At 47.1% G+C, this 120,171-nt stretch overlaps 2 protein-coding genes across 4 annotated transcripts; one reads left to right on the top strand and one right to left on the bottom strand.

Moving 5' to 3' along the window:
* Positions 1-16,034: 16,034 nt before the first annotated feature.
* Positions 16,035-17,145, bottom strand: LOC138762412 (uncharacterized). Its single transcript, XM_069936172.1, has 2 exons — positions 17,112-17,145; positions 16,035-17,002 (listed from the first exon to the last, which is right to left on the bottom strand). Exons 1-2 carry the CDS (start codon positions 17,143-17,145, stop codon positions 16,035-16,037), a joined length of 1,002 nt encoding a protein of 333 aa, XP_069792273.1.
* Positions 17,146-28,514: 11,369 nt separating this feature from the next.
* Positions 28,515-118,500, top strand: LOC138761432 (syntaxin-2-like). 3 transcript variants are annotated; one of them, XM_069933564.1, is made up of 10 exons: positions 28,515-28,616; positions 45,679-45,753; positions 46,233-46,332; positions 80,301-80,375; positions 85,415-85,488; positions 92,277-92,385; positions 110,266-110,339; positions 111,436-111,573; positions 115,445-115,555; positions 118,152-118,500. In XM_069933564.1, the coding sequence occupies exons 1-10, from the start codon at positions 28,587-28,589 to the stop codon at positions 118,230-118,232; spliced, it is 867 nt and encodes a 288-aa protein (XP_069789665.1). In that variant the 5' UTR covers positions 28,515-28,586; the 3' UTR covers positions 118,233-118,500. The 3 variants fall into 3 exon arrangements, with proteins under 3 accessions (XP_069789665.1, XP_069789664.1, XP_069789666.1); XM_069933563.1 differs by lacking the exon at positions 28,515-28,616 and adding an exon at positions 43,552-43,571; XM_069933565.1 differs by lacking the exon at positions 28,515-28,616 and adding an exon at positions 43,552-43,571 and having other exon boundaries at positions 115,445-115,570; positions 118,152-118,235.
* Positions 118,501-120,171: the final 1,671 nt, after the last annotated feature.

Below are 120,171 nucleotides of genomic sequence, written 5' to 3'. Positions count from 1 at the left end.
TGAGTCCATTCTTTTCTTTCCTTCTCCTTCCATCAACTTAGGTAATGTTTGTCCCCGGTAGGTTTTCGCTATTGTATTTAATGTAAGGCTCCCATACTTGTTCGAATATTTCAATATTATTTCTTAAACTATATGTTATTTTTTCTAATGGAATACATTTATTCATTTCTATATACCATTGTTGTATTTTCAAATTATCTTCCAATTTCCAGGTTGACATAATACATTTTTTTGCTACGGCTAGGGCTATCTTAACAAATCTTTTTTGTGCATCTTCCAAGTCAATTCCAAATTCTTTATTTTTTATGTTACTTAGGAGAAAGATCTCTGGATTCTTTGGTATATTGTTTTCTGTTATTTTATTTAATATCTGATTGAGATCATCCCAAAATTTTTCTACTCTCTCACATGTCCAGATTGCATGAATTGTTGTTCCCCTTTCTTTTTTACATCGAAAACATCTATCAGATACTGTTGGGTCCCATTTATTTAACTTTTGCGGTGTAATGTATAGTCTGTGTAACCAATTATATTGTATCATACGCAGCCTCGTATTTATTGTATTTCTCATCGTTCCAGAACATAATTTCTCCCATGTTTCCTTTTTTATCTTTATATTTAAATCTTGTTCCCATTTTTGTTTAGTTTTACCATTTGTTTCCTCATTCTCCTTTTCTTGCAGTTTAATATACATATTTGTTATAAATCTTTTGATTAACATTGTATCTGTAATCACATATTCAAGGTTACTTCCCTCTGGTAAACTCAAATTGCTTCCTAATTTATCTTTCAAGTAGGATCTCAGTTGGTAATATGCCAGCGCTGTATCTCCAGTTATATTGTACTTATCTCTCATTTGTTCAAAGGATAAGAATCTACTTCCTGAAAAACAATTTTCTATTCTTTTAATCCCTTTTTTTCCCATTTTCTAAAGGAAAGGTTGTCTATGTAAAAGGGAGTAGCTTATTTTGCGTCAATATTAGTTTTGGTAATTGATAATTTGTTTTATTTCTTTCTACATGAATCTTCTTCCATATATTGAGGAGATGGTGTAATACTGGAGAAGTTCTATGTTGTACCAATTTTTCGTCCCATTTATATAATATGTGTTCAGGTATCTTTTCCCCTATTTTATCTAATTCTAATCTCGTCCAGTCTGGTTTTTCCCTTGTTTGATAAAAATCTGATAGGTACCTTAATTGTGCGGCTCTATAATAATTTTTGAAGTTTGGCAATTGTAAGCCTCCTTGTTTATACCATTCTGTTAATTTATCTAGTGCTATCCTCGGTTTCCCCCCTCTCCATAAAAATTTCCTTATTATTTTCTTTAACTCTTTGAAGAATTTTTCTGTCAGTTGTATTGGCAATGCCTGAAATAAGTATAGTATCCTTGGAAAAATGTTCATTTTAATACAGTTTATCCTTCCTATCAGTGTTAGTGGTAGCTCTTTCCAATGCTCTAAATCGTCCTGTAATTTTTTCATTAGTGGATTGTAATTGAGTTTATATAATTGGCCTAGATTTTTGTTTATTTGTACACCTAGGTATCTTATTGCCTGCATTTGCCATCTGAATGGGGATTCCTTCTTAAATTTTGAGAAATCCACGTTATTCATAGGCATTGCTTCACTTTTATTTACGTTTATCTTGTATCCCGACACTTCTCCATATTCCTTCAATTTCTTATATAGTTCTTTTATTGATAGTTCTGGTTCTGTTAAGTACACTATCACATCATCCGCAAATAGACTGATTTTATATTCCCTGTCTTTTATTTTTATTCCTTTTATATTATTACCTATTCTTATCGATTCTGCTAGTGGTTCTATAGCTAGCGCAAACAATAATGGTGATAGTGGGCATCCCTGCCGCGTTGACCTGCTTAAGTTAAATTGCTTTGATACATGTCCATTTACTGTCACTTTCGCTAACGGTCCCTTATATAATGCTTTAATCCAATTAATATACTTCTCCGGTAAACTGAATTTTTGCAATACTTTGAACAAATAATTCCATTCTACTCTGTCGAAGGCCTTCTCTGCGTCTAAAGCAACTGCTACTGCAGGTGCTTTATTTCCTTCTACTGCATGAATTAAGTTAATAAATTTACAAATATTGTCTATTGTGCGTCTCTTTTTGATAAATCCAGTTTGGTCTAAATTTACCATTTTCGGTACCTGTTCTGCTAATCTGTTTGCTAATAGTTTAGCTATTATCTTATAATCTGTGTTTAGCAAAGATATTGGTCTATATGACGCTGGTGTGAGTGGATCTTTCCCTTGTTTTAGTATCACTGTAATTATTGCTGTTTTACATGAATCTGGTAAGTTTTGTGTCTCATCAATCTGGTTGATTACATCCAGGAGGGGCGGTATTAATAGGTCTTTAAATGTTTTGTAGAATTCTATTGGGAGTCCATCCTCTCCTGGTGTCTTATTATTTGGTAATTTTTTTTATTATCTCTTGTATTTCTACTGTTCCAAATGGTTCTGTTAATTTATTTTGTTCCTCTATTTGTAGTTTTGGTAGTTCAATTTTAGTCAAAAATTCATCTATTTTCCCTTCTTTCCCTTCGTTTTCAGTTCGGTATAATTGTTCATAGAATTCTCTGAAGTTTTCCTTAATTTCTTTTGGATTATATGTAATTTGTTTGTCTTTTTTCCTTGTTGCCAATACCATTTTCTTAGTTTGCTCTGTCTTAAGCTGCCATGCTAAGATTTTGTGTGTTTTTTCACCTAGTTCATAATATTTCTGTTTTGTCTTCATTATATTCTTCTCCACCTTATATGTTTGTAATGTTTCATATTTTATTTTTTTATTCGCCAATTCTCTTCTTTTGGTTGTATCTTCCTTTATTGCTAATTTTTTTTCTATGTTTACTATTTCCCTTTCCAACTGTTCTGTTTCCTGATTATAGTCCTTCTTCATCTTAGTTGCATAACTTATTATTTGCCCTCTAATGAATGCTTTCATTGCGTCCCATAGTATAAACTTATCTTCCACTGATTCCGTATTTACTTCAAAATACATTTTTAATTGTTTTTCAATAAATTCTCTAAAATCCTGTCTTTTAAGTAGCATGGGGTTTAATCTCCATCTATACATTCTTGGAGGGATGTCCTCTAGCTTTACTGTCAGTATTAAGGGTGAATGGTCCGATAGCATTCTCGCTTTATATTCTGTTTTTCTTACTCTATCCTGCATACTAGCTGATAACAAAAATAGGTCTATTCTTGAGTATGTTTTATGTCTAGTCGAGTAGTATGAGTATTCCTTTTCTTTTGGGTTTTGTTTCCTCCATATGTCCACAAGTTTCATTTCTTGCATTGATTTAATTATAAATTTGGTTACTTTGTTCTTCCTGTTAATTTTTTTCCCCGTTTTATCCATATTTGGATCCAAATTCAGATTGAAATCCCCTCCTATTAGTATGTTCCCTTGCGTATTAGCTACCTTCAAAAAGATATCTTGCATAAACTTTTGATCTTCTTCGTTAGGTGAATATATATTAAGTAGATTCCAAAGCTCCGAATATATCTGACATTTTATCATAACATATCTCCCTGCTGGATCTATTATTTCCTCTTCTATTTTAAATGGCACATTTTTGCTAATTAATATAGCCACCCCTCTTGCTTTTGAATTATACGATGCTGCTGTTACATGTCCTACCCAATCTCTCTTTAATTTCTTGTGCTCCAATTCAGTTAAATGTGTTTCTTGGACAAATGCTATATCTATTTTTTCCTTTTTCAGTAAATTTAGTAGTTTCTTCCTTTTAATTTGGTTATGTATTCCATTAATATTTAAAGTCATATAGTTCAGCGAAGCCATTTTATATTTTGTTTATCTTCTCTTTCCGTTTTTCCATCATTACCTTTCCTCCTTTTCCATTTCTGTTTTCTTATTTTCAACTCTTTACAAGACAACATTCCTACAACATCCAACATTTTCCTTATTCTCCTATTTCTATCTTCTTTATCCCCAATCTCCCCTTCCCCTCCTGAGTTGTCCTTTATCCCTTGTCGGACAACCACATCTCCCCTCTCCATTTGGATTTGCGAATCCACTCGCAAGCGTCAACTGATTTTGCAGTGACCGCTCTTTTCCCCCACCCAGCCCCCCCCAGAAAAGATTTCACTTTTCATATGTCACAAAGGTCACTCTTTTAATTCCCTCCTTATTCTCTCTATTCCATTACCTTCCCTTATTAATTCTTGTCTATACTATCTATGTTTTCCTCTAATTACAGATACTTTCACGTATGCCCATTGTCTCTATTCACTCTTATACCTCTTTACCCGCATACATATCAATCGTGGTCATTTTTACCCTCATTACCCGTCTTCATCCCTCAGTCTATTTTTGTCTTTACCCACATACATATCAATCGTGATCATTTTTATTCTCATTACCCGTCTCCATCCCTCAGTCTATTTTTGTAATTGTTCTGCAAATTTTCGTGCTTCTTCTGGATCCGAGAACAGTCTGTTTTGTTGTCCTGGAATAAATATTTTCAATACCGCAGGATGCTTCAGTATAAATTTATACCCTTTCTTCCATAAAATCGCCTTTGCTGTATTGAACTCTTTTCTCTTCTTTAGGAGTTCAAAACTTATATCTGGATAAATGAAGATTTTTTTGCCCTTTATACTCCAGTGGTTTGTTGCCCTCTCTTACTTTTTCCATTGTCTTCTCCAGTACCTTTTCTCTTGTAGTATATCTTAGGAATTTTACTACAATAGATCTTGGTTTTTGTTGTGGTTGTGGTTTAGAGGCCAATGCTCTATGTGCCCTTTCTATTTCCATTTCTTGCTGTAGTTCTGGACATCCTAGGGTCTTAGGGATCCACTCTTTTATAAACTCCCTCATATTCTTGCCTTCTTCATCTTCCTTCAGGCCCACTATCTTTATGTTATTTCTTCTGTTATAATTTTCCATTATATCTATTTTTTGAGCTAGTAGTTCTTGTGTCTCTTTAGTTTTTTTATTAGATTCCTCCAATTTCTTTTTTAAGTCTTCTACCTCCATTTCTGCTGCTACTGCCCGTTCTTCCATCTTGTCCATTTTTTTCCCCATTTCTGTTAAGGTCATATCTATTTTATTCATTTTCTCTTCTGTGTTGTTTATTCTTCTTCTTAAATCACTGAATTCCTGTGTTTGCCATTCTTTAAATGACTCCATGTATCCTCTAACAAGAGCAAGTATATCCTTTACCTTGCCTTTCCCTTCATCTATTTCACTGTATTCTTCCTCTTCTTCTTCCTCTGGGTTGGCCATCTGTTGTTTCTTTGTTGCCCTTTCCTTCTCTTCTTTCTTGTTTCTATTGTCTTCTGTGGTCTCTTCTTGCTGCAGGTGTTCTGCAGCTGTCGTTGCCGGCTGTGGAGATCGACTCCCCAGCTGGTCCCCCCTCCCGTCGGTGTGTTTTTTTTCATGCGCATCGCGCACTTTTACTCGGCTCTGTGAGCCATTGTTGTAGTTCTTTTTCTACCGACCTGAGGTAGCGGGCTCCTCTCTCCACAGCGGGCCTCTTCGAACAGGTAAGGCCTTCACCTTTTTCCTCCGTTGTCTTCTCTTCCTCTCTTCTTACCGTTGATTTTGATTTTTCTTCTTTTGTCTCCATCTTCTTTCCACCTTTATACTCACTTTTCTTTAACTTTTATTTCTGTGCCTTTGTATTTTCTCTTGTTTTTCCCGACTTTTCTGGAGAGGGCTGGAGTTCTCCGTCCGGCCACTACTCCATCACGTGACTCCTTTCAAGAATGTACCTTTCCAAGGTAAAGTGATGCTTTGGATGTGGCCCTGGCCATTACCCTCAAGCAGACAGGCAGGCCGGTTGCATATTTCTCTCAGGGATTACAAGGCCACGAATTCTGGAACCCCTCTGTAGAAAAGGAGGCTCAAGCCATTGTAGAAGCCATGAGGCACTGGAGGCACTACCTGGCTGGTAGGAAATTTACACTCCCCACTGACCTGCACTCGGTCACATTCATGTTTAATAATGTCAAGAGAGGAAAAATCAAGAATGACAAGATTGCTAGGTGGAGGATCAAACTCTCCACCTACAGTTATGACATTGCCTATCAGCCAGGAGCCCTTAATGACCCTCCAGATGCCTTATCCAGAGGAAGCTGTGCTTCTGCACACACCAGCCAACTGCGGTCTCTACATAATGAGCTCTACCATCCAGAGGTTACTCGCATGGCTCATTCTGTCAAGACACACAATCTGCCCTGCTCCATGGAAGACATCAGGGAAATTACCAGGTCTTGCCAGGTCTGCGCGGAGAGCAAGCCGCACTTCTACCACCCCAGAAAGGTGCACTTGATCAAGTCATCAAGGCCTTTTGAACAGCTCTGTGTCAAGTGACCTCTCCCCTTCACAAACGGGAACATTTTCTTCCTCTCTATCATTGACGAATACTCCTGCTTCCCATTCGCCATTCCATCTCCAGACACGTCCACCTGATCTGTAATCAAGGCCCTAGATGAATAAAGGTTCAGGTAGGTCACTTGAGGCAACGGACCCTCTGTTCAGGTGGGACCCAGATCCCTGATGGAGATGGTGTCCTCCCTGCCATCTGGGTTCTTCATGTAGGTGTAGTGGGATTGGCGTGGAGCAGTTTCACCATTTTCACCTTGTTTGGATATCCCAGCTATATTCATAGCGACCAGGGCTCATCCTTTATGAGTGACGAGCTATCCCACTTCCTGCTGGTGAAGGGCATCACTTCCAGCAGGATTACTAGCTACAATCCCCAGGGGAACGGGCAGGTTGAAAAGGATAATGCCACAGTCTGGAAGGCTGTCAAACTGGCCCTGAAGTCAAAAAGCCTCCCATACTCAAGCTGGCAGGAAATCCTCCCTACGGCGCACCACTCCATCCGGTCATTACTATGTACCATGACCAACGCTACTCCTCACAAGCTCCTATTAAATTTCAAAAGGTCAACATTGGGAACTACGACAAGGGGGGCTGGAGCTGGAGGAAGATTAGGGGGTGTTGGGACTGGGGGTGGAACATGGGGAGCGGGCACTGGGGGAGGAACAGGAGGAACTGGGGCTGGGGTGGAACAGGGTTTGCAGCAGCCTGGGTGGAACGGTGGGAGTAGGGGCTGGGGTGATACATGGGGAGCTGGGGCTGGAAGTGGTGCAGGAGGACCTGGTGCTGGAAGTGGATCAGGGGAAGCTGGGACTGGGGGGAGCTGGGGTTGGAGGAGGATCAGGGTGATCTGGGAGTGAGGGTGGAACAGTAGGAAATGGGGCTGGGGGTGGAACAGGGGGAGCTGGGGGTTGTTTGGCTGGGGCTGGGGTTGGAACAAGGGGAGTAGGGGGTGGAACAGTGGGAGCTGGGGGTGGAACAGTGGAGCATCAACTAGGGGTGGAACAAGGGTACCTGGGGGTAAAACAGAGGGAGCTGGGGCTGGAGGTGGAACAGTGGGAGTTTGGACTGGGGGTAGAACTGGAGGAACGGGGGCTGGGGGGAACAGGAGGAAGTAGGGCTGGAGGTGGAATGGGCGAGCTGGGGTTGGGGGTGGAACAGAGGGAGCAGGTGCTAGGGTGGAACAGGGGGAGTAGGGGCTGGGGTGATACAAGGGGAGCTGGGGCGGGGTGCTACAGTAGGAGTGGGGACTAAGGGGAGCCAGCGCTAGGGGAGGAACAGGGGGAAACTGAGGCTGGGTGTGGAACAGGAGAAACTGGGGCTGGGGGTGGAATGGGGGAGCTGGGGCTGGGGGTGTAAAAGGGGGTGCAGTGGCCTGGATGGAACTGTGGGAGTAGGGGCTGGGATGATACATGGGGAGCTGGGGCTTCAGGTGGCACAGGAGGACTGGTGCTGGAGGAGGATCAGGGGGAGCTGAGACTGGGGGCAGCTGGGGCTGTGATGGTACATGGGGAGCTGGGTAGGGGGTGAAATAGAAGGAGCCGGGGGTAGAATAGGGAGAGTTGGGGCTGCAGGGGGAGCAGGGACTGGGGTGGAACAGGAGGAACTGGGGCTGGGGGTGGAACAAGTGTGTGCTGGTGCTGGGGTGGACCAAAAGTAGTAGGGGCTGGGGTGATACATAGGGAGTTGGGGCTGGGGGTGGAACAGGGGGAGCTGGGGGTGGAATGGGCAGAGCTGGGACTGCAGGTGGAACGAGAGAGTGGTGGCTGGGGATGGAAGTGGGGCAGCTGCGGCTATGGGTGGAACAGGGAGAGCTGGGCTGTGGGTGGAACAGGGGGAGAGGACACTGGGGGAGGAACAGGGGGAACTGGGGCTGGGTGTGGAACAGGAGGAGCTGGGGTGGAACAGTGGGAGCTGGGAGAGGAACAGGGGAGCTGGAACTGGGGATGCAACAGGGGAAGCTGGGGGTGGAACATAGGGATCTGGGCTGGGGGTGGAACTGGAGGAATTGGGGCTGGGCATTGAACAGGGTTAGTGGGGGCTGAGGGTGGAACAGTGGAAGCTGGGTGTGGAACAGGGGGAGCTGAGGGTGGAACAGGGAAACTAGGACTGGGGAGGATCAGGGGTAGGGGACTAGGTTGGATCAGGGGAGTGGACTGGAGTGGATCAGGGAGAGCTGTGGCTGTGGGTGGAACAATGTAGCTGGGAGGGAACAGGTGGAGTTGGGAATAGAACAAGGTGAGCTGGAACTGGTGGTGCAACAGGGGGAGCATGGGCTGGGGTGGTACATGGGGAGCTGGGGGTGGATCAAGGGGAGCTGGGGGTGGAATGGGAGGAGCTGGGGTTTGGGGGTGGATCAGGGAAAACGGGATGGAAGTGGAACTGGAGGACCTGGTGCTGGAGGAGGATCAGGGGGAGCTGGGGGTGGGTGTGGAACGGGGAGCTGGAGCTGGAGGAAGATTAAGGGGAGCTGGGACTGGGGGTGGAAAAGGGGAAGCGGGCACTGGAGGAGAAACAGGGGGAACTGGGTGTGGTGCGGGGGAGCTGGGGCTGGGGGTGGAACAGGGGAAGTAGGTGCTGGGGTTATACATGGGGAGCTGGGGCTGCGTGTGGAACAGGGGGAGCTGGGCTTGGGTTGAACCAGAGGGAGTAGGGGCTGGGGTGATACATGGGGAGTTGTGGCTGGGGGTGGAACAGGGGGAGCTGGGAGTAAAATGGGCGGAGCTGGGACTGGGGGTGGAAGAGGGAGCTGGGATGGGGTAGAATAGGGTGAGCTGTGGGTGGAACAAGGGGAGCGGGGATTGGGGGTGGAACATGGTGAGCTGGGACTGGGGGTGTAACAGGGGGAGCGGGGTTTAGGGTTGGAACAGGGGGTGCTGGGTCTGGGGGAGGATCAGGAGATGGGGACTGTGTTGGATCAGTGGTAGCTGGGGCTAGGAGTGGAACAGGGGGAGCTGGGGGTGTGGGTGGAACAGGGGAGCTGGGGAGGGAACAGGGGGAGTTGGGGATGGAACAAGGTGAGCTGGAATTGGGGGTGGAACATGGAAAATGGGATGGGGATGGAACAAGGGGTGCTGGGGTTTGGGGGTGGAACAGGGAAAACTGCGGATGGGGTGGAATAGGCGGAGCTGGGGTTGGAACAGGAGGAGCTGGGACTTGGAGGTCGAATGGGGGAGCTAGGGTTTGGAGGTGGAATGGGGAAGCTGAGGCTGGGGGTAGAACAGGGGAGCTGTGGGTGGAACAGGGGAGCTGGGGAGGGAACAGGGGGAGTTGGGGCTGGGGGCGTATCGGTGGGAACTGGAATTATGGGTGGAACAAGAAAAACGTGATGGGGGTGGAATAGGCAGAGCTAGGGTTGGAACAGGGGGAGCGGGGTCTGGGGTTGGAACAGGGGGAGCTTGGGCTGTGGGTGGAACAGGGGAGCTGGGGAGAGAACAGGGGGAGTTGGGGATGGAACAAGGTGAGCTGGAACTGGGGGTGGAACATGGAAAATGGGATGTGGGTGGAACATTGGGAGCTGAGGTTTTAGAGTGGAACAGGGTAAACGGGATGGGGATGGAATAGGCAGAGCTGGGGTTGGAACAGGGGGAACTGGGATGGGGTGGAACTGGGGCAGCTAAGGTTTGGGGGTGGAAATGGGGGAGCTGGCACTGGGGGTGCAACATTAGGACCTGGGGCTGGGGGAGGATCAGGGAGTGCTGGTACTGGGAGTGGAACAGGGGGAGTGGGGTCTGGGTGTGGCACAGGTGGAACTGGGTTGGGTGGAATTGGAGTAACTGGGTCAGGGTGTGGAACAGGGGGAGCAGGGGCTGGGGTGGAACAGGGGGAGCTGGGGTGGAACAGCGGGAGCTGGGAGAGGAACAGGGGAGCTGGGACTGGGGGTGGAACAGGGGGAGCTGGGGGTTGAAGCAGAGGAGCAGAGCTGGGGTGGAACCAGGGGAGCTGGGGCTGGAGGAGGATCAGGGTGAGCTGGAACTGAGGGTGGAACAGAGGGAAATGGTGGTGGGGTGGAACAGGGGCAGTGGGGGTTGGGGTGGAACAGGTGGAGTAAGGGGTGGAATAGTGGGAGCTGGGGTGGAACAGGTGAGATGGACTAGGGGTGGAACAAGGGTAGCTGGGGCTGAGGGTGGAACAGGTGGAGCTGGGACTGGGGTGGAACAGGCGGAGCTGGGGTTGGGGTGAAACAGGGGAGCTGGGGGTGGAATAGTAGGAGCTGTGGCTGGGGGAGTATCGGTGGGAACTGGAACTAGGGGTGAAACAGGGAGCTGGGACGGAGTAGAATAGGGGGAGCTGGGGATGGAACAAGGGGAGCAGGGACTGGGGGTGGAACATAGTGAGCTGGGACTGGGGGTGTAAATGGGGCAGCGGGGTGTAAGGTTTGAATAGGGGTGCTGGGTCTGGGGGAGGATCAGGAAATGGGGATTGGGTTGAATCAGTGGTAGCTGGGGCTGGGGGTGGAACAGGTGGAGCTGGGGCTGGGGTGGAACAGGCGGAGCTGGGGTTGGTGGTGCATTGGGGGTAACTGGGGGTCAGGGTGGAACAGGGGAGCTGGGGGTGGAATAGTAGGAGCTGTGGCTGGAGGAGTATCGGTGGGAACAGACTATGGGTGGAACAGGGGAAGCTGGGACTAGGGGTGGAACAGGAGCAGCTGGGGGTGGAACAATGGGAGCGGGGATGGGTTGGAACAATGGGAGCTGGGTTTGGGGGAGGATCAGGGGGTGGGGACTGGGGTGGATCAGGGAGAGCTGGGGCTGGGGGGTAGAACAGGGGGAGTGGGCTGTGGTTGGAACAGGGGAACTGGGGAGGGAATAGGGGGAGTTGGGGATGGAACAAGGTGAGCTGAAACTGGGGGTGGAACATGGAAAATGGGATTGCGGTGGAACAGGGAGCTGGGGTTTGGGGTGGAACAGGGAAAATGGGATGGGGATGGAATAGGAGGAGCTGGGGTTGGATCAGGATGAACTGGGACAGGGTGGAACAGGGGGAGCTAAGGTTTGGGGTGGAATGGGGGAAGCTGGGGCTGGGGGTGGAACAGGTGAGCTGGGGTGGGACATTGGGAGCTGGGGCTGGGGTGGAACAGGTGGAACTGGGGCTGGGTTTGGAACGGGAGGAGCTGGGGCTGGTTGTGGAACATACGGAACTGGGGTTGGGATGAAACAGGGGGAGCTGGGGTTGGGTTGGAACAGGGGAGCTGGGGGTGGAATAGTAGGAGCTGGGGCTGGGGGAGTATCGGTGGGAACTGGGAGTAGGGGTGGAACAGGGAAAACTGGGGATGGGGGTGGAATAGGTGGAGCTGGGGTTGGAACGGGGAGCGGGGACTGTGGGTAGAACATGGGTAGCTTGGACTGGGGGTGAAACAGGGGGAGTGGGGTCTGGGGTTGGAACAGGGGGAGCTGAGTCCGGGGGAGGATCAGGGGGTCAAGGCCTGGGGTGGATCAGGGGGAGCTTGGGGTGTGGGTGGAACAGGGGAGCTGGGGAGGTAATGGGGAGTTGGGGATGGAACAAGGTGAGCTGGAACTGGGGGTTGAACATGGAAAATGGGATGTGGGTGGAACATTGGGAGCTGGGGATTTGGTGTGGAACAGGGAAAACTGGGGATGGGGATGGAATAGGTGGAGCTGATGTTGGAACAGGGGGAACTGGAACAGGGTGGAACTGGGGCAGCTAAGGTTTGGGGGTGGAAATGGGGGAACTGGTGCTGGGGGTGGAACATTTGGACCTGGGGCTGGGGGAGGATCAATCTAACTGGGACTAGGGGTGGAACAGGGGGAGCTGGGGGTGGTACAAAGGGAGCTGGGACTTGGGGTGAAACAGGGGGAGTGGGGTCTGGGGGTGGAACAGGGGGAGCTTGGTCTGGGGGAGGATCAGGGGAGTGGGGGCTGGGGTAGATCAGGGGGAGCTGGGGCTGGGGGTGGAATGGGGAAACTGGGGCTGTGGATGGTACAGGGGAATTTGGGGATGGAAGAGGGTGATCTGGAACTTGGGGTGGATCATTGAAAACGGGATGGGGTGGAACTGTGGGAGCTGGGGTTTGGCGGTGGAACAGGGAAAACTGGGGATGAGCATGGAACAGGGGGAGCTGGGGCTGGGTGTGGAACAGGAGGAACTGGGAAGGGGTGGAACAGGGATGCTGGGGTTTGGGGGTCAAATAGGGAAAAGTGGGGATGGGGCGGGACAGGGGGAGCTGGGGGTGGAAGAGGGGAGCTGGGGGTGGAACAGGGGAGCTGGGGCTGGGAGTTGATCAGGCAGAGCTGGGGCTGATGGTGGAACAGTGGGAGCGAGGACTGCTGGTGGGACAGGGGGAGTTGGGGTTGGGGGTGTTGATAATACGCTGCAGTACATCATTCGGTCAACAGGGGGCCTAGAAACATGACTGACATAAATATGTGGGCTAACGCACCCAAGTTTGAGGAACAGATCGGGGAGTTGAACAAAGCCTTCAGGGTCGAGACGTGTGCGAGCCCCCCCAAGCCTCGTGGAGACTGGCTCAGACACGGGGAAGAGAGCGAGGACGCCAGACCCTCAGCAGACGCTTACCAGGTAACGCCATTTCCCGGGGAGCCCCACATCGATCAGTGGAGGCGACAGTCCCCAGCCCCAGCGTGATCAAGGTGCCTAGAAATGAATCAATGGCAGTACCTCTTAACGATGCTACGGCTGGACCGCCTGGAACTAGACTCCCGAGCCCCCTGCGCACGCACGTACTTCAGCCACTGGAGACATTGTTTCCTGAGCTATGCTCGCTTGATGATGCTGACTGCGCACCCGGAAGACCTTTTCATGCTGCTGGTGGCCCAGCTGGGAGACCTCCTGTACGCATTAGTCCAAGACTGCGCTTCATACAGGGAGGCTATGGACATGCTCCAGTCCCACTATCTCCAAGGGGGAGGCAAAGTACACGCGAGACACTGTCTCCTGACCAGAAGACAGCAACCAGGGGAGTCCTTCCTGGATTTCATGCTCTAGGTAAGAGCCCTAGCACGGGCATGCAATTTCCACTCTAGAACCCCACAGCAAATAGCGCAGGACCGATGAGGGACACATTGGTGGTGGAAGTCCAGTCAAACGAAATCCACCAGCAGCTGTTAGAACAAAGCACAGTGTCCCTGGAAGAGGCTGTGAGGCTGGCAGAGGCAATGGAGACAGCTTGAAAAAACCTTGGGGAATACCTCCCCGACCATAGCACCAAGCCCCCCCACTCCAACCCTGCTGGTCTCGCTGACATCACGCCAAGATCAGGCCGATAATGTGGAGATGACAACGGCTGCAGCAATGGCGGCTCAGGTGGATGTGACCCATAGATGCCAGTTCTGCAGCCAAAACCCCCACCCCCGGGCACGCTGCCCGGAAAGAGACGCAAACTGTTTGAAATGTAAAAAATGAGGCCATTATGCTCGGTTCTGCAGGAGGTTCGGCCCAGAGACAGAGCTTTTATTAAAACGGAGACACGCCGATTGCTGCAGTTGGGCATCATCGAACCCAGCAACAGCCCATGGCGAGCCCAGGTGGTCGTAGCAAAAACGGGGGAGAAACTACGGTTAGTGGTTGACTACGTGCCTGCCACATTGACCACCGCCAGTGGGCTGATATCGCCTCAAACTGTGCATCTTGGCGCCTCACAGTTCGGCGGGCAGCAACCTCCTTTGAAGAAGACCGCAGAGCCCACCTCACTGTCAAAAGACAAAGGAGGAAAAACCCAACACCCAACCCCAACCAACCAATTTTCCCTTGCAACCGCTGCAACCGTATCTGCCTGTCCCACATCGGACTTGTCAGCCACAAACGAGCCTGCAGCTGACGTGGACATTACCCCTCCATAAATCTTCGTCCGCGAAGCCAAACCAAAGAAAAGAAAGAAGACAGCCAGACCATTAATAAGTTCACACAGCTGGACACATACCCTCTCCCCCGGATTAGCAAGATGGTGAATACAATAGCCCAGTATAAGGTCTTCTCCACTATCAACCTCAAGGCTGCGTACCTCCAGGTGCCCATCAGGAGGAGCGACAGGCTATATATGGTGTTTGAAGCTGATGGCCAACTCTATCAGTTCCTCCGACTCCCGTTTGGAGTCACTAACAGGGTATCACTGTTCCAGAGGGAAATGGACCGACTGGTGGATGACTACTGCCTAGAGGCTGTTTTCCCGTACCTGGACAATGTTACCATCTGTGGGCACTCGGTGAATGACCACATTGAAAACCTAAAGAGATTCCTGGAGGATCGAACTGTCTACTTACTCGTATGACATCCGATACTGCCCCGGTAAGTTCAATGAGACCCCAGATGTGCTGTCCAAGGGTGCTCGCGCAGCCATTCAACACATGTCCCAGCTGCAGAACATCCACAGTGACCTGGGGCTCCCCGGAGTGGCCAGGATGTTCCACTTCATTAAGAACGTCAACCTGCCATTCTCAGCAGAAGAGGTAAGGACTACTACAAGGTGTTGTCGTATATGTGTGGAGTGCAAACCACAGTTCTACCACCTGCCTGAGGCAGCCCTTATCAAATCCACCCAGCTATTAGAGCGTTTAATCATCGACTTTAAAGGCCCCCTCCCATCCACCAATAACAACTGTTACTTCCTCACTGTGATAAATGAGTTCTCCTGGTTCCCCTTCGGCATCCCTTGCACAGATATGTCCACGGCAGCAGTAATTAAGTGCCTGAAACCCATCTTCAGCCTGTGTGGATACCCTAACTATATCCACACAGACGGGGGCAGCTTTCATGAGTGCCGAGCTGCAACAATACTTCTGAGAGAGGGGGGATTGCTACCAGCCGCACCACAAGTTACAACCCCCAAGGGAACGGGCCAGTAGAGAGGGAGAATGGTACCATTTGGAAGATGGTCCTTCTGATACTAAAGTCAAAGGACCTCCTGGTATCCAGGTGGCAGGAAGTATTACCCGAGGTGTTACACGCAATATGCTCGTTATTGTGTACTGCCATGAACATGACCCCACATGATAAATTTTTCTCTTTCACAAGGAAATTGACCCCAAGCTCGGATGTGAGATATTGGATGATCTCACCGGAACCGGTGCTGATCAAGAAACATGGCCGAACGCATGAGATGGACCTGCGGGTCGAAAGGGGAGAGCTGATCCATGCGAACTAGAATTACGCATTTGTGACATTCCCCAATGGGTGGGAGGACTCCGTCTCCATGAGGGACCTGGCGACAGCTGAAGAAGAAGAGGAAGAACGAGAAGAAACCCAGCCCGAGCCAATCGATGTACTGTTGGCATCCCTCTTAGCACCCACACCCCCCTCAGCCGAACTGTGGAGACCAAATGCCACAGCCCTGAGAACTCCCTACCCACCCAGTATACCCACAACACTCAGCCGAACGACTGCCCCCCATCCCAAAGCATGCACCAAGAGGGTCCAAGAGGGTGTGGAAACCAACAATACGACTGGATGTGAGCAATACCAGGACTTTTTTTAAAGGGGTGAATGTGATAATACGCTGCAGTACATTATTTGGCCACCAGGGGGGAATAGAGATATGGCACACCGCCTAATGACATCTGATCACCAGGTGGGCCCAGAGGGCCCATGGTATAAAGCCAAGGTCCTGGCCATGTGCTCTCTCTCTCTCTCTCTCTCTCTCTCCCCAGGATCACAAATGCAAGCAGCCAACGAGATCTTTATGAGAATGGAATAAAGCTGTGTTGCTCCAAACAGTATTGTGCCGGTGTTTTCCTTTGGTGCAGCCTGCCACAGGGTGGAATGGGGGGAGCTGGGGCTGGGGGTGGAAAAGGGAGCTGGGATTGGGGCTGGAACAGGGGGAATTGGAACTGAGGGTAGAACAGGGAGCTGCAGGTGGAGGTGGAACAGGGGGAGATGTGACTTGGAGAGGAACAGGGTGAGCGGGGACTGGGGGTGGAACAGGGGGAGCGGGGACTGTGGGGGGAGCGGGGACTGTGGGTGGAGCAGGGGGAGCTGGGGCTGGAGGTGGAACAGTGGGAGCTAGGGCTTGGGGTGGAATGGGGAGCTAGGGCTGGGGGTGGGACAGGGGAAGCTGGGACGGAGTTGAACAGGGGGAGCTGGGGCTGGGGGTGGAATGGGGAGCTGGGACAGGGTGGAAAGGGGGAGCTAGGGGTGGGGGTGGAACAGGGGGAGCTGGGGCTGGGGGTTGAACGGGAAGCTGAGATGGGGTGGAAAGGGGGATCTGGGGGTGGAACAGGGGGAGCTAAGGGTGGGGGTGGAACAATGAGATCTGGAGGTAGGGGTGGAATGGGGGAACTAGGGGTGGGGGTGGAACAGGGAGATCTGGGGGTGGGGGTGGAATGGGGAGTTGGGGGTGGGGGTGGAACGGGGAACTGGGACTGGGGGTGGAACGGGGAACTGGGGGTGGAACAGGGGGAGCTGGGACGGGGTTGAACAGGGGGAGCTGGGGCTGGGGGTGGAACAGGGAGCTTGGATGGGGTGGAAAGGGGAATCTGTGGGGTGGAACAGGGAGAGCTGGGGGTGGGGGTGGAATGGGGAGCTGGGACTGGGGGTGGAAAGGGGGAGCTAGGGGTGGGGTGGAACAGGGGGAACTGGGGGTGGAGGTGGAATGGGGAGCTGGGGGTGGGGGTGGAATGGGGCTGGGACTGGGGGTGGAAAGGGGGATCTGGGGGTGGAACAGGGGGAGCTGGGACGGGGTTGAACAGGGGGAGCTGGGGCTGGGGGTAGAACAGGGAGCTTGGATGGGGTGGCCCTCCTGGCCAGTGAGCACTGACAATGGGGCACTTGCCGCATGGGCACTGGCGGCATGTGCACTGGCTGCATGGGCACACTGCAAAAGCGCCCACCTAGGGGCTAACAGCATATGGCGATGGGCAGAAAAGTTTGGGGTCGCCCTCACCCTGGATCAGTGTAAAACTGCCATGCTCGGCTACCCCGTCTGTCAGCGGGTGAAGCCAAGAGGGTGGCCAATGGGGCCGCCAGATCACATTCGCCGCGGCACGGGAGCAGGACGCATATGGCAGATTGACTATATCAGACCGCTCCCACGCCAAAATAAGAACCAATACGTCCTGCCAATGGTAGACTCGTACTCTGGTGTACTGGTGGCAGTACCCTGTGAGAAAGCCGACCACTATAACACTATTAAAGGATTGCAGCACCTCTCCTCCATTTACAGAATCCCGTGGGAGGTGAAATCCAATCAGGGCTCACACTTCACAGGGTTAAAACCCAGGACTGGGCTGCTGAGGTGGGGATCCACATACCCTACACGCAGGCGTCAGGGTTAATCGAAAGAATGAACGGCCTGCTCAAAGAGAGCATCCGCACCCTGACTCCCTCCCACACACTGCGGGGGTGGCTGAGTGTGCTGCAGCAGGCTGGGGATCATTTAAACACACAGCCCACTGGCCAAGGGGAGACCCCACTGTCCCGCCACCTGGCACACTCCCCACCTCCCGAATCCGAACATCCAAACCCCCCCTGAGACCGAGGAATCAGGGGAGAATGTGGATACAACAGCCACAAGGTCCCCTCCAGAAGGGAGAAATTGTCATGGGTCATGCTAACCTGTCTTGCCTCCACACCCACCATCTCACTCGGAGATGATGAGGTCCCCCCCACCCCCCTCTCCCCACCTCTTTTCCTTCCACCTGACAATACCAAACAAGTCTGGCACCTGTCCCTGCTGCTCACTGCAATCATCGGTAATGTCACACCGACAAACACCTTTCTCCACATTGCCTACGACCTGGCCACCACCACGAACAGATCGGACTGCTGGATCTGCGTCCAAACCCCAGCGCACGCTGATCAAGCATTACCACTCACCCCCATCCCGCTGGACGACTCTCAGATGAACTGCCTACATGGACTCTTTGCTTCAGTGGGGTTCGGACTATCTTTGGGTCAGGCAGCCCACCACCTTAACCTCCCCACTGAACTCTGTCCCCTCCACCACCCCCCCGATGGGGTGGGGAGGGTGCTTTAGGAACTGGTATTTCCCTTCCTACAATTTGACCTCCACTCGAGTCCTAGTCCTCTGCAACATCCCGCAGCTCCTCCACGAACCAAAGGAGTGCTGGTGCAGACTCCCCAACGGGCACACTTCTGACCTCCCAGTCAGCGACAGTAACTGACTGCAGAGAGGATACCCAGGCTCTGCACTCACCATCTCCAACGGTGTCGCCAAGCCGGGGGCTCCCTGGACCTTGAATTGGATCCAGTGCCTACTCCTGGCTCCTTGCCACCCGGTATGACTTCTCTTTCCCTGCATTCATGGTCCCCTACATCCATTCTCTCGATGATCTGGGGGAGCACCCAGCCTTTGGCGACCGCCACCATAAGAGAGCCATCACAACAGTGAAAAGGTTCTGGATGATCGGCTTGCCCAGGTACAGTACAGCCCAGCTTTCCACCGAAGTAATCCAGATGACCGGTCTCCTCAAGACGTTGGCCAATGAGACAGCAGTAGCATTGTAGCATACACAGGACGCCTTGACCAGGACAGCTGCAGAGTTGACAGCCATGTGGTCACACTGCAAAATCACATAGCCCTGGACTACCTGCTGGCGGCGAATGGTGGTACCTGTGCCATCATGGGTCAGGACACTGCACCGACATACCCGATGAATTCACCAATGTCACCCACCTAGTTGACCACATTCAGGTCTAAGTGACTAAAATAAAAATCTAGCTCCATTTGGCATGTCTGGGCAACTATTATACATTGGGGGATTGCTTTTATCCTTGTTTTTATTTCTATAATCATTCTGTGCTGTGCCTGCCAAATCATTCGGACCATGGCATTACCCTGTTAGATTTAGTAATTGCTTGTAACATATGATTGACGGGCAACGTGTCTTCCGAAGGGGTGGATTGAAATGGAGAGGCTGTGGCCACCACAGGGTCACCTATTCATTGGACGCACTGCCTGTCCATCAAGGTCAAGACTCACCCCAAGCCATCAAGGTGACCCTTGTGATCGGCCCATCTCAATCACCAGGTGCTGCAGTCCAGACAGCTTGCCCGGACTCAAATGGCCCAGGTGAATAACCCAGCTGACCCCTGCTGAGCCCCTGCACTTGGCTTTGAGCCATTGGCCACAGCAGCCAAAGGGGCCCAGCCTATCCCGAGTGATTGGCACCCTGTCAGTATTGGCTGTAAAACTATAAAGGGACATGTGCCCCTTTGTTCTGCCTCTTTTAACCTCTCGTGGCACGTAAGTATCACCTTTTGTACTGGGTTGGGGTGAGTCCTGAGGTTAGGTAGCTAGAGGGGAGGGGGCACATTAGCCTACCAGACTATGGGGGAGAACAGCAGAAAGCTAGCCCCTCCACAGCAACAAGGCGCGAGCGTAGACACAGTCCAGGCGGGACCTGTGAACAGGCAGTGGCTAGAAGCCAGAAGAAGACAAGTCCAACCAAGCCCTTCTGCACTCTCACCCATGACGGGGGTTGCAGCAACTGCGGTGGCGACCATGTGGCAAGACGAGAGATGTGTCCAGTGTTCGGCCAGCAGAGCAGAGCCTGCTGGAAATGGAACCATTTCAGCAGATGCTGCAGAACCAGGCAGCAACTCACCCTGAGACCCAGATACCGAAGGATGATTAACCAGTTGGAACCTGAGCAAGGACAAACCAACTCGGATGGCAAGTATTACATTGATGGATTGACTCTGCAGACGGCAGGAGACCCAACAAGAATCAGAAGGAATAACAAAGCATTTGTAACAATGAAGATCAATGGCAAAGCAACAGACATGAAAGTTGACACTGGAGCCAAGTGAATCGTCATGTTACAAAGAACGTTCAACCTACTGAAGAAGTCAGAACAGGTCATACCATGCTCCAAGTCCACTAGTGGAATACAGGGCCAGCAGAATCAGAAATGACGGCACAGTGTGACTGTAGTGCTACGTTCAAGGACAGCTGCACATACTAACTTTCTTCATAGTCCAAGAAAATGTTCTGCCTCTGCTGGACCTGAGCGCAAGCATGGACGTGGGTCTTGTTTCGTTCAACAGAGAGGTACACCAGATAAGTCCGACCGAACATGATCTGACACACAGAATCTTTTCTGAGAACAGTGACCTTTTTACAGAAGAACTGGGAAAACTGCCAGTGACCTACTCCATGCAGCTCGACCGAAAAGTGGTTTGTCAAGCACGTCGTATACCGGCAGCAATGAAGGACAGGGTTAAAGCCGAGCTGAACAGGATGCAGGACTGAGCTTGATTACCCCAGTCTTCGAGCCCACCGAGTCAGTGTCTTCCATGGTGGCTGTTAAGAAAAAAGACAGACAGGAGATCCGGATCTTCATCAACCCGATAGACCTCAATATAGCTTTAAAGTGACCACACTATCCAATGCGTACCGTGGAGGAAGTTGCCACGCAGAAGGCCAGCGCGAGTGTCTTGTTGGTTTTGGACGCAAAGAATTCCTTCTGGCAAATCAAACTTGACTACAAGTCGTCACCGCTCACCACATTCAGCACATGTTTCGGCTGATACAGATTCCTGCGAATGCCATTTGGAATCTATTCAGCCAACGAAGTATTTCAAAGATCAATGGAGCAAATCTTTGTGGGGTATCCTTTTCCATCATTGTTGATAATGTACTCAGAGGTAGCAAAGAGCTGGAAGAACATGACACAAATTTAAAAAAGGCACTTGACAAAGCCCAGAAGGTTAATCTCAAGCTCAATCCCTGTCAGTGCAGATTTCGGCTGAATCAGGTTGGTTATGTAGGCCATGTTTTCAAGGAGAAGGCCTAAAGGCGAACCCTTCAAAGACCAGCGCAATCAGTGAAATGTTGGTACCGACAGATGTGACAGCGCTACAACATTTCCTGGGCATGGTCAACTACCTGAGCAAGTTCATTCCAAACACCAGTTATCTTACCATCCAGCTAAAGTTGACGCATAAAGATGTGGAGTGGTCCTGGAAGTAGCAACAAAAAAAACGCATGCCCACTTGTTCTATCGTGCCTCAAAGTGCGTAGACCAATCATGCTAACCTGTGATGCATCATAGTACGGTGTGGGTGCAGCACGCCTGCAGGATGAGAAACCAGTGGCGGACACATCCAGGTCATTCATCACCACGGAGACCAGGTACTGAGGTTAGGTAGCTAGAGGGGAGCTGGGCATCGGACTTTCCACTGGGGTGGAGGTGGAGGTCGCGGACGAGTTCCACCGCTCTCACGGTATTCCCGGTGAGACCAGCGGGGACTCCTTGGGTTGTTGGCGGCGGTTGCGGCAGGCGGAGGCGGGGGCGGAGGAGGGAGAGGGGGCAGGGGGGTGGAATGTCGCTCGGGTTTGCTGGCTGGGCTGGGGAGGGCTTCCTGCAGACCTCCGCTCCCTGGCATGCTTCTCGGCAACGTGCGATCCTTGGCTTAAAGGCTAGAGAGAAATATTATTTATTGAATATTTTATTTCTTTTTTGTTAATGCTACTTATGGAAAGAGTTTAACCAAAACTATTATTAAACATTTATTTTAATAAGAAAAAGTTTAACATTACATATGTTGAGAGAAAACATGCAGATGTTGTTGAAAATTTTCAATAAATATTTAGTTCGGCCCTCGACTTAGTCCAAGTTTTTAATTTTGGCCCTTGGTGAATTTGAGTTTGACTCCCCTGCCCTAATAGAAGAGTTGTAGGCAGTAGTTTTCGCCTGCTCAAAATTCAATGACTATATCTATGGTGCACCAGTGACCATAGAGACTGACCACTTACCTCTGGTCACAATTCTGAAAAAGCCAATCCTTGCGGCCCATGGACAATGACAGAGAATGATGCTCAGGCTTCAGAAATAAAACATGACTTTAGTTTACAAGTTCGGAAAAGAAATGCGTTTAGCCGATGCGCTATCTCATGCTCCCAGGAAATACACGATCCAGCAAGCTGAGGAAGAGGACAGGTTGGATATAATGACAGTAATGCACATCTTCTCCTCCTGGTTGGAGGAACTGAGACAGCGCGTAGCTGAAGAAACGACTTTGAGGACCCTGAGCACTTTTATCAAAGGCGGCTGGTCTGACAAGCAGTGCAGCCACTACCTGTTGTGCAACCCTACTTCCCATTCCGGGACGAATTACTCATCAATCATAGAATCATAAAGAAAGGCCTGAGAGGAGTGGTTCTAAGTTCACTGCAATACATCTATGTCAACATCCTGCACAGAGGGAACCCAGGGGCAGAAGCAACCAAACGTAGGGTTAGAGACATCTTTTTTTTTGGCCAGGGATGACCGAGAACAGAAACCAAGAGGTACAAGCTTGCTCAGTGTGCACCAGACCACACCAACAGAAAGAACCGCTGCAGCTTCACTGACCTCCCCTGGTCAACTGTGGCAACTGACATCTTCGAATGGCACAGTCAACAGTGTTTGCTTTTTGTCAAATCATTCTCTGTATGGTTTGAGATAGACTTTTGACCCAACGTCACCTCGTCAGCAGTCATTATCAAGTTAAAAAGACACTTTTCAGTGCATGGAGGCCCTCCCACATTCTGTAATCGGACAATGGCACCCAGTTCACCAGTGAGAAATTCAGACGCTTTGCAACAACATGAGATTTCAACCACATCGCTAGCAGCCCGGAGTATCCACAGTCCAAGGGGTTGCCTGAAAGAGCCGTGAGGAGCGCAAAGCAACTTGTGAAGAAGTCCCACAGGCAAAATACAGAGGTGTTCCTAAACCTTCTGAACCTAAGGAACATCCCCAGCGATGCCAGATTGGGGTCTCTGGCCCAACGACTTGTGTCCAGGCAGACACGGAGACTCTGCCTGTGACAAGGAAAATCTTGGAGCCTCAGCTAAAGAAGCTGCAAGAAATTAAATCCCAACTGCTGAACAGGAGGCTAACGCAGAAGGGGTGCTATGACAGAAACAGCCAGCCACTCATGCCATTAGCAGAAGGACAAGTCATAAAGATGCAGACTCCACAGGGCTACGACCATAGGGACATAGTCGCAAGGTGCTGTCAGGAGTCCAGGTCATACTGGGTAAAATCAGAAGGAAGGGTGTATCAGAGAAACTGTCGACATATCCCAAACCATTCCTGATGAAACTACAAACCAGGATCTGGAACATGAACCCAGGGTAGATGGAGCTCCCTCAGTAACAACCCATGAATTAAATGGCCACAACCCTGAGACCACGGATGGCTCATCCTTTCAAGCTGAAGCACCCCAAGCATCCACTTCAACAAATGGTTACTACATAACATGCTTCAGGCTCACTTCTAAGCCCAACCCAGAGTATCGGGATTAAACTGGACTGATTGTTCACTGCTGATTGTGGTATGTGAAGGGGGTTGCCCAAGAAGGGAGAATGTAAACATCTGCTTCTGTTGGCCGTCTGCACCCGCTGCGATGTACTCACTACGATGATATTGCGCATCACTGCGAAGCGCGCTAGTTGAAAAAGGAGACAGAGCTCGGCTGGTGGCGGACGCCATTTCCAGGGGCTTCGGTTATACGTTGTATTTGTGGAATTTATCAGTAAAGTATTCGTCAGAGGTTGCCCTTTTGTGTGCCCTGGTTATTCAAGGCATCAACAAACAGGAACTATGAGAAATACAATAAATACGAGGTTACGTATGATACAATATAACTGGATACACAGGCTATATATTACACCTCAAAAGTTAAATAAATGGGACCCAACAGTATCTGACAGATGTTTTCGCTGTAAAACGGAAATGGGAACAACAATTCATGCAATTTGGACATGTGAGAAAGTGAAAAAATTTTGGGAAGATCTAAACCAGATATTAAATAAAATCACAAAAAGCAATATACCAAAAAACACAGAGATCTTCCTCCTAAGAAACATAAAAAACAAAGAATTTGGACTTGATTTGGATGGTGAACAAAAAAGATTTGTCAGGATAGCCCTAGCTGTAGCAAAAAAATGTATTATGTCAGCCTGGAAATTAGAAGATAACTTGAGAATACAACAATGGTATATAGAAATGAATAAATGTATTCCATTAGAAAAAATAACATATAATTTAAGAAATAACATTACAATATTTGAACAAATATGGGAGCCATACATGAAACATAATAGAGAAAACCTACCGGGGACATCTACCACCTAAAATGACAGAAGGAGAAGAGAATGAAAAGAACTGACTCAGTGGAATTTCTTGTTTATTTTTATTGAGTGACAACATTGTTTGACCGGTTTAATGTATCTTATTTTCTGAACTTTAAATAAATGGGAGGGGAGGTAGGGAGGGAGGGAGGGGAGAAGGGAAGAGGGGGGGAGAAAACGACACTGTATATATTCAAGAAGGAAAATGTATGTATCTTGATCAATATGGTTTATAGTGTGAAAAATAAAAAATTTAAAAAAAACAAACACAGGGGCAGGGCTGTGGAAGATGGGTGGGTCTAAGGGCGGGACTATGGGCTATGGGTGTGTCCAGGGGCACTGGAAAGTGGGTGTGTCCAGGGGCAGTGGAAAGTGGGTGGGTCCAGGGGCAGGATTGTGGGAAGTGGGCGGGTCCAGGGGCTGGGCTGTGGAAGGTGGGTGGGTCTTAGGGCAGGACTTTGGGCCATGAGCGGGTCCAGGAACAGGACTGCGGAATGTGGGCAGGTCCAGTGGCAGGGCTGTGGAAGGTGGGCGGGACCAGGGACCGGGCTGTGGGTGGGTGGGTCCAGAGGCGGCTATGCAGAAGGTGGATGGGACCATGGGCGGGGCTGTGGAAGGTGGGCGAGTTTTGGGTCGTGGGCGGGTCCAGGGGCAGGGCGAGAGAAGGTGGGCAGGTCGATGGGCCGTGGGTGGGTCCAGGGCAGGGTTGTGGAAGTTGGATGAGTCCAGAGGCGGGGCTGTGGAAGGTGGGTGGTGTCACATTTGTGGCCCGAAATGTGAAGTTAATAAAACATCAAGCACAAGTTTTATCAGGTAAACTTCTCCGAGTCTTTATTTTCCAGTTTCCTTTGTTCTCCTGCTTGCGCTCTTATCTCTCTCTCTCATACCACGTGACTTCTGGTACATCTCATACATATTCATTATCATGACATCCCTCCTTTAATCAGAAATAAACTTTACCTTCACTTATCAATATCCCTTGGAAACATACAAACATCGTAACTAATGGTAATACTATAACTCAACTACATAAAATTTACTTCCTACAACACTCATACATGCACTTTATGATATAAGATTAAATACTGTCCCAAAGTTCTTATTAAAACTATGGCACAAAGTCTTCGTATCGTTTGGGCACTTTCCGGTTTCGTTTCGGCCTGCCTGCGATATTGTCGTCGCTTCTCGGTTGTTCACTCTCAGCATCGGAAATACTGCTCGCCACGGCTTCGGGTGTTTCTGGCGCTCTAGTCACTTCATCAGGAGTGCTGGTAACTGCCTCTGGAACATCATCAGGTCTCTCAGTTTCAGCATCTCGTATTGGCCTTTCAACCTCTTCGCTCGATGTATCTCTGGTCGGGTACCTTTTTACACCTGATACATTTCTCTTATACAGGACTCCAGTCAGAGACTTGACTGTCACCATACTGCCACTTCTGGACACGACAGTATAGGGTTGATGGTAATAAGGTGTGTCTAGCTTACCACCAGTTTCATACCTCACTAGAACATTATCTCCTGGCATGATGTCTGAGTACTTGGCTCCACGTTTCGAATCTGTGTACAGCTTTGCTGCACCTTTCCTTTCAGCATCGTGGTCCCTCATCTCCTGGTCGTCTCGGATTTCCTTTATTTCTGGCATTTTTGTGCGGATTTTTCTCCCAAAAAATGCTTCTGCAGGACTTTTTCCAGTGGTTACATGAGGCGTTGCTCGATAGACAGCCACATAAGATAGCAATGCTTCTCGCCAATTTTGTCCTTCAGCGTGTGCAATCCTCAATCGTTTTTCAATGGACTGATTTTGTCTCTCTACTTCCCCGTTGGCTTGCGGCCATTTTGGAGTTACTTTATGATGGTGGATACCTGTGGTCCTCATGTATTCCGCAAATGTCTCTGAAATGAATTGTGGACCATTGTCAGAATATAATGTAACAGGTAATCCATATCTTGCGAATATCTCTGCTAATGCTTGTATTGTTTTTTCAGTGGTTGTGGACTTCAACACCACGTACTCATAGTATCTGCTGTAGTAATCTATCACTACCATAATTGATTCACCCGTCGGTAAAGGTCCAAGAAAATCAACAGCTACGTCGATCCATGGTCCTGTCGGGAGTTGCGTACTCTGGATCGGTTCTGGCGGATTACTCCTACTTGTGATTTGACATCCGTGACAAGTTTTAACAAATTTCTCTGCGTCTTTATCACAACCTGGCCACCATACCTTGGTCCTGAGGTTTTGCTTGATACCAACAATGCCTAGGTGTCCTTCATGCGCTAAGGATACGATCTTCAGTCTCAATCTTTGCGGTATCACCAATCTGCAACCTCTTAGTACACACTGTCCGATGCAACAAAGTTCGTCTCTAATGGGAATGTAAACCTTGTGAGTACACTTGTCCCATTGTCCACTCTGTATGCATCCTCTTACTTCCCTGAGTTCTGGATCACGTTCGGATTCTCTCTCGACTTCCTTCGTAGTCACAGCTTTCAGTGTCGACTGAATAGCTACGAAGCGTACAAAGCTCTCTGTTTCTGTTCCCAATCCTGACTTGGATTGGAATTAATGCAGCTTCGGAGATCTACCAGTATGAAATCCATCGAGCGATTCAAGGCATTCCTGGAGTTGCCAACATTTCTGACGACATCATAGTCCATGCACCAACGAAGGAAGAGCATGACAAACGGTTGAGGCGTGTACTATCTAGACTACAGGAGGCAGGCCTTACCGTGAATGGAAACAAGTGCCAGTTCGGTGTGTCAGAAATGGACTTCATGGGACACAGGCTTACACGGGAAGGACTAAACCCTGCAGAGGCCAAGGTGAAAGCTATTGAAGAGGCACGTGCACCTCAGAACGCAACAGAGGTGAGGAGTTTCCTGGGATTGGTCAATTTTTGTGCAAAGTTCATTCCTAATTTCGCTACAGTGGCAGAACCACTAAGGAAACTAACCAGGAAAGGTGTACCTTTTCATTTTGGATCTGAGCAGAAGAAAGCGTTCACAGCGCTGAAGCAAAGCCTGACAGATGCAAAAAACTCTTGGATATTACGATCCGGCGGCATCAACCAAAGTCATAGAGGATGCCAGCCGGTTGGTTTAGGAGCCGTGTTGGTCCAGATGCATGACGGAGGACCAAGAATCATTGCCTATGCCAGCAGATCATTATCAGATGTGGAAAGAAGATACTCTCAGACAGAGGAAGAAGCACTTGGACTTGTATGGGCCTGTGAGAGGTTCCATGCATATTTATACGGCATTGAATTTGAACTCATCACAGATCATAAGCCATTAGAGGTGATCTATGCACCTAGATCCAAACCATGTGCCAGAATAGAGAGATGGGTACTCAGACTACAACCCTACAAATATAAAGTGATCCATTGTGCTGTGCATGCGTGGGTTCGAATCCCATCCTCGTTGCCAATGTCACATTTGTGGCCCGAAATGTGAAGTTAATAAAACATCAAACACAAGTTTTATCAGGTAAACTTCTCCAAGTCTTTATTTTCCAGTTTCCTTTGTTCTCCTGCTCTTATCTCTCTCTCTCATACCACGTGACTTCCGGTACATCTCATGCATATTCATTATCATGACAGGTGGGACCAGGGGCGGGGCTGTGGAAGGTGGGTGAGACCAAGGGCGTGGTTGTGGAAAGTGGGTGGGAACAGGGGCGGGGCTGTGGATAGTGGGCGGGGCATGGGCGGGGCTGTGGGAGGTGGGCGGGTCCATGGGTGGGTCTGCAGAAGGTGGGTGGAACGGGGGCGGGGCTGTGGAAGGTGGGCGGGTTAATGGACCGTGGGTCGGTCTAGGGGCGGGGCTGTGGAAGGTGGGCGGGTCAATGGGCCGTGGGTAGGTCCAGGGCTGTGGAAGGGGGGGCAGGGCTGTGGAAGGGGGGGCAGGGCTGTGGAAGGGGGGGCAGGGCTGTGGAAGGGGGGGCAGGGCTGTGGAAGGGGGGGCAGGGCTGTGGAAGGGGGGGCAGGGCTGTGGAAGGGGGGGCAGGGCTGTGGAAGGGGGGGCAGGGCTGTGGAAGGGGGGGCGGGCCTCTGGGCAGCGGCGAGGCTGGGCGCAGCGGCTGGCTCAGTGCGCATGTGCAGCTGCCGGCTTTGCGAGAGGTGCTGGAGTGGTCGCCGGCGGTCGCTGCGCCGTCATGAAGGACCGGCTCGCGGACCTGCAGGGGGTGAGTGATCGGCCGGTATGACGGGAAGTGGCAGGGGCAGGTTGCCACCCCTCCGCCCCTGGCCGCTATCTCCGTCCTGGCCGCCGAATGAGGACCGTTACCCGGGGCTGGAGTTCGGAGGCCCGGCGCCCGCCCCGCGGGTTCCCTTGCCCCCCACTCCTCCCGTCTTTCCTTCCCCCCTCTCCCCCTCCTTTCCTCTCCCCACACTGTCCCCCCCTTTCTCCCGTCCCCTTCCTTCCTTCCCTCCGGGCTGACCCTCTCCTCCCTGGGCTGACCTCTCCCCCCCAGGTTGAACCCCCCTATCCCCTGGCTGACGCCATCCCATCCTCTCTCCTTCACCTATTCTCTCTTCCCCCCTTCACCTATTCTCTCTTCCCCCCTTCACCTATTCTCTCTTCCCCCCTTCACCTATTCTCTCTTCCCCCTTTCACCTATTCTCTCTTCCCCCTTTCACCTATTCTCTCTTCCCCTTCACCTATTCTCTCTTCCCCCTTCACCTATTCTCTCTTCCCCTTCACCTATTCTCTCTTCCCCTTCACCTATTCTCTCTTCCCCTTCATCTATTCTCTCTTCCCCTTCACCTACTCTCTCTTCCCCCTTCACCTATTCTCTCTTCCCCCCTTCACCTATTCTCTCTTCCCCCCTCCACCTATTCTCTCTTCCCCCTTCACCTATTCTCTCTTCCCCCTTCACCTATTCTCTCTTCCCCCTTCACCTATTCTCTCTTCCCCTTCACCTATTCTCTCTTCCCCTTCACCTATTCTCTCTTCCCCTTCACCTATTCTCTCTTCCCCTTCACCTATTCTCTCTTCCCCCTTTACCTATTCTCTCTTCCCCCTTCACCTATTCTCTCTTCCCCTTCACCTATTCTCTCTTCCCCTTCACCTATTCTCTCTTCCCCTTCATCTATTCTCTCTTCCCCTTCACCTATTCTCTCTTCCCCTTCACCTATTCTCTCTTCCCCCTTCACCTATTCTCTCTTCCCCCCTTCACCTATTCTCTCTTCCCCCCTCCACCTATTCTCTCTTCCCCCTTCACCTATTCTCTCTTCCCCCTTCACCTATTCTCTCTTCCCCCTTCACCTATTCTCTCTCTTCCCCCTTCACCTATTCTCTCTTCCCCTTCACCTATTCTCTCTTCCCCCTTCACCTATTCTCTCTTCCCCCTTCACCTATTCTCTCTTCCCCCTTCACCTATTCTCTCTTCCCCCTTCACCTATTCTCTCTTCCCCCTTCACCTATTCTCTCTTCCCCCTTCACCTATTCTCTCTTCCCCTTCACCTATTCTCTCTTCCCCCCTTCACCTATTCTCTCTTTCCCTTCACCTATTCTCTCTTCCCCTTCACCTATTCTCTCTTCCCCCTTCACCTATTCTCTCTTCCCCCCTTCACCTATTCTCTCTTCCCCCCTTCACCTATTCTCTCTTCCCCCCTTCACCTATTCTCTCTTCCCCCCTTCACCTATTCTCTCTTCCCCCCTTCACCTATTCTCTCTTCCCCCCTTCACCTATTCTCTCTTCCCCCCTTCACCTATTCTCTCTTCCCCCCTTCACCTATTCTCTCTTCCCCCCTTCACCTATTCTCTCTTCCCCACTTCACCTATTCTCTCTTCCCCCCTTCACCTATTCTCTCTTCCCCCCTTCACCTATTCTCTCTTCCCCCCTTCACCTATTCTCTCTTCCCCCCTTCACCTATTCTCTCTTCCCCCCTTCACCTATTCTCTCTTCCCCCCCTTCACCTATTCTCTCTTCCCCCCCCTTCACCTATTCTCTCTTCCCCCCCCTTCACCTATTCTCTCTTCCCCCCCCTTCACCTATTCTCTCTTCCCCCCCCTTCACCTATTCTCTCTTCCCCCCCCTTCACCTATTCTCTCTTCCCCCCCCTTCACCTATTCTCTCTTCCCCCCCTTCACCTATTCTCTCTTCCCCCTCTCCTGGGTTCAGACCCTTCCCCCTACATTGATTCTCCACACCTAACCCATCGTCCTTGCTGGTTGATCTGTGAAGGTTGTTGACTGCTGATGGGGTGTGATCTGTCAAGACAGATCTATTCCGCGGTTTAACCACAAGAAGTGTTATGGGGCCATGTGGCAGAAGGAAGAAAACTCTCACTTCGATGCAATGTGCTCCTTCAGAACAATGAATTGGCTTCAGAGATTAAAGGCTCATTTGTGACCTGCCTCAGGCTCACCTGCGAGAAGAGGAATGCCAGCTTTTTTTTCCAAATATCATAAAGTTTTAGAGAAAATGTTTCTATGGTGCCTTTCAGGATGTTACAAAAGCCCAAGAGGTCCATGAAATGGCATTGATGTGTGGCCATTGTTGGATGGCAGGAATGCAGCATCCAATCCTTTAGGAAACAGCTGTACTGCTTTCACTCAACTATTCCAGATCTGTTCCACCACTTCAAAGGATGACGGCTCTGTCAGTGACACCCCATCCCCCAGTCCTGGAGGGGCATTGATTGTATCTTCAAATTGCAGGACTGAATTGTGTTCAGACCCATACCTTGAGGATGGGCTCAGGTTCATGACATTGGTTCTATAATCTTTACCTCCTCAAGAACGGCTGAGTTCCTCCAGCATTTCTGCATTTTTACCATAATCACAGCATCTGCAGACTTCACTAAAAGCAAACCCAGCAGAGAGCAGTATCCCAATTTGTCATACACGCGTTGTCCTTCATTAGCTGAGTCCAAGAGCTGTGAGGTAATGTTGTAGCTCGATAAAACTCTCTAGTTAGATCACACGTAAAGTTTTGCGTTCAGTCTGGTCGTCTCATTATTATTAAGGATGCAATAAATACACAAAAGTGCTGGAAAAACTCAGCAGGTCCAGCTCTGTCATCGGAGGGAGGCAAGAATGTATAATTGTTTTGGGCCTGAGCTGTTAAATATCTTTGCCTTCTCTGGACGCTGCGAGACCTGCTGAGTTTCTCCAGCAGTTTTTTTTTACTACAATCACAACGTCTGCAGACTTTGTTGTTTCACTCTGTCATAAGGATGTGGGTGCTTTCAAGAGGGTGCAGAGGAAATTTATCAGGATGTTGCCTAGATTAGAGAACATGACTTATGAAGAAAGTTGGAGTGAGTTGGTGCTTTTCTCTCTAGAGTGATGGCAAATTAATAGAGATGGATAAGATTATGATAGGCATAGTTAGAGTGGACAGCCAGCACCTTTTTCCCAGCACAGCAACAGCCATCCGTTTAAGGTGAGTGAAGGAAAGTTCAGCGGAGATGATGGACGTACATGTTTTATGCAGTAGGGTTGGGTGGCTGGCTTGCATTGCTGGAGGTAGTAGAGGCTCTGCAACAGGGTCATTTAAAAGACTTGGGGCACATGGGTGTAAGCAAAATAGAGGGTTATGGGATGTGAGGTTGGGAAGGATTAGATTGTTGTGATGGTTTATGTGGTTGACTCAACATCATGGGCTGAAGGGCCTGCACTGTTCTGTGGTCTAGTGAGTTGCCCACAGAGCTAACCTAAAGGATCTGAGGCTGCACATGAGCAATTCAAATAGACCTACAGCACGGTAACAGGCCATTTCAGCCCACGAGTCTGTGCCACCCAATTTACACCCTATTAACCTACACCCTTGGTACGTTTTGAACGGTGGGAGAAAACTGGAGCCCCTTGTGAAAACCCACGCAGACAAGCTCTTTATAGACAGCGCAGGATTTCGAACCTCGATCCCGATCGCTGGCGCTGTAAAGGCGTTACGCCTACTGCTATGGCAACTGCGCTGTCCATTGAAACAGCAATGTAAGTGTTTAAAACAACACTGTGGTTTGAAACGTGTAATGTTTGCAAGTGTTTTTTTTCTTGGTTGTGTTAGATTTTTATCTCTCAGAGTATGTTATATTGGTGTGTCAGTATCAGCAACGTGGCTGTATGCAGCATTGGTGAAATTTCAGGCTCATACTACCCAAGAACATTACCTACCTGGGAAAGAAAATCTGCAGATGCTTGGAGCAAATCAAGAGCTGCTGGAAGTAATTGGCAGTTCAGGCAGAATTTGTGAGGGTGGTGGCGGGATTGGGGGGTGGGGGGAAGAAGAAATGGTCAGTGTGTCTGTGGGTGTGGCTTGCCTGTGGAAAATGAGCTTTCTTTTGCAACTCATTCTTGTGGAGGTTTTTATCAAGGCTGAAAGTTTAACGGAGAGATTTGGTTTGTGAGGGGCTCTTGTGTTGGATTTGAAGGGATAATGCGCGAATCTTACAAGGATAACCTATTTGTGCAATTGAAGATTCCCTTGGAAGACTCATCAGGCAGGGAGATCAAAAGCTTCATGTTGAGCAGGATTTTAGAAGGCCTCTTCAATCAGTAGAGGTAGAGAAGCAGAAGAATTTAGGGCTAAGAGGGTGAAGTTCTGCAGACACTGTGATTGTACTAAAAACACAACTCAGGAAGGGAACTCAGCCGGTCTCAGCGTCCATAGGAGGTAAAGATATATTACACAATATTATCTTTATATTACATTTATTACAAGATATATTTGGCCCTGAGCCCTTCTTCAAGGTATAAGCAAAGAACAGGAAGGTGTCTGGATAAAGACTGGCCAGTGGAGGAGTCCAGACCAATAAAAGGAGTTAATTGGATATGATAAGAGAGGAGGTGAGAATTGATTTTGGCTCCGTGAAAGGAGACAGAGGGGAAAGAGAGAAAAAGAACAAGAGGAAAGGAGAAAGGGGGACAAAGATGGTAGGGGGATGGGTTAATGGAAACGGGAAAAGCCGAGGTTAATGCCTTCTAGTTGGAGGGTGTCCTGACGGAAGATGAGGTGTTGGTCCTCCAATTTGGGAGTGGTTTCAGTCTGGCAGTGCACAAGTCCATGGACTCATTTCAGCAAAGGGAATGGGACGCGGTTAAGTCAGCTGAAGGCATGAACTCCTCGATGGAGGCCCAGGATTTGGGAACGCTTTTTTTCTTGCATTTGTCCATCCTTCCTTATCTCTCTTTCTTACTCTTGGCATATCAGGGTAATTGAACGTTCTATTGTAGATGATGTGTGGCTGCAGCAAGCATTTCAGTGCTTCTGAACACGTACATGACACGTAGGAGATATTCCTCATAAAAATATTTTCAGAGGATCGCTGAGCTATGGACTCTCATGGCTGCATAGCCAGGTTCAGCTGTAACCTAATCCTTAAATTTGCTGACGACGCCACCAACGCTGGCCAAATAACTGGAAATGATGAGTCAGATTGGAGATGGAGAACCTGAACAACCATCTTGCTTTCAATGTCACAAAGGGGGAGGGGCTTAATTTTTTGATTTTTGGGAAGGGGAGGCCGGTGGGGGTGGGGCGGAGGGGGGTGGGGTCATTCACCTGTCTGCATTGATGGAGGTGGAGAGGGTCAGAACCTTCAACTTCCTGGTGTCCCCATCTTCGAAGACCTCTCCTGGAGCCAGCACAGCAGGGCAGCTGTGAAGAAGGTGCACTGACGCCTCTGCTTTCAATTTGTTTTAAAAATACTTTTATAGAGTTTAAATCCTACATACAAAGTCATCTAGTATAACAAACAACAGATCATATATAACATCATACATTAAATATATAATGTAAATCAAAAACCTGTCCATCAATTTATTTGACTTATTTCTTTAAGACATCAAATTCTATTAATATGGTCATTAACAGTTTATCCTTCTCTCCTAATATATCCCAGTATAATTCTGGATAGAAAATAGATAGGACTAAAATTAAACAATCCCTTGGCAGAAACAAAGGGTAAATACTATCTTAATTGATGATATAATCCATGATGGAGCTTTGTGGCTTGCTGGGGAAGTGCTATGAAAGTTCAGGTACAGTGCTGCCCAAGACACTACTATTTATATCTACCCTGGATGGAAGTCTACACGCTATCAGCAAACAAACAGATTTAATCAAGTGGACCCTGAAAGAAGACAATTCTGGCGGGATGGAACCAAGATGACCGTGCCCAGCCTATGGGCCTTGGGTCGCCAACTGGCCCGCATTGACCTGGCTGAGGGCAAGATCTACCTCAGCTTCCTTGCAGTTGGGGACCTGCTCCGCAGGAACAGTGAGCAGCTGGGTAGAGGTGAGGGCTGGAGGCCCATCAAGCCCTCCGTCTCCCCCAAGCTGTGCATCAGCCAGCTGGCCAGGAGGCCTGGACCACCGCCACTGGCTGCCTGTAAGTCGCTCCTGCCCGGCCCCGCCAGCCCAGTGACATTTTTGCCTTCGCCAGCCTGGCCAACCCGGACTGGCACTGGGGAGTCAGGAGCATCCTGGAGCTGCACTGGGGCCTTCTGGAAGACCTGTCTTGGATCCCACCTGCTGCCTTGTGGGCAAAGCCTCTTTAGGCAAAGGCAGAGAAGGCAACTCTGACTTCAAATCCCCAGACTTGGCTCACCCAGCCATCAGTACCTGGAAAGGGCCCCAACTATGGGGCAAATAGCACATGTCAGTCTGGCAGCAGGGGCTGGCAGCTGTGACAGAGCACGGGAAGCAGTTCCCTTAGTGGTCTGCAGCCGCAAACTTGGTGGGTGAAGGACAACGGCCAGCAAGCACAGTCTTAGAACAGACCACTGTGTGGCAATCCCGCACCACTCTGGCTGTCATGCCTCGCACTCTGCCAGACTCAGTGGCATGGGACCCAGAGGGAGGCGTTTGTCCTGGGCAAGCACTCACCTCCAAGTCCTTGCCCTGGCACACGGTGCCTAAAGCTGAAAAGCTACAAGGCATCATGTTCATCTTCGGTTGCGAAGGGATGGGCCATGATGGAATCCATGACAATCAAGTTTAAACCCATATTTGACTAATTAGTCTTTTAAAAAAAAAAAGAAAACCCAAATCCTTGGTCTAATCTAACCAGGTTAATTTGTAGAATTGTAAAGATATGGATGGAATAGCAACCTTCAGACGCCAGACAGAGCGTTTCCGGAGCATCCAGACCTTCTTCCAGTTATAGTAATCTGTGAATGAGCCCCAGACATCTCTGCTTTCTAAGGAGTCTGAGAAGATTTGTCATGTCTTTGGATACTCTATCAAACTTCTGCAGAAGCACTGTGGAGACAGGCCAGCTGATGCCCTAAGGACAGCCCAACAATGGTTTCCCCTCAACCCTTCCATTGTCTGACGGGACATTAAGACTCATAAATGCTGAAGGTGACATGATACATTAAAAATTCAATTTTCTTCCAGGCCGGACCCCACAGCTATATTAAATATAACCTCAGTAGCGACATCAAGACTGTAGGTCAGGTCACTCATCAGAGTGCGACTGGTACCATGTAACTCAGTACTACTGTCGCATGGTTGGGTGGTCAGTGACTAAACCAGCTCCCCCACGAGGCTTGCCTGGTGCAGAGGGTGGCTAGACCCCCTGTAGGATGAAAAACGCGACCTGTCAGAAGGCGGGCGAACCCTCACGTAGGGTCATTGGCCATCTAGCTAGCACGTACTGTGAAGTGCGGAAAAGGCATCCCTTGCATTGAAGCTTGGTCTGGCCATTCACTGCAACAGAGCTTCCCCCAGCTATCTCAGACCTCACCATGCCACTGGATCCAGGAGGGGACGTACAGAGGGTGTGTCTGGACCAGTACAACCCCCTACTCACCTAAATCCATTCTCGCACATGCTGTTCCTTTCTGAGGAGTGGGGTCTTCATAATCAAACCCCACACACTGACTGAAAGGAACCATCATAATCCTACAGGATGGAGAGCCAGAAGAAGCCATCAAGCCACAGACCATCACATATCTCTACTTGTTGAATACAGTCAGGTTCATTCCAGGTTCAAAGTACCCATCCATTGAAGACATCAATGTGAGGCACTGCCTCAAGAAGGCTGCCAACATCATAAAGGTCTCCTATCACCCTGCTTACAATCTCTTTGGTCTGCTACCTTCAGGCCAGAAGCCTGAAATTCAGTACCTCCAGATTCAGGAACAGTTTCTTTCCAATGGCCCTTGAACCACCCTGTTCCACTGATTGGGCACTGCTCCACACAAAAGTACTTTCTGCACTACTGTTTTTACCACTGTGATAACTGAATATTCATTATGTACCTATCTTTTCTATTGATCTTTTTTCAATTTAATTTAATTTATGCTATTGTGGTTATCTTATCGAGTACCTGTATGGCTGCAGTAAGAATTTTGCTACCTATGTGCATTGAACAATGTACATGAAAACATTATTATTAGGTTGGGAGGTGATTAGAACACACGAGGATATTAATGTCCAGGAGTTGAACAGTGTCCAAGAGGTTGGTAGGTGATCCCCTGGGAAGAATACAACTGTCCAAGGCCTCATGTATAGTCAAACCAAGACTGCCCGTAAATTGGAGGAGCAGCACCTTCTTTTCTGTCTGTGCACTCTCCAACTGGATGGCATTAGCATCGACTTCTCCGGTTTCTGTCAACTTACTCCCCGTTCTGCCTCACTTCCGTCTGCCTTCTCCCCTGCAGCTCTCCACCCCCTTTCCTCTCCATTCACAGAGCCATCCTTCCTCCCCTCCAGAGAGTAATGGGTGCGTGGTACAATAGGAACTTTTATGAGACTGCTGGGCAGGTCCATGGATCTGAGAAACATGGAATGGTATGTAGTAGGGACATTCCCTGCAATTGTTAGATTCAGTATGAGGTCAGCACCACTCTGTGGGCTGAAGGGACTGTATTGGCAGTAGATTTCTCTGTTCTATGTGAATATGAAGGGGATGGAGGGATATCTATCAGGTACAAGCAGCAGAGTTTTAGTTTGATTTGGACATCATGTCAGCATAGACACATAGAAGGTCCTGTTCCTGTTCTGCACTATTTTAGGTATGTGCTATATTCACCCCTATTTGACTTTCCAAGGTGCATCTTACTCACTTGGGGTTAAACTCCATCTGCCAACACTCCCCAGCTTTCCATCTGATTGTCCTAGTACCAAAGAGGGTGACAGTAACAGGCCTCAGACTGCTCTTTTAAACTACAGCACCTGGGCAGCCCTCCTGAGACCCAGGTGCGATTACTGGAACAAAGGTGCTGGAAGCACCTCTTAAACTGTAGGGGGATCGACCCATCAGCCAGGGATTTCCCTGTGACGCCAGTCTCTGAGGTAGGACAGGGACCTGATTGGATTAGGACCACGCTGACTAGGCCGGACCCTTTCAAGCTGCCGTGTGAGAGGGGCGCTAACCAGGCAAATTGCCATTTTACACAGCAACTTGAAAAGGCCTAATGACATTGACCTCCACCATGAAGAAATGCATCAGAGTGCACTTTACAGAGACGCTGGGCCCATTTCAGTTCACCTACAGATGGAACCATTCCACTTTGAAGCTGTAATCTTGTCCCTTCACTCTGTCCTGCCCACCTGGAGAATGACCCCTCCAATGCCAGGCTACCATTCATTGACTGCAGCTTGGCATTTAATGCCCTCATGGAGAAGTTGCCCTCGCTGGGACTCACACCCCTCTCTGTAACTGGATTGTGGACTCACCACCCCACAAGCAGCATCTTCCAGCTACTCCCGTCGGGAAAGAGAAACAGGTATCAGAGACAGAACCACCAGGCTGAGAAACAGATTCTTCCCACGGGCTGTAAGAATGCTGAATGACTGATGAACTGCTCAAACAACCCCCCCCCCCCATGACTCCATTATTAAGCAATAATATTTATTTTAATATTTGAACATGTGTACCGTGCATTTGTGTGTTTGCAGTGTGTTGCACCAAGGACTGAAGAACATTGTTTTGTCAGGTTGTACTTGTGCAATCAGATGATAAATAAACTTGAATTATATCCTGCTGCAGCCTTAGACACCCTTCCTGCTGGCCCTGAACTCTTGCTCTCATTTAACTTTTTTTCACACCACTTGAACGATTGTTCAAGATTGGGCAGAGTCCCTGTTTAACACCTTCTCTGAACGACTGTACCCCAATGCCAGTCTTTGACAGCTGACCAAAGCAAACTGAAGTTGTGTATCCTTCCCAGCTCTCATGGATGTGCTCCTTCCTGCCCATTTTATACCAGTATTGCGCCCTGGCCAGGGACCCAGTGCCATGTTTGGTGTTGCCTGATGATGCTGTGACCTGCTTCTTATCTCTGCTCCCAATGTTATAGATAGCAGGAGCATCTGGTACACCTGAGGGTGACCAAAACCGTAAAATGCAAGTGTGGTATCACTTGTCCTCCATGTGGATGCACGGTAGTAAATAATAGAAAATGAACAGGCTTTCACTGCATTTTGGAGTAAACTCGTAAAAGTATTGAAGTTTAGCGGTGTTTTTGAAATGTGCTCTTTTGTAAGTGGCTCTAGTGTTTGGTGGAACAGAATGTCATGTTGCTAGTGTTGCTTCTGCCTGCACTGCCAATTCTGCACTGCTAATGCAGACGACTTGAAAGGGAAAGAAAGCACTTGGGTGGGGAAACAATAGTGATAAAGATCTGTGAGCACCCAAGTCTGAGTAGAGAGCGCATCAATGTCACTTTCCAAGTAAATAAAGTAGTCTGCCTCTACTTGGTTAACACTCATAAAGTTTTTTCATTTAATTTCCTGTGACTTGAACATTGCAGAAGTTGCCCTTTTTTTAAAAAAAGAGGAGGAATGCTTGAAAGTCTGCGGACACTGATAGAAAGATTGTGGTGGAGAAACTCAGCAGGTCCAACAGTGAACTTTAGATAGCAAAGATGCATAACCAACGTTTTGGACGTGAGCCCTTCATCAGGGTGTGAGCAAAATGTAGGCAGTCACCCGAACAGAGGGGCAAGGGAAAAGCACAGTCCCACAGGCAGGAGGTAGTAGATGGATAAGGGAGGGAGGGTACACCAGCAAATGGGGGAGGGGGAGATGGCTCTGTGAATGAAGAGGGAAGGGGGCTGGAGAATTGGAGGAAAGGAGACAGAGGGATGGGGAAGAGAGAGGGAGAACGGGGTTGGTCTAGCAGAAACTGGAGGTTGATGTTAATGCTGTCCAGTAGGAGAGTGCCCAGACGGAACGTTAAGGAATGTTCCACCAATTTACAGGTGGCCCTGGTTTGGCAGTGCACGATGCCATGGACAGTGGGGGTGCAGAATTGAAATGGTTGGCCACTGGAAGATCCCTGTTGTCATTGATGTAGGCAGAGAGTAAGCGTTCTGCAAAGTGATCTCCCAGTCTGCGTCCACTCTCTCTGGTGTAGAGGAGGCCACAAAGAGAACTCTGGATACAGTAGATGGCCCCTTGCAGATTCACAACCGAAGTGTTGCTTCACTTGGAAGGACTGTTTGGGGCCCTGAATGGTGGTGTGGGTGGAAGTGTGGCAAAGAGGAAGGTCCCAAAGGGGAGATTAGTGGGAACAAGGGAGTTACGACCAGGGAGTACGAACATTGTAGAACTGTACTAGAATCGGGCTGGGGTTACCTTGGGCTGGGAGTCCCTGGGCCCAGGCTCTGAGCTGAAGATGCTGCTTCATTGAATAATTTCTCTGTCCAGCTCTCAATGGTTGTTGGCGAGTGCCTGTCTGATAGGCTGTCCAATCTGTTTGAGTCACTGTGCCCTGGCTGCAGCACCTTCTCGGTCTCGTAACTGAGGTTTACAATATTGCATCAGGCTAGCTGTGTTAATGAAAGGATTGACATTAGGGCCATTCGTATTGCAAGGACTTTCCTCACTCCTTGGCTTGAAAAGTTGAGATCTCATGATTGAGCTGTGCACGGTGTTGGTGAGAGCGCACTTGGGGTACAGTGTGAAACCTGCAAGTCTGCAGACGCTGTGATTGTAGAGAAAACCCAGAAATGCTGGAGGAACTTAGCAGGTCTCGCAGCCTCCACAGGAGGCAAAGATGTTTCGGGCCTGAGCCCTTCTTCAGGGTACGGATAGACTCTGACTTAACGATGTTGCAACTTAAAATATTTCAAAGTTACGATGATTAGAAATCTGTACTTTTGATTTTGAGTTCCGCTCATTCCCCGCGCTTGCAATACACGACGCAACCGTCACTCTCTCCCCAGCCGCCCGTACATCCGAGTTCCCAACCACGCATCCGATTCATATTCCCAATCCAACGATTAATCTTAGTGCAATGCTTCAAATATTCTTCAAGCCTAGTGTGTTTTCAGCTGTGTATGTTGCAGTAATGACTTTTGAATAAAGGTTTCCAGCATTTAAATTTAAAAAAAAAGTTAGGGTGCAGGATTGTTTTGTCTTAAGATGTGAGTCCTGGAACCGAACCCCGTCGTAAGATGGGGTCTAGTGTATGAACAAAAAATCAGGCAGGCGCCTGAATTAAAAGGCTGGGGAGAAGGGCAGAGGGAGGAGCACAGACCAACAGACAAAGTGTTGCCTCAATATCATGTCTTGCATAATATCCAAGTTTATTATCATCTGATTGCACAAGTATGGCCTAACCAGGGTCGTTGGCTGAAGAGGACATGCAAGAAGAGCTACTCCCGCTGACCGTCGGAGACTCTCATATGCAAAAAGCAATATTTATTTATTTGTATAGATGAATACTTGTCCTGTGTATGCACTATTTATCTGTGTATGTGTGTTATGTCTGGTTATGTGTTTGTGTGTTTTACACCAAGGACCGGAGAACATTGTTTTGTCGGGTTGTACTTTAAGAAGAAATTAAAATTAAAGTGCGACCGGATGAAACAAAGTTCTCTGGTCCACAGTGTAAAAGATGCAGACACACATCCAGACATAACATACGTACATACAGACAAACAATACATATACAGGACAAGTATTCAACTATACAAATAAATAAATATTGTCATGTGAATCTGAGAGTCTCGGATGGTTAACGCGGGCAGTTCTTTTGGTTGTTCATCATTCTTACTGCCCATGGGAAGAAGCTACTCCTCAGCCTGGTGGTGTTGGCTCTGATCCTCCTGTATCTCTTCTCTGACGGAAGCAACTGAAAAATGCTGTGTGCAGGGTGGAAGGGGTCCTCGATGATTTTGTGCACCTTCTTCAGACCACAATCCTGGTACATAGATGGGGGAGAGGGTGACTCCCGTGAGATTGCCACTCTTATGGTCCTGTGGATTGACATCCGATCAATTTCTCTGCAGCAACCATACCTCATTGTAATGCAGCCAGCCAGGATGCTCTCAGTAGAGCTCCTGTAGAAGGTTGACATATGGTGGCCGGTAGTCTTGCTTGCCTCAGTCTCCTCAGGAAGTGCAAATGCTGTTATGCCTTCTTGACAAGTAAGGAGATGTTGTGTGTCCACAATAGGTCATTAGTTAAGTGAACTCCAAGGAGCTAGGTGTTCTCCACTCTCTGAAGGGTTGCCCTGGCTTGGCAGTGCATGAGGCCATGGACAGACATGTCAGCATGGGGGGGTGGGGTGCTGAATTGAAGTGCTTTGCCACTGGGATGCAGACACAGTGAAGGTGCTCAGCAATGTGATCTCCCAGTCCGCGCCCGGTCTCTCCCAGTCCGCGCCCGGTCTCTCCCAGTCCGCGCCCGGTCTCTCCCAGTCCGCGCCCGGTCTCTCCCAGTCCGCGCCCGGTCTCTCCCAGTCCGCGCCCGGTCTCTCCCAGTCCGCGCCCGGTCTCTCCCAGTCCGCGCCCGGTCTCTCCCAGTCCGCGCCCGGTCTCTCCCAGTCCGCGCCCGGTCTCTCCCAGTCCGCGCCCGGTCTCTCCCAGTCCGCGCCCGGTCTCTCCCAGTCCGCGCCCGGTCTCTCCCAGTCCGCGCCCGGTCTCTCCCAGTCCGCGCCCGGTCTCTCCCAGTCCGCGCCCGGTCTCTCCCAGTCCGCGCCCGGTCTCTCCCAGTCCGCGCCCGGTCTCTCCCAGTCCGCGCCCGGTCTCTCCCAGTCCGCGCCCGGTCTCTCCCAGTCCGCGCCCGGTCTCTCCCAGTCCGCGCCCGGTCTCTCCCAGTCCGCGCCCGGTCTCTCCCAGTCCGCGCCCGGTCTCTCCCAGTCCGCGCCCGGTCTCTCCCAGTCCGCGCCCGGTCTCTCCCAGTCCGCGCCCGGTCTCTCCCAGTCCGCGCCCGGTCTCTCCCAGTCCGCGCCCGGTCTCTCCCAGTCCGCGCCCGGTCTCTCCCAGTCCGCGCCCGGTCTCTCCCAGTCCGCGCCCGGTCTCTCCCAGTCCGCGCCCGGTCTCTCCCAGTCCGCGCCCGGTCTCTCCCAGTCCGCGCCCGGTCTCTCCCAGTCCGCGCCCGGTCTCTCCCAGTCCGCGCCCGGTCTCTCCCAGTCCGCGCCCGGTCTCTCCCAGTCCGCGCCCGGTCTCTCCCAGTCCGCGCCCGGTCTCTCCCAGTCCGCGCCCGGTCTCTCCCAGTCCGCGCCCGGTCTCTCCCAGTCCGCGCCCGGTCTCTCCCAGTCCGCGCCCGGTCTCTCCCAGTCCGCGCCCGGTCTCTCCCAGTCCGCGCCCGGTCTCTCCCAGTCCGCGCCCGGTCTCTCCCAGTCCGCGCCCGGTCTCTCCCAGTCCGCGCCCGGTCTCTCCCAGTCCGCGCCCGGTCTCTCCCAGTCCGCGCCCGGTCTCTCCCAGTCCGCGCCCGGTCTCTCCCAGTCCGCGCCCGGTCTCTCCCAGTCCGCGCCCGGTCTCTCCCAGTCCGCGCCCGGTCTCTCCCAGTCCGCGCCCGGTCTCTCCCAGTCCGCGCCCGGTCTCTCCCAGTCCGCGCCCGGTCTCTCCCAGTCCGCGCCCGGTCTCTCCCAGTCCGCGCCCGGTCTCTCCCAGTCCGCGCCCGGTCTCTCCCAGTCCGCGCCCGGTCTCTCCCAGTCCGCGCCCGGTCTCTCCCAGTCCGCGCCCGGTCTCTCCCAGTCCGCGCCCGGTCTCTCCCAGTCCGCGCCCGGTCTCTCCCAGTCCGCGCCCGGTCTCTCCCAGTCCGCGCCCGGTCTCTCCCAGTCCGCGCCCGGTCTCTCCCAGTCCGCGCCCGGTCTCTCCCAGTCCGCGCCCGGTCTCTCCAGTGAAGAGAAGGCCATAACAAGAGCACCGGCTGCAGTAGATGACTCCCGTAGATACACAAGTGACGTGCTTCTTCACTTGGAAGAACTATTTGGGGCCCCGAATGCTGGTGAGTAAGGAGGTGTGGGTGCAAGTGTGGCTCTTCCTGCGGCCATTGGAGAAGGAGCCAAGGGGTGTGACTAATAGGAAGGGATGTGGACGAGGGAGTCACGGAGAGAGCGGTCCCTACGTAAGGAGGAGAGGACGAGATGTGTCTGTTGGTGCGATCATGTTGCAGGTGGCTGAAATTACAGAGGATAATGTTTTGGATGCAGAGGCTAATAAGGTGGTAGGTGAGGACAAAATGAAGCCTGTTTTTGTTGCATCTGGGGACAGAGGGGGCCAGGGCAGGTGTGTGGGAAATGCAGGTGAGGGCTGAGTTGGTGGTGTTGGAGAGGAAGCCACATTTTGGAAGAAGGAAGAGATTTTGGATGTTGAGGACTGGATGACCTCATCTTGCAAACAAGTATGATGGAGAAATTGACAGAAAGGGATAGAATCCTTGCAAGGGACAGGGTGGGAGGGAGTGTAGTCCAGGTAGTTGTGGGAGTTGGAGGGTTTGTAATATATGTCAGTGGAAAGCTTGTCTCCTGAGACAGAGACAGATCCAGTAAGGGGAGAGTGTTGTCTGAGATGGACCAAGTGAGTTTGAGATCAGAGTGGAAGTTGGCTGGAAAGTGGATGAAGTTGATGAGCTCATCATGGGTGCATGAGGCAGCCCCGATGTAGTCGTCGATAGACCAGAGGAAGGGTGGGGGGGGGGGGTGGTCCTGCCTATGTGTATTAACATACACTGCAGAAAGCACATTGGGGATGAAGAATATTTGAGTTGAGTCAGCATCGCGAGGGAGTACACTGTACGAAACTCTTGTGTGATACTGCCATTGCCCAGCATTGCGAGAGAGTAGTGTCCCGCATATCACAAGCGCGGGAGAGGATTGGAATTTAAAATTGAAAATATGCATTCAGACCATCGTAGCTTTGAAAAATCGTAAGTCGGGGAACACCTGTACTTCCCACAGTGCTTCTGTATGTTTCAATGAGGTGGCTGCAGTGAAAGCCTCCCAATTTTTAATTGAATTTTATATTTTTTTTCTTTGGCTTGGCTTCGCAGACGAAGATTTATGGAGGGGGTAAAAAGTCCATGTCAGCTGCAGGCTCGTTTGTGGCTGACAAGTCCGATGCGGGACAGGCAGACACGGTTGCAGCGGTTGCAGGGGAAAATTGGTTGGTTGGGGTTGGGTGTTGGGTTTTTCCTCCTTTGCCTTTTGTATATATATAACGAAAAGTGTAAGAATAAGAAAAATATGCTGAGCAGATACAAAGTAATTACAATGTATCCTAGAATAAAAATCACAACTAATGATAAACAGAATTCAATATTAGATCTCTTGTTCCTGCAGAAAAAAACCAAAAGATAAAAAGACTAACTGGGACGCCTTAAACCACCAAAAGGATAACAGTAACAGTGCCTGATAAATAAACAAGTTCAGGAAGAGATTATAAACACTTTGTATGTTGTATACAAAAGAGTAAACCACTTATTCATTAAACATTAAAATATTCCATAAAAGTGCACCTCATTTTATCAAACCTAACCAATTTTCAAAACATTACATCTAATCTTCTCAAGGTTCAACCATGATAAGGGTGGGTCATGAGAGGGATAGAGTCCTTCCATCTTACCAAATTACATCTTCCAGCCATTAAAAAGTGGCAAAAGCTATCACAAGGCAATCTGACACAGATAATCGACTGTTAGGACCTCACAATTTATTCAATTGCAGATCTCGAGTTAACAATTCACCTGCGTCACTTGAAGAAAGTTACGAGTTTGTACTAAACGTTGTCCGCAATTTTATCTCAGGGCTCTTTTTACCCTCTGTGTGACAAGTTTCCTTTTCAAGGATTAATATGTTGATGGGGTGGTGGAACCAGAGATGCTGTTGGAGCTGTGGTCTCCAGAAGATGAGGGAAGTGGTGAGGAGCGCAGCCACAGCAATGGCAAAAATATAAAAGTGTTAGGTCATGAACTAAAGTGGTTGGAAATGCAGCGATGAATTGATTACTTTGAGGATGAATCAAGCTGAGTTCAAGGAAAACATGCTGGCAATAAAAGGACTGGGTTTCTCTGAGAATTTAATGGTTGGCTGATTTTTTTTTCTTTCTGTCTATAGTACAAAGAAAATTTTGAAGATGAAGTGACAATTACTGTGGAGAAAGATCACTTCATGGACGAGTTCTTCCAGCAGGTAGGGAGTTGGGTCATGATGGTAGCAACAGTTTTATGGAATATCTAGGTGCTGGGTGGTCCACCTCCAACTGGGGAGACCGCCGCACTGTGGTGCTGCCAATGTTCCTTTTCACCAGTCGATGTTTGTTTCTCTCGCACGCCTCAAACTCGGAAGCACAGGCATGTTGACTCAGCGCTACTCTGTGATCATAGAGTTTATATTTGTTTCCTCCCATTGCTCATCAGCCCCCAAGGCTTGAGGCAAAGGATTCCACCTCTGCTCAAAGGTATCTTCTGGTTCTCACGGCTGAGCAGGTTCAGAAAGGAATGATGCACAAACTCGTCCAAATGGCCAGGGGTCCCAAGCAGTGGAAATTTAGCTCAGAGTAACTCTGCGTACACATACAATCTCACTTTTGTGGGGGTTTTTTTTGCATTATTTGCTGATGACTTGGACATGTGAGTGCAGACTAACTACAAGCAAGGTTTGCCTTACAGGTTGAAGAAATCCGAGGGTACATCGATCATATTTCTGACAATGTGGAGGAAGTGAAGAAGATGCACAGCATTATCCTGTCAGCCCCTAATCCTGACAGCAGTAAGTTCAACAGCTGATATTTCTACCTAAGACTCGTTTGCAGTTTGATACGATCGTCACATATGTTGGAAGTCAGAGTAACGAAACGTGTTTGGAATTGGCAAATAAAATCTGAGTTTAGCCAGCTCCTTCCCATAGTTTAGGGGACAATGTGGGCTTTTATTTAAAAAACTTTATTTATAGAATTTAAAGTACATACAAAAAAAAATACTAATTCCTTACTAATTACTAATACCCCTCCCCCCTCCCACCCTTCCCCCTACACCCCTCCCCAAGCCAAAAGCATATATCGGTTAATTATCCATTACTGTGGAGTGTGCCAACCCTTAACATCTTTTTATACAAGAGCCAAAAGCATATATCGGTTAATTATCCGTTACTGTGGAGTGTGCCAACCCTTAACATCTTTTTAAAAAAAAAAGACATTTGCGATATATCCAAACCCATACATTTCACATATGGAGTTCACATTTTAACAAAAAAAGAATAATTATTCTGTAGATTTTGTTATCTTCTCTAAGTAAATTCAGGATCTCAATTCATTATGCCATCTATGTATGTTCAATTCCATGTCATTCTTCCATGTACTAGCAATACATTTCTTAGCCACAGCTAACGCCAGATGAATAAATGCAATTTGAAATTTATCCAATCTTAAACCAGTTGTTAATGTTGGAGTATAACCCATTAACAAAAGTATGGGCTAAAGTTGAGTTAGCACAGATTTCTGAATTTAATATACATCAATTTATATATAAATGGAACCCTTATCTTTTACAAAAGTGGAAGGGAGAATGTAGGCTTGATGGTAAATGAATTTCTAATGGAATGTGCAATAAACAGAGAATTAAATCTGCTTGAATAGTACTGAGGTTTCTCTGTCAATGTTTCAAAACCAGTATTGATGCAATCATTATAATTGAAAGTGGGACTATCCCAATAATAATATTTTAATCTGAATAAGTCATGCTATAAAATTTTCTTTTATAAGTTTCTTATAACTTTTTGTAATAGTGATTCCTAAATATTGAAACTGACTATGAACTATTTTAAATGGAAATTTAGAATATATAGAAAGTGATCCTTTTAAAGGTAAAAGTCCACTCTTATGTGAATTTATTTTGTATCCTGAAAATTGCCCAAACTGAGCAAACATAGTTAATGTATTTGGTATTGAAACCTCCGGATTTGAAATAAAAAGCAATAAATCATCCGCATAAAGAGATACTTTATGTTCAATTCCATTTCTAATTAATCCTTTAAATTCTCCCGAGTCACGAAGGGCTACGGCTAATGGTTCTAGTATTATATCAAACACTAAAGCACTTAATGGACATTCTTGTCGTGTTCCCTAAATAGTCTAAACATTTTCAACTGTTGTAAATTAGAAGGGATTGAAGTTATAGGACGTAAATATAATATTTCAATCCAATTACTGTCAGTTCTATGCCTCGGGACCTGTGAGATTCTCCTCTGAATGGTAATGAAGAATTTTTTAAATATTTGTGTTAGACAACACCTCTCTGTGCAATCCAACAACTTTCTCTTTCCTTTTTTGTGCTTATATAATGATATTTGCATGTATGGAAAATTGTAAATAAAATATAAAAAAAAATAGGTATTCTGTTTTGGATATTGTTGGTGGGGACAACCTACCAGGGACAAGTCGAGGTGGTCACGTCTCTGGCACAGAGGCTGGCCCCCTAGCTCAGAAGGGCAGGGGGAGGAGAGCACTGGTGATCTGGGACTTGTTGGTTAGGCAAGTGGATAGGAGGTTTGGTGAACGAGACCAAGGCTCCCAGATGGTATGTTGCCTCTGCTGTTGAAGAAAGGAGGGAGGCATTTTTTTAAAAAAAAGGAAATTATAGGCCTATTAGTCTGACGTCAGTAGTTGGAAATTTATTGGAGTCAATTATCAGAGACGAGGTTATGAAATACCTCTAGGTGCATGATAGGTCCAAGCCAGCATAGTTTCATGAAGGGAAGATCCTGCCTGACCAACCGATTGGAATTTTTTGAGGAAATCTCAAATAGGATGGACAAGGGAGAGACTGTGGATGTTGTGTATTTGGATTTTCAAAAGTCCTTCGATAAGATGCCGCATAAGAGGCTGCTTAATAAGATAAGAGCCCATGGAATTACAGGAAAGATATTAGATTGGTTGGAGCACTGGCTGATACAGAAAGCAAAGGATGGGAATAAAGGGATCCTGTTCTGGTTGGTTGCAAGTGGTGTTCTGCAGGGGTCGGTGTTGGGGGGGGGGGGGGTCACTTATTTTTACAATGCATATTGATGATTTAGATTATGAAGTGAATGGCTTTGTGGCCATGTTTGCAGATGACACCAAGATAGATGGTGGAAGAGGAAGTGTTGAAGAAACTGAAAGGTTGCAGAGAGTCTTGGACAGCTTAGGAGAGTGGGCAAAGAAATGACAGATGAGATACAATGTTGAGAAATGTATGGTTGCACACTTTGGAAGAGGAAATAAACAGGCAGGTTATTACTTGAATGAGGAGAAAATTCAAAATTTGGAAGTGCAAAAGGACTTGGGGGGGTCTTCGTGCAGGATAGCCTAAAGGTTAACCACCAGGTTGGATTGGCAGTAAAGAATCCAAATGCTATGTAACATTTGTTTCAAGGGGAATAGTGTAGAAGAGTAAAGAGGTGTTGATGAGGCTCGATGGGGCACTGGCAAGACCTCATTTGAAGAACTGTGTGCAGTTTTGGGCCTAGAAAGGATATAATAATGTTGGAGAGAAAGCAGAGATTTACCAGAATGATTCCAGGAATGCAAGAGCTAACGTATGAGGAATGCTTAGTGGCTCTTGGACTGTATTCATTGGAGTGTAGAAGAATGAGAGGGGATCTCATAGAAACATTTCAAATGCTGAAAGGATTGGACAGAGTAGATGTGAACTGGATGTTTCCCTTGATGAATTAATCCAGGACTAGAGAGTACAGTCTTAGAATCTGAAGGTACCCATTTAAAACAGAGATGAGGAAAAATTTCTTTACCCAGAGGATCGTGGATTTGTGGAATTTGTTGCCACATACAGCTGTGGAGACTGTTGGGGAGAGTTTAAGATTGATATGGGAAAAAGGCCGGAACTTGGAACTAAATATGAGAACAGTTTAGCGCAGGGTGGATTTGTGGAGCAGACTCGATGGGCTGAATGACCTGCCTCTGTTTATTTATCTTGTGGGAGATGATAGGTGGACAGAGGAGGGAGGGGACAGCAGCAATGAGGGGGAGGAGGGATGGCGAGGTGGGGAAGGGGGAGGGGTGGGAGAACTGGAAAGACAGGAAAGGGGGAGGGGAAAGAAAGGCGAGCAGGTTTAATAAAAAGCAATAAAGTCAATAGGTGCTTTTAAACTGCTGCACCTGGGTAGCCCTCCTGGGACCCAGGTGTGTTTTTAATGGGTCGAAGGTGCTCTCAGCACCTTTTAACCTGCAGGGGGATCGCCCCATTAAATCGCCAACCCGGTGATTAAAGGGGGATCCCGCCCCCGCGATGACGCGGTGAGTGACATGTCACATACTCACTGGGTGAATTGAAGTAAAAGATTTTAACCTTACTCTTCCTGGGAAGCATGTTTAAACCACGTTTATAATATCCCCTTTCCTCACCTGCACTGCTGAGTTCCTCCTCTGCATTTGTACTTGGCGCCAATATGTTGCCCAGTGACGCGTGTACGCAAGCGCTGACATCACCGGAATAATCATGTCAGCCATTTTTGTTTTAAAGCCGCCAATGGACAAGACCTGGGTAGGTTTAACTGGGTTCCCTGACTACCTCAAAGGTAGGGCAGGGACCCGGTTGATTTAGGACCACGTTGACTGGGTCAGATCCTTCCAGGCTGCCTTGTGAATGGGGAACAAACCGGACAATTTGCCCAGTTAACCCCATTTTACACAGGATCTTGAAAGTGTCTAATATTAACACCATCTGATTGGAGAGTGCCCAGATGGAAAATAAGGTGTTGTCTGGGTGGGATAGTACACAAGGTCATGGATAAACTTGCAAGTCTGGGAGTGTGACCCAGAATTGAAATGGTTGACCACTGGGAGCTTGCTGTGGTTGCAAACGGAGAGGAGGTGTTGAGCGAAGCAATCTCCCAGTCTGCGCCCAATCTCTCCGATGTAGAGAAGGCCACAAAGAGAGCATGGGATGCAGTAAATCAGTCCTCTGGATGTACAAGTGAAGTGTTGCTTCACATGAAAGAGCTGTTTGGGCCCCAGACTGTGATGAAGGAGGAGGTGTGGGTGCAAGTGTTGCAAGGGGGTAGGTGTCAGAGATAGGTGGGGAAGGATGAGTGTGCATTGGTGGCACGGTTGGCGTAGCGGTTAGTGCAGCGCCTTTACAGCACCAGCAATTGCGTCCAGGCTGGGGTTCAAATCCCACGCTGTCTATAAGGAGTTTGTACGTTCTCCCCGTGACTGCGTTGGCTTTCCCTGGGGGCTCCGGACTCCTCCCACCAATCAAAAACATACCGGGGATGTAGGTTAATGGAGTATAAATTGGGCGACATGGACTCGTGGGCTGAAATAGCCTGTTACCGCACTGTAAGTATACATTTTTAAAATGGCGGAATCTTTGTGCTTAATCCAGTGCATTCTCTGACAATAGATCAATGTCATTGAAAGGTTCCTTTTGTTGTCACATTAAACATGTAATACACACTATGTACACTGCTCTAAGGCAGACTGTTGCCAAGAACATTGCCTCCGGGACCCTGTACAACATAAGAAAAGCAGCAGAGTGTCCGCAGATTTGGCCTCCAGCGTTTCTGCAGCCGCACACTATCCTGTTCAAACCATTGGCAACCCAAGCTCCAGATCCAAACCTCCAAAGGGATCAGGAATCCTTCAGTGCCTGAGGCCCTTTGGGACCACTTCTTGCCCCCAGCACCCTCTCAAATCCTGGCTCTCATTCCTGGTGCCCATGAGCCGATATTCAGCAGCTTACAGCCTTCAACCGCAAGTCGCCAACAGCCTGCAGCTAGTCTGGGTCCTTAAACAATGTACCCATGAAATGTTACAGCGGATGTTACCCAGGCCAGTCCCTCAGTCTCCACTGGGAGCCTGGTCCTTCCCCACAGACAATTTGCAGTGGCTATCCCAAGCTCCAGCATGTCCCTCTGCAATGTGCCAAGCACCAGCATTCTCTTACAGACCTCGTCGACTGGAAAAACAGCAGGTTTTGGGGAGACCAAAGTTTATCTTTAACAAGTGATTGTCCCTGGGAACAGACTGACAATCAAGTGTCTCTCCAAGGTCCTGCATGGTAACATCTTAATTATTGTGCTTGATTTTCAATTGCTGTTGGTCACTGGTCACCAGCACTTGATTAACACGAGTCCTGTTGTAAGGAGGATTGCATCAGGTTGGAGCTGAGGTCGATACAATGTTTGCATACTACCAACTGAAAACCTACTTGAAGGACAAATTGGGAAACAGTCTGAGGTTACCAGAAGGAAGCAATTTTGAATATGTGATTACAGACACAATGATAATTTAAAAATTTGAAACAAACATGTACATCAAACTGCAAGAAAAGGAGAACGAGGAAACAAACGGTAAACCTAAACAAAAATGGGAACAAGATTTAAACATAAAGATAAAGAATGAAACATGGGAGAAGCTATGCTCCGGAACTATGAGAAATACAATAAACACGAGGTTACGCATGATACAATATAACTGGATACACAGGCTATACATCACACCTCAAAAGTTAAATAAATGGGACCCAACAGTGTCAGACAGATGTCTTCACTGTAAAAAGGAAACGGGAACAATTCATGCAATTTGGACATGTGAGAAAGTGGAAAAATTTTGGGAAGATCTAAACCAGATATTAAGAATTTGGATTCGATTTGGATGGAGCACAAAAAAGATTTGTTATGATAGCCCTAGCTGTAGCAAAAAAATGTATTGTGTCAACCTGGAAATTAGAAAATAACTTGAGAATACAACAATGGTACATAGAAATGAATAAATGTATTCCATTAGAAAAAAATAACATATAATTTAAGAAATAACATTACAATATTTGAACGAATATGGGAGCCATATATGAAATACAATAGAGAAATCCTACCATGGACTTCCACCACCTAAAATGACAGAAGGAGATAACGAAAAGAACTGACTCAATAAAATTTCTTGTTTATTTTTATTAGGTGACAACATTGTTTAACGGGTTTAATGTATCTTATAGATTGAACTTCAAATAAATGGGGAAAGGGGTGAGGGGGGGGAAAAAGGGGGAGAAAACGACACTGTATATATTTAAGAAGAAAAATGTCTGTATGTATTTTGGTCAATATGGTTTATAGTGTGAAAAATTAAAAAAATTTAAAAAAAAAAGGTTGGAGCTGAGGTGGTCAGAGGATTGACATTAGGCCACTCTTCATTCCTGAGATGTTCATTGGGTAGAAAAGCTGAGACCTTATGATTTACCTGTGCATGATGTTGGTGAGACCACACTTGGAGAACAGTGTAAAACACAGAGGTCTGCAGAGGCTGTGATTAGTAAAAACACACACTTGCTGGAGGAACTCAGCAGATCTTGCATCGTCCAGAGGAGGGAAAGATATATAACCAATGTTGTGGGCCTGAGCCTTTCATCAAGGAATGAGCAAATATCAGGCAGTCCTGTGTGTAGTTCTGGCCATCAAGCTATATAAAGGATATCAATGTGTTGGTAGGTGGGCAAAGGAGATGACTGATGTTGCTGGGATGAGAGCGAGTTACAGGGAGAGGTTGGATAGGCTGGGTTTTATTCCTGATTGCTTTCGGGACTGATGGGTGACTGCAAATGTATGAACTGAGATTTATAAAATCATGAGGGGTATGGATGTTGTCCTAGGGAAGACGATTCTCAAACTAGAGAACACAGGTTTAAGGTGAGAGGGGGAAGATTAAAGAGGGCCTGAGGGGCAATGTTTTCACTCAGAGGGCGGACTACATCTGGAACGAGCTGCCAGAGGAGCCTGTAGAAGTGGGAACAATTACAATGGTCAGAGGAGCTGCTAGAGGAGCCTGTTGAAGTGGGAACAATTACAATGGTCAGAGGATATTTGTGCAGGTTTATGGCTATGGAAGGGTCTGAATCAAATGGGACCTGCCCAGAATGCCAACTAAGTCAGCAGGGATGAGTTGGGCCTGTACCATGCTGTGTGACTCTGACTGTGATCAAATATCTATCTTCTTTCCTACCTTGTTATTACATAGACTGAGGCCATTCGGCATATCAGTTCCATGCAGAGCAATCCCATTCTCCCCTCAGTTCCCCGTAGACTTTAGACTTACTCTCACATGTCCATAAACTCCATACTGGTTTTCCTGCTATTCACCCACACCAGCGGAAACTAACTTTTAGTAACTAGTTAACCGACTGGCAAATGTTGGAATGTGGTAGGAAACCCACTGATTAATTTTGATGGGAAGCACCTTGAGATTTGTGGCTGTGGTACACTTAATGAGCTGCTAAATTGTCCAATGTGGGAGCTGTTTAGCCCAGCCATTCTTAACCATTTTTCAGCTATACCATCTCTTTCCCCCCCCCCCCTAACTTCCCCGTCTCTGCTTGGTTTATGGGCCCCCTTCTTTGTGAAGCATTCAAGTTTTGGTTTCTTCCGTACTTCTCTCCTACCATCTAGATATAACAATTTTTTTTCTAAATGTTTTTTGTGAGGTGAAAAAATACAAGGCTTTTACTTAAATGTGCTGTGGCCCCCAGGGGGACTGTGGGGGGGCCCCGTTGAGAATGGCTGGTTTAGCCCACTGAGGCTTCTCCGTGGAAGAGTGTCCTGCCATTGCCGTATGTCCCACCTCATCGAGATTGTGTGCAGAGGGAACGAAAGGAGGTGGGAGGGGTTGAAGTCAGGGCCCTCCAGGATGAGTCCGGCTTTGAATGAGGAAGTGGACTCTTATTGAGAATGAACATTCACGAGGATGTGTGTGGCCAAATTTCCTGATGCCACACATCTCTCGATTATGATTTGAGGTTGTGTTTTGGAGATGAGTTGGGTATTTTGGAATGACATTGATTCTTGCCATAGATGCCAAGTCAATATGGCGTGTGCTGTTCAACATAATATGAGAAAAGAGCAGGAGGAGGTTATTCAGACTGTCAAGCATGTTCAGGCTTCATTAATATCAGGGTTGATCTGTCCGCCTGTTCCCTATCATCTGTAATTCCACTGCTATGCAGAAATCTATCTGTCGCTTAAATTTTCCAGCTAAACTCGAAACCATTATCTTTGACAACTGAAACTAGTCGTCCTGCTTGAGGCAATACCTCTTACGAGCAGATACTGGCATAGCTCTTTGCTCATAAATGATGAGCCCCAGTTGCTATGGATATGGCTGAGATACCTGAACAAGGTAAAAATATAGTGCCAGGCCCTGATGTCTGTGGTGGTGGTCATGTCTGGCCTGGGGATGGCGAACGGAAAACATGAATACTCATCGATGACATTGAGAAAGTACACGTTTCTGTTGGTGGAAGGGGAGGGTCCCTTGAAATCCTCACTGAGTCATTCGAAAGGCCAGGATGCCTTTATCAGGTGCGCTTTGTTGGGGCAGTAGGAGTGCGGCTTACACTCAGCGCAGACCTGGCAGGACCTGTTCATTTCCCTGATATCCTCAATGGTGTAGGGCAGGTTGCGTGCCTCGACAAAGTGAGCCATGCGGGTGATGCCCGGGGACAAAGCTCATTGTGCAGTGACCACAACTGGCTGGTGTGTGCAGAGGCTCAGCTTCCTCATGACAGGGCATCATGTTTGATGAATCTAATAGAAATTTTTGAGGTTGTAACTAGTAGAGTGGATAAGGGAGAACCAGTGGATGTGGTATATCTGGACTTTCAGAAGGCTTTTATTAAGGTCCCACACAGGAGATTAGTGTACAGACTTAAAGCACACAGTATTGAAGGAATGGTATTGAGGTGGATAGAGAATTGGTTGACACAGGAAGCAAAGAGTAGGAATATACAGGTTCTTTTCAGAATGGCAGGCAGTGACTAGTGGGGGACTGCAAGGCTCAGTGCTAGAACCCCAGTTATTTACAATATATATCAATGACTTAAATGAGGGAATAGAAAGCAGCATCTCCAAGTTTGCAGACGACACAAAGCTGGGTGGTAGGGTTAGCTGTGTAGAGGATGCAGGGTGACTTGAACAAGTTAGGTGAGTGGGCCAAGATATGGCAGAGGCATTATAATGTAAGGTTATCCACTTTGGAGGCAAGAACAGGAGATAAGTTTATTAGCTAAATGGTGTCCGATTCAGAAAAGGAGAGATACAACAAGACCTGGGTGTCGCTGCGAACCAGTCACTGAAAGTGGGCATTCAGGTACAGCAGGCAGCAAAGAAAGTGAATGGTATATTGGCATTCATAGCAAGATGATTCGAGTACAGGAACAGAGAGGTTCTACTGCAGTTGTACAGGGCCTTGGTGAGACCACACCGGAGTATTGTGTACAGTTTTGGTCTCCTTATCTGAGGAAAGACATCCTCGCCATAGAGGGAGTGCGAAGAAGTTCACGAGATTGATACTAGGGATGGCAGGACTTGCAAAGGATGGATCCACTAGGCTTATACTCACTGGAATTTAGAAGATTGAGGGGGAATCTTATAGAAACGTATAAAATTCTTAAGGGATTGGACAGGCTGGATGCAGGAAAGTTGTTCCTCCTCTGGGGAAATCAGAACCATGGGTCACAGTTTAAGGATAAGGGGGAAGTCTTTTAGGACTGAGATGAGAAAAAAAATTCTGAGAGTGGTGAACCTCTGGAATTCTTTACCGCAGGAAGTAGTTGAAGCTAGTTCTTTATCTATATTTAAGACGAGTTAGATTTGGCCCTTGTGGCCAACGGGATCAGGGGATATGGGGAGTAGGCAGGTACTGGGTACTGAGTAGATGATCAGCCATGATCAAAATGAATGGCAGTTTAGACTTGAAGGGCCAAATGGCCTACTCCTGCACCTATTTTCTATGTTTCTGTGTTTCAATGAGAGTACCTGGCCTGTCTGCTATGTCATAATTATAGATGGAGACTTCAATCCTCCAACTCGCAATCTTGTCATTCTTTATTTTACCATGATTGCTGGTTGGTGAGCTGTGTAAATTTTCTGCCGACCAGGTAATACCTGATGGCCTCTACAGTGGCTTGAGCATCTTTCTCCACTGATGGGTTCTGAAGCTCGTGGCCTTGTGGGGTGAGGGGGAGCAAAGGTAACTGGCCTGCCCACCTGATTAAGGGTAGCAGCCAGAGCTACATCAAAGGCATTGCTTTCCACCTGGAAGGGTCCATTCTTGTCCACCACGTGCACGGTGGCCTTTGCAATATAGCTCCGAATGTAGTTGAAAGCCACCTGGGCTTCAGCCAGTAATGGGAAGGAAGTAGACTTTAAGAGGGGACAGACTTTATCCGCGTAGTAAGGGACCCACTGGGCATAGTAGGAGAAGAATCCCAGGTGTCTCCTTAAAGCCTTCATGGTCTTCAGGATTGGGAAGTCACATAGCCCAGAATAGCCAGTCGTTTAGTCCGGAACATGCACTTACTGCAGTTGTTTGTGAGATTCGGAGATTTGGCCTTGTGGAGAAACTTCTGGAGGTTGGTGTTGTGGTCTTCCAGAGAGTGTCCACAAATGGTGATGTCGAGCTAAGGGTAGGTGGCCTTCAATCCATACTCATTGACCATTTTGTCCATTGGTCATGGAAGACAGAGACCCCATTTGTGATGTCAAAAGAGACCCTCTGGAACTGATAGTCATCTGTCTGCTTCAAATAATGTGTAGGGACAGTTCTCGGAATGGATCGGGAACTGATGGTACACAGCTTTCAGGTCAATGGTCAAATGGACCCAAAACTGCGCAATTTTGTTTACGAAATTCGAGGGAGGGGGTATGTGTCCAGGAGTGTGAAATAGTTTGGCTATAGTCAATCACTAGCCTGGACTTTTCTACCCCTTTCATGACTACCACCTGGGCTCTCCATGGGCTGTTGCTTTAAGCAGCTGCTTCATACCGGCTCCAATAAATTCCTGATCTCCCGCACTGTATCGCCTGCTCTTTGTGGCTATCGGCTTGCAATCTGAGGTCAGGTTCAGAAACTATGGCGGGGGGGCGGTGGGAGAGAGCAAAGAAATCAATATTTAGGGTTTAGGTGGAGAGACCACATGTATATGTGATCATGGTCCATTCTGCACCATGATCAGAGGAAGTGACCAGAGTACTCCATGGTCACACTTTTAAGGTGACACAGGAGGAAGTCCAGGCCCAGCAACAGGAGCACACAAATCCTTCAGTACACACAATCAGAACTTTAAAATTCTCACCCTTTTACAGTAAGATGTACTATACAATACTCCTGGATCATCACAGAGTGCGATATTCCATTGGGTACACTCTTAAGTTGTACAGCAGAGCAGTCGCAGAGTTTATAAAGTTCTCTGTGGAGTCCGTGTCTACCAATCAATCAGTCAATTGTCCATTTACCCTCACCTCCATCGTTGAGTTATTCAATTGGTGAGGTCTTGTCCGATCCAGGTTGACTGAGGCCAGTACTCCGGAAACCGCGTTGCTCCCCATGTTGATGTTGACTTTTTCATCTTGGCCCATGGGTAGACAAGATGGCATTGACCACGAGGGTGCCCTCTGTCTTGATCTGAGGGAGGACTAGGTGGCATCGACCATGAGGTGTGGCAATATGGCTGCTGTTGATTCCTGCAATGCTTCACTTCCGGTGGTGGGTCTTGCCATGAGACACAACAAAATGCCAATGGTGAACAATGTGGAGAGGCCAGGGCCAGCGTTTTGGGACTTAGGTATGGGTCTTACTGATTCAGGGGTCGCACACATGGTCTCCTTCTTTGGGTTCACCTTTAGCCCTGCAGACCTTCACCCATTCCCCCCACTTAACTCATCCTGAGCACATGGCGTCCTTCTCAGGGCATCAGGCGCGGGGGTGCTGTGTCTGTCCACAAAAGTAGCATCCCCGGTCATGCGTGGCTGCTCTAGCTGGCACTGTGGCATTCACCGGTGCCCCAATGACCTGGTCTTCCGAAAAGGCGCCGCTTTTGCCCATGAGGTCATCAGCTCCTAGTTGGGCCTGTTCAAGTGCTTTTGCCAGCTCCAGAGTGCTGGCCAAGTCTTTAATTTCCTAACTCCAGCAGTCGCTGCTTCATATACCTTGACCTCGCTCCTGCCACGAGGGTGTCCCAGATTTGTTCTTCCTCTGTCACCTGGGCTGTGACTGCTTCGTGGTGGCATTTCCTAGTCAGTGCCCACGGTTCAAGGACATGTCTTGCCAGCATGTCATTCTGAGGCTTCATGTAGTGGGCCTTCAAGCCTTCTATGCAGACTTATAAGTTGCACAGTCCCTGATGACAGTGAACCCCTTGGGGCTGGCTGAAGAGGGGTCCAGACCTCCAGAGTTTATCAGAGTTGAAGATGCCTTGCGTGGTTGTTGGGTAGGACTGGAAGCAGTCCAGCCAGTAGGTGAATTCCTCTGAGGCCCCCAGGGACAGAGGGTCGACCTGGAGCATGCTGGCTTCACTTCCATTCTGCTTCGAATGTTAAGGGACTGATTGCACTCAGAGACCAGTGCGGAGCACAAACACGCTTTTAATAGCTTCCAATCGATGGCAGATATTCACGATAGACCTCAGGTGACTCTGAGGTGAAGCAGGAAAACCAAAGTTTTTATTGGGGTGGGTGAGGGTGGAGCCAGGGGAGGAGCCAGCCATCTGAACGACACACAAACAGTGAATTCCAGTTCACTGCACAGGTGCCAATTCAAACCATCGGCAACCCAAGCTCCAGATCCAAACCAGTAAGCCTTAGCACTCTTGCAGATCTCAATTCTGATACGCAGTTCCCATAAACCAGCCTCCAGCAGCTCGCAGCCTGTGTGGAGCCCTTCAACTGCAAGCTGCTAGCAGCCCACAAGCCTCTGTGAATCTCTCAAGTGCAAGCCACCAGCAACCTGCACTCTGTGTAGGTCCTTCAGCCATGGAGCTCCTTGTGGTCCACTACTGTGGTCACCGTCCTGTTGGGTTGTCCACTATGCTTCTCTTCAACAGGAGGGGAGGGTGTTCTCCCTGTTTTTGATGCCCTCTGCTGGTCCGCTGCTCCCCAGAATCTGGAAACCCCTTGTGGTTTGTTGCTCAGCAAAGGTGCTGCCACCTTGGGCGCAGTCCTGTAGCTGCAGGAGTTCTTAGAAAAATACCCATCAGCTCCTTTCACTGGCATCGAATCCGGGCAATAGGACCCTGCAGAGCACCGCTGTGTCTCCACTCCCCGCTGTCCCGGGTCCATACCGGTGGCAGGGCTGCCGTTACAACACATGGAGGCCTGGTGGCGAAACTCTGTCCCTGCCTGGAAGCGAGGTGAGGTTATCGAGAGAAGCGTGCGCTGCTGTGGTCCCATTGGTCTTGCTGGAATCAGCAACCACCCCATGCCAAGTTGCAGCCAACTTTGTGGTGTTTGCACCAGCAAATTATCTGTGTTCTACTGCACAATTTCAGTATGTTTTCAAATACCCCTGGAAACAACATGGGGAAAACCCGCTGCCCATTTTCTCCAAGGTTCATTCCATTTGGGCACCCTCCAACTGGATGGCATTACATTGACCTCTCCAGTTTCTGCTGACCACCCCCCCACCTCCATCTTTCCCTCCATCTCATTCCCCCAGCTGCCTCCCTCTTCCATTATCCTTTCACAGAGCCAAATGCACTGCACCCCTTCCCTATCATTTCTCACCTTTTCTCTCCCCCCACAACCCCCCCACCCATGTTCTCCTATTCATATCCAACTAACACCTTTTGCCTGTTGGTCTGGACTCTTCCCTCTGCCTATTCTTTCCTTCTCTCCAGTCTTTTAATTCAGGCTCCTGTCTGGTTTTTACTCCAAGAAGTGCTGAGGCCTGAAACGTTGGTTGGATTTCTTTACCCACTATAAACGCTAAGACTCCTGCTGAGTTCCTCATGCCACCTTGACAGGGAATGAGATTTCACTTGCCTTGGCAGATGGAAATGGTGTGGCATGGTTAGCGCAACATGTTACAGTGCCAGCGACAGGGTTCAAATCCAGCACTCTCTGTAAGGAGTTTGTTGTGTGGTTTCTTCCAGGTGCTCCGGCTTCCTCCCGCTCTCCAAAACGTACCTGGGGTTGTAGGTCAATTGGGTGGCACAGGCTTGTGGCTGGAAGGGCCTGTTACCGTGCAGTATGTCTAAATTTAAACTAAAAGAAACAGGCAGGAAATGCCAAAGTTGTTCCGTTTCTGTGAACACACACGGGCTCTTCCCCAGGCACTCCAGTCCCAGACAGAGCGGGTGCAGATTGATATATCGATTGGGCAAGGTCAGTACCTGATCAGATACTGCTTGAATCATATCTGCCAGTGTAGCACCAGTGGAGAAAGGAGGAATAGTGTGAGGAGGGTCTGGAAGGCCCAGCCTAAGAAACGTGTTCAGTCATGGTACCACTTCACAGGAAGAGAGAAGGGTGCAGAAGAGGTTCACGAGGGTGATCCCAAGAGCGAGATACTTCAGTTATGTGGAGGGATGATTTCAGATTTATTGTCAGAGTACATATTTGGGTGAGGCAGAATTATCACTTATTGGTAGTGCAAAAAAACCCTGTATACAATGTGCACGTGCAAACAAAAAAAATAAACAAACTGTGCAATATAGAGAGACAAAAAAACATCAGTAATATGCAAAATTAAGAATCCTTAAATGAGTCCCTGATTGAGTTTGTCGTTGAGGAGTCTGATGATGGAGGGGTAGCAGCTGTTCCTGAACCTGGTGGGGCAAGTCTTGTGGCACCGATACCTCTTTTCTGATGGCAGCAGCGAGAACAGAGTATGTGCTGGGTGGTGTGGATCCTTGATGATTGCTGCTACTCTCTAATGGCAGCGTTCCCTGTAGATGTTCTTGATAGTGGGAAGGGTTTTGCCTGTAATGTCCTGGGCTGTTTCCACTACCTTTTGGAGGGCTTTACGCTCTGAGGTATTGGTGCCCCCATACCAGACCATGGTGCAGCCAGTCAGTTCACTTTCCACCACATCTCTGTAGAAATTTGCCAGGGAAATTTGCCAAACCTCCACAAGCTCCTGAGGAAGTAGAGGCACTGACGTGCTTTCTTTATGATGCCATCAGTGTGTTGAATCCAGGAAAGATCCACTGAAATAGTGACTCCCAAGAACTTAAATTTGCTCACCCTCTCCACTTTTGATCCCCCAATGATCTTTAGATCATGCACCTCTTGTTTTCCCTTCCTGAAGTCAACAATCAGCTCCTTAGTTTTGGTAACATTGAGTGCAAGGTTGTTGTTGGTGCACCGTTCAGCCAAGTTTTCAATCTCCCTCCTTCCTTTACACAACCCACTACCGTGTTATCGTTGGCAAATTTGCAGATGTTGTTGGTGTTGCTTCAGTTATGTGGTTAAAGTTACAAGAACTGCAGTGGTGGTGATAATGATTTTGACGGTTAGGAGATTTGCTGCCATTGGTGGGTGCTTTCAGACAAGTAGACCATTCAAAGAGTTCACACTGCAGTGCTCTGAACCAAACTTCTCTTCCCACGCCTGTCAGCTGGACCCATGAACCCCACCACCTCATCTTTTCCTCACTGTGTCAACTTGGCTGAATGAAACAGTAAAAACATTCAGAAATGCTGGAGGGACGCAGAAGCTCTCACAGTGTCCTTGGGAGGTAAAGATATATTACCGTCGTTTCAGGCCTGAGCCCTTCTTCAAGGTACTGGCAAAGAACAGGTAGGTGTCTCAATAAAGACTGAGAGAAAGGGGGAAGAATGAGAGGGGGAGGAGTCCAGACCCATTCAAGGTGTTAACTGGATGTGATGAGGAGAGGTGAGAAGTGATTTTGGCTCTGTGAGAGGAGACAGAGAGAAAAGGGAGGAGAGAGAGGCAGAACTAGAAGAAAGGAGACGGGAACGGAGATCGTTGGGGGGATGGTGCAGCGTGGATAGAAGCTCTCACGATTGGAAGGAGAACAAACGTTTTTATTAGCTTATAACTGAGGGTATGGTCTCACAGTCTTCTTCAGAAGGGTTCTGGGTTTAGGCTGGAAACCAGGGTTGTTATATGTGGGGAGAGCCGGGAGACGGGACCAGCCATCAGCACAACACCCTATTAGTCAATCCCAGTTCACTGCATTCACCCCTTCCTGCAGAATTTAGGGTCTGTAAATGAAGACAGAGAATGTGGGTTCAAAGAAGAAAAAAGACAAAAAATATAGTTATTTACAAATTCGCAGATTTAAGCGGTCTGGTGGTTTGGAGATCCTGGTGGAGTGCCTTAGCACCAGAGGGCCTTGGACACCTTGGGTCTCCTGGTCCCCATGTGAGGGAGGAGAGCCGGGCTAGGTCTCCGGCTCAACAGTGGAGGGGGATGCACTTTCCTCCTGAACCAGGTCCCCTGATGCCCTGACTGGGGGAGGCAAGAATGAGCTCCATTGGCTCGCAGGGCACTTGAGGCAGTTCCACTGGGTGCCAGGTCCCTATGGAGGAGGTATCCTCCCTGCCATCCAGGTACACCACATACGCGTACGTGGGATTGGCATGGAGCAGTTTCACCCTTTCCACCAGGGGGTCGGACTTGCTTCTCCTCACGTGCTTGCTGAGAAGGACTGAACCTGGAGTGGTGAGCCAGGTTGGGAGTGTAGTTTCCAATGCCGACCTTCTTTTAAAAGTGAATGAGGAGTAGCGTTGGTTGCGGTACATAGTAGCGACCGGATGGAGTGGAATGCCATGGGGTGGACTTCCTGCCAACTTGAGTCTTTTTTTATATATAATTTTTTATTTTTCACACTGTAAATCATATCAACCAAAATATATACAAACGTTTCTCATTAAATATACACAGTGGCATTTTCTCCCTTTTTTGCTTCCCTCCCCCCTTCCCACCGTCCTCCAAAACCAATAAATATTCAACATATACAATACAATAAAACCATTAAACAGTGTCATCACACAATGAAAAATAAACAAGAAAAATGCGTTATCTACTTTTACACACTGGATCAAGTTGTTTTGTCTTCTTATCATTTTAGGGGGTGGAGGTCCGAGGCAAGCCCTCTCTGTTATGTTCCATGTCTGTTCAAATAATGTGACTTTATTTTTTAAATTGTGTTATTTTTCCCAATGGAATACATTTATTCATTTCCATGAACCATTGCTGAATTCTCAGGCTCTCTTCCATTTTCCAAGTTGACATACATTTTTTTGCTACTGCTAAGGCTATCATAATAAATCTTTTTTGCTCTTTATCCAATTTGAGGCCTAATTCCTTACTTATATTACTTAGAAGAAAGATCTCTGGATTTTTTGGATTGTTATTTTTTGTGATTTTATTTAATATCTAATTTAGATCTTCCCAAAACATTTTCACTTTCTTACATGCCCAAATTGCATGTACTGTTGTTCCCATTTCCTTCTTACAGTGAAAATATCTATCTGATAATGTTGCATCCCATTTTTTTTTAACTTTTGGGGTGTGATATATAACCTGTGTAACCAATTATACTGTGTCATGCGTAACCTTGTGTTTATTATATTCTTCATAGTTCTAGAACATAACTTTTTCCATGTTTCATTTTTTATCTTTATGTTTAAATCCTTTTCCCACTTTTTTTTGGGTTTATAGCTTATTTCATCATTTTCCTTATCTTGCAGCTTAATGTACATGTTCGTTATAAATCTTTTAATTATCATTGTGTCTGTAATCACATATTCTCGTAATCTCAGTCTGTTTCCCAATTTATCTTTTAAATAAGCTTTCAGTTGATGATATGCAAACATTATACCATGAGTTATTCCATATTTGTACTTAACTGTTCAAATGTTAGTAAATTATTTCGCAAAAAACAATTTTCTATTCTTTTGATTCCTTTTCTCTCCCATTCTCTAAAGGAAAGGTTATCTATTGTAAAAGGGATTAGTGAGTTTTGTGTCAATAACAATTTTGGTATTTGGTAATTCGTTTTTTTCCTTTCCATCTTCTTCCATATATTAAGTAAATGATGCAATACTGGTGAGCTTTTATATTGCACCAGCTTTTCATCCCACTTATAAAGTATATGTTCCGGTACCTTCTCCCCTATTTTATCTAGTTCCTAGTCCAGTCTGGTTTTTCCCTTGTCTGGTAAAAATCTGATAAATACCTTAATTGTGCTGCTCAATAATAATTTTTAAAGTTTGATAACTGCAAACCACCTTGGTTGTACCTCTCTGTTAATTTATCTAACACAATCCTCGGTTTACCCCCTTTCCACAAGAATTTCCTTATTATTCTCTTTAGTTCATTAAAGAATTTCTCTGTTAAGGGAATTGGCAACGATTGAAATAAGTATTGTATCCTTGGGAAGACATTCATTTTAATGCAATTCACCCTCCCTATCAATGTTAGTGGTAATTTTTTCCAATGTTCTAAGTCTTCTTGCAATTTCTTTATTAGTGGCTGATAATTTAGTTTGTACAGTGGCTTAAGTTATTATCTAACCTAATACCTAAGTATTGGATTGCTTGTGTTTGCCATTTAAATGGTGATTCTTTTTAAAATTCTGTATCATCCGCGTTACTCATTGGCATCACTTCACTTTTATTTGCATTGATCTTGTACCTCGATATTTCTCCATACTCTTTCAATTTCTTATGTAATTCTTTTATTGATATTTCTGGTTTTGTTAAGTATACTATGATGTCATCTGCAAATAAATGATTTTATACTCCCCCTTTATTTTTATCCCTTTTATTTTATTTTCTGTTCTTATCAGTTCTGCCAATGGTTCTATTGCTGAAGCGAACAATGAGGGCATAATGGACACCCCTGTGTTGACCTACTTAATTTAAATTGGTTCGATACATATCCATTTACTGTAACCTTCGCCCAATGGTCCATTATATAATGCTTTAATCCAATTAATATTATTTTTCTGGTAGATTGAACCTCTGTAATACTTTAAATAAATAATTCCATTCTACTCTGTCAAAGGCTTTTTCTGCGTCTAAAGCAACAGCCACTGTTGGCTTCTTATGTCCTTGAACTGCATGAATTAGATTAAGTTTACAGACATTATTCGCCGTACGTCTTTTCTTATAAATCCAGTTTGATCTTGTTTTACTATTTTTGGTACACAATTGGCCAATCTGTATGCCAATAATTTTGCTATTATCTTATAATCTGAATTAAATAGAGATATTGGTCTATATGATGCTTGTGTTAGTGGATCCTTCCCCATCTTTGGTATTACTGTAATTATTGCTGTCTTGCATGAATCTGGCAAGTTTTGTGTTTCTTCTCTCTGGTTCATTACTTCTAGGAGAGGAGGAATTAATAACTCTTTAAATGTTTTATAGAATTCTATTGGGAGTCTATCCTCTCCAGGCGTTTTATTGTTCGGCAGCTTTTTTAATATATCCTATATTTCCTCTATTTCAAATGGTTTTATCAACTTGTTTTGCTCCTCTTCTTGCAATTTCGGCAGTTCAATTTTAGCTAAAAACTCATCTATTTTGTCATCTTTCCCCTCGTTCTCAGTTTGGTATAATTGTTAATAAAATTCCTTAAAGTTTTCATTAATCTCTGTTGGGTTATATGTAATTTGTTTGTCCTTTTTCCTTGATGCCAATACAGTTCTTTTAGCTTGTTCTGTTTTAAGTTGCCAGGCTAATATTTTGTGTTTTTTCTCCTAGTTCGTAATACTTTTGCTTCATTTTCATTATGTTCTTCTCCACCTTGTACATTTGTAATGTTTCATATTATTTTTTTGTCCGCCAATTCTCTCCTTTTCGTTACATCATCCCTTTTTACTAGATCCTTTTCTGTACTTATTATCTCCCTTTCCATCTGCTCTATTTCCCATTTGTAGTCCTTTTTCATCTTAGTCACATAACTTATTATCTGCCCTCGAATGAAGGCTTTCAATGCGTCCCATAATATAAATTTGTCTTTCACTGATTCTGTATTTATTTCAAAATATGTTTTAATTTGGCATTTAATAAACTCTCTAAATTCCTGCCTTTTAAGTAGCATGGCGTTTAACCTCCATCAATATGTTCTTGGTGGGATGTCCTCCAGTTCTATTGCTAGTAACAGGAGTGAATGATCAGATCGTAATCTAGCTTTATATTCAGTTTTCCTAACTCTCCCTTGAATATGGGCCGACAACAAAAACATATCAATCCTTGAGTATGTTTTATGCCTACTTGAATAATATGAGTATTCCTTCTCTCTTGGGTGCTGCCTCCTCCATATAACCATAAGTTTCATTTTCTGCATTGATTTAACCATAGATTTGGCCACTTTATTCTTTTCACTAGTCTTTTGTCCAGTTTTATCCAACATTGGATCCAAATTAAGGTTAAAATCCTCTCCTATCAATATATTTCCTAGTGTATCTACAATCTTCAAAAAAATATCTTGCATAAACTTTTGATCCTCTTCATTAGGTGCATATATATTGAGCAAATTCCCAAATTCTGAATATATCTGACACTTTATCATTTCATACCTCCTTGCTGGATCTATTATTTCCTCCTCTATTTTGATTGGTACATTTTTATTAATTAATATAGCTACACCTCTAGCTTTTGAATTATATGATGCTGCCATTACATGTCCTACCTATTCTTTCTTTAATTTGTTATGTTCCACTTCATTTAGATGCGTTTCCTGCACAAATGCTATGTCTATTTTTTTTTCAGTAAATTTAATAGCCTCTTCATTTTAATTTGGTTATGTATTCCATTAATGTTTATAGTCATATAGTTCAACGTGGCCATCTCATATCCTGTTTACATCTCATTTCCGCTTCCTTACCACCACCATCCCATTTTCCCCATTTTCATCTCTCAGTTTTCCCTTTTTAAACTCAATGTATGACAGCACATTTAAAACATAAAATACTCCAAAAACTCCCACATCCAATATTACTTTAATCCCAAATATTCCCCCCCCCCCTCTCTGAGTCACCCCTTATCCCTTGCCGGGCAACCACAACTCCCCTTTCCATTTGGATTGCAATCCTGTTCACAAGCGTCAACTGATTTTGCAGTGACGGTTATTCTCTCCCCCCAACCCAGAAAATACTTTTTTTTAACACATAACACAAAGTTCTCCCTTTTATCCCCTTACTTCCTTCCTTCCCTTCTTTAGTTCTTTACATATACATTGTTTTTACATCTTTATATGTATTTTATCGCCGTTCTTCATTCTTATTACATCTCTTAATCTCTCCTTCTGTCCTGCAAGTGTTCTTCAAATTCTTGTGCTTCCTCCGGATCCGATAACAGTCTGTTTTGCTCCCGGGTATAAATATTTTAAGCACAGCTGGATGTGTTAACATGAATTTATAACCTTTTTTTCCATAGGATCAATTTTGCTGTATCAAACTCCTTTCTCTTCTTTAAGAGTTCAAAACTTATGTCTGGGTAAAAAAATATTTTTTGAACCTTGTATTCTAATGGTTTATTGTCTTCTCTAATTTTATTCCTTGCCCTCTACAGTATATTTTCTCTTGTTGAATATCTCAAAAATTTTACTAAAATGGATCTTGATTTTTTATGTATCTGTGGTTTCAGAGCTAATGCTCTGTGTGCCCTTTCTATTTCCATTTCTTCTTCTTCCTGCATTTTTGTCATTCCCAGGACCTTCAGGATCCATTCTTTTATAAATTCCTTCATATCTGTGCCTTCTTCATTTTCCTTTAGGCCCACTATTTTTATGTTGTTTCGCCTACTATAATTTTCCAATATATTAATTTTCTGAGCTAACAACTCTTGTGTCTCTTTAATTTTTTTATCACTTTCTTCCAATTTTCCTCTTAAGTTGCTCTTTCTTCCACATTTTCTACTCTTTTCCCAATTTTTGTCATGACTAGTTCTAATCTTTGAATTTTATCTTCTGTTCTTTTCATTTTTCTTTTAATTGCACTAAATTCTAATGACAACCATTCTTTTAATGCTCTCATTTGTTCTTGAAAAAAAGCTTTATCTATATTCTGTCTATCTGTTTTACCTTCTATTTCTCTGTGAAGATCTTGGTCTTCTTCTTCCTCTTCTTCCTGTGTTTGTGTCTTTTCTTCTTTATATCTGTCTCTACTGATTTTTCTTGATGAGTAGCTTGTCTCACTTTGTCAGGTCTCTTCATGCTTGGCCTCTTGCTGTTGGTCCTCTCCTTCTGAGCTACCCATCTGTTGAGCCTCCTGTTGCTCATCTGTCGAGCCTCCTGCTGCTGCTCCTCTTTCCTTTCTGCCCATCGACTTTCTTTCTCACCTGGTACTTCACTCCCTCTCCTGCCGCTTTCCTCATCTTCCCCAGCTGAGAGCCCTGGTATCGGGCATCCCTCAGCTGGTCGCACTGTGGTTGCCCACTCCTTGGCTGAGCCCCCTTCCCGCCATTGTTTTTCTTTACCTTAGATTGCACCCTTTTATTTGGGTCAGAGAGCCATTTTTGCAGTTGCGACTCTGCAGGGCCGACACCAACCTTGGAGATTGGGCACTCTTCTCCACCACGGCTCCCTGTTCCTTCATGCAGGTAAGGCCTTCTCCTTTCTTTTCTGGTGTCTTTTCTTTTTTTCCCGTTGTTTTTACTTTTTCCTTCTTCTGTGCCATCTTCTTTCTCTTCTCTGCAACTTTATCTTTTATTTCTTATATTTTGTATGTATTAAACTTTGACTTTTCTTAACTTTTTTTCTTCTTTTCTGGAGAGGGCTGGTTTTACCCTATCAGCCACTACTCCATCACATGACTCCTCCTCTGCCAGCTTAAGTCTTGAGGGCCTTTTGACTTCAGGGTCAGTTTGACAGCCTTCCAGACTGTGGCGTTCTCCTTTTCAACTTGCCCATTCCCCCGGGGGTTGTAGCTAGTAGTCCTGCTGGATGCAATGCCCCTCACCAGCAGGAAGTGATGTAGCTCGTCATTCAAAGGATGAGCCCGGTCGCTATGAAAATAGCTGGGATACCTGAACAGGCGAAAATGGAATCTAAGGCCTTTATGGCTGATGAAGTGGACGTGTCTGGATATGGAATGGGAGTGGGAGTGGGAGTACTCATCAATGACAGAGAGGAAGAAGGTGTTCCTGTTTGTGGAAGGGAGAGGACCCTTAAAATCAACACTGAGCCATTTGAAGGGCTTAGATGACTTGATCAGGTGCACCTGGCAAGACCTGGTAATTTCCCTGATGTCTTCCATGGAGTAGGGCAGATTGCACGCCTTAACAAAATGAGCCATGCGGGTGACCCCTGCATGGCAGAGCTCATTATGCAGAGACCGCAGTTGGCCCGTGTGTGCAGAGGCACAGCTTCCTCTGGTTAAGGCATCTGGACGATCATTAAGGGCTCCTGGCTGATAGGCGATGTCATAACTGTAGGTGGAGAATTCGAACCTCCACCTAGCAATCTTGTCATTCTTGATTTTTCCCCTCTTGACAATATTAAACATGAATGTGACTGAGCGCTGGTCAGTAAGGAGTGTAAATTTCCTACCTGCCAGGTAGTGTCTCCAGTGTCTCACGCCCTCTACAATGGCTTGAGCCTCCTTTTCCACCAATGGGTTCCAGAGCTTGTGGCTTTGTAATGTCTGAGAGAAGAATGCAACCGGCCTGCCTGCCTGGTTGAGAGTAGTGGCCAGGGCTACGTCCGAAGTGTCACTTTCCATTTGGAAAGGTACATTCCCGTCCACCACATACATGGTGGTTTTCGCAATGTGATTCTGGAGGTAGTTAAAAGTCACTTGGCTTCAGCTGAGAGGGGGAAATTAGTGGCTTTTAAGAAAGGGTGAACTTTATCAGCGTATTGAGGGATCCACTGGGCGTAATATGAGAAAAACCCCATGCATCTCCTCAAAGCCTGGGAATGGGAAGCTCTAACAGGGAGCCCATCCTATCGGGATCAGGGCCAATGATGCCATTCTCCATCATGTAGCCAAGGATAGCCAGACATATAGTCCTGAACCTGCATTTGTTAGAGTTATAAGTGAGGTTCAGGGCTTTCGCTGCGTGCTCTGGAGGTTGGCATCATGGTCTTCCAAGGTATGGACACAGATAGTGACATTATAAGATAGGGGAAGGGGGCCTTCAACCCATACTCATCCACCATTCTGTCCATCTGCCTCTGGAAGATAGAAACCCCGTTAGTAATACTGAAAGGGACCATCCGGGATTGATAGAGGTGACCATTAGCCTCAAATGCCGTAAATGGACGGTTCTCGAAACATATTGGCAGCTGGTGATAGGCAGCTTTCAGGTTGATTGTCGAATAGACCTGATACTACACAATATCATTCACCATGTTTGAAATACGAGGGAGGAGATATGCATTAAGGAGAGTGTACCAATTAATAGTTTGGCTATAGTCAATTACTAGCCTGGAATGGTTAACCCTTTTACCGCTACCACTTGCGCTCTCCATGGGCTGGGGCTAGTGTTTTTTTTTTAATTTTTAAAATTTTTCACACTATGAACCATACTGACCAAAATACATAAAGACATTTTTCTCTTGAATATACACAGTGTCATTTTCTCCCCATTTTCCCCCCTCCATTCCCTCCCTCCCTCACCCCTCCTCCCCATTCATTCAACGTTCAATCTATATGATACATTAAACCCGTTAAACAACGTCGTCACATAATAAAAATAAACAAGAAATTTGTGTCTTCTACTTTTTCATACTGGGTCAGTTCATTTTGTTGTCTTCTCCTTCTGTCATTTTAGGTGGTGGAGGTCCATGGTAGGATTTCTCTATTGTGTTCCATGTATGGTTCCCATATTTGTTCGAATACTGTGATGTTATTTCTTAAATTATATGTTATTTTTTCCAATGGAATACATTTATTCATTTCTATGTACCATTGCTGTATTCTCAGGTTATCTTCTAATTTCCAGGTTGACATAATACATTTTTTTGCTACAGCTTTGGCTATCATAATAAATCTTTTTTGTGCTCCATCCAAATCGAATCCAAGTTCTTTATTTCTTATATTACTTAGAAGAAAGATCTCTGGATTTTTTGGTATGTTGCTTTTTGTGATTTTATTTAATACCTGGTTTAGATCTTCCCAAAATTTTTCCACTTTCTCACATGCCCAAATTGCATGTATTGTTCCCGTTTTCTTCTTACAGCGAAAACATCTGTCTGATACTGTTGGGTCCCATTTATTTAACTTTTGGGGTGTGATGTATAGCATGTGTAACCAATTATATTGTATCATGCTAACCTCGTGTTTATTGTATTTCTCATAGTTCCGGAGCATAGCTTTTCCCATGTTTCATTCTTGATCTTTATGTTTAGATCTTGTTCCCATTTTTGTTTGAGTTTACAGCTTGTTTCCTCATTCTCCTTTTCTTGCAGTTTGATGTACTGTTTGTTATAAATTTTTTAATTATCATTGTGTCTGTAATCATATATTCAAAATTGCTTCCTTCTGGTAACCTCAGACTGTTTCCCAATTTGTCCTTCATGTAGGTTTTCAGTTGGTGGTATGCAAACATTGTATTGTGAGTTAGACTATATTTGTCCTTCATTTGTTCAAAAAATAATAATTTATTTCCCAAAAAACAATTTTCTATTCTTTTGATCCCTTTTCTCTACCATTCTCTAAAGGAAAGGTTGATTTTTTGTCAATATTAATTTTGGTAGTTGATAATTTATTATATTCCTTTCTACGTGAATCTTCTTCCAGATGTTGAGCAGATGGTGTAATACTGGTGAATTCCTATGTTGTACCAACTTTTCATCCCACTTATATGGTATATGTTCAGGTACCTTCTCCCCTATTTTATCTAGCTCTAATCTGGTCCAATCTAGTTTTTCCCTTGTTTGATAAAAATCTGATAGGTATCTTAATTGTGCTGCTCTATAATAATTCTTAAAGTTTGGTAGTTGTAAGCCCCCTTGTTTGTACCATTCTGTTAATTTATCTAGTGCTATCCTCGTTTTCCCCCTTTCCATAAGAATTTGCTTATTATTTTCTTTAGCTCCTTGAAGAATTTCTCTGTTGGGTGAATTGGTAATGATTGAAATAGGTATTGTATCCTTGGGAAGATGTTCATTTTACTACAGTTTATCCTTCCTATCAGTGTTAGTGCTAAGTCTTTCCAGTGCTCTAAGTTGGCTGGGGCTAGTTTTGATGATACCTTCGTCGAGCAGACGTTGTGTCTCCGACTTTATGAAATCTCAGTCTGCTCTTGGTAGCAATAGGTTTGCAGTCCGGGCACAGATTCAGGAAGAGAGGTTGTGGGGGGGGGGGGGGGGGGGGTGGTTGATATTCAGTGTGGAGATGCTGCATGTGGGTTCTGATTTTAGGGGCCCTCCATTCTGAACAGTTACAGGGGGGAAGGGACCAGAATACTCCAAGGTCATGCTTTTAAGGTGACACAGGAAGTCCAGACCCAACAACACCGGAGCACACAATTCATCAAGTACATACAGGCAAAATTTACAGAATCCCCCCTTCAAACGGCAGGTATACTATACAATGTTGTTAAACACGAGTAGAATACAAATGAGTTGCAAGGAATATGCGATAATTGGAAGGATATATCTTTAGGTTGTGCTCTTACACAGTCCGTGAGTCTGTGAAGCTTTCAGTGTCCATTAGGCATTTAGTTGAATGTCCACTTACCTTCACAGTCAATATGGAGCTGGTGAGGTCTGTCCTGGTCTGGAACCATAGAGTACAGGACCCCAGAGACTCCATACTCCTCACTTGAGTGTCCACCACCATCCTGGGTTTCCCTGCATGGGTAAGATGGCGTCAACCTCATGGCACAGCAGGATGGCTGCACTCCCTCCTCTGTTGATGATGGTGCTGAGTTTGAATTTGTGTCGCAGCAAGATGGCCACCGAGCCTTTTCGTACTGTTTCCTCACTTCCACTGCCACCCTCCGTCGGTGTGTAGCGTGCAATAAATGGGTTTGGTTGAATTCGGGGCAGATGGCTTGGGGCTGGAAATATGATCCAGGAGCGGTGCAGGCCGCGGACTTCCCGAGCTTCCCCTCGCATGGCAAACCCTCACCCGATATCCTTTCTTGCCACAGTTGAAATACTCTGAGTCTTTAGCTGGGCAACGAGATTAGCGATGCTAGCTCTTGCTGCAGAAAAAACACTCCCTAGCACTGGAAGCGGCAGCCGTTAGGGCTGGGGTAGCGGGAGCAGCTGGTCCTTGGAAGGGGTCACCTGGGTGAGCGAGCTTGCTAGTTAGAGGTCATCAGTCTCAAGCTTGGCCTGTTCCATTGACTTGGCTAGTTCAATGTGGCAAGCCAAGTCCTTCTTACCCGACTTGAGTAGTACCTCGAGCGAACTGTCATGACTAGAGTGTCCCAGATCTGTTCTTGCTCATGAATATGGCCCGTAGCCACTTCGTACCTGCACTTCTTGGCAAGCGTCCACAGATCCAGCAGGTAGTCATCGATGGTCTCTCCTGGTCGCTGGCAATGTAGGGTGAGTCGGTACCTCACTAGAACCTCGTTCTGTGACTTCAAGTACCAATCCTTCAATGCCTCGAGAGCAGTGACATATGTAGAACAGTCCCTGATGACTGCATACCCTTTCGTTCCTACCCTCGAAACGAGTGCGAACCTCCTGAGTTCATTGATGTGGAAGACATCCATTCAGATAGGCCTGGAAGCAGTCTAGCCAGTATGTGAACTCCTCGACCACATCAGAGGACAGAGGGTCTGTCATTAACGTACCTGGCTTGAATAGCGCTTCCATCGTTAGGGAATAAGCTAATAAAATTGTAGCGCATATAAAAGCTCTCATGACTGGAAGGAGAACAAATGCTTTTATTAGCTTAGTTATAAGTAGGGTCTCACAGTGGTCTTCAGAAGGGTTCTGGGTTTAGGCGGGAAACCAGGGTTATATGTGGGCAGTTGGGGGCGGAGCCAGGTATCAGCACATCACACTACCAGTGAATCCCAGTTCACTGCGGGGGGGGGAGGGGGTGGTATAATGGAAACCAGACCTTTGTGACCTGGACCGTGGCTAACCTCTGTACAGGTTTCCCCCACTCTCCGAAAGTAGAATGTTCCTATGAATCCTATCGTAAGCCAAAATGGTCTAAAGTGAAGAAGCAGTTAACCTCAATTTCTATGGGAAAATATTTGAGCATTTCCAGATCCAAAAAAAAACCTACCAAATCAATCCAAATTGCACACAAAACCTAATGTATGTAATTACTTAATATATAAAGCGTATTCTTTCTCTCTGTATGTAAATAGTACGAATGCTGGACGCTCGCAAGTTCAACGCACGCACAATGTCTTTATTTCATTCCCCACAATCGAAACGCTTAATTATGTCCTGTTGTACTCTAAGCGTAACACCCTTACTAACTCTTTTAGGCATTTCTGATACCTTAGGGCGCATCTTGCTAACGGATGCACAAAGTAAATCGAGATAAAGCACAGATGCTCACAGACATAGTTCAAAGCTCTGGTGGCTTGATGCTGTGTGTCGTTCCCGGGGAAGGAGCTTGGCAGCGCCACTCTCGCTGCTTGGAGTGCGTGCTGCCCCTTCACCCACAGTGCAAGGGAGAGCCCCCCCCCCCCCCCCCACACACACACACACACACACACACACACACACACACACTGTGGTCATCCTGAGTGCTGGTGGATCCCACAACCCAGGGGCCTGACCTGCACTCACCCAGTGAATGTTTCCTGGGTGACGTGAGCACATTGGAATGTGGGCTGTGGGAAATTGGCTGTGTCATCCCCCTGCATTGTATGCTGCAGAGGGTAATTGTAGCTGGAATCTAAAGTATGGTAAAAGATAACAGTGATGGATAAGCTGACAATTTGTTGCCCAACACCCAGGGAAGCAGAACTTCCTGCAATCCAAGGCACAGGCTGGAGGTGGTCATGTGTTTGTAGGCGGCCTTGCGCGTTTTAATGTTTAATTATGAAATTCAATATGGAGTCTTTTATTTTTTGAGGGAGCTTTAATGTAATCTAATGGGGAGTGATGGGAATTGACCTACATGTCACCAGAAACTAGTCCATCTTTCCCTGTAGTTGTTGGAGGGGGGTGATACAAAGAGGTCGAGGTTCAAGTCTCCATGTTATGGAGTTATGGATCATCATTGTGAAGACCTAGCTGAGTGAGGGTCCTCTGGATCGGAGACCACGGTGCAACAAGGCAAGATGTTTCTAAAGAATGCTTTCCTCACACTAATCTGCATGTCAATATACAAATTCCGAGCAGAAGTTGGCTCTGGTCCCGAGAGCGTGCCCCACCGTTTGGTAAATGACCTCTGGTCTAATTAGATCCCGAACTCTATTCCCGGAGACCAGCGATGACCTTTCTTGGCCGGTGAGAACCCGCCCACTTCCGCTGCCCTTTGACGAGCAGAGTTCCAAAGGAGAAAAAAGTCACCTCCTCTCTTTCCTAAATGTTTTAAATGAAGTACCTTGAGTCATTGTTCGTGTAATAGTACAGAAAACGTGATATGAGACGAAATTTCCGCTGCCTGCCATAAGGCAGACCAGGAGATGCCACTAGCATTGCCTGGCACCCCTTGCAGAAAATGAGAAAGTAAAGTAGAAGAAAGTCCCTTCAGAGTCGCTGAGTGTCTGAGGATTCACTTCCACCGCTTCTGCAGCCTCGCTGACTCCTGTTTAATTCATCAGTCACACGAGCTCTTCGACCCGATCAGGAAGCCTTCAGCGCCCGAGGCCCTTTGGGATTCTTCTTGCCCTCAGCGCCCTCTTGAATCCCAGCTCCAATACCTGGCTCCCATGAGTCAGTCTCCAGCAGCCCACAGCCTGTGACGACCGCAAGTCACCCACAGCATGTGTGGGTCCTTCAGCCACTGACCCCCTTGCTGTTCAGCTGCTACAGACATAGTCTTAAAGGGTCACCTTCTCTGTTTCTCCATGGAGGGGTGGGAGCGTGTCGCCGCACTTCTGAAGACCTGTACCTGTATGCTACTCCCCCAGAGTCTGTGATCCTGTCATGGTGTGCTGCCGAGCAAAAGCACTGCCATCTTGGGCACAGACCTCAAGGATGCAGGATTTCAAAAATAAACCCCATCAGCTCCTTGAATGGGCTCCTTAAAACCTGTATGGAGCTGAGGACCAGGTGGTTGGACCCTGCGGAGCATTGCTGGGACTCCCCTACCTGCTCTCCCAGGTCCACATCAGCTATTATCGCAGCTCCGGCAGTGCCGCCATCTTTTTATGACACCCCCTTTTCCGATAGTTTGAGATTCTCCCACAGAAGGAGTAATCTCTCCATACACATACTCTTTAGGCACTTCCAGGTGGCCAAAATCCCCGATTGTAAAGCCGCATTATTATGTCAATATGCGGCTGTCAGGAGCCCACTTGAAAGTGCAGGAGGCACCTGCGAGGCAAACTTTGTAACCCTCCTCCGGAAGGGATCATCGCCAGAGCACTGAAGTGTCCCTCTCCCCCCCACCCCGGCACATGAATGCAGCCACCTGAAAGCACCTGCTAAGGGGATGACGGTCAGCTGGTGAACGCCTGACAGTTCCCCTCCCCGTGGCCCCTGCTCCCTGGCACGGGATGTCAGGGCAGGGGCAGCCAGCGTGGGCTGTCTGCTTGGGGACGTCCCCACACTGATACCGCTGCCCCTCTCTCTCCCAACAGCCCGGTATGAGTCCCCGCATCCGGTACAGCTGTCCCTTCAGTGGCCATCACTCCGCTTTTAGCGCTGCCACCTGAACAGCAGTTCAAAGGACTGCTTCCGCTTCTGCAGGCGCATTCTTGGTGGAGAATGCATCTGAAGAAGCCTTATATCAGGATCTGATCCATTGTAAATCAAGTCCCTTCTCACTCTTCCCTAAACCAGTGTAAGCCTAGCCTGTCTGAACATTCCCCATCGAACATCTACAAGCTGAGTACCCCTTATCCGAAATGCTTGGGACCAGACGTGTTTTGGATTTTGGGTTTTTTCAGATTTCAGAACAATGGAACTAAGCAGCAAATAGCATGAGCAGAATATCTGTATCAGAGTTAAACAGCAACAACAACACCGGCTTTTTGAGCGCCAACATGATGCCACAAGTGGACAATTCACATGAAATAATGTTTAATACTTACCAAAAAAAACTTGATCGCTGATTACAAAAGATGACCATTCCTTACTGCTGCTAGACCCCTGCCCCTGCCTCTGGTCCCCAATCACCTCCCTGCCCCTGCCGCAGACTACCTCCCTGCCGCTGGTCCCCGACCACCTCCCGGCCCAAGGCAACCTCTTCAATGCAGACGGCACCGCACCTGGCATTGAGAATGGAGTCACCATCGCCAACTGCAGCTGACGCTGAAGACTTGGACCCAGCTCTGTTTGATATCTTGCTTTCACTGTTATTGTAATCAAACCGGTGCCAACAGAGTGTCAGAGCCCATGTGGGCAAATCAGGTGATGAATATTTTTCCACGTGATGTCATGGCAGTGCTGTAAGTTTGGTTTTTGGATTTTCAGATAAGGGGTACTTGACTGTAGTAAATCCAGTAACTATTTCAATACAGCAACATCACCCCTGAAATGAGGAAAGCAATACGTGGCTGCCTAGATGTGTCAGCCTCACTGTATACAGCTGAACTATAACTCACTGCTTTGATATTTCAACCCCTTTAAAGGGAAACGTAAGGTCATTAGAACGTGCAGGCATTCTCTTTTTAAACATTTCTGGTAACGTTTTAAATGGGGAAAATGAGCATGTTTTTGATACTTTTAGCAGTTCTAGTCTCCCAACTGTAGCCAGGGTGAAGAGTGTGGTCCAGGCATAAAGGAGAGTGGAGCAGATAAGAATAGTAGGAACGTTTAGTTGCCTGTGCAAGGAGAGAACTAGGCCTAGTCCAGGAAATTATTGGCCAATGAGTGGTCCGGAAAATATTGGAGTGGAGACTCCGAGATGGGAGGGTCAGATGAGGGACAGTCAACTTGGCTTTTTGAGGGGCAGGCCATGTCTTGCAACTTGATTGAGATGGTTGATGAGGGGAGGGCAGCGGATGCTGTGTGTAAGGGATTCAGAGGAGTTGAAAGTCGGCTGGTTCAGAAGGCGTAGATGCGTGGGCACTGCGGTGAGTTGCTTCTTTGGATTTGACTGGCCCTTAGAAGACAGAGGTGTGTGGCGGAAGGATGTTATTCAGGCTGGGCGTCTGTGACCGGTGGTGTTCCACGGGGACTGGTGTCAGAACCCCTGTGCTGGAATATTCCATGATGAGCTGTGTTGAATTGCAGCAGATAGTACAAAAGCCCAGAGAACGGTGTGACCGAGAAACGTTCAGTTAAAACCGTAGAAGAGCTGAGATGTGACAAGATGTTCCCGCCCTGAGTGGGAAACTCCCTCCCCAACAGCACTGTGAGCCCCTTCTCCAGAGGGGGAGCAGCAGGTCCAGGAGGTGGCTGCCCCTGTCCTCAAGCCCATTGAATGTAGGCAGGAAAGGCTGGTCTTGCCAGTGATGTCCACACACTAAATAAAACAAAAAGTTTAAAAATCCAATTGTCATTTATACCAGCAAAATATTGGTCATAGATTGTTGTTTAAACTGTGCCACAGTCTGTGATTTTACACAGCTCAAAGGCAAACATGAGTGATTGGAAACCCATCATTGTTTAACAATAGAGTATGAAGCCATATAGCATAGAACAGGCCCTTTGGCCTGACTAGCTCATGCTGTACAATGTGGTATTCTGAGCTAATCCCATTTGCCTGCTCTTGGCCCCTCTCATCCATAACTCCATCCAAATGTCCCTTGTGCTGGTCTTGTTCCCACTTCTACACTTTCCCCAGGCCACTCATTCCAGAGATGGCCACCCCCTGAGAATGTAATAGAGGATGAAACAGTACCTGATTGGTCTCGGAGCTCCAACAAGCGGTTAACAGATCACTCCAGAGCAAGTGCCTTGGCACGAAGAAGGGACGCAGCTCTGTCCTGGCACGGCTTTCTGGCTCAAAACAAATGGTGGTGCTGCCAGAGTTGCTGTTGGTATGGACCCATGGAGAATGGGGAGACAGCACTGCTCCACATGGTTCTACCGCCCAGTCCCACTACCGACGGTTTTAAACGGCCTGATAAAGACGATGATGGTGGTTTATTCTAAAATCCTGTGACCATGGGGTCTTCTCCCAAAATGGCGGCAACTGTGTTTGGCAGCTGCCTCGAGTGGTTCAGACTTCGGGTAGGCAGAGGACTGCCACGGGACACCCCCCAAAGCACCTGGTTTGAGAAGTGGGGAAGACCACCCTAAGGGACAGTGACCGTGGTGGCAGACCAGTGAGGGGCTCTTTGGCTGAAGAACACAGAGGCAGCAGACTTGAGGCAAGGAGCTTTGGCAGGCTGCTGGTGACTGCAGTCCAAGGCCTCACCTCCGGGCTGAGTGCAGCTGGAGATTGGCTGAAGTTGAACCAGGATCTGAGAGGGTGCCAAGGGCACCGAAGACTTCCTGAACGTGTCGGAGGTTTGGATCTGGAGCTCAGATTGCCGATGGTTTGGACTGAACTCTGGCTGCGGGAACGCTGGAGGCGAATCCACAGACACTCAGTCATTCTGGCGGGGAGAACACCTTTGCTTCTCTTTCTCTGACAGTAGGGTGAATTTTTGTCTTCTAAATGTAATTTTGTGTAATATTATACCTGTTTTATTACATGACAATAAATGAATCTTGAATCAAATTCAAATCTGTCACAAGTTGTCAGTATCGGTAAAGGAGCAGATCATCTAATGATTTATCTCAGAGCGGCCTCCTGACAATTGCTCGATGCAGTGTCAGTCACATCGCTGTTTGAAGTTTTGGCATAAAATCTGTCTTCCATCTCATGTGAGCAAATAAAACGCTGCAGACATTTTCAATTTAAAATTGGGCAAATGTTGCCACATGTGGTGAACTTCACCCAAAGTTAATGACGGAATCAAATTCTGAAGAAATGTTTCCTTTTTCTGAGTTTAAAACTTATCATTTTAAAGAAACCAAAGAAGAACTTGAGGAGCTAACGCTGGCGATCAAGGGAACCGCAAACAAAGTCCGAAATAAGCTAAAAGGTAAGTGTTTTTGTAATCTGTCTCACTCACAGAAGAGCTACAGCATGAAGAGAGGGCATTCAGCCATTAGTCTGTACAAGCCCTATCTAAAAACTCTCCAGCTAGACCTGTTCCCCCATTGCCTTCGCTTTGAGCTGCATATCCAGCTCTCACTACCTCCCTGGCAAAGAATTCTGGGTCCTAACCACTTCCTGACATTCTTGTGTGGGAGAATAATCTTCATTCAGTCTCTTAAGGTTTTCACCCTTCTACAATGGAACCAGTTGCTCTCCACTAGCATCTGAAAGACCTCCATCAGATCTCCCCACAACCTCTTGTCTTCCAAGGAGACAAATCCCACTTTTGCAGATGCCATTGGTTTAATGTGGCAATGTGGTCAGTATAAATATTGCGGGCCAAAGGGACTGCTCTGGGTTCTCCATTCTGTCCATGGAACTAAGCTCCCTCATCCCTGGCATCTAGGGTGAATCTCACCTGCAGTCTCTTCAAAGCTGTCCCAACGTGAGTGTGTGCCAGTGCTGCACAAGGGGCTGAACCAGCATTACGAGGATTCCCCGCGCCCTTCCAGTTCTTCCACTCAGCTCCTCTATTTATTAAAACCCAGGACTCGTATGCTGCTTTATTTTGTACGCACGCTTTCCCAGGCTGGCCTGTTGCTTTCAGCAAACTATGTGCATGTGTCACTGATCTTGCTCTCTCTTGTAAATTGTTCCTCAAGTTTGGATCATTTGCCTTCATTCCTGTTAAATTGCTGTGATGTGTTCAGAGCTGCAGAGAATGAAACATGAAAGTCTGCAAATGCTGTGATTGTGGTAACACAGAAATGCTGGAGGAACTCAGCAGGGGTAAGATGAACTTGAAACTTACAATCTCGAACTGATACACCTGCATTAAGAATAAACAACTTAAAAATCAAAAATACCATACCGAACAAACTTCACTTGCATGAATATACAAACCTTAAAGCATTTTGCTTTATTTTCAGTTCCTCCCCCACCACGGAGTCGCTTGAAAGACGAGCAGTAACATTATAGATGATTAACTCCCAAGTTTACAGATAAAGCCTCTGCCGGGGCGACTCTTACCCTGCTTTACCCACTTTAAGAGAGTCACCCCAGTGGCGAGCGGCGTCAACCAGCTCTTCATCCTGGGCGACGCCATTGCTGTTTCACACCACTTTAGTCAAACAGCTGCTACGAGCAAAGCCCCACCAAGGCATTCAGCTGTCTGAATGTTTCCTCCCATCCTCACCAAAGGTTTGTTACTTCAGAGAACATTAACAATTTTAAACTTGCATATTTATAACCTATTATTTTATTCTTATTTATTTTAATTTTTAAATTTTATTTTCCTTTAATTTTTTTTTGCCGGTTGCTTAAAGCTGCCAGATGCTTGAATTCTGGATACCAGGAGTTTTACTATAACCAATGTTTCGGGCCTAAACCCTTCTTCAAGGTATGATGGGATTAAGCCTGAAATTTACCTCCTTTGGATACTGCAAGACCTGCTGAGTTCCTCCAGCATTTGTGCATTTTTATTTAGAGCTATGGAGCACAGAACCAGGAGCATGCTGACCACTGGTTGTCTATCAGCACGAATCTGAGATTGATGACTTTCTAGTACTTGTTTCTTGGCATTTACCTTTTATAATTATGTATCCATTTGGATCACATTTTTAATTTATTTTGACAGTGGAGCTCTGATTATAGTCTGATTGTCACATACATTAATCCTTATGGGTTACCGTTCACTCTGTAATGAACAGACCTGATGCTGATTTTTTTTTTTGTTGGCTAATTTGAACCCAGAGACTGCATGTTCAGATCTGGAAGGGCTTTGGAATATCTTGGAGCACAGAACATTCCAGCACAGTACAGGCCCTTTGGCCAATAATGTTGTGCCAACGTGTATAAACCTCAACATTCTAAACCTTCCCGACCTCCCTCTGTTTTTCTTTCATCCATGTGCCTATCTAAGGGTCTTTTAAATTCCCCTATTGATCCAGCCTCCATCACCACCCTGGCAATATATTCCAAGCACCCACCACTCTGTATTTATTTTTTAAAAATGTACTCCTGACGTCTCCCCTGAACTTTCCTCCCCTCTACTTATACAGATGACCTCTGATCATTGCTACTGTTGCCCTGGGAAGAAGGTGTTGGCCGTCCACCCTATCTATGCCTCTCATAGTCTTTTGGACCTCTATTAAGTCACCTCTCATCCTTCTTCATTCCAAAGAGAAAAGTCCTAGTTCTGATAACCTTGCCTCCATAAGACATCTTCTCCAACCCAGGCACCATCCTGGTTAATCTCCATAGCTTCCACATCCTTCCTGTAATGAGGGGATCAGAACTGAACACAATATTCCATGTGTGGTCCAACCAGAGTTTTATAGAGCTGCAACATGACCTCATGACTCTTGAACTCAACCCCCCCGCCCCCGATTAAATCAAGCCAACGTTTCGTAAACTTTCTTAACTACCCAATAACATAACATAATAATAACATAACATAACAATTACAGCACGGAAACAGGCCATTAGGCCCTTCTAGTCCGCACCGAACCAAACACCCCTTTCTAGTCCCACCTCCCTGCACAATGCCCATAACCCTCCATCTTCTTCTCATCCATATACCTGTCCAACCTTTTCTTAAATAATACAATTGACTCCGCCGCCACTATTTCTCCCGGAAGATCATTCCACACGGCTACCACTCTCTGAGTAAAGAAGTTCCCCCTCATGTTACCTCTAAACCTCTGCCCCTTAATTCTTAACTCATGTCCTCTTGTTTTAATCTTTCCTCCTCTTAACGGAAATAGTCTATCCACATCCATTCTGTCTATCCCTTTCATAATCTTAAATACTTCTATCAAATCCCCTCTCAACCTTCTACGCTCCAAAGAATAAAGACCCAATCTGTCCAATCCCGATCAATGGCTTCTCTTGTGGTAGCAGAGGAATGGTGGAGGCTGTGTCTAGTGGTGTGCTACAGGGGTCATGCTGGATTCACTGCTGTTTGTCATCTTTTTAACAAGTTGGTTGGCATGGTAGTTAATGTGATTAGTATATTTGCAGATAACACCTCTAAAAAAGTGGTGTAGTGGACAGTGAGGAGGCTATCTAGGTTTACAAAGGTTCTAGACCAGTTGGGAAGGTGGGCCAAGGAGTGGCAAATGGAATTTAACTCAGACCAGGGTGAGGTGTTGCACTTTGGGAAATCAAACCAGGGTAGGGCTTGTACAGTGAATGGAAGGTGCTGCAGAACAGAGAGACCGAGGGGTTTAGGTGCTTAGTTCCTTGAAAGTGACAACTCAGGTGGATGAGGTGAAGAAGGCATTTGGCACACTGACCTTCATTGGGGGTAAATAGTTCAAAACCTGGGACCTCTTGATCTACTGCATGGATGAAACCATCTGGAGTCCTGTGTGTAGCAAAATGAAGAATGTCAATAAGGTGGAAAGGGTGCAGAGGAGCTTCACCAGGATGTTGTTGGGACTGGAGGGGTCGATTTATAGGGAGGTTTCACAGGCTGGGTCTTTATTTCCTAGAGGGTGACTTTATAGAAGTTTATAAATCAGGAGGGACATGGATAAAGTGAATGCTCACAGTATAATTTACAAATTAGATGATTCTGGAACTACAGGGCATAGTTTGTGAGGGGAGAGATTTCAGAGTTTTTGCACTTGGAGTGGGCTCGGTATCTGGAATGGGCTGCCAGAGGAAGCTATTGAAGTGGGGATAATTACAGTCTTCCAAAGACATTGGGACAGATACGTGGAGCAGAAGGATATGAGGTAAATGGGACTAGGCCAGGTGCCAACTTGGATGAGGCTCCAAGGCTCTCTTGGGGCTCAGCACCACATAGAACAATGCACCATAGCACACAGTACAGGCTCTTCGGCCCACGATATTGTGCTAACCCCTATGTACCAACCAAAAAAAACTAAATCCTCCCTATCTTGCAACCCTCTATTTTTCATTCATCCATGAGCAGGTCTGTGTCTCTTAAATGCCCCTATTGTACCAGCCTCCACCTCCTCCTCTGGCAATGCATTCTAGGCACCCACCACTCTCTGTGTATTTTTAAAAAAAAACTTACCCCTGATGTTTCTGCTAAACTTTTCTCCCTTCACTTTGTACAGGTATCCTCTGGTGTGAGCTACCCCTGCCCTGGGGATAAAGTGATGGATGACTGTCCTCCTTATTTAGGCCTCTCAAAATCTTGTTGACTTCTAATTAGTCATCTTTCATCCTTCTTCACTCCAAAGAGAAAACCCCTAGCTCTGCTAACCTTGCCTCAAGACGTATTTCCCAATCCAGGCAACATCCTGGGAAATCTCCTCTGCACCCTCTCCATAGCTTCTACATCCTTTCTGTAACGTGTTCAGAACTGAACACAATAGCCTAAGTGTGGTCTCACCAGAGATTTGTAGAGCTGCAACGTGACTCTTGAGCTCAATCCCCTGACTAATGAAGGCCAGCAAACCCAAGCTTTGTTAACTGGACCTATCAATTTCTGCAGCAAACCTTAAGAGATCTATGGGGTTGGACCCCAAGCTCCCTCTGATCATTCACGCCATTCACCATGTACCCTGCCTCCAATTTGACCTGCCAAAATGCAGCACCTCACACTTATCCAGATTGAACTCCAACTGCCACTTTTCCGCCCAGCTCAGCATCCTGTCTATAATTCTGCTGTGGGTCCCTTGAAGGTGAACTCCTCTGGTTGGTTTGCATTCTCAATTTCGGCAACCTGGTTCTTGCTCTGAATTAGATAGAGACATTGTCATATCATTACCAGGGTCCCTGGGTCTGTCAGCCTTGGTTATTCCAGCAATCACGAGGTTTGAGTCTTGGCCGTTTCCTCTTCTAGAGTACATTGATAGTAAATCTGCCATGTTCTGCTCACTTGGGGCTTAGTGCAGGCCTCCTCTATGTTGTGTCTGTCGGTACAGGCAAGTTGATGGATTGGCCCTCTGCTGAAAGGATTTTACCTGTTGTGTATCAATGACGTGATTTTTTTGTTAAAAATTCTAGTTATAGAACAAAGCATTAAAGATGAAGATGATGAGAACCAAGGGTCGGTGGATTTAAGGATACGCAAAACTCAGGTACCACACAGTGTTTGCTGTTCTGTGAAGTGCCTCAGGAAACTGCTTTTCCATCTCTTTGCAGACTTTTATATCTCACACTATAAGCCCCTAATTCCTGCCTCCTTTTACTTGATACCAGGATTTTCTGCTTTTTAAAACATAGTAATTTTGTTTTCTAGAATCCAAAACTGGGGCAAGAACAAATGGTTGGGAAGGAGTTAGCAGTGGTTCACTGGATGCAAATGTTTCAGAATAAAAGCAAGACTGCCAACTGGGAGGGGTTTAGGAGTGTGATGAGGAAGATCGGAGATAAACATGTTCCCAGTGGGGTAAAGGGCAGGAATAGCAAGGTAAAAGTGCCCTGGTTAACAAGATATAGAGAGACATATCACAAAGTAAAAAGGAGGCAAATTTTAGATAAGGACAGACAGCTTCGAGGGAATCACTGGAGTATAAGGAGCACAGTGAAGGCAGAATAGGGAGGGCTGTTTTGAGATGGTTTTGGCAGAGAACATAACGGAGAATCCAAAAAGATTTTATAAATGTATCAAGGACAAGAAGATCACATGCAGAAGAGTAACTGTGTGTAGTGCAAATGGAAATGGGAAGATCTTAAATGAATATTTACTGTGGAGCAGGAGTGAGTGGGGAGGGAGGTCACGAGAGAAAGCCTAGGGTCCATTTTAAAAAAAGGCTCCAAAAGTAAACCAGAAAATTACAGGCCGGTGAGCCTGACGTTAGTAGTAGGTAAATTTTTGGAGGGTGTTCTGAGAGATCGATTTACAAGTAGTTGGACAGTCAAGAGCTGATTAAGGATAGTCAACATGGCTTTGTGCCTGGTAGGTCATGTTTAACAAATCTTAGAGAGTTTTTCAAGGAGGTTACCAAGAAAGTAGATGAGGGAAAGGCTGTGGATGTTATCTGCATTGACTTTAGTAAGGCCTTTGACAAGGTCCCACATGGGAGGTTAGTTCAGAAGGTTCAGATACTAGGAATCCATGGAAAGGTTGCAAACTGGATTTGAAATTGGCTGAATGGGAGAAGACAGTGGTAGTGGATGATTGCTTCTCAGACTGGAGGCCTGTGACAAGTGGTGTGCCTCAGGGATCTGTGTTGGAACCATTGTTGTTTTTCTCAATGATCCAGATGATAATGTGGTAAATTGGATCACTGAGTTTACTGATAACACTGAGATCAGCATTGTGGACAGTGAGGAAGGCTTTCAAAGCTCGCAGAGGGATCTGGACCAACTGGAAAAATGGGCCAGAAAATGACAGATGGAGTTTAATACAGTCAAATGTGAGGTGTTGTATTTTGGAAGGACAAACCAAGATAGGACAAACACAGTAAATGGTAAGGCACTGAGGAGTACAGAGGAACAAAAGGATCTGGAATGCAGATACATAATTCCCTGAATTGTCAAGTGGACAGGATTGTAAAGAAAGATTTTGGCATCTTAGCCTTCATAAATCAAAGAATTGAGTTGGGATGTTATGGTGAGGTTGTGTAAGATATTAGGCCAAATTTGGAGTAACATACAGGAAGGATATCAGTAAAGTTGAAAGAGTGCAGAGAAGATTTACTAAGTTGTCAGGAGTTGAGTTGCAGGGAAAGATTAAACAGGTTAGTACTTTATTCCTTGGAGCGCAGAAGAATGAGGGGAGATTTGATAGAGGTTTACAAATTTATGAGGGGTATAGACAGAATAAATGTGAGTAGGCTCTTTCCACAGATTAGGAGAGATAAATATGAGAAAACATAGCTTTAGGGTGAAAGGGAAAGGTTTAGGGGGAACATTAGGGGAACCACTCCGAGAGTGGTGGGAGTTTAGAATGAGCTGTGGAGTACCTCCACAGAACTCATTTACTGCATCCAGTGTACCCTCTGTGGCCTTCTCTACATCGGAGAGATTGGTCGCAGATTAAGAGATCACTTCACCCAGCACCTCCTCTCCGTCCACAACAAAAGTGACCTCCCCATAGCCAACTATTTCAATTCTGAGACACACTCTCAAGCTCACATGCCTGTCTACGGCTTTTCACACTACCCCACCCTGACCACCTGCAAATTGGAGGAACAACACCTCATTTTTCATCTGGGTACTGTCCAACCCCAAAGCATGAACATTGAGTTCACTGCATTCCATTAATCAGCTTGCCTTTTCCCGCCCCCCTCCACCCTCTTAACTAATCATTCCGGATCCTGCTTCCTTCCTCTCTCCCCCACTTCCTGCAGTCCTTCCCCCCCCCCACCTATCGTCTCCCACCCTCACTACCCCCCCTCCCCTTTTGTTCAGACATCTCTCATGTTCTCCCACACTTTGATGAAGGGCTCAAGCCCGAAATGTTGATGATGTATCTTCACCTTTGCTACATAAAGGCAGTGTTTGACCTGCTGAGTTTCTCCAGCATTTGTGTGTTTTTTCACTTAACCACAACAGAATCCTGTGTTTTACCCCTTACCTTTGTATATAGCTAGGTGGAATGGACAAAAGTTCCAACCTCCGCTCCACACCTAAAGCACTTTTCTGAAATTTCTGGCTTTGATTTGTGTCATTTTTGTGGTGTGAGGTACAGCTGGTGCAAGAAGTTGTATTGCATCAACTTGTATCTGGCACCGATGACTCCATTCACACTGTCCAGATACAGGCCTGACCATCATTCTTCATTGATTGCTGTGCCCAAGTCTGACTCCCATCTCTCCTTTGACCTGTGTAAGCCTGGCTTCGGAATATGTAATACATCTTAGAGATAAATTTACACACTTTCCCCTGTCAAATTAGAATCTCCATGTTACTACATCTAGGTAGGGTCATAGATGGTCCCAATTTTACCTCTTAAGAAAGATCTTATTTGCAGATAACAGAAGAATGTTCTATTAGACAAATCGTGTTTGTTCCTCAACTGCTCAAATGACATGAGCTGCCTTCACTTGTAACAATCCACGATGGACCTGATCCCTTTCTGGCAGCAGATGTCCAGGATTTTATTACCCAGAGTCAAGGTTATTAAGTTGTTCTGGGTCAAAGACGTTTTGGGAGATATCCTCACCATCAATCCAATCCTTTTCTATGTCTGAAGTACATCTTTTAATATAGGGTTATCCGTTTTCTTTGAAATTAATTTAGTGTCCCATTTATATATAAACTCTTTGGCTATCTTTTCACCGTGTTGTCCAATTTGTGCCCAGTAAGGGGGGGGGGGAACCCCTCCCTCAAAGAATGAGACAATAAACCTTGCCTGGGCTGCCCAGTGATTTTTTTGAAATCAGGTCATTTTAAACCCTCCAAATTATAGTCCCATGTCAACTTTTCTATGGAGATTTTAGCCATTTTACTATTCCACAGGAACTTTCTGACACATTCAATGAGCAGCTTTTTTTTTAAAAAGCACCCTGGGGCAACTAAATGGGTAACAATTGGGGAAAAAAATACTGGAGCCTTGGTGTCACCTTCATTCTGACACAGATAACTCTGCCCATCAGTTTTTATGGGCAGTGTCCTCCATCGAGCAAGGTCCTCCTCAATCTTCTGGAGCAAAGGGAGATAATTAAGTTTGTATAAGTTGCACAAATCTTTGTCTACTTTTATCCCCAGATACTTAATGCCTTCTTGCAGCCATTGAAATTGACTTCCCTGTGGATATGGTCTACAATCCCTGTTCGCCAAAGTCATAATTTCACTTTTGTTCAGATTTACCTTGTACCCTGGGACCTTCCCATGATTCTCCAGTGTGGTTCTCAGCCCTGGGGTCTGTCAAATATACTAACATCATCAGCAAAAAGGTTGATTTTTGTGTTCCACCTGGCCCACCTTGAACTTATTTAGATCTGGTTCCCACCAAATGGTTTTCGCCAGCGGCTCAATTGCCAGTATGAATAGCTCTGGGGATTATGGACATCCCTGCCTACAGGACCTGCTCAATGGAAACACTGGAAACATCTGCCCATTAGTCATAATTTTAGCTTGGGATTTGTAGTAATGTGTCTTCACACAGTTAATAAATGTTTGACCCAATCCAAATTTCTCCATTACCTTGAACAAAAAGTCCCATTTCAATCTGTCGAAGGCCTTCTTATCATCCAAGGCTACAGTCACTCCTGGATCCACCACTGACTCTGCCAAATGTACTATATTAAGCAATCTAATGATGTTGTTTACTGATTTTCTCTTTTCTACAAATCCAGCTTGGTCTGGATTTGTTAATTTCAACAAATATTCTGCCATCCTATTGGCCAATGCTTTTGCAATGATTTATAATCTCTATTCATTAATGAGATGAGTCTGTATGAGGTGGGATTCACTGGGTCCCTGCCTTTTTTTTTGGGATCACCGTGATGATTGCTGTTGAAAAAGACCCCAGGAGGGTATGCGTCTGTTGCCTGATCCACCACTTTCATAAGAATGGACATTGTCTTCTGCTGATTTCTGTCAGACATTCATGCTTGAAACAAACTAAAAAGGCTAAAACCAACAATTCAAAAAAATGCATACAATGCCCTCAAATAATGCTTTAATGCTCGTGATTAAGTGCAACCATTATTTCTATTATAGTTACATTGTTTACAGCCAGATCACATCTTGTATTTAGCCCTCCATCCTACTTTCTCCCTTGAGGATCTTTCTGGGTAGCGGCCAGGGTGTTTGTAAATCTCAGCGCCTCTTTGGCATCTATAAAGAATTTTTTCTCACCCCCCCACCCCCCTCCAGGCAGGGACACTTCAGGATAGCTGAATGTAGCAGAGTAAAGCCAAATTCTTTTTTTTAACAAAAGTTCATATCTTCTTGAGTACAGTTTACAGTTACTGATAGTTGGAAATTCTGCCTGGCCTACAGAAAAAAGAATCTCAGGGTTGCACATACTCTGACAATTAATCTGAACTTTGATGCTTCCCAAGAAGTTTCTTAGGATTCATTACGCCAGGCCATTTCTCTTACCCAATGGTTAATAGTCTTTTATGTCAGAGTCAAATATGGAGGTGTTGTTGATCTTCATAATCTGCTTTAACCTTGCTAAATTATCAAAGCATACCATGGAATGTTCTCTGCTGTATTATTTTGGTTACCACAGGTACACGATTCTTTATCCGGAACCCTTGGGGGACAGTGTGTTCCGAATTTCGGATATTTCCAGATTTCAGAAAGCCCACCCGAATTGTGCTGCCATATCCACCCCCACCCCCTTCCAGTCACCTGGGCCGTCTCCCCCAACCGCGGTCCCTCGGCTGTTTCCCCCGACCGCTGGTCCCTCGGCTGTCTCCCCCGACCGCTGGTCCCTCAGCTGTCTCCCCCGACCGCTGGTCCCTCGGCTGCCTCCCCCAACCACTGGTCCCCACGCCAGATTTTGGAGCTTTCCGGATTTTAGATGTCTAGATAAAGGATCGTGTACCTGTACTTTAAAACTGCAACTGCGATTCTGAACACCAACACAGGGCATGCTGATGGACAACATGGGGATGTTTTTATGAACTGTCGGTGGGCCAGTGTGGCTCCCTCTGTTTTTTTTATTTTTTTTAATTTTTCACACTATGAACCATACTGACCAAAATACACACAAACATTTCCCTCTTGAATATAGTGTCATTTTCTCCCGTTTTTCCCCCCTCCCTTCCCTCCCTCCTTCACCCCCCCTCCCCACTCACTCAACGTTCAACATATATGATACATTAAACCCATTAAACAATGTCGTTACACAATAAAAATAAACAAGACACAAATTTGTGTCTTCTACTTTTACATACTGGGTCAGTTCATTTCGTCTTCTTCTCCTTCTGTCATTTTAGGCGATGGAGGTCCGCGGTAGGACTTCTCTATTGTGTTCCATGTACGGTTCCCAAATTTGTTCGAATACTGTGATGTTATTTCTTAAATTATATGTTATATTTTCCAGTGGAATACATTTATTCATTTCTCTGTACCATTGTTGTATTCTCAGGCTATCTTCTAGTTTCCAGGTTGACATAATACATTTTTTTGTGCTCCATCCAAATTGAGTCCAAGTTCTTTACTTCTTATATTACTTAGAAGAAAGATCTCTGGATTTTTTGGTATGTTGCTTTTTGTGATTTTATTTAATACCTGGTTTAGATCTTCCCAAAATATTTCCAAATTGCATGTACTGTTTTTCCCGTTTCCTTCTTACAGCAAAAACATCTGTCTGATACTGTTGGGTCCCATTTATTTAACTTTTGGGGCATGGTGCATACCCTGTGTAACCAATTATATTGTATCATGTGTAACCTCGTGTTTATTGTATTTCTCATAGTTCCGGAGCATAGCTTTTCCCATGTTTCATTCTTTATCTTTATGTTTAGATCTTGTTCCCATTTTTGTTTGGGTTTACAGCTTGTTTCCTCGTTCTCTTTCTCTTGCAGTTTGATGTACATGTTTGTTATAAATCTTTTAATTATCATTGTGTCTGTAATCACATATTCAAAATTGCTTCCTTCTGGTAACCTCAGTCTGCTTGCTTCCCAATTTGTCCTTCAGGTAGGTTTTCAGTTGGTGGTATGCAAACATTGTACCATGAGTTATAGCATATTTGTCCTTCATTTGTTCAAAAGATAATAATTTATTTCCCGAAAAACAATTTTCTATTCTTTTGATCCCTTTTCTCTCCCATTCTCTAAAGGAAAGGTTATCTATTGTGAAAGGGATTAGTTGATTTTGCGTCAATATTAATTTTGGAAGTTGATAATTTGTTTTATTCCTTTCTACATGAATCTTCTTCCAAATGTTGAGCAGATGGTGCAGTACTGGTGAATTTGTGGCTCCCTCTGTTCGAACTGCTCTTCTCCTTCTATTGCAGCACTCTACTCTGTCCCGAAAGTTTGCCAACGTGATGACCGAATACAATGAGATCCAGATATTTTTCAGAGAACGCAGCAAAGGACGGATTCAGCGGCAGCTCGAGATCAGTGAGTGGATTTGTGTTGACCCCTCGATGACAAAGTGCAGCGCAAAGCAATGTTGTCTCAGTGTAATGTTTTCCAAAACCTGGGCCTTTGTGACAGTCAGGGAGTTCAGCATTGGTCAGACCTCAGTGGGACCAATTCGGGCAGTTTGATTCAGAGGGTGAAGATGAACAGGAGGTCTTTGCCAAAGTACAGCATGCTCGTGTCGTGCTCTCAGTTCACGACACAACTGTGCTTTGAGACAATTTCTGCAGGAGTACTGTCTGAAAGACACTCAGTTGCTAGGGGTACGCATATCCCAAACACGATCCACATAGAATGGTACTAGTGCTTAATGGGCAGGCCTGGAGAAGCTGCAGGGCTGGGGGAGATTGTGGTCATTGGAGGGGGGCGAGGGCAAATCACATTGTCAGATTGACAGTCGGCCTCCACCTTCTGTCTGTACGGCGCAGTGCGTAGCCTGTTTCTCAGTCAGGTGGGCAGGCCCCTGCCAGCTCATCAACCCCTTGCAGACAAGTAGCTGAGACACTGCAGTGCTCTGTCTGTGGAGCAGGGAGATGGCCTGTCACTCTGAATCCTTTGGGAAGCAGCATTGGAGAAGTAAGTGACGAAGCATTCAAGCCAATGTTTGCTGAAGTAATTCTGGCTCCTTGTAATGTGCCAATGATATCAGGGTGGGGAGAATGTGTGAAGTCAGACTTTCCAAAGTCAGTCCAACCGGGTGAAGATAAACTCAATTTTAAAGATTGCATCTTTTATTTCCTTCCTCTTTTTTCAGCTGCAAAATTAAAACTCAGCAAAACATATTGGGAGTTGTGGATTAAATCCATTGAAAGTAGACGTTTAAGAAAACAGTTTGTTTAATTTTTCTCTAATGGAGACAGTCTGATCTGTGCCTAATAAAGCTGTCAGAAATGCTTGCACCTGTGCACCAGAGCCAGCTCCACACTGTGCTCTTGTCACTGAGCGTCTGCTAAATCAATTAGCTCTCCAAGCTGCTGCATTTTGAACATGGATCAGAACTATGGCAGGACAGAGGAATGCAGAACTGCTTGACAACAGATCCTCAAGCGTATCAATGCTGGTGAAGAGGTGATGAAGGGGGCTTGAGATACTTGCACCTCCTTTCTGCAAGGCATCCAAAAAGGGAGCAAAACCAGAACAGCTAGGATGGATGTGGCAGGCTGTCAGTGAGTGTAGAGCCAGACCATCCCTCTGCCTCCACAGTGGCTGCTCAACCTACTGACTTCCTCCATCTGTAATTGAGACGTACAGGCCAAGTGAGAGTCCATGCTGTCCAGTTGCACAGAATTGACCTCCAGCCTCTGGTACGGTGGGAGGAAACCGGAGCTCCTGTGGAAAACCCACGCAGAGAGGTGGCAACATCTCTCAGCAAGAAGAAGAACTTCTAGATTCCAACCAACGTCCCGGTCGGGGGAGGTGGAGAAGCTGCTACCGGCGCCCAGACAACCTACTACAAGTGTGCAGTCGTTGCCTCGCTTTGGCAGTTGGGACCAGTCCAGGCGTTGATAAGTATAATTGGGAAGGGCTTGCATATTGTAGTTTGAATTCAGCTTTAGATTTAGTAATAAAGACTTGAAAAAACTGAAAAAAAAAACCCACGCAGAGCATATAAACTCCTTACAGACAGCACTGGATTAGAACCCGGGTCACTGACGCTGTGACAGCGTTGCCTGAAGTGCCTTGCTAACCGTGCTGCCCCCAGCATGCCCCAGATTCCTGCAGGCGCAGACTCTCGTGTCTTTTATCTCTATCGAATACCAGTGCAGGGTCATAATGGCGGAACTATATGTGACACATTAGGGCAAAGAAAGACTACAGTGCGACAACGCTAACTTTGCTATCTGTGGAATTTAAGAAAATGGTAAAAGGTTCTTTGCAGCTCTGTTCCTCAAAGGGAAATTGCCGATTAATTTTCAACCAATTGGAATGTATTTGGTGTTCATTGATGCAGCTGCTGTGGGCTCTGTAAGCTGGTGCTTAACTTTAATTAAGTTAATTAACTGAGGAATTGGGTAATGAAGGCCACAGTTGGGGCAGTCCAGTGTTCCGATCACAGGATGCGGGAAGTCAGGGACAGCACATTTGTTGCCGATGACTACCCCTGCAAGAGGTGCACCCAGCTGATAAATCAAGTTAGGGAACTGGAGCTGCAGCTGGACGAATTCGGGAGGCAGAGGCAGAGGCAGTGATCAAGAGTTTTAGGGAGGCAGGCACCCCTAAGAGTCAGGAGGCAGGCAGCTGGGGGAGAAGGAGCGGAGCACCCTGTGGCCGTTCCCATCAACAATAGGTACACTGTTTTGGGTACTGTTGGTGGGGACAACCTACCAGGGTCAAGTTGAAGTGGTCATGTCTCTGGCACTGAGTCTGGGCCCTCAGCTCAGAAGGAAAGAGGGAGGGGAGTGCAGTACTGATAGAGGATTCAATAGTTAGAGGGACAGATAGGAGGTTCTGTGGGAGAGATCGAATGTCTCAAATGGTCTCAGGGTCTGAGATGTCTCTTCACATTCTCCTGATTCTAAGGAGGGAGGGTGAGCAACCAGATGTCGTGGTCTTTGCAGGGTCCAGTGACGTGGGCAGGAAAAGTTCTGCTAGGAGAGTTAGGGAGTTAGGTGCAAAGTTGAAGCACAGGACCTCCAGGGTGGTAATCTTAGGATCGCTGCCTGTACCACGTGCTAGAGAGGCTAGAAACGAGAAGATAATGCAGCTAAACATATGGCTAAAGGGATGATGCAGGAGGGAGGGCTTCATGTTTCTGGATCATTGGGCTCTGTTCCAAGGAAGGTGGGACCTGTTCCAATGGGACAGTTTGTACCTGAACTAGAGGGGGACTAGTATCCTTGTGGGCAGGTTTGCTGTGCTGCTCTGGGGGGGGATTAAACTAGAATTGCAGAGGGAGGGGAATTAGAGTGATAGAGCAAGTGGAGGAAGGTAAGGTGGAGGAGTGGCATTGCTAGTCAGGGAAAATATCACAGCTGTGCATAGACAGGACAGCCCAGAGGGCTCGTCTAAAGAGGCCATATGGGTGGAGCTGAGGAATGGGAAAGGTGCGAGCACACTGATAGGCTTGTATTACAGTCCACCCAATAGTCCGAGAGAATTGGAGGGGCAAATCTGTCAGGAGATAGCAGACCATTGTAAGGAACAGAAAGTTCTGGTTGTTGGAGATTTTAACTTTCTGCCATTGAATAGGACTCCCATACTGTAAAAAGGGCTGGATGGCTTGGAGTTTGTCTAATGTGTTCAGGAAAGTTTTCTAAATCAATATATAGAGGTACCAATGAGAGAGGATGCAATACTTGATCTCCTGTTAGGGACCAGGCAGGTCAGGTGACAGAAGTCTGTGTAGGTGAGCACTTTGGGTTCAGTGACCATAATGTCATTAGTTTCAAGTTAATTATGGATAATATGTCTGGTCCTCAAGTTGAGTTTCTAAATTGGAGAAAGGCCAATTTTGTGGAAATGAGAAAGGTTTTCGGAAGAGTCGGTTGGAATAAACTGTTTTCTGGCAAGGATGTGTCAGGAAGTGGAAGCCCTTCAAAGGAGAAATATTGAGGGTGCAGAGTTTGTATGTTTCTGCCAAGATTAAAGGCAAAGTTAACAGGCATAGGGAACCTTGGTTTTCAAGGGATATTAAGAAGAGAGGTTTATAACCGGTATAGGCAACAAGGAGCAATTGTGGCACTTGCAGGGTATGGAAAATGAAAGAGAATCCTAAAGAAGGAAATCAGGAAGGCAAAAAGAAGGCAAGAGGATCCTTTGGCAGATAATGTCAAGGTAAACCTGAAAGGTTTCTACAAGTATTTTAAGAGTAAAAGGATAACGAGGGACAAAATTGGTCCCTAGAGAATAAGAATTGTCGTCTGTGCCCTCATGAGATGAGGGTGACCTTAAACAGCCTTTTTATATCAGTATTTACTCAGGAAACTGGCATGGAGCATACGGATGGAAAGGAAACAAGTAGTCGTGACATGAAACATATGGAGTTTAAGGAGAAGGAGGTGACTGCTGCCTCAGACCTTGAGGGAGACTAGTGTAGAAATTGCAGGGGCTCCGGCAGATATATTCAAAATGTCTTTAGCTACAGGTTAAGTGCCAGAGGATTGGAGAGTGGCTCAAGTTGTCCCATTGTTTAAAAAAGGCTCCAAAAATAGGCCAGTGAGCCTGATGTAATAGTATGTAAATTATTGGAAGGAGTTCTGAGAGATAGCATTTATAGGTGTTTGGACAGCCAAGGGCTGATTAAAGACAATCAGCATGGCTTTGTGCGTGGCAGGTTGTGTTTAACAAATCTTGTAGAGTTTTTCGAGGAGGTTACCAAGAAGGTAGATGAAGGAAAGGCTGTGATGTTGTCTGCGTGGACTTTAGTAAGGCCTTTGACAAGGTTTCACATGGGAGGTGCCTTGGGTAAACTTATACCTCTCATTTTGTTCGTTTTAGATTGGTCACAGTGTTTGAGCTACCAAAAGAAAATAGACACACACACACACACCGAGAGCAGTTCAGTTTATACAAGGCTTTATTACCAAATCTAAAGCTGAATTCACACTACAATATGCAAGCCCTTCCCAATTATACTTATCAACGCCTGGACTGGTCCCAACTGCCAAAGCGAAGCAACGACTGCACACTTGTATAGGTTGTCAGGGCGCCGGTAGCAGCTTCTCTACCTTCCTTGACCAGGACATTAGCTGGACTCTTGAAGTTCTTCTTGCTGAGAGATGTTGCCACCTCTTGGAGAGTCCCAAACTTCAGCAGTGGGACCATGGCTTATATTACCCAAAAGTTGTTTACTTCAGATCTTATCTCTTTGAACAAATTATTTAATTATCTCAAGGTCTCCTGACAGTCTGCGACCAACAAAAGTCAACTGCATCTCTGGGCCTCGGTGGAAGTTGGATAATGTCTACTGATTCATATGCACATCCCTGGGCCCCATATAGTGTAAATTTATATAATGTCTTCTGATTCAACTGCATCCTGGGCCCCATGGTGGAATTTAGGTGTGTCTACTAATTCATATGCAACAAGCAGGTTTTCAGCCTTGCAGAAGCAAAGGCTGCAAAAGCAAGAAACACGGTTCAAATCTTCCATTACATTCCACCCCTTGGTCGCAACATGTCACTTATGAGACCTTACAAGCATTTGAGTACAGAAGGAGCGAAAAAAAAGAAACTAAAACTAAAAAAATAAGCAATAATGCGAGCAACCAATGGAGAATATTGTGGTCCAATCCCCCAAATGTACCAGTTAACCATGAAAAAGGATTCCAACTATCCTTGTGGGGCACAATACCCAGACACTGAAGCTCACGAACAGATTTTAAAACATGCTTAGCAATATCAGATATATTAGTGGATACATCGGGCTCTGTCCCCCACAGGCAACTCCCTCGGAACGTCCTCGACATTACAAATCCAATTGCTGGCATCAAAGCAGCGGTTAACCCAGATCAGCAGGAGCACAAGATGGAGGACCTGGAACAAAGAAGCCTGACATATGTCACTCACGATTCCGTAAGGGTTCAGTATTTAAACAAACTAAACCATCCTGTCCCTCAATAGCTACCCACCGAGTGTTACCCTGGGCAGGTGTCACTAATTCCCCTTTTACAGGAGGGCCACTAGCTGTTGGTGCCACCCATTCCTTTTGTCCGACATTCTCTAGCTCGGGAATGGGGGGCAATGACTGTTTTTCCTCTGGAATAGGCTGCAGTTCAGAAGCGTGAAGAAGTCAGTGGAAAGGTGTACCTCCCTTCAAAGGGCGATGATTCAAATTGGCGACTGCCTGCTGCAGCACATGGCACTACCCCTTCAAGGTCTCCAATGGTGTTAACAAACGAATTTGTTCCTTCAGTAAGCCGTTCATTCGTTCAACTAACCCGGCAGCCTGCGGGTAATAAGAAATATGGTGGACCCATAAGATACTGTTGTCAGTTGCCTTCCTGGAGAAGTGCGAGCCATTATCAGATTGAATTTCCTCTGGTACATCATAACGAGAAATTAAATGGTTCAGTCCTTGGATAGTGCTAGCTTGGTCAGCTGCCTTGGTGGGAAAGGCAAAAACCAGGCCCGAAAAGGCGTCAACCATTACTAGGACATAATGTTTACCCATACAGTCTGGCATAGCGAGCTCCCCGTCTTATTTGGCCATGCGGACCAGGAGGATCAGTGCAGGACTTCACAAGCTGCCCGACCATGCGGACATCGTCCTGATGGATGGGTAAGGCATGTGTACGGACCCACATAGCTGATCCCTTCTCCCCCTAATGGCCCCTCTGTTCATGTGCCCATCGAGCCAGGGGAACGGTATTGGCGTGGCTGATAGTGGCAAGCTGATCTGTTGCTGCATTATGTTGTGCCATGTTCGTCATCGCATTGGTATAGGCATCAACATGATATATGGTTATCTCACGATGATGGGAACCATCCCACAACAGCTGCCACAACTGTTTGCCCCATACTGGGCGGTCATGTATCAGCCAGTCATTCTTTTGCCAATCAGGCATCCATACCACTAGTCCATTAGCCACAGCCCAGGAATCAGTAAACAAGCGAAGAGGGTGATCATGCAGGTCTAGTGGTAAAGTGACCGCCTTCAACTCAGCATACTGACTGGAGCCATCATCCCCCTCCTCCAATAAGTGAGTTCCTGACTTGGGATGGTAAGCCACCACCTTCCACTTCTGCTTTTTCTTGCACCCACCGGCTGCTACCATCAGTAAACCAGGCGTCCTCTTGTTCTGCTTTCTGTACCATCTCTTCCGTGGCCCCTTGGATCATCACATCATCAATATAATGGTGAATTGAGAGGGAAAGCAATACTGGCACCGTCTCCAAATCACGGGCAGTTAGGCTGTGGCAAATAGTGGTAGAGTGTACATAGCCCTGAGGGAGGTGGGTGAAGGTATACTGGCTCCCCTTCCAGGTAAAGGCGAACTGATACTGTGAGACCTCGTCTATAAGAATACTGAAGACGTGATGGAGTAGTGGCCGGACGGTGAACTCCAGCCCTCTCCAGAAAAGTCGGGAAAAACAAAGGAAAACACAAAGGCACAGAAATAAAAGTTACAGAAAAGTGAGTATAAAGGTGGAAAGAAGATGGCGACAAAAAAAGAAAAATCGAAAGCAACGGTAAGAAGAGAGGAAGAGAAGACAAAGGAGGAAAAAGGTGAAGGCCTTACCTGTCCGAAGAGGCCCGCTGCGGAGAGAGAAACCCGCTCCCTCAGGTCGGTAAATAATGGACTACAAAAATGGCTCGCTGAGCCGAGTAAAAGTGCGCAATCGCGCATGCGCGAGGAATCGCGCATGCGCGATGCGAATGAAAAAAAACACACCGACGGGAGGGGGGACCAGCTGGGGAGTCGATCTCCACAGCCGGCAACGACAGCTGCAGAACACCTGCAGCAAGAAGAGACCACAGAAGACAATAGAAACAAGAAAGAAGAGAAGGAAAGGGCACCAAAGAAACAACAGATGGCCAACCCAGAGGAAGAGGAAGAGTACAGTGAAATAGAAGAAGAAAAGAAAGGCAAGATAAAGGATATACTTTCTCTTATTAAAGGATACATGGAGTCATTTAAAGAATGGCAAACACAGGAATTTAAGGATTTAAGAAAAAGAATAAACAACACAGAAGAGAAAATGAATAAAATAGAGATGACCTTAACAGAAATGGGAAAGAAAATGGACAAGATGGAAGAGCGGGCAGTAGCAGCAGAAATGGAGGTAGAAGACTTAAAAAAGAAATTGGAGGAATCTAATAAAAAAACTAAAGAGACACAAGAACTTTTTTCTTTCTTTGGCTTGGCTTCGCGGACGAAGATTTATGGAGGGGGTAAAAAGTCCACGTCAGCTGCAGGCTCGTTTGTGGCTGACAAGTCCGATGCGGGACAGGCAGACACGATTGCAGCGGTTGCAGGGGAAAATTGGTTGGTTGGGGTTGGGTGTTGGGTTTTTCCTCCTTTGCCTTTTGTCAGTGAGGTGGGCTCTGCGGTCTTCTTCAAAGGAGGTTGCTGCCCGCCAAACTGTGAGGCGTCAAGATGCACGGTTTGAGGCATTATCAGCCCACTGGCGGTGGTCAATGTGGCAGGCACCAAGAGATTTCTTTAGGCAGTCTTTGTACCTTTTCTTTGGTGCACCTCTGTCACGGTGGCCAGTGGAGAGCTCACCATATAACACGATCTTGGGAAGGCGATGGTCCTCCATTCTGGAGATGTGACCCATCCAGCGCAGCTGGATCTTCAGCAGCGTGGACTCGATGCTGTCGACCTCTGCCATCTCGAGTACTTCGACGTTAGGGATGTAAGCGCTCCAATGGATGTTGAGGATGGAGCGGAGACAACGCTGGTGGAAGCGTTCTAGGAGCCGTAGGTGGTGCCGGTAGAGGACCCATGATTCGGAGCCGAACAGGAGTGTGGGTATGACAACGGCTCTGTATACGCTTATCTTTGTGAGGTTTTTCAGTTGGTTGTTTTTCCAGACTCTTTTGTGTAGTCTTCCAAAGGCGCTATTTGCCTTGGCGAGTCTGTTGTCTATCTCATTGTCGATCCTTGCATCTGATGAAATGGTGCAGCCGAGATAGGTAAACTGCTTGACCGTTTTGAGTTTTGTGTGCCCGATGGAGATGTGGGGGGGCTGGTAATCATGGTGGGGAGCTGGCTGATGGAGGACCTCAGTTTTCTTCAGGCTGACTTCCAGGCCAAACATTTTGGCAGTTTCCGCAAAGCAGGACGTCAAGCGCTGAAGAGCTGGCTCTGAATGGGCAACTAAAATATATACAATGGAATTGTATATATTCAAAAAATATACTCAAAAAATAGATACAATGGAAAATTATAACAGAAGAAATAACATAAAGATAGTGGGCCTTAAGGAAGATGAAGAAGGCAAGAATATGAGGGAGTTTATAAAAGAGTGGATCCCTAAGACCCTAGGATGTCCAGAACTACAGCAAGAAATGGAAATAGAAAGGGCACATAGAGTATTGGCCTCTAAACCACAACCACAACAAAAACCAAGATCTATTGTAGTAAAATTCCTAAGATATACTACAAGAGAAAAGGTACTGGAGAAGACAATGGAAAAAGTAAGAGAGGGCAACAAACCACTGGAGTATAAAGGGCAAAAAATCTTCATTTATCCAGATATAAGTTTTGAACTCCTAAAGAAGAGAAAAGAGTTCAATACAGCAAAGGCGATTTTATGGAAGAAAGGGTATAAATTTATACTAAAGCATCCAGCGGTATTGAAAATATTTATTCCAGGACAACAAAACAGACTATTCTCGGATCCAGAAGAAGCACGAAAATTTGCAGAACAATTACAAAAATAGACTGAGGGAGGAAGACGGGTAATGAGAGTTAAAATGATCACGATTGATATGTATGTGGGTAAAGACAAAAATAGACTGAGGGATGAAGGGTAATGAGAGTAAAAATGATCACGATTGATATGTATGCGGGTAAAGAGGTATAAGAGTGAATAGAGACAATGTGCATACTTGAATGTATCTGTACTTAGAGGAAAATATAGATAGTATAGACAAGAACTAATAAGGGAAGGTAATGGAATAGAGAGAATAAGGAGGGAATTAAAAGAGTGACCTTTGTGACATATGAAAAGTGAAATCTTTTCTGGGGGGGCGGGGTGAGGGGAAATAGCGGTCACTGCAAAATCAGTTGACGCTTGCGAGTGGATTCGCAAATCCAAATGGAGAGGGGAGATGTGGTTGTCCGACAAGGGATAAAGGGCAACTCAGGAGGGGAAGGGGAGATTGGGGATAAATAAGATAGAAATAGGAGAATAAGGAAAATGTTGGATGTTGTAGGAATGTTGTCTTATAAAGAGTTGAAAATAAGAAAACAGAAATGGAAAAGGAGGAAAGGTAATGTGGAAAAACGGAAAGAGAAGATAAACAAAATATAAAAGGGCTACGCTGAACTATATGACTAAATATTAATGGAATACATAACCAAATTAAAAGGAAGAAACTACTAAATTTAAATGAATAAATGTATTCCATTAGAAAAAATAACATATAGGTTAAGAAATAATATTGAAATATTCGAACAAGTATAGGAGCCTTACATTAAATACAATAGCGAAAACCTACCGGGGACAAACATTACCTAAGTTGATGGAAGGACAAGGAAAGAAAAGAATGGACTCAGTAGAATTTCTGGTGTATTTTTGTTGAATGACAACATTGTCTGACTGGCTTAATGCAACCTAGATTGTATACCTAAAATGGATGAGAGGGGGGTGTGGGGGGGTGGCTTGGGAGGAGGGGGGGGGGGGAGAAAAAGTCACTGTATATGTGTGAAAAAGAAATAGTGTATATCATGGCTAATGTGATTTATGGTGTGAAAAATAAAAAATTTAAAAAAAAAAAAAATACTGAAGAAGGCATTAGCGAGATCAATGACAGCATACCATGTTCCTGAGTTCCCAGTAGCAATGTTTTCAATAAGGGTAATAAATGTCCGGAACTGCCGAAGCAAGTGGTGGGGCATGTTTGTTCAAAAAACGATAGCCATTCGGCTTCTGGACCGGCCAAACAGGGCTATTAAAGGGCGACATTGCGGGCCTCACTATCCCTTCTTACAAAGCATCGATGATGGCAGTAATCTCTTCCTGCCCCTCAGGGAGGCGATATTGTGGAATGCATACTGGTTTTGGGGGGGGGGGGGGGAGGCACCATCACAGGATCCCACTTAGCCTGACCCACCACTAGTCTTTTTGTAATAGTCCGAATTCCAAATGCAAATCCCCCTTGGCTAATATTAAGGGCCGTAGCGGCCAACATATTAATACCCAGGATACACTCGTCAGTGGCAGCCACCAGGGCATGTAACCATATAGGGGAAGGGCCATCACCCACCGTGGCGCGGACTTTTATTTCCTTCGCCAGGGTGATCGCTCCTCCCATCCCCTCTATTCGAAATGTCGGTCCAGTCCAGAGGTCAGGGTTACCAGGAATCACTGAGTGCTCCGCACTGGTGTCGACCAAGGCCAAATATTGGCGGTCATTACCCCCACCCCAATGGATTGTTAACGGTATGTAGGGCCGTGGGTCCCCATGTATCCGCCGTGTCTCAATAGAGTAGACACGGGGGCCCTGCCCACACCCTCACGCTTTAGTAGGGATCGGGGGTTTCCACTATTATCCATAAGAGCCTTTTTAACTATTTGTTGTATCTCATCACGGATAACTGGAGCAAGAGAAGCTGGCTCAATAGGAGCAGCAGTGGGAGCAGAGGGCACAGTTGGGCCAGGAGGACTCAACAGCTGGGGAAGATGTTCCCCTGCCTTCCTCTTATAAAGGGCATAAAGGACTGCAGTAGGTTTCCCATCAATATCACTTTTAGGTTCGCCTAACTTTAACAAGGTTAGGAAAAAGGTCCTTTCTTGTCGGTCCATTATTAGCAGCAGACCCTCTCTTTTCATCCTGCTTGTCTGATTTAACCTGGGCTGTACGTGAGTGGATTTTACCTCCCAACTCTAATTCTCGAAGCCCAGATAAGACGTGCACCGCCTCAGACACAGGGTGCCCAATTAGCGGACTAGTTACAGACAGAACCAGTCCCCGTACAGTGGGTTGGGCAGAATGAACCAATCTGGTATGCATTCCGGCTGTGAATGTCTCTTCATCAGGGCTCCCCCCATGTACCCACAGCCTCAAACGCCCTGCATACAAGGCAGAGGCCAGGGCCTGCTGACGAATTACTGTTATACCCTCCTCTGGGATGCCCTAATTGTTCTGCAAATGTAAATCCCAATCTACTGGTGATGGGTATACTCATAGCAGGGCATCCCCTAGAGTGGCATGTAAGTAATCCACCTCTCTTCCTCTATCCTGCAGCTCAGCAGTGACCCGGATATCAGTAGTCAATGTTCCTAATCCCAACAATTCCTTAGGGTTAAATATACATTATCCCCTCCTTGCTCCCAAACACGCAGGAGCCAGGCTGACAGAGTTTCTCCTGCCTTTTGCCTAAATCGATCTCCAATGGCAGCCAGCTCCTTTATAGAGAAGTCACACATCATGGACTGCTCTTGACCTCTGCTCACACTTTGGCCCACAGGGTCCTTTGCCCAGTGGACGGGACGAGGCCTAGGCCATCCCGTAGAGGGAGTAGGCCATAGAGCATAAGCAGGGGTTCGGATATATTCCCCTGGGGGATCGGGGTATCTATCCCTTCAATCTCTACCCTTTCATCATCCCCCCCTTCCATCTGTTTGGGAAGTCTGCTGCCTTATGGGGCGGGCGTAAACAGCAGGTGGAGAGGGCAGTTTGTCAGGCACATACTGTGGAGTATCTGCATTATTACCATGGTCATCATTCCAGGTATTCCCGTCCCATTCATCAATTACGTCAGGATCGTCGCCATTCCTTATCATGGCATGAATACGATATGGATCGGGTTCTACTCCATGCCTTTCTTTATCTGCACAGAGCTGCTGCCGGAGTTTAATATTACGGCAGATCGTTTGGACGTGCTTATCCTCCCATTCTTTGGCTCGGTCCTGATTGGTGTGAACAATCTCGCTCATCATGGAACAATGTTGTCGCATGGCTTCTAGCTCCTCCTCTAATTGCTCTCTCTTATGCTGAGATTCTACTTCACGCTGAACAGAGTGGCGTAAGGCTGTGGCCAGCAGCCAAAAACCTTCCGTCAGTGTCCCCTTTTTACCAGGAAATTTACTTTCTCGAAGGAGAGTGGCAACCCGCTCTCCCAGAGGTGCACTTGATGGGTCTAACTTCACATCCAAACTAATGGGTGGTCCCAACAAAGACAGGGTATTGGCCAACATGCCAAACCCATCGTCTTTGGCAGTCCATCCTGGAATCAAGAACTGCTCAGGGCTCACCTCTTTCTTTTGGCGAAACATCTTGAGACCAATCCTGCTCGCAGCGCCAATGGTCTTGGGTAAACTTATACCTCTCATTTTGTTCGTTTTAGATTGGTCACAGTGTTTGAGCTACGAAAAGAAAATAGACACACACACGCACCAAGAGCAGTTCAGTTTATACAAGGTTTTATTACTAAATATAAAGCTGAATTCACACTACAATATGCAAGCCCTTCCCAATTATACTTATCAATGCCTGGACTGGTCCAACTGCCGAAGCGAGGCAACGACTGCACACTTGTATAGGTTGTCGGGGCGCCGGTAGCAGTTTCTCTACCTTCCTTGACCAGGACGTTAGCTGGACTCTTGAAGTTCTTCTTGCTGAGAGATGTTGCCACCTCTTGGAGAGTCCCAAACTTCAGCAGTGGGACCATGGCTTATATTACCCAAAAGTTGTTTACTTCAGATCTTATCTCTTTGAACAAATTATTTAATTATCTCAAGGTCTCCTGACTTTCTGCAACCAACAAAAGTCAACTGCATCTCTGGGCCTCGGTGGAAGTTGGATAATGTCTACTGATTCATATGCACATCCCTGGGCCCCATATAGTGTAAATTTAGATAATGTCTTCTGATTCAACTGCATCCTGGGCCCCATGGTGGAATTTAGGTGTGTCTACTAATTCATATTCGATTGCCTTATATGTCTCATCCAGGGTGGGAACCTCATCCAGCTCTAGCCTTAGGGGCTGTTGAGGGAGCTGGAGCAGGGCGGAATCTTGGACTGAGCGGTTGGCAGAGAAAAGAGATTGGAAGTGTTCTGACCATCGGTTGAGGATGGAGATCTTGTCGCTGAGGAGGACTTTGCCGTCTGAGCTGCGCAGCGGGCTTTGGACTTGGGGTGAGGGGCCGTACACAGCCTTTAGAGCCTCGTAGAAACCCCTGAAGTCGCCAATGTCCGCGCTGAGCTGGGTTCGTTTGGCGAGGCTAGTCCACCACTCATTTTGGATCTCCCGGAGTTTGCGCTGAAGATGGCTGCATGCGCGACGGAAGGCTTGTTTCTTCTCTGGACAGGACGGCTTTGTAAGGTGAGCCTGGTGGGCAGCTCGCTTCTTTGCCAGCAGCTCCTGGATTTCCTGGCTGTTTTCGTCAAACCAGTCCTTGTTTTTCCTGGAGGAGAAGCCCAGTACCTCTTCAGTGGATTGCAGTATGGTAGTCTTCAACTGATCCCAGAGGGTTTCAGGGGACGGGTCCGTGAGGCGGGTTGCATCGTCGAGCTTTGCTTTGAGGTTTGCCTGGAAGTTTCCTCTCGCTTCGTCTGACTGCAGGTTTCCAACATTGAACCTCTTTCTGGGGGCTTTATTGTTCCTGGGCTTTGGCTTGAAGTGAAGGTTGAGCTTGCAGCGAACCAGCCGGTGGTCAGTGTGGCATTCCGCGCTAGGCATGACCCTGGTGTGGAGCACATCTCGTTTGTCACTTTCTCGCACCAGGATGTAGTCCAGGAGGTGCCAGTGTTTGGATCAGGGATGCATCCAGGTGGTCTTAAGGCTGTCCCTCTGCTGAAAAAGGGTGTTTGTAATGACAAGCCGCTGTTCTGCGCAGAGCTCCAACAGGAGGCGCCCATTGTCGTTGCACTTGCCGACGCCATGCTTGCCCAGGATTCCTGGCCAGGTTTCTGAGTCTTTGCCGACACGAGCGTTGAAGTCGCTCAGGATGACAACCTTGTCGGCTGTAGGGGTGCGTTGGATGAGGTTGCGCAGGTCGGTGTAGAACTTGTCCTTTTCTGCTGGTTCCGCCTGGAGGGTTGGAGCATAGACACTGATGAGGGTGATGTGACGCTTGTTTTGAAGGGGGAGTCGCATGGACATGATTCGGTCCGAGAGGCCTGTCGGAAGGTTTTCGAGTTTGGAGGCAATGAAGCTCTTGACCATGAAGCCTACACCAGATAGGCGTCGTTCATCCGAAGGCTTGCCAGACCAGTAGAGTGTGTAGCCCGCGCCGCGTTCTTGGAGGCTGCCTACATCTGCCAGGCGGACTTCACTGAGAGCGGCTATGTCGATGTCAAGTCTGAGGAGTTCATGTGCAATGAGGGCAGACCGACGTTCAGGTCAGTGGCTGTCAGCCTTGTCTAGCATGGTTCTGATGTTCCAGCATGCTAGCTTGAGTTTGTGAGCATCTTTTGAGGGGGAGGACGTGGAGGGGGAGGACGTAGAGGGGGAGGACAAAACTCAAAACGGTCAAGCAGTTTACCTATCTCGGCTGCACCATTTCATCAGATGCAAGGATCGACAATGAGATAGACAACAGACTCGCCAAGGCAAATAGCGCCTTTGGAAGACTACACAAAAGAGTCTGGAAAAACAACCAACTGAAAAACCTCACAAAGATAAGCGTATACAGAGCCGTTGTCATACCCACACTCCTGTTCGGCTCCGAATCATGGGTCCTCTACCGGCACCACCTACGGCTCCTAGAACGCTTCCACCAGCGTTGTCTCCGCTCCATCCTCAACATCCATTGGAGCACTTACATCCCTAACGTCGAAGTACTCGAGATGGCAGAGGTCGACAGCATCGAGTCCACGCTGCTGAAGATCCAGCTGCGCTGGATGGGTCACGTCTCCAGAATGGAGGACCATCGCCTTCCCAAGATCGTGTTATATGGCGAGCTCTCCACTGGCCACCGTGACAGAGGTGCACCAAAGAAAAGGTACAAGGACTGCCTAAAGAAATCTCTTGGTGCCTGCCACATTGACCACCGCCAGTGGGCTGATATCGCCTCAAACCGTGCATCTTGGCGCCTCACAGTTTGGCGGGCAGCAACCTCCTTTGAAGAAGACCGCAAAGCCCACCTCACTGACAAAAGGCAAAGGAGGAAAAACCCAACACCCAACCCCAACCAACCAATTTTCCCCTGCAACCGCTGCAATCGTGTCTGCCTGTCCCGCATCGGACTTGTCAGCCACAAACGAGCCTGCAGCTGACGTGGACTTTTTACCCCCTCCATAAATCTTCGTCCGCGAAGCCAAGCCAAAGAAAAGAACTAATTCATATGCAACAAGCAGGTTCTCAGCCTTGCAGAAGCAAAGGCTGCAAAAGCAAGAAACACGGTTCAAATCTTCCATTACAGGAGGTTACGGAGTTTGAAAGGTTAGGACATCAGGTATACATAGAGAGGTTGTGAGCTGGATTCAAAATTGGCTGTGTGGGAGAAGAACAGAGAGAGGAGGCCTGGAGGCCTGTGACGAGTGGTGTGCCTCAGGAATCAGTGTTGGGACCATTGTTGTTGTCTATATCAATGATCTGGATGATAATGTGGTGAATTGGATGAGCAAGTTTGCTGATGACACTATGATAGGGGGTGTTGTGGACAGCGAGGAAGATTTTCAAAGCTTGCAGAGGGATCTGGACCAACTGGGAGAATGGGTCAGTAAATGGATGATGGAGTTTAATACAGACAAGTGTGAGGTGTTGCATTTTGGAAGAGAAAATCAAGGAAGGACGTACACTAAATTGTTGGGCTCTGAGGAGTGTGGAGGAGCAAAGAGACCTGGGGTTACAGGTACTTGTTCCTTGAAAGTGGAGTCACAGGTGGTCAGGGTTGTAAAGAAAGCTTTTAGCATCTTGGCCTTTATAAATCAAACTATTGAGTATAGGAGTTGGGATGTTATGTTGAATTTGTGTAAGACACTGGTGAGGCCAAATTCAGAGTATTGTATTCTGTTCTGGTCAACTAACTACAGGAAGGAGGTCAATAAGATCGAAAGAGTACAGAGAAGATTTACTAAGATGTTGCCAGGTTATTAGGAATTGAGTTGCATGGAAAGATTAAACAGATTAGGACTTCATTCCCTGGAACAAAGAAGAATAAGGGGACATTTGATAGAACTTAACAAAATGATGAGGGGCATAGACAGAGTAAATGTGAATAGGCTCTTTCCACTTATATTAAGAGAGAGAAATATGAGAGAACATGGCTTCAGGGTGAAAGGGGAAAGGTTTAGGGGGAACGTTAGGAAAAAGCTATTCACTCAGAGAGTGGTGGAAGTATGGAATGTACTACCATCTAATGAGGTGAATGCAGGCTTGATCTTGAGTTTTAAAAATAGATTGGATAGATCCATGGATGGGAGAGGTCTGGGGGGGGGGGTGTTGTTATGGATGGGAGCAGGTCAATGGGTCTGGCTGAACAATGATAGGCACAGACTAAAAGGTTTTGAAGGGGCTGTTTTCAGTGCTGTAGCGTTCTATGGGTGGATGTGGGACTGTCTGATTTATATGCTGTCAGCTGCAGTTTGTTCCTTTGCTCTGTATGCTGGTGCTTCAGAGTGAAAAGTGTGGTTCAGAAGGGTCTGAACCTGACGAAACAGGTGTCCTCGGTGCAAAACACACAGACACACAACCAGACATAACACACACATACAGACATAAAATACATATGCAGGGCATGTATTCATATGTACAAATTAATAAATATTGTTTTGTAAATATGAAAATCTCAGATGGTTAGTGGGAGCAGTTCCTTGGGTCGTTCTCCATTCTCACTGCCCTGGGAAGAAGCTGTTCCTCAGCCTGGTGGTGCTGGCTCTGATCATCCTGTATCTCTTCCCTGACAGGGGCAGCTGGAAGATGCCGTGTGCAGGGTGGGAGGGGTCCTCAATGATTTTGCATGTCCTCCAGACAATGATCCTGGTTGATCACGTCAATATGGGGGTGAGGGAGGGAGACTCCAATTAATCTTTCTGCCTTTTTTATGGTCTTATGGATTGACTTCTGATCCATTTCTCTGCAACAATTGTACCACACTGTGATGCAGCTGGCCAGGACATTCTCAATAGAGCTCTGTAGAAGGATGATGGTGCCTGGTAGCCCTGCCTGCCTCACAGGAAGTGCAGTCACTGTTGCGCCTTCCTGACAAGTGAGGAGATTTGTATCTATGATAGGTCACTAGTTAAAGTGAACTCCAAGGAACTTGGTGTTATTGAATTGTTTGTGCTTTGCTTTAACAGCTGGGAGAACGACCACTGACGATCAGCTGGAAGAGATGCTGGAGAGTGGTAACCCATCTATTTTCACATCTGATGTACGCAGAAACTTCTCTCACTTTGCAGAGGGTTTAGTTTAGAAATGTGATCACCTCACCTGAGTGCCACCATGATCTTCCCTTCCCCCCCCGTTCCCATGCCACCCCAGCACTCGCCTTGAATCAAAAGGTTGACGTGGCGGTTAGAACAATGCCGATACAGTACCAGCAATCGGGACCGGGATTTGAATCCTGTGGAGTCTGTAAGGAGTTTGTACATTCTCCCCGTGTCTGCGTGAGTTTTCCCCAGGGGCTCTGGTTTCCTCTCACCATTTAAAAACGTCCTGGGGGTGTAGGTGTAATTGGGCGACATGGACTCGTGGGCTGAAATGGCCTGTTACCGTGCTGTATGTCTCAATTTAAATTTTAAAAAGTTTTTTTTCCCTCCAGACGCAAGTATCAGAAGACACAACAAAGAAAGAAACTGGCCCTTCAGTCCCCAAGTCCATGCCAGCCCACCTATTTTTTACAAATACCGATTTCCGTCGACCCCTGATTCTACCACTACTTGTTATGGTTGTCAAGTCCCTGATGGCAGAAGTGGTGTCTGGATGCAGTATCGAGCCTGAGACTCGGGTGGGCTTCGGGGTCCCTGGGGCCACTGTTTTGAGGAGTGGGTCATTGGAAATATGTTGGAGGAAACCCCCTGTAGGATCACTGCCAAGGGCAGTGAAGCAGACCGTCCAGAGACCAAATGGTAGCACTGCAGCCTGACCTGGGCTGAGAGAAAAGTAGAGGAGCTGCTGCTTGTCTCGTAACCTTCATTAAACAATACTTGGGAGTTCAAGTCCTCCATTGCTCCAAAGGAAACCTCTGCTTCCCAACCAGTCAGTGGTGCCATGCAGCAGCCGTTACCTTACTACTGCTGCTGCTGAGCTGTTCACACCAGCTGTGAGCCCTCAGCCCTGCCGTGGAACTCTTGCTCTAATCAGCCTGTGGAGAAAGTGGGAAAGACAGGCCGCATCCTGCACTGACCTTTACCCTCGGTTATTGGGGCACCCTACAGAACCTCTGGACTCTTGCCAGTAGCAGAGGGAGGGAGGGGCCATTAGAGTTCCTCAGTGGTGCAGGTCACCTCCTTCCTCTGTCTTGGCAGATCATCTCAGACACTCAGATCACCCGACAAGCCCTGAACGAGATCGAGTCACGGCACAAGGACATCATCAAGCTGGAAGCAAGCATCCGGGAGCTACACGACATGTTTGTGGACATGGCAATGTTGGTCGAGCAACAGGTAGAGCATCTGCTGTCTGCCACCTAATTGGAATCAAGAGTGGAGTGTCAGTGGTGGGGGGGGGGGGGGCACAAGTTAGCCAGGTCCTATCACGAGTTGGGGCTCTCTGCCCTTGCACTTGGATAGAGCAGCTTCTGGTTATTGATTCTTTGCCGTGGAGCATTTTCAGTCTTAGCATTCAGTGTTAGAAGGCATGAGCTGATTGAAGCCAAAGTTCTAACGATGATTCATTGGAAACTGTAACCATAGAAATGAGCTCAGCATCCTCGTGACTGCAAGCATCCCAGCCTAGGGGGTTGGGTCTGATCAGGATGGCAGAATCTGAAATCCACTCCCCTAAAACCTCTATGAATAGAACATTACAGCACAGTCCTGTCCACTCGGCCCACAATGTTGTGCTGACTGATGGAAGCCAACTAAAATCTTCCCGATGTTGCACCAAAAACCCTCTATTTTTTTCTTGTGTTCATGTACCTTTCTAAGAGTCTTTTAAAGTCCCTATTGTACCATTCTCTACCACCATCCCAGGCTCCCACCACTCTTTATGTAGGTGCTGGATACACCAGTTTATCGGGGCGGGGTAGCAGCAGAGGTAATAATTCGTATTACATCGGAGCTGCAAGGATTTGAACATTAGCCAAAGCCATTTGGGCGGAGAGTCATCTGCACTCGGGTGAATGAACAGGGCTTGTGACAAACGTCTGGGTAGATGGGCAATTTGCACAGTCAGAGATTAAGCGTGACAGTACGGGTGTGTTTGGGCAGCATTGATTTGTCCCTGTCCCTTGATGGGGACAGTGTCAGAGGGGCTCAGGCCAAACTCTGCCATTCCTCCCGTGGGCACTGCTGAGTCCGTCTCTGCCAGTCTGGCTATTGAGGGAAACAGATTTTACCCCAAAATATAAACTTGCATAGAGGGTTAAAGAATGTGTAAGGATTTGGTTAAAAAAAAAGGTCCATTCCCTGGACAGCTTGCATTCTATTCTGTGTGCAGTTGATCCTTGTCATTGGGGACAGCATACAGAACATTACAGCAGTAAGGCCCTTCGGCCCACAGTGTTCTGATCTCTGGAAACATAATCCACATCAACCTCACAGCCCAGAACCCTTATAGCCATGAGCCTATCTAAGAGTCTTTTAAATGCTCCTATTGGACCAGGCTCCACCAGCACCCCAGGCACCCACCACTCTCTGTGTAAATAAAAACTTACCTCTGATGTCTCCCCCCAGTCGTTCCTCCACTCCCTGTAAACAGAAGTCCACTGGTGTCGGTCATTGGGAAAAAGTGCTGGCTCTCCCCCCCCCCCAGTCTGTGCCCCCCGTGACCTTGTACACCTCCATGGCTCCACAGAGAAAAGACCTCCCCCTCCATGGGCTTTCAAGAGAGTAGCTTTGTGTGACCCATCGTTCCCACCTGGCCTTGTATTTCCAACCCCAAGAAGCCAGGTTGTCCATTGAATCTGTCCCATTGCTCTGCATTCCCCTCTCATGCGTCCATCTTTGATTCTCCTTCCTCCTGCCAGCACTACGGGCATTTTACAGTGGCCAGGTCACCTGCCCGGCAATCTACATGATCAGGGTGATCGTATGAAGGTGGCACCAGAGGTCAAGGGTGACCCCAGTGCCTGAGTGGTGAATGCAGCAGCTGCTGTGCTACGGTGCCCACTGGCCTCCCTGAACTCTGGTTTCAGCTATTTAACCTGTGCTACAGCGGTGCATTATTATGGGTATCTCACCTTGTGCCACAGACTACCCGAGCAGATTGGCGGTGAGAAGCTGACACCATGCATCTTTTTCAGACAGGGATTGAATGAGATGAGGACAGCAAATTTTTGATCCCAACTATGCCCACTTCCCTCTAACTGCTCTGTGTGGGTGGGGGGGGGGGGTTGATTTTTATGCTGCATCCAATGGAGTGTCTGTCTCAGCCTGTAGCTGGGCACTTGTGGACCGGATACGAAGGCAGGATGAGTGAATGCTGTGTGAGAGCGCGAGTACATCTCTGCTTTAAGGACCTTTGCAGAAAAGATGGGACAAGTGTGGGTGGGACATTTTGGTTAGCCTGGGCAAGTTGGGCTGACACGATGATCAGCAGAGGTGATCAATGCCACCCAAAGCACGGAGCGCAGACAGGTCTTGGGGGTAGGAGCGGGGAACGTGGGCAGGCCTCAGGGGTGGGAGCGGGGAGCGTGGGCAGGTCTCGGGGGTGAGAGCAGGTCTTGGAGGTGGGAGCAGGGAGCACGGGCAGGCCTTAGGGGTGGGGAGCTTGGACAGGGCTTGGGGGTGGGAGCGGGGAGTGCCGGCAGGTCCTTGGTTAGCATAGGCACAATGGGCTGAATGGCCTGTTTCTGTGCTGTATGAGCAAGATGCATGTAGAGTAGCATGTTCAAATATCCAGCATGAATTCAGTGGGCTGAATGGCCACCTCTTTTTCTGTGGGGATCCACTCCAGCTGTACCACTTGCTATGTGAAGTGTACCTGTGCCAGTTTGGATTGAGAGCTGTTCTGGAGAGGGGTGACTGTAGACTGGACCTGTGTGGTGCCATGTGTAAACGAGATCTCTCTTTTTGTTAAGTGCTGCTGATGTCGAGTGACACAGGTAACCACCCAATACACACGATTCAATCCATTTCATCAATGAGCATGTTGAATCGCTGTGGCATTTGACTTGAATGTTGATAGCGATGGCCCAAAATCCTAGCTGTGATCATGCCATGGGCATTAAGATGATCCCATTCTCAGTGGAGACGGAGGCTTCACATGGTGCCCCTGCTGCACTGGAAGATGGTGATCTCCTGCGCCCTTCATCACCTCCACTGCCATCTCCATCACTCACCTTACGTGCGGCCATGAAGCAGCTTCATTGCATTACCCTCACTGACGGAGTTCTGACTGACGCTGGGCTTTGAGAATGGAGGGGTAATCAGAGTGTACTCTCTGTTTGAACCTGATAAAAGGAGGCCGGATCTGCAGGGGCCTGTGTGAGGCAGAGATGGTGGCTGTGGGTGCAGATAGTGGGGAATCCTTCACGAGCAGGCTGAGGACAAGGTTATTTCACACAGTGAACAGGGTTCAGGACTGGGGCTGAGAATGCAGTGCTCACTGATGTGGGCATTCTCACGGAACATCCAAATCCCGAAAGAATGGGTTTTGGGGAACTCCTCAAAGCAGCTACTGACTCTTTCATGTAGCCAGGTTACAGGGAAGTCGTGGCCTTGTAGTGTCGACTGTTAACAGAGGGTTATAGGGTAGCGTCAGCCTTGTGTGTGTGTGGGGGGAAGGTTATGGGGGAGCATCAGCCTTGTGTGTATCTTGTCTTATCGGAGAGTTACAGGGGAGGATCAGCCTTGTGTGTGTGTCTTGTGTTAATGGAGAGTTATGGGGGAGTGTCAGCCTTGTGCGTGTCTTGTATTAATGGAGGGTTATAGGAGAGGATCAGCCTTGTGTGTGTGTCTTGTGTTAATGGAGAGTTATGGGGGAGTGTCAGCCTTGTGCGTGTCTTGTATTAATGGAGGGTTATAGGAGAGGATCAGCCTTGTGTGTGTCTTGTGTTAACGGACAGTTACAGGGGAGTGTCAGCCTTGTGTGTGTCTTGTGTTAACAGGGTTACAGTGCTTTAGGCAGGTGGGACAGAGGGAGGGCAGGTGGGACAGAGGGAGGGCAGGTGGGACAGAGGGAGGGCAGGTGGGACAGAGGGAGGGCAGGTGGGACAGAGGGAGGGCAGGTGGGAGTGAGGTCTGTGACATGAGCAATCCTGGGTGGGCTCTGGTTGCAGCACTTTAGTAAAGGAGGACGCGGACTGAGAATGGACTTGTAGACCACAGAGAGCATTTTATAAACCATGCTTAAACTGTTTCTTCTTTTACAAAGGGTGAAATGGTAAATAACATCGAGACAAACGTGGTGAATGCCACAGAGTACGTCGAACGAGCAAAGGAAGAGACGAAGAAAGCAATGCGATACCAGAGCAAAGCTCGACGGGTCAGTTTGCTTTAAGTAGGCATCCAGGTTGACCTCCGTGGATTCTGCTTCAGGCTACTTGGCCCACTGGTGCCCTGCAGGCTCTGATGTACCAGATGCATTCGGTCCCATGTTCTTCATTGGCCAGTGCTGCCTCCTGCTGACCCCTCTCCCCACTGATTTGAACTTTGTGACCTCTGGTTATTGACTGACTCTCCTATGAGAGCTCACCATCCTCAACTGGGGCACCTCAAGATTCCCCAACCCTGGGAATACACATTAAACGTTTACCATCTCATGCTGTAACAGACGCCCTCATTCCAGAAGCTCTGTTCACCCTTCTCAATCTTCATGCATGCAGGCCAGTTCTCCAGCCGAGGCCCGATCAAATGGTTTAGAGTCCTGATCATCCATGGTTTTCTAGTTTTCCATTTATAAATCTTAACCCCATACACTTTTCAAACCTCCCAGAGCTTGGAATGATATGCACAATGTTGCTATTTCTCTTGCCCACTCTTCACTGATGCTGATTGATTCAACAAACACCCATAATAGCATCCCCCCGCCACCAACAAGGTGCATCAGCCCACGGAACAGCCCCTGCCCCACTCCAATCCATCTTAGCACCTCTCTGCTGCCCCTGCGCTCTCACCTACCCACTTCATACGAAAAAACTGTCCCTGAAGCAGCCGTCCGTCCCCAACATCATAATGAGCTAGCTCACCAACCCATTACTGAGCCAGGCCCAGTCGTGCACTGCCCTGCAGCCCTCGGGCCCACAGGCTCCCACGTGCCTTTCCAGATCGGTTCCCACATCACTGAAATGTGCAGGGTTGGACTTGCTCCTTCCAAATCCTTTATCTCAACAAACAGCCCGGAGAGGGAGGTGAGCGGGCTTTCTGACACTGAGCGGAGGGCCACTGGAAGCGTAGTGTGGGATGGCCACACAGCCTTCCTATGTTGCTCTGACTCTGCTGGGGTCAGTGCATGGCTTGAGATCCGCACTGCTGAGTTAGTGCAAGACTGTCAATACTGCTGCCTCTTGGATGAGACACTAAAGCATGGCCCAGTATATTTCCCATGAGGGGTTTCAAACATCTCGTGGCAATATTTGGAACAGCAGGAGTGATCATGTGACTAACCCTCCTGTACAGGCTGACCTTCGTCTGATGTCGTAAGCCATTGAGAGAACTTGCCCTGACCTCTGGAAGGACTAGTGTTCCTGCGACAAGAATTGTTTGATGTGCCCACCTGGGAATGGGACTGCAGCGAGCTGATATTAGAGAGGGAGGCTTGTCACATCTCCTGGCTGCATTATTGACCATCAACAGGATGCAGAGCTGAATTAAACAACCCCTCTGCAGGCCAGGCAGGGAGGGAAGGAAACAGTATTTCACCAGGTTGATTTCAGAGACGAGAGGGCTAGTCTGTGAGGAGAGATGTGAGTTGCCAGGGACTACACTCACTGAAATTTAGAAGAATAAGATGGATTCTGTAGAAACATACAACATCATGAAAGAGATGAGAAAGAGGCAGGAAAGTTGTTTCCACTTGGAGGTGAATCCAGAACAGAGGACATAGCCTCAAGATTCTGGAGAGTAGATTTAGGATGGAGATGAGGAGGAACGGCTCCTCCCAGAGAGTGGTGAATCTGTGGAACTCTCTGCCCATGGAAGCAGTGGAGGCCACCTCATTAAATGTATTAAAAGGCAGGTAGATTTTTGCATAGCAGAGGAGCTAAGGGTTAGGAGGGGAGCAGGAGCTGAGTCCATAGCCAGACCCCCCCATAATCTTGTTGAATGGGGAGCAGGTTTGATGGGCCGAATGGCCGGCTGCTGTTTCTGATGTTTACCACAATGGCCAGGCATAGGGCCAGCTGACGACCCTGATCCCAGTATAGCTGAGATCAAACCCTGCAATGGCAGACCACTTGTTGAGAGGCTGCTTGCTTCGTGATTTCCATAAGAGCTCCATTTAGTGTCAGAAATGTAGACTCCAGTCGTTTATTAGAGAGCTCTTGGAGAGAAGGTGTCTATTCAGCTAGAAATCTCGTGCACTAGGAGTGGGAAGCTCTTGGGCCAGCAGGAGGGTGAGAAGTGGTGAGAGTAAAGGGGTGGCAGGCAGTATTGTATTGGCTGCTCTCGGAGGGGGATCTCAGGGTGGTGCCAGCACCTCCTGCGCGGTGGCTGGGCACCTGCTACTCCTTAAACCTGCTGCCACGTGTCCATGGCGACCCCCATTTCCAGGGTTGGAGCCGAACCTTGCAGCCAAGGGCTGGTTTCTATCATCCCACTGGCACGGCTGATGTAAGCTTTGGTTTAAACTCCACAGTGGTTCTTTGGGTCCAGGCCACCAGGTTACTGAACAAGAGCATGAACACTGAGGTTTGGCCTTGTTACATGCTCTGGGGTAAAGCCGTGCATTCCTGACCCCTGCTCTGTCGCTCCAAAAAAGTCACAATATGTTTGCGATCTTGCTGTTCCCGTTGGCCACACACCATCGGCAACAGGGCTTCCACTCTGGTTCGGAGCTGTTTCAGTCTCAGTGCCCTTTATGCTACTGATGTGTTGACTGTCTGAATTCACACTAATGTTTTTGTACTTCTCCTCCTTTACAGAAAATGTTCCTGATCATCATTTGTGTCGGGGTCCTACTAGCTGTTATTGCAATCATCGTAGGTGTGGTAGTCAGCACGTAGTAGCTGTCCTGCCCTGGCATGGGGAACTGGGAGAGTTGACTTCGCCCCTGCCCTCGTCCCTGAGCCCACACCCATCGGGCAGTTCTTGGTTAAGTGATGACACGATTACGGAAGAGTTGATTGTGAGATGCTTACCACCAAAGCAATTATTGCCATTCATTGACTAATTTGTACAATCCTTGAGCATTTTTATACCATTTTAAAAAAAATTTATAGGTTAACCATTTGCTTTGGACACCTGTTTACATGATAAAGGTTTGTGGATTTCCAGTGTTGATCTTGCAGTTGTCACTCGAGGAAAGCCAGTCGGGTTGGTCTGCCCATGACCATCCATCCCAAGGGAGAAGCAGCTGCTGACGATTGGGATGAGGACTGCGTCATCACCCCACAGCAGAGAGGCGTGGGGGGGGGGGACACCTACCAATTTGTGGGGAGTGGCTCACACTGTATTACACACCTCAAGCCTCCTTTGCTTGCACACAGAAACCGAGAGGAATGTTTGCACCCCCCCCCCCCCCCAACCCCATCTGCTTCTGTTCCATGGTTAAAGGACTTTGAACTCTCTGACTGCATAATGCAGTTCACAGAAAGAGCAAAGTGAAAGCAGAGCATCGACGGAGAGCTGAGTCTATCGATTGGAGCGTGCGCTTCCTCCTGCAACACCAAGGCTCAGTTGCACTTTTTTTTTAAACGTTAGTCAATGTGAGGAATAATTGGACCATAAATTCTGCTCCGGCTTGCGTTTACACTGAAGGAAAAGCCATTATGACAGATGCATTAATAGCTTGTTACACCCTCATATCCAGACTAGGTGAGAAGGTAACTGACAATGAAATGCCAGTTTGTATCTATTAGGACCGATTAAATGTTTAGGTTTTTGTAGCTCAAGTTTTAGAGTCTTAAACTCTGCACAGTTGTTTTATAAGTAATTATAAAAGAATTAGAGCTTGTTTTTAACCCACCAATAAATAGGCCATTTACTGCGTTACTGGTCACTCAAGGCAAGCGCTAATCTAAGCACAATATCAGCATTCTGAAACTGGAAATAGTCCCTGTGTCACTTAACACGTTGTCATTGTTTCCTCACCTGGTCTTCACACATTTTTGAAATCCATCTCTTTTTTACACAAGTTGGGCAGTCATTCCCGAAAGATGACACTCTTTCCCTGTATATATTTTTTAAAAATCAAATCTGAGATTCTGTGTAATGTTAAGACTGTAATTTAACATTGTATTGCAGTACTATTTGAAAATATAAATTATGTTTGTTAAATTTCAGAATAAACTAATATTAAAGTCATGGCAAAAAAAAGTGTTAAATTTCCCTGCAGCTGGGGATGTCTCTGGAACCGAGGGTGTGAGACGGAGATAGAATAGAGGCTTTCACTATCCGTGGGTAAACCAGAAATCTGCTGTACTCGGGTCCAGAGCAGTACACAAACGTGCTGGAGGTCACACAGCATCCACAAGGCAAGCAAGCAAATCTGCAGATTTTCCCTCGACGAAGGGCTCAGTTCGACTGCAGTTCACTTCCGATGGATGTGTCCAGCGGCTGAAAGACCCACGCGGGATGCCTGCAGTTGAGAATCCCACACAGGCTGTCAGAGGTTTGGATCTGGGGCTCGGGCTGCCGACAAATCGAGCGGGAGTCTATTCAGCTGCAGAGACTGCGGGAGGGCTGGAGCCGAATCCACGGTCCCTCAATGACTCTGAAGGGACTCTCTTTTGCTTTTCTTTCTCCCATTGTTAGGGGCGCCAGGCAATGCTCAAGGCGACCCTTTGCTTACAGGCAAAAATTAATGAATATTACATTTTAGTGGCCAGCATGGTTAGCGCAAAACTGTCACAGTGCCAGCAACCCAGGTTCAAATTTGGCACTGTGTTTATACATTCTCCCTGTGTCTGTGCGGGTCCAATTTCCTCGCTCCCTTCAAAATCG

The sequence above is a fragment of the Narcine bancroftii genome, chromosome 4 (assembly GCF_036971445.1).
Source record: "Narcine bancroftii isolate sNarBan1 chromosome 4, sNarBan1.hap1, whole genome shotgun sequence".
In the NCBI taxonomy this organism is placed as follows: Eukaryota; Metazoa; Chordata; class Chondrichthyes; order Torpediniformes; family Narcinidae; genus Narcine; species Narcine bancroftii.
This window is presented reverse-complemented; position numbering and strand designations above follow the sequence as displayed.

Excerpts from the sequence above, each read along its gene's own strand:
- LOC138761432 (XM_069933564.1), top strand. The coding sequence starts at position 28,587 with ATGAAGGACCGGCTCGCGGACCTGCAGGGG. Across the intron at positions 45,754-46,232 it reads TGGACGAGTTCTTCCAGCAG|GTTGAAGAAATCCGAGGGTA; the intron begins GTAGGGAGTTGG and ends TTTGCCTTACAG. Across the intron at positions 110,340-111,435 it reads CATCTATTTTCACATCTGAT|ATCATCTCAGACACTCAGAT; the intron begins GTACGCAGAAAC and ends CTGTCTTGGCAG.
- LOC138762412 (XM_069936172.1), bottom strand. The coding sequence starts at position 17,145 with ATGCCGCCAGTGCCCATGCGGCAAGTGCCCCATT. Across the intron at positions 17,003-17,111 it reads CATGCGGCAAGTGCCCCATT|ATCCCCCTTTCCACCCCCAG; the intron begins GTCAGTGCTCAC and ends TTCCACCCCCAG.